General features: G+C 38.6%; 2 protein-coding genes across 3 annotated transcripts; one reads left to right on the forward strand and one right to left on the reverse strand.

The window, feature by feature from the left end:
• Positions 1 to 20,445: 20,445 nt before the first annotated feature.
• LOC124170978 (1-phosphatidylinositol 4,5-bisphosphate phosphodiesterase delta-4-like) lies at positions 20,446 to 81,604 on the forward strand. Of its 2 annotated transcripts, none has more exons than XM_046550086.1 (16): positions 20,446 to 20,587; positions 56,437 to 56,616; positions 60,262 to 60,565; positions 62,844 to 62,973; positions 68,654 to 68,769; positions 68,872 to 69,029; positions 69,124 to 69,241; positions 69,350 to 69,435; positions 69,520 to 69,729; positions 72,933 to 73,099; positions 73,262 to 73,346; positions 73,700 to 73,879; positions 74,066 to 74,195; positions 78,336 to 78,496; positions 79,092 to 79,241; positions 81,252 to 81,604. In XM_046550086.1, exons 1-16 carry the CDS (start codon positions 20,560 to 20,562, stop codon positions 81,338 to 81,340), a joined length of 2,292 nt encoding a protein of 763 aa, XP_046406042.1. In that variant the 5' UTR covers positions 20,446 to 20,559; the 3' UTR covers positions 81,341 to 81,604. The 2 variants fall into 2 exon arrangements, with proteins under 2 accessions (XP_046406042.1, XP_046406041.1); XM_046550085.1 differs by lacking the exon at positions 20,446 to 20,587 and adding an exon at positions 52,597 to 52,720.
• A 7,786-nt stretch (positions 81,605 to 89,390) lies between these two features.
• LOC124171878 (actin, muscle) lies at positions 89,391 to 93,924 on the reverse strand. The gene is made up of 5 exons (XM_046551260.1): positions 93,819 to 93,924; positions 92,165 to 92,319; positions 91,193 to 91,571; positions 90,994 to 91,101; positions 89,391 to 90,262 (listed from the first exon to the last, which is right to left on the reverse strand). The coding sequence occupies exons 2-5, from the start codon at positions 92,288 to 92,290 to the stop codon at positions 89,745 to 89,747; spliced, it is 1,131 nt and encodes a 376-aa protein (XP_046407216.1). The 5' UTR covers positions 92,291 to 92,319; positions 93,819 to 93,924; the 3' UTR covers positions 89,391 to 89,744.
• Between the last annotated feature and the right edge of the window lie 21,190 nt (positions 93,925 to 115,114).

A 115,114-nucleotide genomic window follows, 5' to 3' on the forward strand; every position in this document is an offset into this window, starting at 1 on the left:
GAATTACGTAATCTGCTCTATAAGGCTACATCAAGGAAAGAAGATGCCGAGGGTGATAAATACTGCAATTTAAGAAGAAAATATTAAATGACGCCATAGGCAAGCATGTCCTAGCCCTAGGCAAAAATGAAGCAGGGGAAGAAAATCGATTTATGTGAACAGCAGACGTATACCAATCTAAAGATTGAAAGCTGAAGAAGCGCCAACAGTTTTGTGTGATGTTCCTCATGCTACAACATTATTACTTCTGTTCACGGCCTCTGCTGGCCCTTTCGTGCAATAACCGCTGCCATGTCACGTCGCACTCAATGTACGTGCAACCTGTGCGAAATTGATTCATCCGTGCCTCCATCACGCCCCGCAAACTGCCTCAATAGGCGTATATTTAGGGTGTTACGAAATCTGCTAAACCGGCAGGCACTAAAGAATTTAGATTCGCATCGTGTGAAATTTTACTGTCTAAGTTGGGCTGAACATATATTTAAGTCCTTCATTGCTATGAGCAAAATCGATTTCCTATTTTAGCTATCTGTCCGGCAAAATACCTTTCTTATTTATCTTTTCTTTGGGACCTATAACTATAGTGAGGTTCTTGGATGATGTTATCTGCGTCGCTCTGAAAGATACCTCTCAATTCCTCGAGAAATCAAATCTTTGCACGTAGCACACGAGTCTTTACTGTCCCCCTGCCTAATTTCTGTGAAAACTGTGTAACACTCTCTATTCGATCGTGTTGTCGAAGGCAAGCAGGCTCCGCACATGCCAAATGTGCTTTTCACGAACTGCCCACCGGCAAATTCACCTGAATCGGGGGTGGAACCACGGAACTTTAAATTTCGAGACCAATGCGTATGATATTGAAATAAGTATGTACTTGCAATTTTCCACGATTGTAAAATTCATTGCGACCTAGTTTTAAATGTTACTACATCATCTTCAAGGTACAAATGGTGTGTAGCGAATTCCAGTGGCGCAGCGAGGGGGGGGGGGGTTTGGGGGATAAAACCTCCCCCAGAGCTCACAGAATTTTTTAAGTTAAATCTATTTTACTGAACTGGATTACTATTGCTTATATAATAGTGTGAGGATTAATAAAATATCCCTGAGAAGGCCGTAAAAATCACCATTTTGAACCATTTATCTAAATTTTTATCCGGCGAAAGGCCTCCACACCTCCTCCTTACCCTGGCGGGTATGCAATACCCCCAATCCCCCCAGTATTAGTTGCGCCTGAAACTCTAGCCTTAATTCCTAGCTGCGCCCCTGGCGAATTCAATTGTATTGCATTCAACTCGAGTTAAAATTTTAATAATTAAATGTAGTACACAACATTTATGCTTTGAAGGTGATGCAGTAATACTGAAACCTAAGTCGTAATAAATTGTATAGTTCTGTGAAATTGCAAGAATTTATTTCAATATGGAAAAATTCCACTCCATCACGCTTGAATCTTTGGATATTATTCAATGCTTATAACGCTACGCTACTCAGGTTGTTTGGCCACGAAAATGATGCATAGGTCGAAATCGGTCGATGGCAATAAGTTGGATGGAAGCATTTATTTTAAAAATAAGCAAGTTGGTATTACCCCGGTACACGTATCACCTCGCTCTTTCGGTATGAGAAGTATCGATGACGCAATTAGGGAGATGGTCGCAGCCAACCAAGCTTTGACAACCTCCCCCTCCGTCAACATTTCGCGTTTCCCAATATGCTTGCTTCCCCCACACCCCACCCGTGATTAGATTGATACCTCGATAATTTACAATTAATTTCATTTACGTTTATTCTTGAGATTTTATTTCCTTCCCCTTTGCTTCAATACTTTAGGCTTAGAGTTTTTTCGCTAAGCTTAACTCGATTCTTATCAAGTCTCGAGTCCATATGAGGAATCGGTAGGTTTCTCGTGCCATATTGACTTTTCAGCTCTATCAACGTTCATTATCTCTCGAGAAGTATTTTTATCTCTTTCAGGTACGTGTCCACCTTCTTGGAAGTGTTGAGTTATCACCAACGGCTCCAGCACTTTAACTTTTAGCAAAATAATGGAATTAGTCCCTTCACTCCAAATAAGGTTATGGCTGCGAATTGCAAGAAAATATTCTGTTCTTGAGAGCTGCAGAATGGAAATCTTTCAAGAGGAATGGCGTGAATAATAATAATAATTATTATTATTATTTTTTATTGGTTCTGAAACTAGTATAGTACAAGTATAGGACAGGTCAATTATCAATAGAATCTAGAATCTATCAATAGAATAGGCTTACCCCCCAGCGAAATAAATTTATGGCTACGTGCTATTTCCTGAGCGAAAGGTTTGCAATCGTTACAATCTTATTCTTTAGATCGGTTTAGTCTGCGTCATCATGAAGTCACTCCAATGTGAGGGAGCCGTTTGCTTTTGGATCATCATCATAAGTAAACAATCCTAAGATAAGTTTATGGCAGCTCTATATTCCTCTCTCATACCAGCTAACCTTTTTTATAGATCTCTTTTACATTCTTATTCACCTGCCTCATGTCACTCATTCGGGGCCATCGCATGCCTTTCTTCCGTCCATATCTTCTTTGGCGATTGTTTTCATCAGGCCATCATGTCTCATGATGTAGCCAACTATGTTGTTCCGTCTTTTTCTTAGATCTTTTGAAAGACTTGTTCCCACTCTTCTTAGCACTTCCTCATCGATCTGTCGATCGATTTTATCTCCTTCATTCTTCGGTAGCGCTATACATTTCGAATGCTTCCACTCTTGATTTCTCTGCTGCTGTCAACGTCCAAGCCTAGCTCCAACAGGAACCTTCTCCAGCATCTGGTGAATTTTTTCCTTACTGCAATGGTTATTATCTCAGGAAAATTGATAAATATTGAGTAAACCGCGACAGAAATAGCTCACGAGATTTTTTATGCAATATTGGCCTCGCGCCATTCTACTATGGCAAATAGAGAGAGACAAACGACATGTAGGCGCTATCTCCTCCCTAGAGAGTGATTTAACAGCGCTGAAATTTGTAATTCCAAGACCATAGATTTCTTAACACTCTTTGCACAAGCATTGTAAAGATAGTTAATATTTTCATAATCCAATTAATAATAATTCAACATGTAAGTATTCTTTTTTAGAACCATCTCTATTTAAGAAATTTTCAGTTTAAATATAGAATGTAGTCGTACAATTGAGTAATCATAACTTGGCTCAAATTATGGATGCAAATCACTTATTCTTTTAATGTCAGAGTCTCTGAAAAAATATATTTTTTCAAAGCTATATTGTTAGTAACGGAATTTTAATCAACTTCAAATTTTGGTAGCTGCTTGGATTATAAAGTAATTTTTGAAATATTTCCATAAAATAAAGAAAACATTCAAAAGTAATTTCTATTACACGGGAGAAAGTGGCATAAGTTTTGCTAACACTACAGTCAATTCTTGCTGCCAAGATATTGTCACATTTCCAATTTTTTTCTAAAGGAAAATTCAGAATTTGTAACAACACCCCTCAGTTCTTTCTTCAAACTTACAATTTTGTATTGAAATTTCCATAAAATGTTGAATTGACCACTGCCAGTATTTTCCTGTATCTCAAATTCAAACATTTTGCATTAAAATTCATCCAGACGTGAAATTTGTTTATTTGACGAGGAGTCGAATGTTGGTAAGAGTTTACTAAATACCCACGGACAAATATCAGACGATTTGGTGAGTTTTCAACTAGTATTACCTCACGAAAATGGACAAAGTACGGAAGTGATGCGTTACATTATTAGGATGCGCTGAAATAATTCTGGCTTTCCTAATACGTAAATTTCGTGTCGCAATGTAAAGTAAAACGACACAACTCCCCATCAACTTCCGCCAAAATTAATCTTAGCTATGGAAACATTGAAGTTAAAGAAATGCATCTTGCAATTGTATGGTTATGTGTTGCCCTGCGATGCATCGGACCGGTTCAATATCGGAGTCAGGTAACTCGTGTATTCCGGATACATGTCTTAGCCAAACCGTGGAGTGTGTGTTATTCCTGGACTCGCGCCTCTGAATTTTACCTTAATTATGGAGGTTTAGTCAAAGTTATAGATGGATGGAAGATAATCATACGAATGGTACCGTCAAATTTATCACCAGCATATTATTTTCGATACCATCTATTTCCGGTAAAAGAAATTCCTTCTTGGCTGACCGTCATTATTTTCTTTCTGCCAAAGAATTCCAATCATTATAATGTTATGCTGAGTCCCTCCAAAATTGTCCTTTAGCTCATTCTCTCCGCTGTGTGAAAATGATATCATTTGGTCAAAATTATTTCGCTTTAATGGATAAAATACTTTGTGATTTGCCTGTCTCCTCTTTCTAAGAACTGACAATATCCAATTGAGATAAATGGGAAACTAAAAGCCATCGTAACAATTCGCAAATCATCGCCGTAAACTTATAAAATTAATTGCAAATAATGTAACTTGTTTGGATTATTTAGAGGACTTAATAACAAAATTTATTATTTAGGATTGAGTCATAGTGTGGAGATGACTACGGGAAACAGCCGAAGAAAAAATAATTTTGAATACGGAAATCATGCTAGCCTCTTATAATCGAGGTATATACTGGTATCAAGGGAACCCAAGAAAAGCATTCGCTCCTAGCACTTCAATTGCTATATTTGTAAACTGCAGCCCTCAGTTTCTCCTTATTCTAAAGCAGAACCTATGGTCCTCTGATGATTTTCTTCCGTGTGCACCTCAAGCACTTAATGCTTCTTTGGGGGACATTTCCTTCAGCTTTTCCTTCCATTATATTCCTCACGTAATAAATGGGTTATATGAATAGGCCTATCCACTTTCTTTAGCGCATGGCGCTTCCTTTCTTTTTCTTTTCTTCGGTATCCCTCTTCGCTTCTCGACAAAGAGAGCATAGCTCTAAAATTCGGAAGAGAATGGCTCCGAATGAAGGCCCTGACAACGCAGTGTGAGCAAGTTCGCTGCTCAAATCCAAATGACACAATTAAGGGAACCGTCCCGGGGATGGGTTCGCAAACTGTTTGCAATCGCAATATCTAGCAGGCATATGCTTTATTTGCAGATTAGATGTGTCACGGGATAAAGCAGGCTGATCTGAGAAATGACGGGTCGATTATATTAACATTCAAAACTTTGCTCTCCTATTTTAATCATATTTACTATGGAACATTTCCTAACTATAGAGGAAGCGAGATGCGCTAAAGAAGGTGGATAGGCTTTTTATAATGACCCATTTATTACGTGAGGACTACATGCAACAGGCATCTCGTATGATACTTGGATGGATGGATACTCACGGATGCCAGAGAACAGGAATAATTTTGCTTTATGCTAGCATGTGTTCATTATTTTTACTATAAAACTTCTGTGATGATAATGATACTTTAAGAATCATGATGAAAATAAAAATTTAGCCAATGTTTTGAGTTTTTAGGAAAATCATTTTGAGCTTTATGCTCAGTCACGCTAGTTGTATGTAAATGTCGAAATGGTCGGCTCAGATAGCTGGGGAAAGTGTTAAATTAAAAATACTGCCCCCTAATATTGCCTTTACCTTCGATAGAGTCCGTATACGAGGGAAAAACCTTTTTTATGAGTTTTATATACATATGTGAAAAGCATTTTCTTTGAATCGCCCAGTTAGGAACTTCTTGGCTACACATATGATTAGCACCATTTATATTTCCTCCTCTTAACTACGCTAAAAGTTCGTTAGCGCCTCTCTGCACTACGTACCCACTGAGAGGCGTGGTTGGGCCTCGTGGTTCACTCCTACGGTGAAGCATATCCATTCAACACGTGCTCGTCCCAAGCAATGAGTTATTAATAATCTAGAAATGAATTATTGTAGTTTGGAATCCTGTGTCCAGGCCATTCCTAGGGAAACACGAAATCCCGATAATTTGGGCGTCATTTGGACAATTTGAATACCATTAGGTCGAAAAAAATTGATAAACTCTTTTATTAAAAAAATACATCTTATACCGACTCGCTGTGAACTGAAATCGGAGAAGCTGGCCAAAAGTCAAAAAGTGTTTTTTTGTCAAGTAAGGCTGAAACTATGCTTGAATATCTTACAAATACCTGTGCCCGTGATGATGCAAGCTATTTTTCTTAGTTCTCATTTATAAACAATCTTAGTTGCAAGAATTTCGTAAAAATGGTCAAAAACCAATTTATCTCAAGATATTCAAGATCGTGCCCAGCGGAATCTTTTTAGGGAAGATTTTGCATTAAAAACTTATATAACTTCATGAAACACTTTCTTACTTTGTATATAACTTATCACAAGTACCGTTAAATTAAATAGCAAGGTAGAAATATGGTCCCAGAAGGACGACATGGACGACACCTCAATAACCTCAATCAACCAGGAGAACGTGGGTTGACATTAGGTGAACTTTATGAAAAAACTGAAGGGTTCATGATAGCCACACGAGGCCAATGTACACGATGTACAATGTACACGAGGCCATGATAGCCACACGATGTACTAAGGTTATCCGCACTAAAAATTATGCAAAATACATACTGAATACTCAAAGCATAACAGATGAAAAAATTAGAAGATGTTTTCAGATAACAGGAACAATTCAAAACATCGTATCTGGTAGAAAGATGGGCCAATTCAGGGTATCGAAATAGGCATAATGAAGTCGCAAAAATTATTCACCAAAAACTGGCCTGCCAGTACAAATTAGGAGGTACCAAGACCCCACATTATGAATATCACCACCAAATTGTGCTTGGAAGCAGTTCATGTATGTACACTATTTTACGATTTTTCGATCCAAACAGATCATACCATTGTCAATAATAGACCAGATGTCATGTTGATTAGCAAAAAAGTAGAACTTTTTAACCGGTTAATATTGCAGTACCACTCTCGCATAGCATCGAAAAGACAAGAGACGGAGAAATAAATTAGTAGCAAGAATTGTCAATGGAAATTAAAAAATATGGAATATGGAACCGGTTTTGATAGCGCCTCTTGTCATCTTCGCTACCGATATCGTCCCAAAACAAATACAAAATTGTGTCACAATATTGAATTTTATTCCAAGTACATATATCAAACTGCAAAAGGCCATAATAATCTAAACTTGCCACATCACGAGAAAATTTCTCAACTTAACTTAATAGTACAGAGAGAGAGAGTCTTTAATGACAAGCTGCACTCTTTACATAATACTCAGTGATCATTTCAATATAATTGGACAACACATTTTAATATACTGATACTCTTGCGGTGCTCGAACCCGCTATCTTTGGTTCGGCTGCCTTAACCCTGCCGCTACCGAGGACGGCGATAGAGATTGAAATATTGGATAAGGTTGAATACGAGTGAGGAAATCCGAAAAATATAACATGTTGTTCAAGATGTTTGTTCATACTCTTTACCTGCCTCAATTAAGGCGTTCGTTTTATCTGAGATTTTGCATTAATTGGCTTTTCTTATATAATATTATATTAACCTTAGTTTACCTAGAGAATGGATGGCTTAAAAGCGTATTTACGTGAACAGCAGTGGACATATTTCGAGGTTCCTCGGAATAAAATTCGAGGGCGAGCACCTTGAGTATAGTTTGCAGCATAATTTCAGCGTGTGAAGAAATGCGTATGGAAGATAGTATAAATCTAGAATGTTTGAAATACCTATTATATTTTCAAATTTTTTATCCAATCTCTTCATAGAAGGAATGTGTTGTAATGGACTTATAAATGCCTACCTCAAAAATTGACGCAAGGACACATCTATAATCAATGAACCATAGAAATTTTTCAGCTCTTGGAATGAAAGATGCTTGGAATAAATTCAAATCCGTCATTGGTTCCGAAAACAGGGGAAAACCTCAGGGTTTTGACTCATTCTCCCGATTTTAAGTTAGGAGGGCAGTAAATCGTCCTGGGCAAATGTTCAAAATTGAGATATTCTTCCTAAGTATTCTTCTTCCAAATTTGAATCTATTCCGTAGAAAAATGATCAAGAATCTTATATTTCTAAACTATCGGACTTTGTTAGAAACGTTATTTGTGAAGTTAAGGGGGCGGATTACTCTCGCTTGACTGGGCTTATTTTGTCTTTTCATGGTGTGTAGCTCCTTAAAAACTTGCACCATTATTTTGAACTTTTCAGGGCTAATAGAGTATGCCCTAGTCAGCGTTTATGTCGCATGTAAAAAAAGTACCTCCATTAAAATCTCTGAAAAATGAAAGAATAATGATATTGTTATAATAAAATGCACTTCCTAGACCGAAATATTCAAGTTTGATTTTAAAATTTGGAATTAATAGAAATAAATAGTAAGTTCATTGAGACGGTAATATAAACGGTATAATATATATAAGTATAATTTTCAAATTTCAGACACACGGAAATGTTGGCAAGGTATATATACCCTATATAACTTGCGTCAAGATGACGACGTTAAGTTTCAAATGAGGAATACGTGAAAATAGAAGACCGGGATCTTTCGGGAGTGATCCGTCTCTTAAAGACTCATAGCCACTGACCGGGCAAAATATATTTTTCCCGGGGACAACGGTTATAGGTTATAACTGTTTTCACTACTTGAAATTTCATTCGTGACGTTATCATGATTACAATAAATTTCCTCGCGGACAAATCCAAGAAAGTTAGGCTAGCTATAGAAACATTAGTAATCCTAAAATTCGCTCTAAAACTTATGAACCTTGATTAATTTTTGAATAGGCAATTTTTATGCCTACTAATGTTTCAACAAAACTTAGCTTTCTCGGGTTTATACATAAATAAATTAATTGTAATCATAATAATCATGTCATCCAGTGCCTTTATCAACTTTAGAGCGAATTTTAGACTTGCTAATGTTTTCTCAGGTACCTTAACATTCTGAGGTTTGTCCAGAAAGAAATTCTGAACTTCGAAGGCCCTCTGTAATATCGTATTTAGGTATTTTCAGGGGGCGATCGACAGCTCAGATGATTTGCCTCATAGGGTAAGGAGACTTGAGAGCAACCCGGCGTACGCATTACCTTGCTGCAAGAGAAAGGCGCCAAATGAGCTACGGCTTACGTCCCATCCGACGGACCAAGTGCTGCACTTAAAGTGCTCCACTCTGTACTCAAGCAGTGATAGGTTGAGCTGAAAAGTCTCCGCCACAGGTGGGATATGAACGAGGTATTCTTCCTAAGTATTCTAATATCAACGAGGTACTTACTAGCGGCTTTACTTTCTGTCCCCACCAAAGACTTCAGCCACGTCTTGCAATAATTTTTTTTGTTACATTTCAACAGCGGCCCTTCTTTGAGTGCCCGAAAGTTAAAATAACTTCTCAATGGACTGGAGATTAGAGAAACTTTTGCGCAATTCAATTCGCAAGGCTCCCCTTCCAATCTTAGCACAAGCGATACTTTATCTTCAAGATATCCCACTCACCCCACAATGACTCTTTTTCCGAGCTTTATCGGCGGTCACTGGAAGCAAGATATCATCGACGACCAATCAATGTTAATTTGATGGAGAGGTGCTCCCTGGCCGAGTTGAGCAAACGGCCTCGTATCTTCTTGTACTTTGCCCATCCCAGTCCTATATAAACCGAGGCACGGAGACGAAAAAGTCATTCAGTGGTGGACTCACCCTCAGGTGTTTATCTTCAAGATAGCAGTGGAGTCGTCGTCCGGCGGAGAGGCAAGTGTTCGCGAGTTGGAAGTGGAGATCTCGGCACGGATGCCCTCGGTGCCAGATCTAACTCTTCCAGCTCATGGACACTGCCAATCGCTGCTTCCTCAAGACATTCTGCGCCCTCAAGTGCTCCCGCGGACTTTGACGTGAGGCGAATCGGCTCTTATGCCACCTTCTGGGAATATTACCGACTTTTAAAAAAGCTATTTATTTCTTGTGGGATTTAAAATTCTGGCATTTAAAATGAGACTTTATACTTGATTCATGGAATTTTAAGTCTCATTTGCCAATCAATCATACAATCCCACATTGTTATCTCTGTTTGTGAATTTTGCTCTAAGTGAATTTTCTCAGCTGTGAATTTTCTCATTTTTTGAATTTTTTTACTAGTTAATTCACCTAGCTGTCACTCCAGAGGGTTACATTGGTTCATTTTACAATGCGTCATCTTGGTTTTGTGAATGTGTGCAATATTTTATCTATGTATTGACTTAGGAGTGTTAGTATTTCATTTCACCAGTGTACGCGGTTATCTTGTGATGCATTTCGGTATTTCAGGACGCTCGTTGGCTGAGAACTGATAAGGTTATAGGGATAAGTGGAGAAGTGGTCTCTTCACTTTGATTAAAAGTGAGATTCAACTCCTCCAACTTATTTCTGTGGCTTGAAATCATCGCTGAAGAGGATTTGTCAAAACACTACTGTTCACAGGAGTAGTACTTGGGAGTAAGAAATTCGACAATTGTTTTTTGAATTTTTTATTTTCTGTTGTATAGCATATGTCTGATTGGGTTGCTACCAGTAGCGGCAATTAGGAGTTAGAAGTGAGTTGGCGGGGAAAATTCATGGGAAATATATGCAGGAAGGGTTGTCTGCTAATGAGGGACTGGGAAACAGCGTCAGAATTTTCTTCTCGGTACACCCTCACCCTCCTTATTGCTGCTACTTGTTACAACCAATTAATAGTGATCAGTGAACTGAATGCTCAATAACTGTTGATCAATAATTGTGCCAATTGAATTTGTATCTAATAGATATAAATAAAGGACAAGAGAAGGAACTCGGTATTTTAATTTACCTTGTTAGTTCAAACGTGGACAAAATACTTTTCAAACGGCTGACTACTTTAGAAAACCCAGGTTTTCTGCTTTTTTTAAATATGTTAAAGAAGATACCTTTTGCCAAAATATCTCTAAAAAATTGAAAGAATGATGATAATTCAATTGTAAAATGCTCTTTCTTGACCGAAATATTCAATTTGCTTTTAAATTTTGTAATTTCTAGAAAAAGATAGTAAGTTAATTTAAATGATTCTAAAATATTTTCCATTAAGAAATTTTATGAAAAGGCTAAATTTACTACTGGTCATAATGTGTCAACATTAATATGATGATATCAAGATTTATCTAGATGTTAATAAGCCTTAACTTGCTAGTTTCCTGGAAAATCGGAAAAAAGATAACATTTCACAGAATTTCTTTCGATAGATTTCAGTGATTGCAAATTAGGTTTTAAAAAACTTGATAAATTGCTCGACGGTCAATTTAAATTTCACATTTTTTTATTTTGCTCGAATTTGGAAACTTTGTTCACAAACCAATCACTATTGTTACCAACCTGAGTCTTGGACCCAAGAAGTGTAGTAATGCTACCACCGTCATTGTATTTACTTTGGTAAGGCAGAGAGATAACGAATATTGACTTTAAGGTGATAGCTCACTGTCAACACTTTTCTGGTAAGGAACAAATCACCGATCTAATGTGCCACGACACTGGTGATGTAGATAGCAAAATTCACTCGGGAGTCTAGGCTGACGTACATTGAAAGCTCTTGTGGTTCACCATGTCGATGAGAGAATCGAATTATTTTGGAGTATTATTTCGCAAGCTCATGATTTAGATTAACGAAAAAGGACATAATGGTAAAAAAAAACAAATCCGTTGTATTTTTCAGTTTTTCGCCATCCTAGAGAGCAGATGTTTTTCTGCTTCATTCATTTCATTAATTGTTCGTAAACAGATATCTTGATATTTTTACAAATAATGCATTTTCCAGTTTTTTGCTACTCCGCATTATTCTTGAGAAAACCGGTTACTGATTACACACGCTGAGCCTCTAAACTTTTTTCTTTCGCCTTATGTAGAAATAATTTAACAATTTTATGGAATTAAAACCTATATCAGTGTATTTCCTCTAATCTCCCAAAACGTAACAAAAGGAGTTTTTCCCCTTAAAGCAAATAATTTCTTGCCCCAAGCACTATCGCCTCCATTCTTCCGAGAATCTCATTGATAAGATAAAATTATGACTGCAGGATTGAATTTGTGGAAATTTTGAAAACACACGAGGAAAGGACAAAACTTTGTGTTTTCCACAAAATATTATGAGTGAAATACAAATTTTTATCCATCCATCAATCAATCATTGAAAGAAGACGAGCAATTTTAGTCTCATCCGCAGTTTAAAAAGGGAATCACCACCTTCATCCAATATTTCTGAGATACTCTAGAATTGGTAATCATTAGCGCAGTTTTCAAATACAGTCTCAAATAGTATCAATTTAATAATAACAATTGGAATAACAATCATTGATTGACACAAAATTTACTTGACATAGGTTGCAGCAACTAGTATATTGGTGTCTCGTCAAAACGTACAATCAAATTTGAGGTACTTAAATAAAAAATACAGTCAGACATCGTGTGCAAAAAAAGTATATCCTTTCAGTTATACATGTGGATAATTTCATTAATTCGTCGAAGAGTAACCATATATTATAATATTATATTCATTTCAATAGTAGGTAGGCTTATTAAAAATCCTCGTCCAAATTTTCATTTATTTCATGCTTCCTTTTTTCACCAACACTGGTCATTTTAGCAAGATTATGCCTAGCCATTAATTTAGTTCCCTCATCACGCAATTATGGAATGATATTCCCACGTAATAGGGGGACTTCACACCTTTCATCCGGCGACCTGGTACATCAGATATTGGTTAAGATGCGTTTTCTGGGGCCATGGAACAGGTAGCCCGTAGTTGGGCGTGGTACACCCTCCGAAGGGTCGCTGATCGGGAACCTTTCGCGGACCCGACTCCTCAACCCTCCCGAAAAGTGACCGCTCGTACTGCAATTTTAAAATCAATCAATCAATCAATACAATAGTCAAATAATGATTATTTGCATCGCACTCCACCAATCGTGCGATTAAGTACGTCTTTGAACCGTGTGTTTGCGATGAAAAACAACGATTTTGTTGACTTTGCTAAAAACGTGGCTGCGAAAATCGGAAAATGACAAAGGTGCTTTGGAGTGGGGAGGGTAGCGGGCTATTTGAGTGAGTTTCGAGCATGATTTGGCCGTCTCGTTCTTCTCATTTCCACTCCGAGGCTCCAGTTACTTTACCATTCTCTCAGTCACCAACTACTGATTGTAAGTTCGCAGGCTCTCAAAATGTCATGCTTTCCTCGTACTACAAAGGATAGCAACGGTGTCTCAATTAATTAAGATTTTTTTCTCAGGTAAAGAAAAACGTATCCTTCGTTTATCGTCGTACTATGGTAGACGTGATCGCGAGAAGAAAATAAAAGAAATAGACTGCAAAACAGAGAGATTTAACACGTAATTCTTTCCTCGTAATATTAAGGATGGCATCTTCATCTACACAATACCCTGCTAGTCACCTCTAGGGTGCTTCGCAGGGGGTGATCAATCACCAGCATGCGGCATGGAATAGGTTTCCCGCATGCACACCACATGGTACAAAAAAGTTACGCATACTAACAAATTATACTACCGCATTCATTCTATGGCAAAACTTGCCAACTACTCATTAATGTTTTCTGCCAATAAAGCTAGAACACACAAAAAATGCTGCTAGAAATAATAAGAAAATTCAGAAACATGCATTAAGGTATACATAAGTTAGTAAGCTACAAACAAGTCTGTTTTTGAGTTCTGAGGCTGCCGTTATAATCTCTTATCGATCGTGGAAAGAAAGACATTCTGAATCTGTCCGTTTCTACAGTATATCTCTCTTATTTTATTTATATGGTCTGATCTACCGTAGTATGTTGGCGTTCGTTCGTAAGATATGACTAACTTCGTCAACTGAAAATACACTGCTCTTGAATTTATTTAATAGGTTTAGTCTCTTTTTTTAGTCTACGGTCTGACAGATATTCCCATCCGAGTATCTAAGAGGTCAGTTACACGAACAAGACTATCGTAATGGCTTTTCACGTACCTGGCAGCTCTTCTTTGTACGCGTTGTAACTTTTTTTTAAACCTTTTCCATGAAGATGGGTGTTTCAAGCAATACAATTAATGGCGTCACTCACTAGGACCACTTATTGCATATTTGAGCGTAGATTGAAGTGTAGGCTAAATTTACCAAGTAAATTCGAAGAAGATATTTTCTCAGACGACGTGAAAAATATCCTTCCTTTACCGTCGTACTATTCTAGACGTGATCATGACAAGAAAATAAAAGAAATAGTCTAAAAAACAGAGAGCTTTAAAATGTCATTCTTCCCTCGTAATATTGAGGATAGCAACGGTGTCTTGATTAATAGAAATATGGCGTCACTCGCTATGATGTCGACTCATTGATGACCCCTTGACTCAGCTCAATTCTTTGACTTAGCAAGTAGATATTACCACCAGGGGTTACAAACAACATACCTGGCCTCTTGGCAGTGAATATTCGAGAGTGCGGAATCAGAACTGAGGTTGCTATTAGTGACCTCAAGGCACAGTTCATAGCTCATGGTTCCACACAGTCTCCGATAGATAACCTGCGTCGAGAAGAAGGGTCTATCTATTTCATGAAGTCGATTTTGATGCATTAAAGAAGTATTTGTCGAACTGCTTCACTGCTTTCAAAGACGCAAAGGAGGTCTTGTGAAGCTCAACTTACTCTCATCGTGCACGACATCTCTTAGCCGCGGGTGAAAGACATGCATGTTTTTTCCCAACACAATGCATGTTTTTTCATAGAGTCAACCTTGCATGGATATCCAATAGGTAATATTAACCACTCCAAGTTTTGTCTTTGCATGAATATGCATGTATATTTTTCCCATATGCGTAATATTTCTATGACCGTGCGGCGTGCATGTGGCTCTTACATGCTGCATGTTTGTGATCATAGGCGCCGACTCCATGGGGCTTGAGGGGGCCCGAGCCCCCTCAAAAATTCGTTATGGGTGTGAGAAAAAAATGTGTCAGACTTGTCGATTTTCCCCGGAGTGTCCAGATATCGAGATTAAAGTTATCAGGGTTCTAATGTTGATCATATAACTCTTCTAAAATGCTTAAAAAACTTAAAACTCAATGCTTTTAAAATTTCCCGGGGCAAGATCTCTGGTTCGGCCCCCCCCAATATTTTTTCTAAGTCGGCGCCCCTGTTTGTGATTGGACACCCCCTGCCAAACACCCTAAGGTGACTCGCAGGATATTACGTAGATGTAGATATTTCCATTTTTTTGTTTTTATAACCTTCCCCAGCATGGATTAGCTGTAGGAATTACTTACATTTGGCAAGTGTTGTCTTTGTATGAATGTGCACGTATAGCTATTACTCTGCGTCATATTTTTATGACCGTGCGGTGTGCAAGTGGCGGTCCTCTTGTATGTTGGCGATTGATCACCACCCGCTAAACATCCTAAATATGTCTGGCAGGATATTTTGTATATGTAGACTACCAAGTAATTAATACTAAATCCTAACGTTACCGTTGTAGTCTCTTGTTGACCGCAGAAAAAACGACATTCTAAGTCTTCTGCAACTGCTCTCCCTGATTTAATTTTAAGATCTTATCTACCTTAGCATTATGGTGCTCGTAATATAAGGCTGACTTCGTCGTAAAATAACCTGCTCTTAAATTTACATGATAGGTTTAGTCTAGTTTTCAGTCTACAGTCTGATAGAGATTTCCATTCGAGTTTATCGATGTAACACTTTCAAGACTATCGTAAAACATCCTAATGACATAATATTACGTTCTCGCGAAACTTCAAAGAAATTCGGGAAACTTAATATTACGTCTGTTTAAATTTGATCGTCTTTTATATTGCCACGGAAATATTACGGTCGGGCATCTTCCAAGAATTGTCCTTTAAACGAGTGTCTGCATAGAAAATACTGGTATGTGTTAGTCTCAGATATGGCAGTTGTTATTTCAACTTTATATGTACTGTATTATAATTACTAAAAATTCCTAAAATTTGGGAAAACTGGCCAGCACTGGAGTAAGGGATTGTATATAAAGAGTAATAAAGTGATAAATAATTTAGTTCTATAACGAACGAATACCGCTGGTTACGAGGAAGATTAGCCGCTTCACTGTCTTGCAGTTTTGTATTTTTTATTTTTGAGTGATTACTGGCAATTCCGATAGGCCCGCATAAGAAATGGTGCCTCAGATGGCGTTATAGGATTTCAATTAGAATTAATTTTGACTAGTTCTAGATTATGAGATCCTAGGAGAAAGAGCAAATCCTCTGATAGAAGTTAAACCGTTACCGGGATTCAACTATCAAACACTGAGTTTGTGAAATAATTTGGAGTCAATTTTACTAGATACCAAAAGTGGGTATAAAATATGCGCGTAATCTGCGGGAAAGAAAAACCCCGAGGTTATATTCGCCATTATGGAAGGGTAGAGAGAAACCCGACGTCGGCCTTAGCCTGCTCTCAATGCAAGGCGCCAAGGGGACCACACGCACGAGCGGAAAGATTATTCGCTAGCAACGTGTAATACGGACAAACTGTCCCTAAACCAAAGAGTACACAGATAATACCTCTATACAGGGGCGGATCCAGGATTTCTTTCTGGGAGGGGCACAAGCAAGGCCGTATCCAGGATTTTGTTCAGGGGGGGGCACAAGGATACCTTGTTATACAAAACGAACGAAATTATAATGGGACTGTATTAAAAATCTATCATATTTTTAAGGGTCTGGGGGGGGGCACGTGCCCCCGTGCCCCCCCCCTGGATCCGCCTATGCCTCTATATGCGTATTACTTTGACTTGTGTGACAATCTAACAGCCGTTGTTTTCGGTGGAGTTCGTTATTTGTTAGTATAATTCTGCGCCGCAGAGTTGTTTAATATTTCGAAACTATAATACGTCTGGGGTCTGATATGCGTGGACAAGTGGCTTTTAGATGTTCAAAAATTATTTTTAGACATAGTTTTTTATGCTGATGAAATTAAAACTGAAATAAGTGACAAAAATTGTCCTAGATTAGCCGTTTTCGCAAATTGATTCCAGTTCGCAGCCAAGACTAAAGGTTGAAAGTTTTTTGAAAGCTAATCAAAGTGTAGTTGTCCATGGGAAGGATTTTAACCCTTAACTGCATGAATTTCTAAGTATGTGCGAAAAAGATTCTTTAAAATATATCCAGAAACTCTTCAATTACTACATTTTAATAACTTTTTGTTATTTTTTTAAAATTTTAAGGAAACATTTAAATCACATATGATACATTATGGTTATAGACAAGTTTTACATTAAATCGCTATGTATCACAGATTTGGAAATTTTCCGCAAAAGGTTTTCGTTTCACATACTCATTGAAAACTTCTCATTGGCGCCCGTACATTTACTAATTACATATGTAGATATCACTTTGGTAAATCCTATTACTCGTTTTTCGGAGCTGACTTCCTTCAACATAATTAGAAGCTGATCACCTTTGGCACCTAGTGACTGCTTAGAGAAGCACATAGTAAAACGACAGGGGTGTATCATACCTGATACACTATGCGTTAGAGAGAAAGAATTGTGTCCTTCAGATATAACCGACAATGAGTGTAGTGGATCATGTATGATACAAAATGCAGTGAAGGGTTAAGGGTGCTCTCTGTCCGCACAAGTATGGAAAGCGTAGGCTTTTGTGACGTTAGAGGATATTTTTACCGTTTTCAATATTAATTTGCATTTTAAGAACGATTTTGGATTAGCCAAACGGTCTTCTCATTTCTATGGTTTGCTTGTATAATGGATGTAATCAAAACGTGATTTATGCACATAAATTCTGCTTAAAAATACCCTCATCACATCGTGAGCTAATAGTTTAAAAGTCCGAGCGCGTCCGGTTGGAAGATGTCTTCAAAAGTATCCTCAGTGTCACCGTGATATGTCATTTAATCATGAAAATAATTACATTTCCTGCATCGCAGGCAACAGGATTTTCGCCGCACATCCGCAGTTTTGCCAGAGTTCCTGCTGGTGTTTTCAGGCGTCGAAACGAACCAGCACGAAGCCTGCGATATCATTACAACGCCGCCACGGATAGCTGAGGGTAATGGTGGAAGGACAACTCTCTCTCCACACCAACTGGATCCCTTTCACAAAATGAAGTGATACAACAAATAACGCTTATTATATAAGCAAATAATATCTGTTTTACCCTGTGATGATAAACGGTATATGAAATTTATTAAGAGTGGGAAGTATTTCATATGCAGTTTACATGAATTAACATTTACATGTAATATTCAGTATCTGTAAAATTATCAAGACAATGATTTCAAAGGAAGCATGAAGCGAAGTTAGGGATAAGTGATCGGACTGCTTGCATTGGAGGCAGCTGAGCTGTTCGGAAAGCCAAAACCCACACGACCATTCAAAGGGACTGCTTCTTCGGCGTAGTGCATCCTCACGTGGGACCCTAGTCAGTAAAGAATCTTCTTTTCATCTGGAGGCAGCTGCACATGAGAGCAAGACTTACATATTGACTAAATGGTGTTAATAACCGAGCGGAAATACCCAACATGAAATACAGGCAATTCCAGGTCTATATATATCCGAAGTGGACAGCATTTATGGGGGACACTGAGACCTTTCCCACTGGCAGTGGCGTAACTATGAATATGCCTTGGGGGAGGGATTGCCACCCCAGGCCATCCCATCATCCCAAATTCTGGTAAAATTTTTGAAAAACGACATGCTAGGAAATACATTTTACACCATCTTCGAACTAAAAATTGAATTTAAGCAGATGACGTTATTAATTGTCAAAACTAGTCGATGGTTTTAAATATTTTTTTAAATTTCTCTGAGGCTTTGGAGGGGGATCTATCCCCTCATGGTAATGCCACTCCCCGCAGGTGAGACAATTTGATCTCTTTAGACTATCACCCGTCTTTATGCCCAGCACTGCGTAGCTAATTGGTGATCTGTGTATATCTTTATCGTATAAGCTTTTGTAACCTCGATTTATGCGGTATTGTGACTAGGAACGCGGAAGGCTACCGCTGCTGTGATTTATGGGGGTTATCATAGCCAGGGCCGCCCACATGCATGCATGTACCGAGCAGCCCTGATGCATAGCGACAGTCTCTCCAAAAAAATTAGGGGGGCTAAATTTTTGCAGGGGTTATTTTGTAACGCATGTTATATACCGCCGCGATAGTAAGTTGTCGCTTTTGGAGGCGCCATCAACGTTTGGGGGATGGATACCCCTGGTCATAGCCCCATCGAAGTGACTAATGTAATATCGTAAGTTGATCATTCATAAGCCTAAGCGTCGCACAACTTGACAGATGATATAGGTAGGTAGTCGAGCAAGTTCAAGTCCCCACTACTAGTGAGCGGTTATCGGCATTGAATTTGATCGCGAGATTCAAAGGGAGGTCCACCGTGCGGGGTGCCATTTGAGAAGTATATGCATTCGTTGATCCCGCGGGTCGCTGCACGCAGGTCGAAGCAGCTCGGGAACCTCGTAATACTCGTAACTAGTGATGGGTCGATCATGAACGATTCGATCAAAAAGATTGAATCACTAGGTGAATCAAATGACTCATGATTCATTTCGTTAAACAAGTCGATCATCAATCATCAATCACTCCAACTTCCGGTTTCATATCAATCATCCCGGTTTCCGGTTTGTTTCAAAATGTCGAACGATCGATGCTTGATCTATTTCGGCAGAAATAGTTGTGAGAAAATTAAATACTATGTTATGAAGAACTGAATACTTGTATAATCTTTTTCTTAAATGTTTTCCAGCGGTTATCAGTATTAATAACACCAATACACGTAAAAGAAAAATATTAAGATGACTCCTGTAGGAGAACGTTAAGAAGTATAATTTAAGCTGGTTACATTTTATTGTGCCGTTCATAAAATTATCCTGCATATCAGATTCATGCATAGTGTGTGGTGTATTTTGTGGTATATTTTGAGATACGTAGTTAGAAATTACATTTTATTAGTGTTGAGAAACTGTGGCAGTTTTGCCTTCCTAAATATTTTCATGACACTACTTCCTTCATTTTATCAATCTAATATACTCATCTAGGAATTCATAATCAAAATAGTATATGAAATGATAATATGGATAGCAATCAGCGTTACCCATGCTCTTCGCAGATGAGGCAGTATTTATTCGATTATTCAAAGTGATTTATTACATCCATTGATTGAGTCTTTTCGATCATGATTCCTTTTGAGTCTTTTCGATCATGATTCCTTTTGAGTCTTTTCGATCATGATTCCTTTTGAGTCTTTTCAATCATGACTCCTTTGAGTCTTTTCGATCTTGATTCCTTTGAGTCTTTTCGATCTTGATTCATTTGAGTCTTTTCGATCATAATGATTGAATCAATTGATTGAATCACTTATGTGACTCGAGTCAAAATGATTGAATCACTAAAATGATCGACTTTGCCCATCACTACTCGTAACTGCTCGTAACCTTCAAATTCTCCCACGGCCTCCAACAGCGGAGACATCTGCCGGGGAATTCTCGAAGCGCCGTAACGGCGGTGACCTCACCGGCTGGGAGGTGGCCGTCTATACAGCTGACTGACGCGATCGTCGTCGAAGAGCAGGAACCACTGGCCTGCAGCGCATCAACCGAGGACCAGCCATGAACCGGAATGTCATCTATCACCAAGGTAATTTCCAAACTTTGTCGATTGTTTGAGACTTTCCCGTAGCAGGGCGACTTGGTTGAGTGACCCGCGTCGCGGTTGTGGGCGCTGCCGTTGCCACGGACGATTGTTTACGGCGGAAGCGACGGCGCTGTTATTTCCATGATGGGCTGTGGATGTGCGTCGACTCGCTCGCTGCATGTCCGGGAGTGCTAGGTTCGAGGCGGGACGTACTCGATAAGGCTACCGAGACCATCTTGATGGCATACTCCGCATTGTCGTACAATCGTGTGCTACTTTTCGGCATTACAGAATAATTAAAGATTCATATATCTTATCCTTTGGAATGGCTCGAACTTAAGGTATTTGTGTAAAGTAAAAATGCGATTGAAGGTTTATCCAAGGTGAGGAGGGTATAGCTTGTTAATAGAAGAAGCTTGATGCAGGAAATAAACTATCGAGCCTGTTTCTCGATCAAATCTCTCTGTCCGATGTATACACATCATTACAGTACATACAGCTTTAAAGTACACGTTCACAGCCTAAGACTTGTATGATATGCGGCGCGATGTGGTGAAAGTTCTTTATATTATTTAAATGAGACATAACAATATTTCCACACGATTTATTTGAACACGACGCTTTTCGTTTTCCAACACATGATGCAATTGATTATGTTGTTCACTGTGTTCGAATAAATCCTGTGATTTATATTGTAATACTACAATGTCTCATTTAACTATCGCAGTGTAAGTGTTTGCTCGTAAATAATACTTACTTAGGCACTCAATATCTGCGGTATACTTTAAACGTGATACAAAAGAATAGTCAATTTTGTATTTTCACGTAACCTGGTTTGGGGCATTACAGTTATCCTCTTAGCCGATCACGTTGTTGTGAACGAATTTTTTTGGCAGTCAAAAGTGTTTGGAAGGTTCATCTGTGCTATCCGCGGGGGGAGTGCCTCTCGAGCGAGGCTACAAGGCCAAAGCAACGCAGGGCGAAGTGATTTAATCGGCCGCATAACGAGTTCTTCGCTTTGACGATGCTATGGGAAAGTGAATTTCTTCACCAGCCAGGAGAGCATTTATACCACCAAGTCATCGGTCTCTCGTGGTATCGCTTAAGGCCGTCCAGAAATAGGACTGCTGTATTTCACACTCTTTTTCCGAATATTTTGGGTAGCGTGGGTAGAAGCGGTGAAGCTCTTGTGAAAATTCAAACCAGTTCGTTTACGTTCGGTTGAAGCGACGAGTGATATACTCGTTACTGCCTTTCTTCGTGGACATGCTAGTCAACCAGCCTACTTCATTCTATATTTTAATGCTTTGAAGAAGGTCCTTTTCGTTGAATTTCTTTATGGAGTCGATGACAGACACTTCTTATGTTTATAAATAAGAAAGAGCAAAGGCATCAGGGTATAGGTACACCCATATAAAACCCCGCCAGCCGCCTTAATAGACGAGCGGAGGAAGATGTTTGGGCATCATCCATTTATCTGCTTATCTACTAAAAAATTGAGGTATGCGTTTGCAGGGTGATTTGACAACTGCCTAACATTTATTGATCAAGAGTAAAAGGAATTCCTAAGCCTACCCGTTCAGAAACCCCGTTGCTTTATCGTTCTGTCGGACTTTGTTTATAAAGTGCGGTTCTAAAGGCCTTTTTACACGGGGAACGTAACTGCGGAGGTTGGAACAGCATTTATTTCTCAATTTTGCGTGGAATACACGAACGAAATTAGAACTTTTCCATCTCGCGTTCATGCATTCTCGCATGCGTTCAAGCAATTCACTGCTTTATGCGACGCAATTTTAACTGCACCTTCGTACACACGTCAGATTGTGCAATTACGTGTTCCGTGTAAAACGGTCTTTAGTTGGTATTCTCCGTGTCACTCTGAAAGTTATATGTTCTCTATCTTTCATGCAAAATAAGCATAGCACGTAGTCTCCGAGTCCGTAGCGACTCCTAAACTAATTGGTGTCAAAGTTGGGTTTCTATTTTTGTTCACGTGCCGCAATTTATGACAATCTCGCAGTTGTCTTTTGTATATTTTGTAGTTCGCGCATTATACCTTTCAGCACCGGATTTCATCCCGCGCGAACATCCCAGATTTCATTCCGCGTAGAGGCGGTCCAGTGGGCTTGAGCAGCTTATCCGCCTGTCACCCAGAAGTGAATATAAACAAACAAGATTTTCGGCTTCCACGCATGTGGCCACTATAGAAATCGTAAAATCTCAGATCGCGCGATCTGTGATGGGTCTTCAGATTTAAAAAAAGTATATATTTGTCAGATTTTGCTTTAATATTCAAATATTAAAGAAAAAATTTGACAAAATTTGAAAATAGGATGCACTCGGCGAGCGATTTATTTAACGGCTACTCAGGAGGACGCAATCTTCAAATGACTTCCGTCGCTCCAGTTCTGTCACTAGCTCATGCATACTATTTACTATAAGTAGGACCAACTCATTCGGATTTTAGACTCAGTAACTCAGTAAATTTAACGAGAGCAATTTCTAGCTTCTCCGTATGCGTCTGAGATTGAAATGGTAAAAATACCCGAACACGTGATCCCTGTTGATCCTGAATAGAAGTACATTAAACTTTTGTGTTTTCCAATCTTTTTAATAGCGAAAATTAGCTTTTCGTTTTGACGCACAGCGTCATCATCGGGTCGAATTTGTAAAGAAAAGTGTGGACAGTTGAAAAGCATTATTTGCTTCAATTCATCATGTTGTTTCACCATATCTCATTGAATGCAATTGAACTGAGGGGTCTCATTGGCTGATTTCCGCGATAGTATTTTTTGAATAAAAGATACAATGTCCGGCATGATACGGTGGAAATCTTTGATATTCAGCTTAGTAAAACCACTTGTCTGTTTCCACACACTTTTATTTAAACCGACCATGGTTTCGGAAACTCGTGCCTTGATAATGACACGAGTTGCCGAAACCATGGTCGGTTTAAATAAAAGTGTGTGGAAACAGACAAGTGGTTTTACTAAGCCGAATAGTATTTTTTCCTGCTGCGCCTTTCGAATGGGAATTTCATTTCCAAATTACTCACGCAAATGGAGAGATATCAGCGACGCAAAAATTTTCATACTTTACTTTAAAAACACATTCTTTTTCAAGTTTAATCGCTAGTTTATAATATTTTATATTTGGCTGTATAATATTTTGTGATGTGTAACACCCTTTTAGGATTTAACCTGCATTAGGCCACCTCGAGAGCTGGTGTTTCTAATAGACATGGGCACCAGCAGTGCTAATTCGATGACGGCGACTGGGGCGCATTTTTAACAATCAAGCCTCAAGCCATCAGTCGGAGTCCACGTCGATAGTGTCTGCGGCGCTAATCAGCTAATTAAGATTAAAAATTAACTTCCAAGGATTTTGATTTAGGTTAGGGATCGAAGAGTGAAGAAGGTATAAAGATCTCAGCTGGTGTCTTTCTGGGAGGTCTTTGTGTATGAGACTCAGCAAAACAACTCACATTTTCGAGGTTTGAACTGTTTTTATTAAAGCATGATCCTCGATCGTATCCAAAGAAAACTATATTAACGTCACTGAACCATGCACTTACCTCGGCTGAAAATCTTTGTCTTCACCATAGATTATTTGAGGATGGTCAACTTGAATCACAGTTCAAACGGTGAATGCTGAGCGATAAAATCCATTCAGTTTCAATAGCCTAACCCTGCCGTGCAATCGAAAAATCAGTTTAATTTCCGGCTTCGTAAACTTATTTAAAAGATAATTGCATATACAGCTTGGGAAATCTTTAAATAATGCACTGATGTAAGTTACTTCGCGTTAATTTTCCGAAAATCTATTTGAAACTCTTGCTAAATGTAAAATTGTGTCGAAAAACAGTGTCCGCCATTTTGTAACTGCGTGGTAAAAACTTATCGAAGAAATTCTTTCAGATTACGGGAATAAAAGAAAAAAACCATCACAATAGAGTACATAGTTTTTATTCCGTAAGAATCCACCTTTAACTTAACCATCCACTTAATTTGGAAGATTTTTAGAGAAAAATGATGACGGGCATTTTTATGGAAATTCGCTCACGTTTGAGCCTCTGTATCTCAGAAACTAGTTAGTACCATGTCAAATAAGGTGAATTTCCATAAATTTTTGTTATTTTTAGTTTACATGCGAAGTTTCAAGTTTGTATCTCAAAAAACCGATTTTGTAATTTTGACTTTTTTTTCGATTTCCGGCCAATATGCAACGCCGCACAGTGGTCCCAAATCGAAAAAATCTGACCAAAAATTATAACGTCGTAATATTACCTAAATTAGCGACAAAAGAGGAATTCATTATTGATTTTGATCGTCTGAATCTGATTTTGGCATTATTTTTACGATATCTCTTCAGTTTAGCATTTTTTGAGCTGTTATTATGTAAACAATTTTTAGAAAATCTCGATATAGATGTCATTGCGATTGGCGGTAACTTGGTGTTCACGGAGAGCTTAAATCAGAATAATTTTAAGGTAAAAGATATATGAATTGTAGTTAAAAGCTATGATAGAACTTACGACATGAAATTGATGAGATTCGAACCAGCGACTATCAGCATAGTCTGTGAGATACCAAATTCGGAAAAAAACTCACACTTATTCATTTTTGGCTTCCATATATTTGATAGGTCATATTATATGAAATAAAATGACTGATATTTAAAAAAATTGAGGAGAATAATGTTTAAATTTCAATAAAATCGCTTTCATGTATCACCAAAAAACGAATTTTAAAAGAATCGTCGTCCGATGTCACCCCATCGAACTTATTGTCGCTCTGCGAATCACTTAAAATTGGCTACTTTTCACCTCACCTTATAAACTGACCTCGTTTTTTTGGAACTCCTAATTTAATTAAAATGTATGATTAGATATTAAAAGTAGTCTTCGAAAGATATCTTCATGATTTATCATTCCTGAGGATTTTCTTGTACTCTGCGCTCGGAATTTTCTCATATCTATGTTCCTGGCCTTCAATGCTCCGTTCAAACTTTAATTGTAAGATAGGATTCTTTGGCAATTGCTGTTCCATGTATCAGCACTTTATTCACCATGAGCAGCATGCAATACCAACCACTAAGCTCGACGTACAGCTCAGCTACTTCCATGCAATATTGGCTGAAGGCTTTGTTATTCATATCTTAGCCGCAGGATAGGGATTTTAATATCACTGAAATTCGATGGATAAGTCTTTCATCGATACCTGTCAGGAATATTGCAAATCACATTAATAATTACATTTCATGCATATAAAGAACCTGTTCGTAGATTTTTCAAAATTGTGGAAACGGGTCCAATATTTTTTACTTATTGATTTTAATTTTATATTTACACGTAATTTCATCTTGTCTGAAATGAAATCCTGAATTAAAACTCCACTTTTAAAAATATGATGAATGAGATTAATGAATGATTATTTTCACACACTGCATGTATTCGCCGACTGTGCATGCTTCGTAATCACTTGCACTCACTAGATGTGAGAGGGAGATACTGATATACTTATGGAGGGAATTTCAATTCCTTCAGCCACCAGCTTTTGAGTCTCTTTGAAATGCTCATCTGTCCTCGAGCTTTGATTCCACTTTCTCAGGTATTTCGGGAAAAAAATTCTTCGCATAAAACGCGTCAGAAATTTTTTGGCATGCTTGATTACATTCAATCGAAATCTTGTTTGCAAATATTCCACGACATATTCCTTCTTCTTCGCTAATGAATATTCTTTTCTCTCTGTATTTTTATTGTACACCGCAAGGTACGAAAAATTTGCGGCCCCCATAATTCAAATTTAACAGGTGTATTTACCGCTGAATCGATGAATGTGATTTCAAAAAGTTGCCTATTTTTAACCATTAAAACCGGATATAATGAGTTGACATTGAATAAAATATATTAAAGCGTATATAGACTTGCCTCTGAGTTTCCGGCGTATCCTGAAAATCTGAATGCCAAACATTGGCTAACCAAGTGCTTAAATTATCTGGACAGGAGAATTTTCTCGAGTCAGCAATGTTAAGATAGTTCGGAGCACAGCACCTGTTCACAAAGAAAATCATTAAATAAAACTGAGTAGTAAATATTCACCACATTCATGCAATAGTCATGGTGAGGTAAGCCATCATCCTCATTCCGTTATTATTAAAAAATGCACTTGCAAGATGCACGCACCCTTGGTGGGTGTAGACGAACTTTTTCCCTCAGCATTCCATCTTATCTACGTCTACGGTCTGTTGAAATGATCCTGTGAGCAATTCTTGGCGGTACTGGGGCGGCAAGGGGATTAGGGAGCATTTATTTCTCTTTCTATCCTTATTTCGGAATAACGTGCTGGCAACACTGTACAGCATGTAAGGGATATCTTCTCTATAAAAATATGAGGAAAGTTTTTCAGAAAAAAACATCAAGTGGTTACTGTAAGTATTTCGCATAGTGACTTATGTAGTCGCTTTTGATCACTCATAATTTTTCTCATAAAGTGCATGAAAAACAGCCCTCATTGGTTTAATGAATATTTGAAGGTGAGTGTACGAGAAGTGTTAATACGATAGGCGTGAAAAACTTGATGCGTGAAATCTAACAGGATTTAGAATTATATTAATGATACACCATGTGAGTTCGACCACCGATACAGGAATATTTGAGCGATAATGCCATTCGGTCTACCGCCGGCCGCCGGCCAGCCGCCCTCAGCGGAGTGGTGCACCGCTCGACTTAAAATCCTCTAGAGGTCGGATAGGCAAGTATAGGCAAGATTTTTTTCCTCCAACTTGTTGTATATACTCTTACCAAAGATTCTACATGGGAATCTTCGAAGAGCACGGAGGAGCACAAACCTATATCGACACATTTTACTAAAAATAGGCCCAAAAAAACTAACATTATAAATAATTAAATATTGTTACAAGAAAATCTGAAACGAACAAAACTTACTATAATATTGTGAAAAAATATGTAAACTTACCATATTAAAATTGACGGATGAATCTCATGAAATTAAAATAGTCACTTATTAAGTTGAATTTCCCTAAAATCGACTATTTCTTCGCGTTGGGCGTTTTAGGCTGAACATGCCCATGTTTAACGGGTAACACAGGTCAACATAATCACACAGGCCTATCAAGTACGAAATATTGTAGGCCATATCCTGTATAATCCGAATATATACTTCAAAGCTTCCTCGTAAAAAATCGAAAAAATGACTTTTGGCCAGCTTATATTGATTTGGGACCACTGTGCGCCGCAGCGAGGAATAGTTTTCGGCGTCGCGGCGGCGCCTTTCTCTTGTTCAATTTATTCCAAAACTCACGACTGGAGCTTAAATGCTATGGAGTTTTTTGCACACGGAAAAGAAGAACTATCAGGATTTAAATAAAATTTTAATGAGCATTTATGGGAGCACGGTAGCCTAATAGGTGGAGCATTTCCCTGTCGATCGTAAGGTACCCGGTTCAAATCTCGGGTGAAGCCTTCGGACATCCCCCCAAATGAAAATCCTCGAAGTGCGAGATGGCTCAGGGAGAAGAATTGGCTCCCCTATCCTGAATGTGTGAAATTCACACGTCTGAGGCCTTGTTCGGGGAGAGCTCTACCCTCACTTATCCAAACCAACCTTCGAGTCTAATCACTGAGTGATTAGCATATCGTTTTTTAAATGTTTTCTATTAAAGCAATGAGTAATGGGTTTCAACGTTGTTCTCAGTATTTCGCCTTTTGTCTTTTTTCTTGGCGTGTTGCCTGTTTTAAAGTCACCATATCATTTCCAAAATTTCACACCGCATATTCAATGGATCCTTTGCAGTATTTATTTGTATCAAAAGGATGTTAATGTTGCATCAGAATAAATGCTGAGGGAAAATTTTTATATTTCAGATGCAGGCACGAGTTGACTATGGTCAACTCAATATGCACCCTGAATAATTCAGACGATAGCGCAACTTTTGAACTAGTAGTTCGTTAAGATGGTGGTTTCCGACGATAACTTGTAGAATTTTCAGAACATTTTGAACGAATAACTTAAACTTTGTTTTTCCTCAGATTTTGTAGATTAAATCATGACCATTTTTACCACGTTCATATTGACGGTATCTCGCTTACTGCGCAGCCACCTAGAGAGCTCATGCATACATTTACTCGGAGCCCGTACCCACGCGTCGTCTGCCTCTCCCGCCAACTACGACTTGGAAGACGTCTGTATATTTCGCAGCGAGGAGGAATTTGCTCCTTTGACCGGCCGTGCGTGTCCATCTATCCACATTAAGGCGAATGACTCATGACGGTAAAACGCTTGCCGCTTGCTCACACCCGAGGAAGGCCCCACTTAAATCCATCATCCAATCTGCCACCGCAAAGACGCGAGCTCCAATTTTAAAGGGTAGCAGATGCACGAATTTTCCAGTTGCATTGAATGGGGTGAAAAGCTTTCTCTTTTTACGCAAAAAAAACTGGGTCGATGATTTGGATTGTTGGCAAAATTAATTTTTTACAACTCTATTATCCATTCGATGGTATCAAAGCATTTCCTATTGTTTATGATTGTCTCGGTGATTTTAAGGCTGTATTTAAAACCGCAATAGTTGCCTGGATATTATTTCAAGTGTAGCTATACCAAATCGAGTGTAAAAAGGATTATTAAGATGTTCTTCAATTTTCGTAGCTACAATGAATTGTAGTGCCAAAAAGAGGGTTTTTTTGATTGCCAATTACTATGAATGTCATTTGTTTAATCAAATTGAAATTTATATTAAGTGATGGTCATTTTTGGAAACCCCGTGGACTTTTATTTGGTATTCGTCGTCCGTTTCGAAAAGGTTTTCATTCTTCAGGGATGGTATACTCTCAATTTCAGTCCCGAAGGCACGTCCTGTTTTTGTAGTTACTTGGACTCCGTTTTTGTGGGCTATGAATTATCGTTTGCCATTAGCGTAATTATTACAAACACTCGAATGGGACTGATACAATATGCCGCGTTCTTTTGCAGACGGTCATGGGTCATTTATCATCTCATAATCACGAATATTCATGTCGTTCTACTCATAAGTCGCCCCTTCTGCAGAAGCGCATTCAGATTATAAATTATGGGAGGGATTGAAAGATCAATTTAGGGTTAGGTTTTCGGTGATTTTCGGTATATTTCAGTGATGTTTTTAAATAAAAATATTTTCACTGATATTTCGGTCGAGTCCATGAGGAAACATTTAGAAAAAGGTTTTTTGAATAACGGTGCTGGTGAATCTTTATGGTTTCCGTAGGACGACTTCGAAGACCTATATAAGAATCAAATGTCCGACTGATGAATAGTTGCTATGTAAAGGTCGATACTTTCCTTTTTCTATTCGCCCATGTTTCACTTCCATGGGATGCTTTCAAATATTTATGTACCAAGAGCTTAAAGAAGGGTCCATATTGTTGCATTTTATGTATATTTATCTTCGTAATTTAAGGTTAAGTTAAGTACTTTTAGGCAAGGACACCCCTCAATATTTCACATTTAAAATCAATATGAGATATCTATGACTTTCATTTGTTTAATTAATTTATGTTAAGTGATGGTCATTTTTGGAAACCGCGAGGATTGACCGATTAAACGTTTAATCTTTCTGTTATCACCTTTTGGAGTTGCACATTAAACGTCTCAAATAATTTAATCATCATCAGTTTTCTGTTTCCTCGCCTAATTATGTCATCATTGTCACCAGATGAAATGGGTATTATTGAGTCATTACATTTATGCTTTGATGGGCACCGGATAAACGGACGCGAGAAGTACGCAAAATGAACAAAAACGTATTCTTGTTCAAGATTATTTGTTATCCTATGATATTTTCTCATAAAAATAATTAGTACATATAAAACTATTAAAAAATTGTTCAATACGTTATTTACCGTTAGTATTTGGTCTATATTGAAAAAAAAATCTTTAATTGGTTGTGGATCTATTCATTCAAAAATATAAATGTTCTTAATTTTTACACTTGAGTGTTTGTGTAAAAATGAAATCTTCCGTGAATGCGTTTACAGTGTCGTAGGGCAAGCCTTTGTGACTATTTTTTCTCGATCAAGAGCTGACGATATGGGGGATGCATGCGTCGAAAAAAATTTAGATGACAGTAAAAATATAAATGCCGTCGCAGCAAAAACTAATATAAATTGTATCATATGTATATGGGTCAAGATAAAAAACGATGACTCGTCACCTCATCGAGGTATTAGAAAATTATTGCTGTTGTAAAGTGTAGTCACTCCCGCTCAATCGATCTTTTGATAACGAACTACTTTTTGAATGAATAATTTATACTTTGCTTATCCACAGAACTTTTTAATGAATCACGACCTTAGTTTTAACCTTTTGAGGTCCATAAAAATTGCATAAAAAATACGTTTTTAGGCTAATATTGATGAGTAGATTCCAAAAACATTAATATGAAAGCGATATCTCTAATAGTTTCTGATATACAGTCTGGGACGTGAAATGATACCAATTCTCGCTCCCTTATGGTCCATAGGGACATATCTGTCCCGTGAAATGGAAACAATAATTTTGTGAAAATTAAATCACAAATTCGGAGTTTTTCGTACCAACTCCATAGGCTAGATACATATAAAGGATAAACCGAATGTCTTGACTAATAATTGACCTTCTCATTGATTTGCTATAAAGTATCAAATTTTCACTTCGGGAATAGCATTTCAAGTGAAAGTTCTTAAAAATGTGGAAACCATAATATCTAAAGGATATCTCTAAAAGGAATTTAAAACTAAAATCCAATATCCTATTCTTCAATAGAACCAATTCTTTCAATCATAAAAATCCTCATTTAATTTTGAATGAATTACAAACATTTGGGACATATATGTCCCTTAGATCTTGAAGGGTTAGTGGTTAAAGTCATCTTCTCGTGACATCAACCGTCGTCAATATGAGCCGTGGTAAAATTGGTCACGATTTAATAAAAAATTCTGAGGAAAAACAAAATTTTTAGTTATTCGTTCAAAATATTCTACAAATTATCTCCGGAAACCACCAGCTTAACGAACTACTTGTTCAAAAGTTGCGCTATCGTCTGAATTATTCAGGGTGCATATTGAGTTGACCATAGTCAACTCGTGCCTGCATCTGAAATATGAAAATTTTCCCTCAGAATTTAATCTGATGTAACATTTACATCCTTTTGATACAAGTAAATACTGCAAAGGATCCATTGATTATGCGCTGTGAAATTTTGGAGATGATACGGTGACTTTAAAACAGGCAACACGCCAAGAAAAAAGACAAAAGGCGCCCGGCCGAGCGGAATTGATGCATCCAGGCACCAGTCATCCGTAACCTTCTCACCCGAAAGATGAAGCACTTAAAGTGGGTGTCTAAAGTGGCGCAAGTACCACGATCATCTAGGATTCTCGTCTGGCATCCGACAAATGCCGTGAAAGGCTTGTCACTCTTGAAGGTCGTTTTACTTCAAGTGTCGCTATTGCAAAAGAAATATTTCCTCGTTCAAAGTCACGCATGTATGCATGGACTTCACCCAAGTGTCTTATTCGTGGTCAATTAGTTTCCTTTACCATATTAAGTACAAGGAAGCAGGGGCGCAGCTAGGAATTAAAGCTTGGGGGGGGGGGGGTTTAGGAGCAACTAATACCGGTGTGTGTGGGGGTATGGAGTACCCACCAGGATAAGCGGTATTTAATAAATTGCGGAATTTTAAGATAAATGGTGAGTTTTACGGCTTTCTGGGGGATATTTCACTAATCCTTACACTAATTTATTATTAATATCAATCCAATTAAGTAAAATGGATTAAACTTGAAAATTTCTCTGAGCTCTTGGGGGGGTTTCTTCCCCCAAACCCTCCCCCTCGCTGCGCCTCTGCAAGGGAGGTATCTAACCCATAGTTGAGAACTACGGGAATCGGGTTGGTGTGATGAATAGAGTGTTGGCCTTCCATCCCGAGGACTCGGTTTCAAATCCCGACAGTGGCAGAGAATTTTCAGAGACTGTCCGATCCCCGCTTGAAAAGTGTGTGGAGGGCATTTCAAGGACAACACTCCGTCCGTTGGATGGGTCCCCTTGGCGCCGGGTTTCCCTCATACCGCATATGATCTCAACTTTTCCTCGCCTCCTCCAAACACCATACCTATAGAACTAATGAATGAGAGAATGAACGTGACAGACGAGGCCGCCGAAGCGCCCGAAACAGGCAGTTGAAACCGCGCTGTCATTGCATCTTAAAATCACTAAGTTATGTTCACCTCAAGAGTAAATACAAACAAGGGCGCAGAAGGTAGCGACGCGACAGAGTGGCTATAAGCAGAGGCCGACATTTAAATCCCGACTTTACCATTATTATGATAAAAGGAAATGAATTATGTATGCATAAAATATTATGAACTCCAAGATATACTTCTTCTTCGTGAGCATTTAATCTAATCGAGATCAAAGTTCTAATCGAAATTAACAGCATGAAAAAAATGATATCGTCAATTCAGCTTGAGAGATTTAAATAAATGCCACCGAAGATGGAAATTATGCACAAGTACTTCATAATTCTGCACGAAATTCAGACCCTTTCTACTTATTTACTACCTCAAATTTTTGTGGTGAGTTTCGAAGTCCACGTCAAGAATTTTTTTATTTTATGCGGTTCGTAAATGTCACGTGATCTCGGATTTTACCATTTCAATCATGATCCCATGCTATATTCTTAGCCAATTCTTCATATTTATTTGAGCTATTAACATATTTATGAGACATTGTTGATAATCTTCACAATATTTCCAGAATTAATGATTGATTCATTTAAAACAAAGCTTCCATTCCTAAGAGATGATTGATAGATCTACGTCATATATGGATACACGATCTCTAACATAGAAATTAATTGAGCAGGCAATCCTTAAAATGAGTGTTTTATTATTCGTGTTTTGAAATCTTGATTTTTGGATGTATGTCTACACTAATCGACTGAAAAATTCCAAAATATCTTTCGGCTTATTTTAGTGCGATACATTACTGTTTACTATCACCAAATTACAAAATTTTCAGGATTTTCTCCATGCTATTTTATCATTTTGTATTTATTACAAATATCGCCGCTACAGACTTAGCCGAATAGTAATTTTACTTTCCTTGTGAAGTATTTTTGTCACCTGCTATCCACTAGTGATCACCTGCTCTGAGTTTGCCATTCCAATCTTGGTCCTATCCCGACTCTTCGTATTTATCCTGAGTTATTCGCACATTAATTGGACACTATTGCTAATCTATACATTCTAATTGCCTTTATTACAAATTTAATCAAAAACTCTATTCTCGGTTCCACGTTTTTTTGCGGTCTCTTCATAAGTATTTATCCGATATATAACTATGCTGAACCTGTTATTCTTTTCAATCAAAAATTCCAGTGCCGAAATGTGATTGACAGGTTCACGCCATTTCACTATCAGATATGCACACGCGTTGAACTCTTGTAATTTGTAATTTTCAAAGTACGCTCTAAATGACTTTTGTACAAATCTTTGCTTATATTTGTTTACTTTTGACTGATCAGTAACTTTTTTCCTCTTTCCGCTTGCTTCCGTTGTTTTATCATTTACCGACCAAGTTATCGCCGTAACTCTTGGCCTGCGAGAAGATCTGTTTCCTTTCTTTTATTATTCAAACCATCTTTGGCTTAATTCGCGCCGCGGGAAATTCAAGCATGTCTTTATTATCCTCTTCTTGTCATCATTCAAGTCGGAGACAGTACCGTAAGCAAGCTTGCCTCGGGCGGATTTCGTGTTGATCACCTAAATGGTGGCTCATTAATTCGTCGTGATTTAATGCCCTTGAAACGTTCTGTATTACTCTTATTGCTGACGCAACTAAATAAATGTTCTCAAACTCGAACTAACTCTCCTGATATCATTATAATGATATCCCAAGCCCAAGTTCTTGACGCATTCCTAATTAGGAATGCGTCAAGAACTTGGGTTTGCATTTGTATGAATGCAGTAAAAAATATGCAACCATCCCCTGGAAATGGGTATTATGTTCAATATAGCAATCGAGCATCTTCTATATTATTTCTACTGTAAAGATACCTTTTTCTCAACTTATACGCAACCAAACTCTATAAATGAGGTACCAAAATGCACAGAATTTATCAGAGAACATGCGACGGCATATCTTACTTCCTAAATATTGCTATTGTTTCCTAAAATTGGTTTTTAAATAATTAAAAAAAAACGGTAAATTTTCCTGACGTTAACGACGCACAAACTGATACATTTGTCCATTTGCAACAATATCTCGCATTCTTTAAATAACTTTTACCAAAATGCGGCTGATTCCACATTCAAGTCTCCTGTTGATACGTAAGTATGAGTCATCATGTGCGTTTAACAGAGGATAGTGTAATTACTTCCAATGTTGTGTTTAAAGAGGTCCTCTGACCTCAATTTGTACATGAATATTCCAATTAAATTTTTACATAAGACCCTACCTTTTTTTCTACATTTTAAAATTAGAAACGCGCCTATCCCTCTAAGGATGCATTGAAAAGAGCGGCTCACTCGCAATTCAGCGGACAGAGGGCTGAAAAAAACTTTGCGATGCTGTATCAAATGAATGCGCTTACTATTATTCTTAAAAAAGATTATGATTGCCGAACACCATGTCGTGATTATTTTATTTTATGAGGTTCGTAAATGTTACTGCATTAACTCATAGCAGCCTAAAGGATATGGTTAAGTTCTCGATTTATCAGAATCTAAAAATACCACGTGTTTAATTCACTGTCAGAAGAGTTGATATCGACGAGGGTAAAGATGAGGAATTACGAATTAAATTTTCTGCGTTCCATCAAAACGGAAAATAACACAGATCACAATTTGAATAAATATTGTATTTCCCATCCATATGTACTCTATCATTTGTCATGAGTTCTTTTATAAAAAATTCTTGTATTGAAAGTACGAGGGCTGATTTTTTCACACCCTTTTTCGTAACTTAATTCGTCTGTTTGCCTGTTTCATCGATGGAATCTTACAATTGATTTTTAACCTCTTCCTATTGTCGGATAGGCTTGAAATTCACGCTTTCTTCCTTCTGATGATAATATTATATCCAATAATCAGACGCGTAAAATTTTGTTTCATTGTCCTTTAATGAAGTAACTAAATTTCCATATGCAGAAATATTTTTATAATTTCTCAGTTGGTCACGGTAGTTCATCATTTATTTGTCAGAAATTTCCATAAGCAGCTCTGGTTTAATCGAGTACATGATTCGCAACTAAAAATTAGGAAAATAAGTAGGAAACGCTTACAAAAAAGCAGACTAAAATGGGCTAAAAAGAAATAAACAAGCTTTTAATAGCTCAGAGGTTAAATTTACAATCCCTACTCACCTATCAGGTGACTCATCACTAAACCGAATAATTAGGTAAAATCTCTGTAGTTAGATGAAGTCACTACCGCTCAATCGACCTTTTAATAACGAATTACCTGTTTAAAACTTACGCTGTTATCTGAATTGTTCAAGGTGTATGTTGAGTTGACCTTAGTCAACAAGTTCCTGTATGTGAAAATATAAAACTTTTCCCTTAAAAAAAAAAACAAATTTTAAGTGATTCGTTCAAAATGTTCAGAAAATTCCACAAAGTATCACCGGAAACCACCAACTTTAACGAACTAATTATTACAAAAGTTTCCGCTATTGTCTGAGTAAGTCAGGATGCATATTTAGTTGACTGTGTACTTGTACCTGTTCTTGAAATATGAAAAATTTCCCTCAGCATTTACTCTGATGTAATATTTACATCCTTCTGATACAAGTAACAAGGATCCGTTGAATATGCGCTGTGGAATTTTCGAGATGATATGGTGACTTTAAAACGGGCAACACGCCAAGAAAAAAGACAAAAGACGCCCGGTCGAACGGAATTGATGCATCCAGGCACTAGTCATCTGTAACCCTCTCACCCGAAAGATGAAACACTTCATGCGGCGGTCAAAAGTGGCGCAAGTACCTACCTTCATTTCTAATTAACCTAATCAGCCCCCTCGCCTAATTCTCCGAGTAATGAAAATCTTTTTTTACTTTTTAGCTCATTTATTCTGTTTTTATAAAAAAACATGTTTCTTAAATATATCTCTTTATTTTATTTTTAACCTCCGATCGCTCGGTAATATCGCCATACAATCGGCAGGCGGGTAGCGTGCGCAGTAGTATACTGCGTGTTGTCCTTATTACACGCTATGCCATTTGAGAACGTAATTTGTCTGTTTAAGGAGAATAGTAGTCTCATTAACAAGATAAACTCAATTGATTCTCGCGCCAAGAGCGACCTACACAACGGCAACTAAAAATTCGCCCTATGGCTTCAGCATTGACTTATCTTGACCATTATGGCGATAAAAGAGAGGACTTTTTTAAAAATCAACTATGGCTAGAGATGAGACTGATTCAATATGACAAAAATGAAAAAAATCAGCAATCATAACTATGGATGCACCAAAAATCACCAGGCAAACCAAGAAAATTCAGGCGATCCTTGAGAATCCAAAGTAGTGATGGGTCGATCATGAACGATTCGATCAAAAAGATTGAATCACTAGGTGAATCAAATGACTCATGATTCATTTCGTTAAACAAGTCGATCATCAATCATCAATCACTCCGACTTCCGGTTTCATATCAATCATCTCGGTTTCCGGTTTGATTCAAAATTTGGAACGACCGATGCTTAATCTCTTTTCGTCAGGGCAGAAATAGTTGTGATAAAATTAAATACTATGTTATGAAGAACTGAATACTTGTGTAATCTTTTTCTTAAATGTTTTCCAGTAGTTATCAGTATTAACCCATTAATGCCCAGACGTATCTTTAGATACGTCACACTTTAAAAATTCCTAAATACTCTGTGGTTTGTTGTTAATGCGATTTCTTTACGTAATATGGCAGAATAAAGTCTTCAAATGGTATACAAGTGATTTAGATTATTTAAGCCAATATTTGCGATTGTAATGCTTACTTACACATGGCTGGTCATGAACTACTCAGAAATCGCTACGCTATGGTCATTTGAAAATTAAATTTTCACATAAACCATTGAGTTATCTGAATCCAGTTTTTACCGGTTTTATTTTAAATGTATAAGGAATATTATCTTTTTAAAGACATTCATTTTTCTTTCAAGCTCATTACAAAACTAATCAGTAAAGTTTTGACGTATCTAAAGATACGTCTGGGCACTTGTGGCACTAAAAATTCAAGTTTTGACTTATGGGTATGTTTCATTCTATTTATTGATTAGATGTATAAGTAATAATTTTATAAACCTAATTATGTGATAGATCGAAGACAGTTTTATATTCCTACCATTTCATGCAGTATAATATTGAACAATTAGGTAAATACAGCAAAACAGGAATTTTCTCAGAATTGCTGTGCATCCTTATTTGAATTGTGATAAAGTACCTTCATTGGAAGCAGAAAATGAGTCAGTATTGGATTTCCGGAAATGCAAATACTCGCAATATCAAGTTGCCTATCCTGGCACAATAGCGGATACAGAAAAGAATTCAAGGGGGGCACAAAAGATATCTTGAGCTATTCTTACTTGTATCGTATATATACAAGGCTATGCCATCATATGATATGAAAGAGTTACAATTGTAGTTCTGCCCTGTTTGGCAATGCGGGCGGCCACGTAAGAGGGGGGCGCGCTCCCCCTTCGCCCCCATATCTATCTGCCACTGTCATGGCATTACTTGTATTCTATATCGCCGATGGTGGAATGGATTGATTACTTTGTTTCTGGTTCAACTTTCCCCTGGCAATAATATCCAATTTGCAAGCCGGAAATCAGTGTAGGAAATAATCAACTTTGGTGAATATTGATAAAGAAACTTTGTACTACACTCCATCACCATAAACTCTGTACTTTGTATTCATATTCGAGTCTCCGAAAGATATACCTGACATAAGGAGTAATCTGCGCTTTAAAGACTTTTCAACCGTCTCTTCTGTAAATACTTTTTTGTTACTTTTGTTGCACACCCCTTGCTACATAAGTCAAGAAAACAGCATAGGGACTCCCATTTACCGCTGAGAAGGGAAGACGTACCTTAGCGATGGAGCAGAGGTGAAACAAATCTGAAATAGCTCTAACATCAGCGCTGCCAGCAGAAAAAATTGAAGACAAATTTTATGAACAATTGTTAAAAATGTTAGTACATTCTTCGTACGTACAAATCGAAGTGATTTATGAAGTGTTTGGAATATTGCTTCTCTCAGGTCACCGTCTACTTAGTTGATGGCTTTATCGGAGGTCATCTCCAGACTGCACCATTGAAATACTTTCTCAGTCAATGCGAAGGAACAGGTTTGAAGAAATGTTAAGGTTTCTGCATCTGGAAGATAACTATTATAATGGGAAGAATGATGGCAAGGATAGGCTATATAAAGTTCAACCTTAGTTTGAGGTTTTGAACTAGACTTTCAAAATTATAAGCGCTGAAGAATACTGTTTGATGGATGAATCAATCAACCTCTACTACGGTAGATATGGCTGCAAGCAATGTATTAGAGCGAAACGAGTAAGATTATGGTTAAAATTATGGTGTATTTTCGAATCAAGTCAACCATTATCATGCTGTAGCCAACCTTCAGAGAACAGATCTTGGTCAAGGAGATGTACTTTTAGGACTAGTGGATGAGTGAAAATTACCACCAGGTACAAACATATTTGCTGACAACTTATTCATATCAGAATTCATTACTATTAGCATACATAAAAAAATGAAAACTCCTGTGTTATTCTGTTTCCGAAATGCCAGTGGTGATCGCGGACTACAATTCTTACATGGGTGGACATGTGTGATCAATTCCTGGCAAATTACCGGACAACAATCAGGAATAAAAATGGTGGTTCAAATATTTCAGATGAGACTTGGATGTATCAGTTGTACAGGGATGGTTACGGTATAAAAAACTCGGATACAGTATCACGCTGCTGTAAAATTTCAAAATGCAAATTTAAAGTGTTCACGTTATAATACTATAATAATACTCAAATTTATATTATTTGATGCATAATAATTCAAATTCAAGTATTAAAAACTACTGATGAAGGAATGGGTAATGAATTATATAGCAAAAACGTGCATAAACACAATTAAATGATAATGTGCATTTTTGACCCCCTAAGTGCCCAGATGTATCTTAAGATACGTGTAGGATTAAGTACTATGCAAATGTTAGAGATTTTTTAAAATATTTTTTCCCGCATCAGGTATGATGCCTAATCATGATTTAAGCAAAAAAAGTAAAATTTTTAGAAAAAAATCTTCTGGGCATTAATGGGTTAATAACACCAATACACGTAAAAGGAAAATATTAAGATGACTCCTGTTGGAGAACGTTAAGAAGTAGAAGTTAAAGCTGGTTATATTTTATTGTGCCGTTCATAAAATTATCCTGCAGATCAGATTCATGCATAGTGTGTGGTGTATTTTGTGTTATATTTTGATCAACTATAGTTAGAAATTATTTCATTAGTGTTAAGAAACTGTGGCAGTTTCGCCTTCCCAAATATTTTCATGACACTGCTTCCTTCATTTTTGCAATCTAATTTACTCATCTAGGAATTCACAATTAAAATAGTATATGAAATGATAATATGGATAGCAATCAGCGTTACCAATGCTCTTCGCAGATGAGGCAGTATTTATTCGATTATTCAAAGTGATTTATTACATCCATTGATTGAGTCTTTTCGATCTTGATTCCTTTTGAGTCTTTTCGATCATGATTCCTTTTGAGTCTTTTCGACTCCTTTGAGTCTTTTCGATCATATAGTAATTGAATCTTGATTTGAGTCTTTTCGATCATAGTGATTAAATCTTGATTTGAGTCTTTTCGATCATAGTGATTGAATCAATTGATTGAATCACTTATGTGCCTCGAGTCAAAATGATTGAATCACTAAAATGATCGACTTTGCCCATCACTAATCCAAAGGCTATGCTAACGTGTTTTGGAATCGGAAATGTGTGTTGCTTATGCAGTCGGGGGTAACGATAAATGCAGATGCAGACCGCTCAAATTTTGCTAGTTGAAATGTTTCAACGGGGTCTCATTTAGTCAAAACCAACTATTAATTCCCAATTTTTCTCTCAAAATCTTTACTAGAACGCGTTGATGGATAAAATTGAAGTTTTTTCTCACATTTTCAGTAGGATTATTTTGAAAGTAAATAATGATTTTGTGGAGCAGGATATAAAGGATAATTTTATCAATTGCATACATGTGTTAGGTAACCCTCTTATTCCATGAAAATATAGAACAACTATCTGCCGAGAGCTGCCGGTGTTGTTTTTATGCACTAAAAATAAATGACATAAAATTTAAATTGCATACATTTTTATCAAAAGTATTATCAGAAAAATTTGATCTCGGTATTGTTGGCGCTTCTAAAAATAGATGCTTCAATTTACTGTCAATACTCGATTCTGTAAAAAATTGCATTATAACTATTTTATGGCTCAATCCCTAACCTAGCGCTAAGGTAGCTTTATAAAGAAATAATATATTTACGAAAGCTTTTATTTTGCCTCAGATTAATTCCCTCTAATTGGCCCGACATATTGATTCCATTGTTTTATTTGAGCTTAGTTTCATATTCACCATCATCAAAAATCTATATTCTTTAATTTTAACAGTGATTAACTAATTATGACTGCCATTTCATGCACCGTCTTGATTTTGTTCGGCGGTGGCGTGGGGGAGCAAAATAAACTGGTTGTGGCTGCACGAACACTTGAAGAGCATTTTTATTGGGGTTTATTAAATTTACTCGTACGCACCAGTGAAAATTACTAAATTTATTATATCCGAATATATTTTGGTTATGAAATGTCACATATTTACACTGTTCCCTCTGGGAATAAGTTGTATTGTATATGGCTCTATAAGGAAATACAGTACCTCTCTACATCGTAATTCAAGTGCGATATTGGTTATATAGGCGAGTATTAAGGCTGACAAAATCAGGAAGCCTTTGATGGCCTTCAATAGTGTTTTTTAACTTTATTTAGATTCTTGTTAAAAACAAATTTTTGTTGCATCAGCATAAGCTAAATTACAGTCAAAGTTCACACATTAGGTCGAAATGTTCAGAAATATCGAAGAATCCTTGTTTTATAATTTCATAAATGTAGCAAATTTAAATGATGAATGGGCATCACCATCGTCGAAAATATGTTATTAACAAGATAAATATTTAGGCATTTCATTTCAATCAGAATATATCATGCTAAAGCTCGTAATCTATTTTTAATCCTGGTTAACATAGAAGCAAACAGCCAATCTTATCCGCTTTACGTCATGCTTAGTCCCCCGAGTAGCATACCTGCATTTGTTTGTGTATTTAGCTCGAATTATCTCCCTTTGCTACTAATCCCCATTTCATTCCTTGCCCATTTCCCTTAATCTAGTATTCTCCCACTTATATTTTCAACATTCCCTCGCCGCTTATTACCTATCAGTAAATGGTCCGACCACACCTTCTAACTCCTACTTATCTTTTCCAGCAGTTCCCACTCCTCACCACCTCGTTCAGACCTTTTTCTCTCATTTTTTGTTTGAGGAGTTAAATCAGGCTGACTTATGGCCCTATTCCCGCTCCTTGTCGAAGATATCCTTCAGGGTCAAATAAGTAGAACACAAAAGATATAAAATTCCGAAAGTATAAGTATATTGAGTGTACCACAATATTTCCTAAAATTTTTGTGTGGCAGACGGGAACTTGAATGAGAGGATAAAGTTGTAACAGTGCCAAATTATTTAGTCTATCCTTATGAAAAGCATTATATATGTCATTAATTCGAAGTTCTTAATAGAATCCAGCGTAACACTTCTTTCAACAAAATGTAAACGCTCACTATAAAATCAGACACATTATTATTAAAGTATTGTCCCGGTTAATGTAGGTTGATATGAAGAATTTTGCCAGTTATCCCGGCCTATCTACCCTCACCGCTTGGAGATATGATATGGTATTTGGGAGGCGACTTACAGCTGAGGTCATTTGCGCCATGATGGAAGGAATGGAAGGTAGGGTGGAGAGAAACCCGGCGTCGGCATTAGCCTGCTCTTAGCGAAAGACGCCGAGAGGACCACGGCTTAACGTCCGGTCCGACGGACGGAGTGCTTCGCTTTAAATGTCCTCCACACAAAAGTTAAGCAGGGATCGGGCAGTCTCTGAAAATTGTCTGCCACCGCCGGGATTTGAACCCGAGCCCACGGAGTAGGAAGTCAACACTCCAGCCACCACACCAATCTGATTCCCGTTCAGCTTGGATTTCCCTCTTTAACTTACATCTATCCCCTTTCATTCAAACTATGAATTCTATTATCTTCCTTCCCCTTCCTCGCTTACCTAACACTCTTCGCTCTCAGTTTTTAATATCCCCTCCCCAATCGCTCAATCCAAACTTATTGTCTCGTCCGTATCTCTTCGAAAAGCTTCCTCTCCCCGCCCACCACGCCCAGGACTTCGTTGTTGGAACGCATTATTTAAAGTGGACAAAGACTCTCTCTTAATATCCAAATCTTCGTTCATTTCCTCAATACCTAACGTCCCTTTGTAATCTCCCCCCTCTTTAATTAGTTGTGAGAATCGTATTGTTGAGGTGACTAGAGTACTGACTTACTACTCGGTGGGCCTGGGTTCAAATCCCGGTCGTGGCAGAGTATTCATAGATTATCCGATCTCTGATTGAGTGCTATGTGGAGGTAAAAAATACCGAAAAGATAGATATATTGACTGTGCCACTAAACTTTAAGCCTCTCACCGGTTAAGAAGACCCGTTGCGAGTGCGATTTTCAAGCCAGCAGTCGTAAATATGAAGATCTCTCTAAATAATTATTTTGCAACAGACACTTCAACTTATCATAGTACGTCCATCTGATTGTACGTTAATCCGTGGTCCTCTTGGCGCCTTTCGTTTAGGGTACACTAATGCTGACGTCGGGTTTCTGTACGTTCTTCCATCCCTACCATTCCCATTCCCAATGGCGTGTATGATCTCAGCTGTCTTCGTCCTACTGCTATACCCTCCCTTTGTCAGATGCGAATATATCGCCATCAGTATGAAGTTTATCGATGGCTAAGTTCTAACAAAACGTATCTCAAAAATAGCAACTTTTCAGAAAAGCAAAAATACGATTTATTTTGTAAAATGTATATAATTTTAATTGAGATTAAAAACCAAAAATACATAAAACTAAAAATGAAGCATAATTTTGCAAACAAAGAGTTGTTTTTTGCTTGAATTTTATTTTTTATTAACAGTTTTAGCAGTATTAACTTAGACCTGCCAAATTTTCGTGTTGTTAGAACGTATAGCCATCGATATTTTCCTTGAAAATGACCCGAGAGTATTAAAAACAATCGGGGCGTACCAGTACAAAAGGTGTGGAACTTCTTAAGATAATTATATTTATTGAATCATGAACTCAAGATTTCACAGAGTTATTTCGTGTACCGTTGAAGGTACAGGGGGAAATCATCTTTCCATAAGCCTATTTCTGCATAGGCGTGTTGTTCAATTGGAAACCTAATCGATTCACAGCAGCAAACATGATTCAATGAAGAATTATGGATTATCTCAACACAAAAGCGATCTTTTTCTGTGCTTAGATTCTACAGCATACCAAATCATTGCATCTTTCACTTGTTGGTATAATTTCTGTGATATTTGACGGTATATCGGGGTTGTGTATAATTTATCAGTCAACAATAAGGTTTATAATGAGGAAAGAGACCTTAAAACTTATGATGGTAACGAAGGAATAAAAGGCATGCCTCTATTAATTTGTGACCGTTTACGTTAATTGTGGAAGTAACGAAGTGACTTTCATTGCATTTACGTTCGTTTGCTCGTCTCATCACGGCGTCAATTTTAGTAAGTTTTTAGTAAGTCAATTTAGTAAGCGCAAAAAAGAGCTGACGGGAAAATTTACACACTCATCCCGCCTTTAGCTCGATTTAACTGAACAGTTTAATTTGAAATATCGCATATAAGTAGGTAAATTGATTGTACAACTACAGCTCCTAATTTTTAACCCCCTCACCGGTTAATGCCGTTGCGAAAACTCTTATCAAGCCAGCTGTTATAAATATGAAGCTCTATCTAAGTAATTATTCAACAGAAAAGATCACGTACATCTACTTAATAGACTCCATCAACAGCCTTAAGAAAAGCATCACAAGTTATGATAGAATTATTTCTTAAACATTACGTCTTCTTTCTACTGACACTGATGAATTCACTAGTTTAGATGATATTTTATGTGAAATGAGATTCACTTAGATGAGATGCAAGCACGCTGAAACCTTCCCAAACGATCACCTCTATTCAGCGGCCTCCTCTATAAGTGTCCACTTTTTCTGCGGAACTGAATGTATATCCCATATTAGTCCAAGCAACCAGGACTAAAAAAGTGTCTATCTCTGAAATTGCTATGGAGAGATGATTTTTGTACGTATGAGTATTGAATATACTTCTGAACACAAATCCGAGGTTTCCCGAAAAAAATCCTCACTTTGAAACTACGTTTTTCACGAAAATATCGAAAAATACCAATGCGTTCTCAGTTTGTAAAAAAACAACCCTTTCTGGAGAAAGTAACGGAAACAGTTAATGCAAATTTAACGCCAAGCTATAATTTCCTACGAAATAGGTTCCATTAACTTTTTGTAGGAGGAACGGAAGGCAAACTTAATGACGCTTGAAAATCAGTCTCAAAACTACTTCTCCTACTTGCCACCCGTCATTACCCTACTGCCAGCGAGGCATAGTTTTCGATATTTTCATTAAAAATACAGTTTTCCAGGTAGAATTTTCTTGGAAAACCTCGGATTGGTATTCAGCAGCTTTGAAACTACGTACAAAAATAAATGTGTCCCAAAAATTATCTATCCATCATATTTTCACACCTGAAACTCCTAAATTCCCGGGCTTTGTAAGCAATACTAATTTCACATCTTTCCATAGACTACCTTTTTCGACGGCTAGCGCCCACTTTTTCAGGCCAATCTTTATGTGGCCAACCTCCGACATGCACTTCAAAAAAATACTATGGAATATGGTTCTTCTATTGTAACATTTTTACGGGTTAAAGAGCGTCGATGGAGGCGTACATCCTTAACTTCTGACCTTTCGTTTCCTTAGGAGCTCGAATGAAAAGACAGTCAGCCCTCCGGGGGCTGCAACTAGCATTTAGTTTCCTGGCACTTAAATTTATGCATAAAATTAAAATTTTGAAACTCTAGGAAGACAATCATGCCAGTTTTAGGTAGTACCTTCATTTTTAACTCATTTTTTACTGTTCCTCTCTGGAAGCCATATTGCCTAATCTCCATTCAGCGGGCACCTTCTTAAGCGTCCAATTTTCATTTACCTGTTCGTTGGCCACTTAGGATAAGTTTTACTGCATTTAAAACACTTATTGTGAACTCTGTCAGTAAATCCCACTTCAGCTGTCGTAAATCAGCTTTCTAAAAAGCTTCATAATTAATGTGAGAACCTATCCAGCATTGCTTCTCGAAGCTATTTTATATTATTCTGAAACCTAAGTCTCACGATTATGTCGATTAGATGGCTCCCTGTATCTCTGGTTCTTCCGTGAAAACCTGCGTACATTTTGGTACTTCCAGTGGCGGCTGGTGGATATATATCCAGGGTGTGCATTACAGAAGATGTAGGATGATGAAAAAGGGCATGAAGTTTAAATGAATGCTGCTAAATGGCACTGAATGCATTGACGGACTAGGAACCTGAGCGCAGGTAGCGTAGGTGGCAGCTACACCACTACACTACCTGCGAGTTTACTCACCACACATGCGCGTGCGTACTCGCGTCGTTTTGAGTCTGCTCCAAGCACATACTTGAACATGGCATGCTCCCCGCTTACCTCGTCCCGCCCGAGTACCCACAAGCGATCACATAGACCGAAAATGCGCCCGGTGCGATGTCACGGGATCGCACGTGTGTAGAGCGGTGAATTCGCAAAGGAGGTAGCCGTAGCATTTGGAGCTTCATATTTCATCCATATGTAGACAAGAGTTTTATCTATCTCGTGGTAAAGGAATACTTTTCTTTTATAATTCATTAATGTTTGGGTGTGCACTTGCTCACATGCGTATACGTACGCGCCGCCATTGGGTACTTTTACTCTATAGGTATATTAAGAGGTTTAAGTAATTGCGCCGGCAATAATTTCCCATATTTCCTGAGACATAGAGCAATTTTATGTTCTAAGGAAACCACCTCGTCTCGATTACGCTATTTTTACCCACGCACGTACACCATTCACATTTTCCTCCACCCCTCCTCGACGATATCTATGCCCGAGATAGGAAATGATCAAGAGCGGACTCGTGTTGCGAAAATCCACTCCAAACCAGGGATAATATGCTGTAATTTTTTTTCAACCGTGGGACATGATTTCGATATCCACGTCGACACTAAAATTACCGGCGATGCACAGTGGATTGAAATCGAGAAAAGATGGGGAAAGGTCAAAAATATCAAATATATTTCGTGACAGGAAGCCGAAATTTTGCAGAAACATTTTTAATGGAACATTCAATACGTACTATGACGGACATAATTTAAATAAGTGCTGTGAATGATATAAGAGAGTTTAATTTGCCTTCTAAGGTGTTCATTTTGTAATGAATACTCTATAGTTTAACATTTTTATTAGTTCTCACTCATTAATTATATATTGTTATTGTTAAACGGGGTCAAAGTTGTACTCAGAATTATCCCCAAATTCAACTTCCTCACGAATATTCAAAGTCATGCCTAAGAGTAATCTCAATTGATAAATAAATGGAATTTAAAGTTCCGTTACTTCATAAGAGCGTTTTTTATTTCTTATTTTTTTTACAGCAAACTAGCTTTATGGCAGTTTTTTACCAAAGATATTAATAAAATATTAAATAACTTTTGGTCACGTTTTGTATATGCGTAAAGAAAAAGTTATTTGCATAGCCGAGCGTCACGAGCTTATGTCGGAATAGTGTCAAAGCTTCCCGTGTTCTTATCCCATGCGTAGTCGAGCAAGCATTAGCGACGCCGAGTTTAAGATCAGTTTTTTGATCGCGCGGTGTTTTTTGGTCCAAGGCATAGCAGCCGCATCTTTATCTTAACATTTTTATCTGTTAATTCAATCAAAAATTTTCCTGTCGCGATTTTATTATAGTTATTGCTTGAGTTATTATTGTACCTGTAATTGTATTATTTTACATCAAAGTTAGTACTTTATATGCAACTTAAGTTATCCGCTTTTATTTATCACTTTCCCAAACACTGGAAACAGAATTTTAAACTTTCACCTCGGGATTTTTGTCTTCTCACTGGAAGCATAATTTTAACCATTATTGTGAATTATATCAGAGAAAGTTTATTTACCTTCAAAGGTGTTTGATTACGTAATATATACTTGGAACACGGGGGCTTTAATGCATCTCAAATGGCTCTTAAACTATTAACTCTCTTCTCAGGATATCCACACTTCAGATCACTGTCATTATTATTCATGGCCAAAAGATTATTTATATTCGTACCAATTTATTTACCTTTCTTCATGTTCACAAAATATGCTTTGCTATTGCCCGAAAGAGTTTTCGCTGCGGTCTTTTCTAGGGTTAGCAGCCGTGTTAATGGGCACATAATTCCCAACGTTTCGGTTTAGGATCACTTAGCAGTGTCGTCGTGCATAATTTTAGGCAAGGGCCGTAACATTGGAAAACATTCACCCATTGACCTGCCTCGAAATCCTTACGAATCATACACCAGGAAAGCAAAAACCTGTGCTTCATCGTAAGTACGTCAATACCTAACAATTTCTCGGTAATACCGGGAAGATGGATTAAAGTTTTGTATAATTTTTATCCATCTTAGAAACGAGAAGATAAGGTTTCAAAAAAATTACACCGAAATTGAGCGAGACGCCTCCAGGTAGGAAGATAACATCGAGTGGACGAGCCACAGATGAAGCCATTTGCGCTAAATGGAAGGGTAGGGTAGGAGGGTGGAGAGAAACCCGGTGTCGGAATTAGTCTACACTTAGCATAAGGTGTCAAGGGGTTTACATCCCATCCGACGGACGGAATGCTGTACTTGAAAATACCCTCCACATAACACTCATGCAGGGATCGGATTAGGTACCTCTGAAATGTGTTCACTACAACGTAAGCCCGGGTCCACAGGGTGGGAAGCAAGTACTTGAACCACTCATGGGTGGAGTTTTAGGGGACCACGAGGAGCCTGCCCCCCCCCCCCCTCCGCCCGCCCCCAACTTAAATGGTAATTTGTCCGAAAAAAGTACAAAACCTGTGCACTCAATAATTATGAAAATAAAAATCAAAATTTTAAATAAATTTTAGTCCTAAAATGTTTAGTACTAAAATTCTACTTTCGGAGGCTAATTTCAACAAATTTTCCAGGAACACTTAGGGGCTATAGAACACCGTTTCACTGGGGCAGGCGCGCAGCTAGGAATTAAGGCTGGGGGGGTTTAGGTGCAACTAATACCTGGGTGTGTGGGAGTGTGGAATACCCACCCGGATAAGCGGTAGGTGCGAGATTAATAAATTGCGGAATTTTAAGATAAATGGTTCAAAATGGTGAGTTTTACGGCTTTCTGAGGGATATTTTATTAAACCTTACACTATTCTATTAGTAATATCAATACAATTTAAAATTTTCTCTGAGCTCGGGAGGGGTTTTATCCCCCAAAACCCCCCTCGCTGCGCCACTGCACTGGGGACTCCCCTAAAACCCTTGAAGAATTGCTGGCCCCCCAACATAAAACTCTAAACTTCGCCAATGTAACCACCACATAAACCCAATCCCAAACGCCATCGAAATTATTAAAAAGGCAACAACTCCTCGGAGTGCCGTGCTCTGCTTACGGCATCATTGCTGTGCGAGTGTAACTGTCAATCCTCGCTACGAAGCAGTTTTTCTTGTTTGGTATTTGGCGGAGGCGACCGACAGCTAAGGTTATTTGCGCCATGAGGGAAGGGTATGGAAAGAAGGGTGGAGAGAAACCCGGCGTCGGCATGAGCCTGCTATTAACGAAAGGCGCCAAGGGGACCACGGCTTAACGTCCCATCCGACGGACGGAGTGTTGCGCTTGAAATCTCCTCCACACAACATTTAAGCAGAGATCAGGCAGTCTGAAAATTCTCTGCACCGACGGGATTTCAACCCAAGCCCGCCGGGTGGGAAACTAACATTCTAGCCACCACACCAACCTGATCCCCCGCAGTTTTTCTTACTGGTCGTATTAGACAGTGGTGTCATGGTGCCGAAACGAGCCGGAACTCCGTTCCGGCGCTGGTTAACAAAAGACATGACAGTCAAACAACAGTTTTATCAATTTTGTTGATTCAAATTTTATAATATATACATTCGTAACCAAAACAAAAAATTTATTAGGAAAATTTAAATAATGACTTGTATTTAAAAAAAACACACACACAGTAATATTTCACTTCTAAAGAAAGTTAAGGCGCTGCTTATTTTGCCATGACGTCACTCGTAGTAGATCGAATTGGGAGTAATCTTACATTTTCAAAGACGCTGCGATAATATTTAATCGCTGCTAAGAGAGAGCGAGTTTCTCTCCATGCCTTCTTATTTGCTCTCACCGATGTCTCAATAGACGTGAACGAACGCGCTGCCGGTCGCCTCCTCCTGTAATTACCTACCTACGCTATTTTCCCTTCAAACTGCTCCGAAAAGAGTTAATTTAAAACAAATTTATGGCTAAACGGTATAATGTATCCCGTAAATTTTCCTGTTATCATCGAAGAATCCTATCCAGGGGCGGATCCAGGATTTTTTTCTGGGAGGGGCACAAGCAAGGCCGTATCCAGGATTTTGTTCTGGGTGGGGCACAAGGATACCTCGCAATACAAAACGAATGCAATGATAATGGGACCGTATTAAAAATCTTGCATATTTTTGAGGGTCTGGGGGGGGCACGTGCCCCGTGCCCCCCCCCTGGATCCGCCTATGATCCTATCCGTGATATTATATCGAAGCAACGAAAAGCTTTGAAGTAAGTTTATATTTTGAATGTTGCGTTTTTGAATGATGGCGCATCACTGCTTCTCGACGGTCTTCTTTCTTGACCAATTACCTCTTTTTAGTGCACGCTATCTTCCCGAAAATGTCAGACTACTCAGAGTAACCCTTGTCAGTATTTGCCTGTATCTGAAATATATAAAGGTATTTTCTCATTGGTAAAATTTTGACGTTTTAGATACAGGTTAATATTCGCGAGGGTTTTTCTCACTACACTGTAAAAATTTGAAGATAATAGCGTAATTTACAATACGTGAAAAAAAGACAAAAGACAATCTGGAGCGATAGGTCTTGTTAAGAGGACGCACTATTCTCTATTGAACATTATTTTTTCGTGCCGTATTTTTCGTTTTAAACTGAAGCTATCGCATGAAAATTTTCAGAGTAGACTTATGATAGCATTTGCCAGTATCTAAAAAATGCATCACTATAATCTCATATTTAAAATGCAATAAGGGATATGTTCATGCTTGAGATAAAGGAAAATCTAGGCTCTAGTGAGCTATGTAGGGGCTGAAAACCCCCCGAGATGTGTTTTAGATACAGTTCTCAGCGGATCCCCTCCAACTGAACCCCCCGTAATATTCCCCATCTCCAGGTGAACCCCAGTAGTGGGCAGGCGCCCCACCGTAATTTCTGGAAGAATTGGGAAGATGGTATTATTTTAAGGTGGCAGTCCAACTTTTTATTTCACCGGATTAGCAAAAAATGTTGAAAAAAGAATGGATGAGTATCTGAAAGCCGCTTGTCTACTCTTATCAGACCTCAGACGCATTAATTTTGCAGGGTATTGCATACTCCAAGCGCAAAAGTATGGAATGCACAAACAAATATTGAACTCCCCCAAAACAACAATGTTAATCCGCTCCTGTTAGATTGCCACACTACCAACTGTGGCAATATTTTGTGGAGCTGTGCGACAGGTAACATAATGTAGAATTTGAGTTTTTCCTGGCGTACTTCTAGTCTGAAGGAATAGTGCCCGGTGGAAACCCAAGAATTATTCCTTCGATTCTAACCCTGAAGACGATGGCAGACTCGGCACCCGAAATTTTTAGACGAATTACCCAAAACCGCACCCGTTATGAGACCCGGGAATTATTTCATCAGAGGTAACATAATATCATGATATTAGCTGTCACAAAAGTCAAGGTAAACCCCAAGTGATACACCACCCACCAGTGGCGCAGCGAGGGGGGGTTTTGGGGGTTAAAACCTCCCCAGAGCTCAGAGAAATTTTGAAGTTTAATCCATTTTACTTAATTGGATTGATATTACTGATGGAATAGTGTAAGGATTAATGAAATATCCCTCAAAAATCCGTAAAACTCACCATTTTGAACCGTTTATCTTAAAATTCCGCAATTTATTAATATCGCACCTATCGCTTATCCTGTTGGGTATTCCACACCCCCCACACACCCCGGTATTAGTTGCACCTAAACCCCCCCAGCCTTAATTCCTAGCTTCGCCCCTGCCACCCACTATGCCTACATATCCTGGTTACGGCCATGAGGAAAATGATTATAAGGCCTCATGAACAGGCCCTAACATTTTTCAGATACGTTTTTTTTTTCAGATAAGTTTTGAACAAGTGATACGCCACGAAAAGGACGAGATACGATCGGTCGATCAAGAGCGATATGTCCCCTTAATCCGTGACTGAAGATGTGCATTCGTGGGCGGTAGATATTTGGACGCAGGTATGAAATTAGCCACGTGCACACGTGCCTCAGCCGTGTTCCGTGAATTAAGGTCGGTCAGCGCCCCGTCAATTATCAGAAGTGTCCATTGGCGATAGTGTCGAGGCCGCGATAAGAGCGACAGTTGCGGCCAAACATTGAGTCGAGATTGTTTGTTGGGTATGGATGCGGAGGAGAAGTACTCCACGCTCCGCAAAAGCATCCGGTGGAGGAATTTCGCAATCTCTAAGACGCCGAAGATCATCAGGCTGTCTCAAGACGTGGTATCAGGTAGGCGGAGACGAGGGCGCGTGATTCGTGGCGAAATCGGTGCGATAAGGAAGGCGTTGTCCATTAAGACATCGCCTTACATCACTTATCCGTCAACTGATTGAGCAGGCTCTTAGATGACATCCATGGGAGCAGGGCCGGATTGAGGATGTGGGTGGCCCAGGGCAGGGGCGCAGCTAGGAATTGAGGCTGGGGGGGGGGGGGGGATTTAGGTGCAACTAATACCGGTGTGTGTGGGGGTATGGAGTACCCACCAGGATAAGCGGTAGGTGCGAAATTATTAAATTGCGGAATTTTATGATAAATGTTTCAATATGGTGAGTTTAACGGCTTTCTGAGAGATATTTTATTAATTCTTACACTATTCTATTAGTAATATCAATCCAATTAGATAAAATGGATTAAACTTAAAAATTCCTCTGAGCTCTGGGGTGGGGCTTATCCCCCAACCCTCCCCACCCTCGCTGCGCCACTGGCCTAGGGCTCGCTTTGGTGGAAGGCCCACTATTCCAAGGCGTTGCAATTTGTAACGCAATGACAGGAAATACAAGTAACACAATTTTCAGCTATAAGTATTTATTAAAGTCAATGTTGACGACTACATTTTAACCAGAAAACAACCCAGCTTCACTTAGAAGCCCCTCACACTTGATGTTTTTTTTTGTTTTTCCGATTTTGTGAGCTTTGCCTCGATATTGGTGTAAGACTTATTCTTGGTGGGTGGCCCAGGGCTCGGGCCACTTGGCCCCCCCCTTGATCTGGCCCTGCATGGAAGAACCTTGGATCGGCATGTCTCAGTCCTGAGGCTGCCCCCCTCCGGTGGAATGAGAAAGCACATGCATAATTCAGGATTCTGGTTGGTGGGCTGGCTTCCCACTTTGTGGGCCCGGGTTCAAAATCCAGGGGTATTGGAGATTTTATCAGAGACTGCCCGATCTGTGCTTGGCTGCTTTATGGAGTGTCCTTCAAGCTTCAAGCAGTCTGTCCGTCAGATGGGATGTTGGGCCGGTTTCCCCTTCCCCATAAAATTTTCAGGTAGAATATTTATCAGGATTCAGCTAAATCTAGCCAGATTTAGAAGGAACATACTAGAATTCAGAAATATTCAGCCAGAAACAGTATGTAGTTGGAGTAAACGAGCAAAGATAACACAAAAACGTTCCACAATCAACAGTTTAATCTCTTTCAAAGTTTATGAATGACGTTTTGAACAACATTTTTGGAGATGTATCGACGTTTTTCATTCAATGCCATCCATAATATTTTCAAAAGAGGTGCCAAAGACTAAGTTCGCTGGGGATCGGGTTGGTGTGGTAGCTAGAGTGTTGGCTTTCCACACTGTGGGCCCGGGTTCAAATCCTGGCGGTGGCAGAAAATTTTCAGAGACTGCCCTATCCCTGCTTGAATGTTGTTTGGAGAACATTTCAAGCGCAAAACTCCGTCCGTCGGATGTGACGTTAAGCCGTGGTCCCCTTGGTGCCTTTCGTTAGGAGCAGGCTAATGCCGACGTCGGGTTTCTCTCCACCCTTCCTTACCTAACCTTTCCTCATGGCACAAATGACCTAAGCTGTCGGTCACCTCCTCGAAATACCATAACTAAGTCCGAAAATAATCTGGGTAAGGTACCCAAAAAAATGTTCCATGATCAAGAGTTTAATCGCTTTCAAAGTTCATGAATCGAGTTTTAAACAACATTTTTGGAGATGCAGCTATATCCCACTGGAGGTGTCCAATTTATAGCTGGAAGTTTTACTAGGGTTGGCACTTTTCGTTAATAGCATACTTATACTGATGCCGGGTTTCTCTCCAATCTTCCCGATGGCTTGCCACTCGCATCCTACACATCTCCCAATATAATTCATCCTCCACACCCAGACCAGACGGCTCGCACAATAAGCTTGCGTCCTTATTCCTACCAATTAGCTAATTTAACTCTTCAATCTCACAATCAATCAAGCGATGCCCTGATGTGACTCCATGGATTTTTTTCCAGAAAAGAAATTTCATACCTCTTCCTTCAAATTGAGCTGTCACATCAATTGCAACATCCTTACCGATGTCATACTATCAACTATTTTCTAATATTTAAACCATTTTAAAAAAAATAAATACCTTTATTATGAATTGCTAAACTACACTTCTGAAGTTGCTTAAAATAATGTCATTTTAAATGTTTTAGCGATATTTATTGATATTGGGGCTGCAGGCCTTACTGCACTGTCTTGATGGTATGCAATTCCTCAAAACCACAATTTTTAAATTATAGATAGATATGTCTGATCCCATCAATTTTCAGATGAGAATTTTTCCTGAAGGATAGCCAAGATGTTATGCTCATTACTGGGATATTCCTTCATTGAGCTTGTCTTTGCAAAAATTGAATTGTGAAACACTTTGGTAATTAAAAAAACTAATATATTTCCTCCAGTTCTCTCAACCTCATTGACACAGTGTTTTCCAACTGTCCTGCTTAAGGTGCTGTCTTTGTAAGTTCCATGACATAAACTCAATTTTAGCTAGCTTTTGTTCAACAAAAAGAAATGGACAATTATTGCAAGAAGAGGAAGCATTGTGAAATATGGATGGATTTGCTGAAAGCTTGGGGTTATGATTTGAATCTTATCGACAGGCCTCTGGTTTGATTTCGCCTTCAAACTTGAGAAATCATCATCAATCTTGCATGCATCAATTCAGTAGTTAAATTATTTTTTCAAATTCCCAATATAATGTGTTGCATTAGGCCTTGGGACTAAAATCTATTCTGAGAATGAAATCATTTGTTGAATGAAATAATTATCTTGAAACACAAAAATAAATCTACCTAGGCAAATTATGATTTTACAAGATACCATCATCAGGGGCTAAATTTATCTTTTCTATATTTTAGGGTCTAGGTTTTTTTTAATATTTATTATATTTCGTAGAAGTAATATTGACACTTAGCCTTGAAGGCAGATAATTATAAAAAAATTAATGTCCTCAAACGTACAGATATGACCGTAGGTGGATCTAGGGGGGGGGGCACAGGCGCACGAGCCCCTCCTCCCAGATGCTTAAAAAATAGGCAAGATTTTGAATGCAGTTATCATTACATTAGTTTTATTTTTTCTATTACGGAGCCTCAATCATTTAATTTAATATTAATAACTTTCATATCAAAATAAAGAGAATATTGTCTACTGTAATTTTTGTATTTTGTATTTAATCTCAAATATAAGCGATTTAGCGATTAGAGACCTGTCAGACTCTTGTGCTCCCCCCCCCTCCATAAAAAAATCCTGGATCCGCCCCTGGATATGACTTTCATAATTTCCCTCAACTGGAAGTTTCTATTGTAACAATTGAAAATTTAAGTTTAAAAATATGTTTCATCTCCTTTCTTTGTTCTTGTCTCTCCAAACTTTCCAGCCTTTGAGATCAGTTGAATATGTTGCAGATATAATTGCATTTATGGGCATAGACATGGTGTACAGAAAGCCTTGAGGTGGGAGGGCACCCGCCTAAAATCATCATGTAACACTCTTCTGTGGATTTGGATGTAAATGCATCAGAAAGATCAGTGTCATCACAATTGATATCATAATAAATCACACATTTTTAATTTATAACTACACTAAGACTGGCCAATATTTCTATTGGTAAAACATCCAGGTTGTCACAAATAACTTTTTGTCAACACTTGATTACTTTTTAATTTGTTTCAACCTTTCTTTCAGCTTTCCAGGAAAAATGTAAAATCAATTCCGATTACCTGGAACTTCTCCGTAATGGGACTGTTATGACCAAGTTCCACTCCACCAGTAAATGGCGTGAACATAAGTTATATCTTGATGATAAAGAAATGAAAGTATATCACAAACATTCCTTCAAAAAATGTCATCGAGCTGACTATGAAAGTAAGTTCAAGGTATGAAACAATATTTCCCCAAATAAAATGTTTTTCCTATTCTCATAGGCAGATCCCATGGGGGAGAACTTCCCAGAAAATTTTAAATGGCATATTTTTGGTATCCAAAAACTATCCCCCAAAATTGTGTTAATTATGCATTGTATAATTGCAATTAGGGATTTTCAATGTCCTCCAAAAATGCCTTTAGTCAATATTCAATGTATGGTTAACTGCTAAATTGAGTTTTTGGTCTTCTGCCACCAATTTTGTAAATATTTGCTTCTTATTGGAGGAGCTCCAATTTGACTATTATGTCTTCAGAGTAAATTCAGAAGGTAATCTATTGATGGCACTTGATTTCAAAGTTTTTCATTAATAGCTTGATGGCACATTTTGGATCACAGGGAAGGATTATCCTCAGATCCACCACCAGCTTCACTGATCCATTCTGCTTTCAGGATTGCTGCCATACAGTTGTTGTTTTTTTAGACGTTTCTCCATCATTCCTGGAGGCTAACTCAGGTTGAAGATTTTCAGGGCATGTTTGACCCGAGGAAACCTCTAGGATGGGAGGAGAATCTTTGTTTGGAAAGTAACAACTATGCAGCAGATATCCTGAAAACAGAATGGAGCAGTCAACTACTCATCAGGGAAACCTCTTGGCCAACTACTGCCAACTCATCTAACCCATTATATGCACATATATTTATGGCCTTCAATAGTCAACAAGTACAAAGACTCCAAAACACTTTCTAAACACATAACGGAATAGCAGGAGCGTGAGTCCTTGGACCACACTATTTGGATTTCAGGTTTGGAATTCACTGCTGTGGAATCTCATAACCTTCATTTACTGTATGATGCATATAACCAGCTGTACCATTTTTGGCCTTTAAACTCAGTCTTGGGTGAGCTTTGTCAATAAAATTGCTATGGTCAATAAAAGGGAAAATATAAAGTGTATGGTGAAAAATGATGTCATAAGAATTGTAATGGGATTGAAAAAGATGTCTTAGCTAGAGGGCTAAAAATTATACTCTGTATTGAAATATAAACTAAATTTACTACGTCCATACTTTTTCAGAAAGGTTAAAATTTATCATAATGCGTATTGTAGCAGAAAGTACCTAACCTTGGGTTGGTATCTAAGGACTTCCCGTCCTTGAGTAATGGTAAAAGATCTAAGGTTGGTACCAGTAGTCACTTCCGGTTCCCCATTACGGTAAAGTGATAATGTGTATGAGCTATCAAATAAATACATAGCCATCCAGTGCCGGCGTGCTCATTTAATCAGTATTCCCCTCCTGGACCAATAATACAACACGAATAAATATGTGAAATGCTTTCCTGAAATTATTCGGGGTATTCTCAGGCTTTCAAATTACTTTTATGTTTCACCACTACAAATAATTCAGGTCAAATGCTGCCTTTGAGGTTTCAGCCATGCATAGTTGGCTGATTCATTCTGCTTTCAAGATTGATCAAGGTTGTCGCTTTCAGACAATGTTTCTCCTCCCATCTTGGAGGCATCTTCAGCTCAAAGATTTAGGTCAAAGATGACCTTTTCGACCTGCATATACCTCAAGGAGGGGAGGAGAAATGCTGCCTGAAAACAATAACTACAAAGCAGCTATTCCAAAGCAGAATGGTGCAATGAAGATTGAAGTTCTATTTAAATGAATAAAACCTTCTGGAGACTGGTTTACTACTTATTTTGGCCCTTAAAATTTATAGGTGTGTAAATTTCTGATGTTTCTCAGTGTGTTTGGATATCTGCTGCAGAGCTTTAGCCTTTTCCATTTGGGTGTCGAGTGATACTCGACATTGCCTAGCGCACTACTAACTTTCATACACTGAACCAGCACGATTCTCCATTTAAGGTATTTAAAAATTAAATTCAAAGTGGACTACTGGTATATGGGCTGCCTAATTCTTAGTGCAAAGGTTAAAAACAGGCTGATGGTGTGGAAGGGTGAGGAGAAAGTGGTTCCTGCAGAACTTTCTCAACTATTCTTTCTTCATTTCTTGAAAGTTCCACACCAACCACTTTCCCCTCCCCGCAGCCATGAAGCTATAAACTGATGCACAACTTTCTTGAATAAATTATCCATGAAGAGGTCCCCTGAAAGGGAGAAGAAATGTCATCCCTAATTTTATGTAAAGGTGTGGGTAATCTCAAAACCATTATCAAGTAATATATGAGCCAAAAAATTTTAACAGCATCACATTCTTAAATTATCTCTTGCAGATATCATTTCCCTTGTTGCCATATTCACTGATGCATTATTCTAAAGCACTGAGTGTTGCGAGTGATTTTTGCATTTATGCACAGGGGTGCAAATATACACAGGGCAAATCACCATCCCAGCAAAGCCAAATATTTTTAATGATGAATTTCACCCTTGGTGTGTATTTGTATTTGTCTCTTTCATCTCTCCCTCATCCCTCCTTCATGCTGTCATTATCCCCAGAGTCTTTCAATTTTGTTCTTAATTTTTCTGCTGACGCTTAATGCATTCATATATTTACATCCTAATTTAGAGTACCTGATTAAACAATCTTAGATAAAAAGTAGTTCTCTTCATAGGAAATTTAAACTGAGTCCTTCTGAAGGAATAATCAAGTTTTTTTTTAATAACAGATGGAATTTGAGGGATAAGATAAGGGCTTTCTTTTAGAAGAAAATGGGGTAACTCCATTCCGACATCTTTTTTTGGGTTATGTTCGCAACCTCATTCTGGATAAGTGTGTGACTAGGGTTTTACTAGTGGGTATACAAATGTCAAGTGCAACAGTTTCCCCACCTTTATCTCCAAAAATTGCCCTGGATGGGATAATACTCATCAACCCTTTCACTGCTGTGAACGCACCTGGTATGTTCGCACGGCAGGCTGCTGTGAACATACTTATCTTTCTCCCTGCCATGCACTTTCGCCAAAGCACTTCAAAGGGTCCCTAATCCGGGACACTTTCCTCGACGAGCTCACCCTCGCTGGCCCCTCTCTTCGACCCTCAGAGCGGGGTCCTACCTCCCAAAAAGTGACCGCTCTGACTGCATTTTGAAGATCTATCAATCAATACCATCATCAAAAAATGATTGTTTGCATTGCACTCCTGCCAATCAGGCAATCAAGTACACCTTTGAACTGTGTTTCTGCGATGAGAAACAACGATTTTGTTAACTTTGCTAAAATGGCCAATTTCTGGTGGTCCACAGCCACGTTTTATAGCAAAGTTGACAAAATCGTTATTTTTCATCACAGAATCACGGTTTAAAGACATACTTGATTGCTTGATTGGCAGGAGTGCGATGCAAACAATCATTTTTTGATAATCGGATTGATTCGTTGATTTTCAAATTGCAGTCAGAGCGGTCACTTTTCGGGAGGGAGGCCCCCACTAGGAGGGTCGAAGAGAGGGGCCAGCGAGGGTGAGCTGGTCAAGGAAAGGGTCCCGGATTTGCGACCCTACGAGGGTGTACCACGCCCATCCTGGAAGTACCTGCTCCATGGCCCAAGGAAACTCATTTTAACCTTTTCGCCGCCTGTGAAGAGAAGGTTTTCAGAGATTGAACAGCAGTGAAAGGGTTAAACTATTCTGTGTGTCACTGAAATACCTGTTTATAACTCATTTCCTTTTACTCTTCTTTCAGTTGATTTGATTGACATTATCGAAGTGAGGAAAGGTTGGAAGACTGACACATTCAACAAGATTGAGTCGAAGATAGAAAAATATAGGAGGAGGAGTGAAGAAAGTGATAATGCACTGGCTCGGAAGAAGTCAAAAAAATTCTCATTCATGGACGAAGGAGTGTGCTTCTCAATAGTGCATGGAAATGACAGAAAAAGCTTAGATTTGGCTGCTGAGAGTAAAGAAATTGCTGAAGTGTGGGTCATTACTCTTCAACACATAGTAACAGTCCTGAAGGAGCTGGAGCATACCGAGCAGTATGACAGGCATGTACATGAGTTACATTTCTTGCATATGTGTATCAGCTTTTTTGCCCACCTTCCTGCAGCTAGCAAATTTCATGTAAGTCAGTGCAAGAAATAGTCATATCATAAATTTTATAAATGATGATTTTACAAAGGACTTTCAAAATAAATAATATAATCATATTCAAGCATGTAGACAATGTGATGAAGCAAGAGGACAAGCATATATGTTTCCTGAGAGAATGAGGATTTGATCATTTTGGCGTCTCTGCTGCTGGTTTTGCTAGCCGTCAATTAAACTTCTTTGCACTTGATGAACAACCAATAGCTTGCATAGAGGAATATATTAGAGAGAGACAATCTGTGGTCCATTCTTTGAAATTGTTATAACAATATTTACGAAAACATCTCATTTTAAAAGTGAAGCCTTAGAACGTTTCTGCTATCAAGATGTCATGTTTCTTGGCAAGTTTTAGTGATGCGCAATAGAGTACGGCCTTTAGAATGAAAATAACCTACTATTATTTTTATTCTTCCACAAAAATGGCAGTTTCAGTTCACATAAAAAAGGGAACATCTTTATATTTAGGCAACCCGCAACACGGTAGAAGAGGAACATTCAATGGGAATAAAATATGTAACCCTGCCACGTGAACGGCTGTGAAATATACAAGAATTGCCATGAGAAAACATTCCCCTAGACCGGGAATCGAACCACGGACCTTTGGCTTTCCTTTTGGCATTTCAATTGTGTCTAGGGGCACAGCTAGGAACTAAGGTTCGGGGGGGAGTTTAGGTGCAACTAATACCGGTGTGTGCGGGGGTACAGAATACCCACCAGGATAAGCAGTAGGTGCGAGATTAATAAATTGCAGAATTTTAAGATAAATGGTTCAAAATGGTGAGTTTTACGGCTTTCTGAAGGATAATTTATTAAACCTTACACTATTCTATTAGTACATAATATCAATTCAATTAAATAAAATGGATTAAACTTAAAAATTTCTCTGAGCTCTGGGGGGGGGTTTTATTCCCTAAACCTCCCCCCCCCCCCTCGCTGCACCACTGATTGTGTCTGTACAACAAAATTTATTGATTCAAATGATAAATCTTGAAATTCTTATAGGTTGTTGCCTTAAGCGGCAATATACTTCTTTCAGTGACTCCTCGATGTTTGATACACTTCCCAGAAAGCGGTGACTGGAATATTCTCTAGAGTACACGACATTGCTCTTTGGATGTCCTCAATGGTATTAAAATGGCACCCTATCATCTTACTTCAGATTCTCTGAAATGGGAAGAGTTTTGGCCGTGCAATGTCGGGACTATAAGTTGGCTGCAGTAGAGTTGTGTAATTAAGCTTTGCTAGGAACTTGTGGATCAATAGAGCAGTGTGGCATGATACATTGTCCTCATGAAGCATTCACAATGAAGTGGGCATATGCCTTGTGCGGGTGAGAGCCAAATCGTCAGTAATAATCGTGAACTCAGTCCCATAAAGAATATTTAGCTCATCTGCTAGCCACCTAGCATTAACATGTCTGTCAGCATTCAATAATTCATGCAAATGGGTCACATCATAAGGCATTGAATATGTCTGCAGCTGTGAAGAGTGAGCTACATCAGTAATATCTTCCCAGCTCTTTTTGATTTTTTTTTTCGCCAGTTGGAAATTGAAACAATCACTGAACAATGGTTTACTCAAACAATGATGCTGAAGCTCTCACAGCTCAGAGTGGACTATGGGAGGCAGAAAAGGAAAACTGATACCCCTCTCCACAATTCCCCACCATCAGGGTAGTGCTCAGTTCAATAGGAACACCTGAAAGCTACCAATTGCATTATTTTTTAGCATCACCTGTGCATTAAAAAAATGAGTAGATAAATTTGATTTTGAGATAAGCTACGGGTCAAAATGACCTATCCTGTCCTTATTGCATTTAGGTGACTTTCTTCTCCTTTCATACAGAGTGTATAAATAATCTCATTCACAGCTAAGAACAGCTTTTGCAGTGGCATGAGGTTCAGCATCTGTTTTGGCTTTCTTGTAGCCATAATTTCCTTGCATTGCTATTCCTGATGAATTGTAGAGACGAACACTATCATACAGCATCATGAGCCTTCGAAAAATTTCACTTTCTGATTTTGGTTGAACAATTTCATAATGAGCTTGCTTAACATTTATTAGATTTCATCAGTGTTTAACGTTTAGATAGAAATACAGAATCTTAATTGGTTTGATAACTGACCCCATTGAGCATTGATTTCTTATTCCTCATGTCTTCAATTTTTTCAACAGATGGCTGAAGAAGCAGTTTGAGGGTGCTGACATTGACAAAAGTGGAGGACTTAATTTTTCAGAATGCTGCAAACTATTACAACAGCTCAACATTAAAATGCAAATACGAGAAGCTAAGAAGTTGTTTGATGTAAGTTAATGATTTGATTTCTTGTACATGTATACACATATATTTCATTTTTATATGCACATCTGATGTTTCACATCAAGAAAGTTATTCACATAGAGTAAACCACCTTTGTTCTTGAAGTAATGCTGTGATGTCTCGAGGTTTTTCTCCTGCACCTTGGTTATATGATAGAATCACGAAGATACTTCATTCATAGGCGTACCCAGCGAGAGGGAGGGGGGCAGCTGCCCCCCTAGAAGCAAAAATCGCAAAAGTTTTAAAGCAAAATCAGTACTGAATTGAAACAAAAGCATTCAGAAAAATTTCTTTAAACCAACGAAAAATTATATGTATCAGTATAAGATATATAATTAAATTAAACAATTTTTTCTAGGAAATAATCTCAGGAGAAAAGCCCGCCCCCAGACCCCCCCCCCCAGTTATGATCCTGGGTGCGCCCTTGACTTCATTCATAGTGCCCATACTGCATTTGCTTGTATAAAAACTAAACAAAATAGAGTGTCACAATTCATTCACATTGCTGCTAATAGATTTGTGGGCCAGCATAGAGCCAAAAAAGAAATTCTGTCCAAAAGATTCCTTCTTCTTTCCTTCCTTCCTTAGTCCTTGCAGTGGCATAAGCTTAAATGGGACAATTTCTGTTTGAGAATGAAGTAAGTGGAGCATTGAGGATGTTTTTTTTTCCTTTAAAAATATCTCCTATGAAAGTGCAGATGTTTCTTAAATCTTCCTTTTCCAAGGCTTTTCATAGCTGATTCCTAAAACAATTAGCGCTCTCCCCCTGAGTCCAGAGCTCTGCCCTTGGATGTTGAACATATCATGTGGGTGCGGGTGCAAAATGGAGAGATGGGGTGCCAGAGGAGTTGCATCGTCTGGGTGTGGGTGTGGTATGGTATTTGGTGGGGGCAACCAACAGCTGACGCCATCTATGGCATAGGGAATGGTAGAGATGGAAGGGTGGAGAGAAAACTGGTGTCAGCATTGGCCTACTCTAAGCAAAGTGCTTGGTGAGATCTTACCTCTGCCATGTAATTGAATGTGTAATTGTGGTTGCACTTATATGTAGCTGAGTGTATTATGATGAGAAATACTAATCCCCTGCCTCATGCCCCAGAAGTGGCTTGCAGAGTATTATGTAGACGTAAATGAAAGGCAACAAGGGGACCTTGGCTTAACGTCCCATCCGACAGATGGAGTGCAAATTTTCAGGTGCTCTCCACAAAGCACTATTGGGAAAATACTGAAAATCTGTGCCACTCCTTGGATTTGAACCGAGGCCCATGGGGTGGGAAGCCATCTGTTTAGCCACTTCACCAAATCAATCCCCCTTTCAATGTGGGAGTCGAGTGTGGGCTTGGATGATGGAGCAGCTGGGATGCCACGGTGCGTGATGTGTCTGTGGGTTTGTGGTGGGAGCAATAATAACCTGGTAATATTCTTCTCAGTATTTTTTTATCCTTCCAATTTTGGTGATAACTTCATCTTTTTCATAGGTAGCTACATCTCCTTAAGCAGCAATTGCCAAAACAAGTTGATCAAATGATAATTGTTCTGAACATAGCCAAGGCCTTATTTCTCCACCTTATCTTAATTTCTCTAACGAGAGTCAAAGTATTCAAAGTGCACAATTTGCCAATCTGTGTTGTGGGGGTGAGGACTTGGTTGGTATATGGATTGTGGACATGGCATGTGGTGGAAGACAAGATGGTAGAGTGATGGCACAGGCACCATACTTTCAAAGCAATGCAATGTTTCACATTTTGTCAAGAGGGGTAGAAAATTCCTCTGTGCACCAAGGGTGTAATTTGCCGTGAAAAAATCATTTTACTTAGCAGGAATTCAAACCCGGATCTCCCAATTGCTGGTCAGATATGCTACCAGTTACACTAGATGGGCAATCAGGAAATCCAGGTTCAAATTTTGGCTAAGCCAAATGATATTTTCATGGCATATACACCCTTGATTTATTTGTACACGAGTGCAAATAAATTCCCCTGGACCAGGAATAAAACCATGGACCTTTGGCTCTCTGGGCCTCTTTGAAAACCACTGTGGTATCGAGTTTCCTTAATTCCATACCAAAGCTGGGGTATCATAAAATATTTTCCTCCCAAGGGGGAAAAAACATTTGCTGTGAGTTACCTGGGATGAGGAAATGTATAGAATAAATATGTATTGGTTTACTCTGAATTAAGCTCACCTCAGTACCTCACCAATGTTAGATAATATTGAAAAAGTAAGAGAAAACTGGACACTAAGCCTTTTTACGTCATTGGAATGGTTTTTTATTCTCTAACTAGCCAATTAAAGTGTGCTTAAAGTGAAAAGTATTTAATGCAGATGCTACCCACGATGCACCTGTATTACCCTATCAAAAATCAAAATGAAATGCCAATGGCTCACCTACTCCAAAGGGGTCAGGATAGTGTGGTGGCTGAAGTGTTGGCTTCTCACCTGGTGGATTCGGGTTCAAATCCCGGTAGTAGCGGAGATATTTTATAAAATGCTAGATCCCTGCTTGAGCGCTTTGTGGAGTGCACTTTAGGAATTCCTCTCTGTCCTTTGGATGGGATGCTAAGCCGTGGTCTCCTTTGCGCCTTTTGTTAAAAGCAGTCTAATGGCAACGTTGGATTTTTCTCCACCCTTCCTTCCTTTAGGTGCGAATGACTTGACCTTTCGCTTGCCTCTTCTAAATAATATAACATACCATTTCTACCCCGAAAATAACACAATGCGCATGGTGTGTTGCCCCCCTCCAGGGGCAAAAATTTTAAAATTCCTATTCCCTTTTAACTTTCGATAAATTACATATACATGGCCCCAACGCAGTAATGTAGAGTAAGGAATGTTTTTACCTTCCTGCAATATCTACAGAGCTCTTCTCTCTGCAGCTGGCATGTTCGGTTAGGGTAATTTGATCCTTCGGAGGGTATGAGAGAGACAACGCCGGATTTTCTCTTACGCTAACTCGGCTTTGTCCTAAAGTCTCAAGATCATGGGGATCTCCATTCAAATTATTGAAACAATTGAAATTACATTATTCTAAAAACAACAACCACTAAAGCACTGAACCGAAAACAAGGAGAAATCCTAAGCGTGAGACTAATAAACAAGCATAAAAATGTAATGGTTAAGATCAACGCGTTTGGCTCATTGGATCTGTTCGTTTGTACTAAACACAAGATTGAACCAAAGTATAGTTCATAGGTTCTCTGATTGCTATGGTAAATATTGACGGTGATAAACAATGGTTTATTTTTGCATAAATTAAGTGCAGATTTGTGTAGATTGGAATAGACAAACGAACAGACCTATTGAAATTCCGACGTTCGGTTATATTTGGAACGGGCCCCATACATGGAAAAGCCTAAGGCCTCTTTTCATCTAAATCCAACCCTGAAGAGAGGTCTTTCCTGGAGTCGGCAGCGTCTCTTTTGAAAAGCGTTCGCCGTCTCAGTCCGCGCGGAGGTCCTTTGATCGGATGCAATGGCCAATCTCACACATTGTGACAGCGCGCCCCGTGTTTGGAACAAATTAAGGAGAAGACTTGAGGAACTTGCTGAAAATTCATGTTTTGACCTCAGAATGTGAGCGGCACGTTCGTCATTTGGCCTCACGGCGTGGAAGGACTCTAAAAATTCCAAAGTCACTGAAATTCGCGACCGTAGGTGATGCAATTCATCATGGAAACAGGAATAAAAACCATTTGCCATTTCCGGATGCTCTAGCGTAGAGGGGGAGTAACTTTGGCCTCGCAGACGTGTATAGAAAGCCGACGCCGACAGAACATCTGAACATTGCTTCCCGCCACTAATCCGATGTGAAATACATCGTCAGTGAAGGAAGTCTTTCACCCATTCCAATGCCTAAAGGACGCGGAGTCGCTGGGAGAAGAAAATGGAGGTATTTAAAGGAGGCGAACGAGAGCTAAGGACATTTACGCCATGAAGGGAGGGAAGGGTGGAGAGAAACCCGGCGTCGGAATCAGCCTACTCCTTACGAAAGGCACCAAGGGGGCCTTTAACGCCCCAATCGACAGACTGAGTAGTGCACTTGAAGTGCCCTCCACAACGCACTGACGTAGGGATCGGGCAGTCTCTGAAAAATCTCTGCCACCGCAGAGACTTGAACCCGGATCGACTGAGGGGGAAGCCAGCACTCGAGCCATCATACCAACCGGATCCCCTACAGGCAAATATCGCCAACGGTCTACTTCATGTACCCTAAAAATTTCAATTGCCTGCACGTTCGAGTAGGAGGTATACTCCCTCTTTATCACAGCACTCAGCTGAAAGGGATATCGGAAAGGCCCTCAAAAGCTCCTTGAGTCACGGAAGACCTCCACGAAGCACCAAGGTTCTGGTAAAATTGGTGGCATTGTCTCGTATATTGCGGGAACCATCCAGAATCTTAAGAGAGAGTAGCAATATGAGTGGAAGCGTGAGTTACACCGAGGAAGGGGAATACTAGGAACTAGCGGAGAACATTATATGGGGGATGGGCACATCAAGGTTATAGAGGGAGGATGAGAGAGGATTAAAACAGTAATATTGCAGGAAGGAGGGAAAACACAAATCGGCATTTCGCGAGGTGGTTGTTGGCAGCAGAAAGTGCCATGCATAAGGATTAAGGATAATCTCGTATCGAGGATTTTAGACGTGTAACTAGAATAAATTTTATACGAAGCTGAGATTTACTCTATGGGAACAAGGCATGAACTATTAAGACAACAAATGCATAATTTTCGTGACATTTTAATTGATATTTTTCAAGTAAAAATGAAAGCTCAATAAAATTTTAATTAAAGAAAGGATATTAATGAAGTACCTACTCTTATAATAATTGTGACATTTAAGTGACTATAAACAATTTGATTACTGATTTAATTTACAAATTACACTGGAATGAGTCCACAGTAGCATAAGTGTTTATTTTGTTGTGAATTACATGCCGTCATACAGTAAATCTCACCGCGAACGATTTATGAAGCATTGCAATTCTCTGTAATAGTAAAAAGAGAGTGGGAGACACTTTCTATTGTAATCGTTCTGGTTTTAGGCGCCTGCCGATAAGGTCTTAGTGAATATTTCAGTAATTTTTGGACAGGAAAAATACTACAAAGAGAAGCTATTGCCACCGAGAGTAAATATCCAATCTGTTAAGTTTTTCCTCTATGGGTAAATATTTTCATGCTCGTCTATACTTTTCATTTCATCGATACGTTTGATAGGGTATCGTTTTTATGTAATGAATATTTAAAATCTCACTTTACCTTATTAATTAATAAATCGATTGAACAATAGCTATTTAAGATAGGCAATGAATGAAATACCACATTAATATTCCATAAATTGAGAGCAAGTACACTCTACGATATATTTTTATGCTATAAGTGTTCGAATCCCAGAAAGCTATAGCTATGGCTGAATAGATTTTAAACTTTTGGCCCAATGCTTAATCTGGATAACAAAATTTAAAAGGCATATAATTATGTGTAAAGTTAAATTAGCGTAAGCCAAAATATTTATTGCTACGTGTATGAAATTTTTCCCTCAGTGGCATATGTGCAGTTAAAGAGATGTTGCCGCGTTATGCTTGTAGCGTAATACGAAATATGACAGAAAATTTCATTGAAAATGTTTCCAAAATAATATATTAATAAATGTAAATATCTTTTTAGAAAGCCAACACACGCAAGTTAGAAATCAGAGGAGAGCAAGTATTGGATGACAAGGAATTTATTGACTTCTTCTTCTCGTTGATGAAAAGGACTGACATTGAAGCAATATTTAAGAGGTACGCACCTTGTTTAATAGATTTACATCTAAAGGAGATGAATAGCAATGGTTTTATATGGTGGGTATTAATTCTCTCATCCTTACTATCCGTATATTTCAGGTATTCCGGCAATGCGAAAGAGATGAATGCCACCGATTTATGCGATTTCCTCAAGATAGAGCAGGGAATGGCGGATGTGACGAACGAAAAATGCTGGCATTTGATTTCCACCTTTGAGCCTTCTGGCCTCAAGGAAAAGGGAAGCATGTCTTTGATTGGTACTAATTTTTCATAAATTTCATTATTGACAGAGCTCTATGCTCGGTGAGTATTTGTAGTTCCAAGGATTAAAAAAATATTTTTCATTGACAGGGTTCACGCAGCTATTGCTGTCGGAACAGGGTGAAATATTCAACAACAAGCACAATGTTATATATCAGGACATGACATTTCCACTTTCGCATTACTACATTGCATCTTCTCACAATACGCAAGTCTTTTTCGTTGTGTTTTATATTTTCATATTTTAGCTGCGAATGTGAGTTAAGGAGTGAATTGATTTTTCTCGCCATTTTTAGTCTTATTTGATCTCTCATAGGTATTTAACTGGGGGACAGTTGAGTGGGGAAAGCAGTGTTGAAGGGTATATTCAGGCTTTGAGAGATGGATGTCGTTGCGTTGAATGTGAGTAAAGCTATATCTTACGCAAAATGATATGAATTACTCGTATTGCCATCGCAATTTATAATGATTTTTCTCCAATCACAGTGGACATTTGGGATGGTCCGGATGATGAGCCAATTATCTACCATGGCTACACTCTAACCACCAAAATTTTACTGCGTGATGTTTTGAGTGATGCTATATATCCACATGCTTTCAAATCTTCGGAGTATCCACTAATTTTGTCCCTGGAAAATCACTGCACTGAAGCACAGCAAGAAAGGATTGCTTACCATCTCAAGCACATTTTAAAAGGTGAAAAATATATTTATTAATGTTTAAAAATTGTTACTTGAACTAGGCATGTAGTGCTTGGTTTTACAATTCATAATAATTGCTTAATTTTAAGTGTTGTATCACATATTATATCATGTATACCTAGTTATTACAGCGATTATAAACAGTGCTGTAGATGGGCCGGTACGGCGTACCCCCTTAAATTCCAAACTCGTTACAAGCGTACCGGTTAAACTACCTTTTTAAATCTGTAAAAAATAGCCCTAATGTAAATTGTCCAATGGATTTCAGAGAGAAAAATCGGAAATGATTATTTACTTGTTCATAGTTATCTCGTGGCACATCTTGGAACTAATACAAGACTTTGAGTTTGACATTTCAATCGCGGCTAGGTGTATAATACGTGTTCAACTGTTGGCAATTTTTGGTGAGTACCGTCTACATTTTTTTATCAACTACAGCACTGATTATAAAATAATTTGAGGCTCACATATTAATGATTGGTTATTGCATTCCAATAACCCCTAGAGCTGGACTGGGAGGGATTGCCAATTACTCCCGGTAGAGTCACGAGTGCCAGATAGGCTGAAGGGTAAGAACAGAAAGAAAGGAAGTCCACGTGTTGTTGTCACGCCAGAAAACACTTGTGAGATGGATACTAGAAATCTTACCGACTTCTTTGTCACTTAGTCTTCCTTGAAAACATGGCACACAATATTGTAAGCCTCTAAAACTCATCGATTCGAATTTCATCTCTTTGACGTTATGTGAAATAAGAACTATGTACAGTAATTCTAAGGGCGGCATTAATAGTCTACCCTGATTATCCGGGCCCTATATATTTGAAAAAGTGTCCTACAGTCGTATTGAAGCTATTGTGGAACCCATTACGGTAAGTACCTTAAACATTTCAGTAAATGCATTCCCGATAGCATTGATCAAAATGACCTATCATATGAAAATTGCTTTTCTTGAGATAATATGCACGGACTAATTATAAATTTAGCTTGTGGGTATCGTTCAAAACAGTTAATCTTCGTCTAACACGTTATCTCAGTTGATCAGTGGCGCAGCGAGGGGGGGGTTTGGGGATTAACACCCCCCCCCCCCGGAGCTCAGAGAAATTTTTAAGTTTAATCAATTTTACTTAACTAGATTGATATTACTAATAGAATAGTATAAGGATTAATTAAATATCCCTCAAAAAACCGTTAACTCACCATTTTCAACCGTTTATCTTAAAACTCCGCAATTTATTAATTTCGCACATACCGCTTATCCTGGTGGGTATTCTATACCTCCGCACACCCCGGTATTAATTGTACCTAATCCCCCCCAGCCTTAATTCCTGGCTGCGCCCCTGCAGTTGACATTGGGGTAGTTTCCTTCATCAAAGAAAACGAAAGGCATGGATTGCAATTCGTTACCCACCATTAGTGTATTCATAAAATACAAACTATTTGGTTTTAGAAACCCCAGTTTAGACGAATTTTAATGATCAATTTTAACCTCAGTTGAAAAAGGCCAGATTGGCGGCCTTGTGATGCCACTCCACGTGACGTCACAGGGACCCAGATGCAATACGAGTAGTCAGGAGTTCTACATTGTCTGAGATTACCAATGCATGCATGAGGCACAAAGCTCAAGGAAACATTTCTTAATAATCACCTATTAAAATTGCCTATAGCTGGAAAGTTTCCTTCGTTTGATAGGGTATTAATAATCCTTATTTAAGGCAAGCGCTACCTGCTAGCAGGGTACTCTGCTACCTGCTAGCAGCCTGCATCGTATCGGCGCTCATAGCCTCGCACCAAGGTCACCTCACTTGGCGGCAGCGGGAGCCAGAACGACGTCACACGGGAGTTTTCCTGGCATTCATACTTAGCCGTCGCGTTTTCGCGCGCTTGAAAGTTTTCACTTTTCATTTAATCGCGAAAAATTGATTTCATCATAAAAAAATCTAAAAGCGTGAAATACGTACTCCAGGAGTCTCCATCTTCCGATTAAGGCAATAAAAAAATAGGAAACCACTTTATTATTCATTTCATTTGTAGCTTTCGCGGCTGATGACGATAATGAGATTTGCGAGTGTATGCCGCGTGATGCACGAGAAAATATGTACTGTTTTGTCATTTCCCGTAAGTAAGTGACTATTAGTGGGTCGCAAAACGTCGCGACGTTTCGGAAAGGACACCAGGAAATTGACCCGTCGCGTTGGGTCAAATTTCCTGGTGTGTCACGCGGCATACTCTGTGCATCTAATCTTTAAGTATAATATATTGCAAAGGGAATTGGTTATAATGCCGGAAAAGAGTACGATTTCAAGCAAAGCGTCTGAAATCTCTTTTTAATCAAGGGGTGTACTGCAGTGGCGTAGCGAGGGGGGGGGAGTGAAAACCCCCCCAGAGCTCAGAAATTTTTTTAATGTTTAATCCATTTTACTTGATTGGATTGATATTACTAATAGAATGGTATAAGGATTAATTAAATATCCCTCAGAAAGCCGTAAAACTCACCATTTTCAACCGTTCTTAAAACTCCGCAATTTATTAATTTCGCACATACCGCTTATCCTGGTGGGTATTCCATATCCCCACACATTCCCGGTGTTAGTTGCACCTAAACTTCCCCCACGACCACCTTCAAAGATGGCATTCAAAAGATTCCCAGAGGTTGAAGAACAAGTCATTCTTCGAAACGTTGGGAGACATGCAGCCAATTACCCGGTGCAGCAGGAGCGACTTACGAGCCGTCACAGGCGTCATGACCCTCCCAATTTTTATAAAATTTTAATCAGTTTAATAGTTCTTCTTTCCTTGTAAAGAGAATAGGGAGTGTCTATGCTAATGCATGGTGAAAAGTCCCAAACGTGAGAGACCTTTGAGTTGTATTTATCGTAGGGCGTAGCACTCTCTAAGAAAAACTTTGCACAGGAGAACGCCCCTCTTTCCTGGGGGTTTTCCATACTCCCTGTATCCAGATCATGACCACAAAAACTTGATGCTGAATCCGCCCCTGTGGTGGAGAACTGGAGAATCCTTTCTGTAGGAATGAGGCGATACCTAGGCATTTCTCAAACATCATATAGCAAGTCTTTTCTTTGTAGGAACCCAAATATTTAAGGCCAAGCGTAATTAACATGCCATTTCAATTTCTACAGTTTTAAAATTTGTTAATTTGAAATATCTGCCACCAATGAAAATCCTTCACGCCTTTTGCAGACATGCTTTATTTAGAACCTGTCGATGAGAACATGGAGTTTCTTCCGTCTCCAGAGGCTCTGAAGCGGAAGATAATTGTAAAAGCCAAAAAGAAAAGCAACACTCACGATGAAGATGAAGAAAACGACAGTGAGATCTCAGATGAACACGATGAAACATGTAAAAAGGTGAATATGCAGCTTTCCATAGCATGTTACTTAATGAGGTTGTAATTCAGTCATGAACCTATTTTTTTCCTGGTATAAAAATTTCTTACGAAAAGTTGGTTATTTTCAATCGTGATTAGCTGCACATATGCTCGTAATACGACTCAAAACATTTTATTCCAGCCAGCTGCCGTGGACGTCCATCTCTCTGATTTAGTAAACATTTGTCAGGCTGTGCACTTCCATGGTTTTAGAGGACCAGCTGAGGGTAAGAAGTCAAAGAAATTGCATTCATGTGTGCACCACTAGAAGTGGTAGGTTATACTTCTGTAAAATAACTAGAACGATGCCGTACTAGTGGAGGCATTATCGTGGTAGAGTTGCACGCCATATATCCATTTGTTATTAAGAACACTCCGACTCTTTTATTGAATTTCCTTTTGAACAGTACTATAAATCTACCAATAAAGTATACTTTTAAAGTATATACCTAAAAAATTTTCCTTTTAATAGCATATTGCTTGAAAATCATGTTGGGATTCTGAATTTATTCATGAGAAGTGTAACTGATATTTATTATCAATTAATTTTTAGCATAACATTGACTTTATATGTTCACAGGTAAATGCTATCAAATGTCATCATTTTCGGAGTCCAAGGCTGAGAAGCTAATTCAAAATGAACGGGAAAATTTCATTATTTATAACACCAAACAGCTGAGTAGAATATATCCTAGCGGGACCAGGACTGAATCATCTAATTACAAGCCCTTGCCTTTTTGGAGTATAGGGTGTCAAATAGGTAAGAGATTTCTTAATGCCGGATAGTAGAAAATGATTGGAAAGGTTTTACAATAAATTCCCGCGAACAATCCACAAAAATCTGATTTGATGAAGTGGTATAGAATGAAAAGCAAACATTTTTCATTTTCGAGGTTACATTGCTTCTCTTAAAATTTTATTTATCGGACAATTTTTCAAATTCCAGTGGCATTGAACTATCAAAGTGATGATAAGCCCATGTTCTTTAATGAAGCAAAATTTAGACAAAATGGCAACTGTGGATACGTTTTGAAACCAGATTATCTCCGTGATCCAAAAATTGTCAGAAATACTGGGTAAGTTATAAAAAAATAAGTTGATAATTAATATCATTCCCTAGAACATTTAGAAAAATTCGTTACCCCTAAGTAAAAAAAGATGTAGATTGCTTGTTATTATAATTGATAGCAGTTATTCTGTCCGCATGGTATATGCATAGTTTTCATACCTTTTGGAAAAATGTTTGAGTCCGTACTCATTGTAATTAAAAAATCAGGTTTAAGAGATTTAAATTTTAATTGAATTTTTTCCAGTTTTAGAAATCATTTTCACAAAAATTTGTGCTAAAACCCCATAAAACCAGAGGCTGTGATTCAGTGCTACACCATTCCTGAAAATCCCGATGAATAATTAATAATAGTAATCGATTTTCAATTTCGGTAGAGTGTTCGCGATCCTTTCATTCGTCGTAAAAGTAATTGACCCCAAGAATGTTTAAATGTAATATCAAAACACGTGTTTCTATGATGTTTATTAATCATAGAATCCTATCGCTTATTAACTACAAAACGCTCGTGTCATCATATTGAAGTATTAAACTTTCCACACATTGCAGCTAGATTTACATTGCTTGAGCGACGTATGACAGGCTTCTTTGAGGAAACTACACAGGGAATATTGTGTGGAAATTCTACGGAGGAAAAAAATAGACTACGCCTTGGGTAACCAGAATAAAATTCATGGGAAAGTTGTCACGTCATAGGTTTGAGCTTTCGGGGGATCCCGTTTTGAAACCAGGTCAAAGCAATTGATTTTTCCACTCAGGAATTTTCGCACTTTGGTGAGCATTTTCGCATAATTTCACTAAGCCTCTTGTAATATCAAATTTTTATCGCCGGCTCTTTTATTCATATCACAGAAATTCTAAAATTGTAGTTCGATTTTGCTCTTATACATCGGACTCTGCTATTAAATTTTTGAAAAATCGATTAATGGACACCAAAATGCCTCCAAAAAGTAGATTTATAAGGCAATACTGTAATAGATTAAAAAAAATAGTTTTTCGATTATACATCTTGGGGTTTCCGATGCTTTATAGGGGGTGGATTCTATGACTTTTGTCGTATTTCGTCTCGTTCACCCCAAACATTTTTGTGCATCAGTCAGTCATTGGTCGGAAGTGGTTTTTATCGTACATAGAATAATGGGTTTCAAAGTATATAAAAATTATGGGATTTATAATATATAGAACGGCAGCCCTCAATCTCAAGTTAGTTCCTTTAGTTCCCCGACGTCCGTCCTTTTGTCTTCTTTATCTGCCCCTTATACTTGTCTCTTGGTCTTCATCGGGGACTTTTCCTTCAATTTTTCCCCCCATTATATTCCTCACGGAATTCTACATCAAGTGTCCTATGAATCGGACTATTTTCTGCCGTGCGGTGTCCTTTAGTTTCCTCTCTTCTCTTGTACTTACTTCAGTACACTTCCTCGTTTCTCGCCCTATACGTCCATTTCATATTTACCCTCACCGCCAGTATCAGGTTTCGAAGATTCTTTATTGATCGGCTTTTTCAATGCTTCATTTTTATGATACGCCTAATGCCACTGCGCAAAAAACACTAGTTTTTTCCAAGCGCCGTAAGAGGTCATGAAAAATAAGACCCCAAAGTCGCTAAAGGTTTAAATATTAGGTTATATTTTTAATAATTTTCACAAAACTCTCTGCTAAAACCCCACGAAACCAGAGGCTGTGAATTCATTGCTTCCCCATGAAATTAAATGCCACAAAAACACCGCAATAGATACCAATAAGACCCGGCAATACAATGTTTATATTTGTAATATGTTAATAAATTATTGAGGAATACCGTGGCTTCGGGGAAGACGCTGTTAGGGAATATGTGCAAAGTTCGGTTTTCACGGTTTATTTAAAACAAAGAATATACGCGACAATAACTTAACCGTAGGCCATGAAGGCCTGGTTACACGTTACATTAACACGAATGAGTTAATGCCTATTTGCGTGAACGATTTTCGTTGACCGGACGTACACGCATTCGCACGATTTGGGTGGTTTCACAGTGCATCTTCGTGTTCATTCACGCATTCATATCGTACATTTAGACAGTAACCAATTCTACTTGGGTATCTAGAGGAAAATAAATGGACAATCTCCTTTATAAGTTGGTCTTTCCTTTCTCTAGGAACAGTGAATCAGGCTTTGCTAGGGCTAGCTCGCGTCGCAGAGGTCCCAAATGGAAAAAAGTTAGCGCAAAGTCGTTGCGACTTTTAACTATGAATTTTACCGTATATACAGGCCTTAATACGTAGAGACCTGTTTACACGGTACATTAACACTTACGGGTTAATGTCTAAATGTATGAACGCGAGAATGGACGCCAAAATGCACCGTATAACCACCCAACTTGTGCGAATGCATTCACAGAAAATGGAACCTGTTCTAATTTGGTTCATGCATTCCTACATGTTCCGTTCCGATCCACAAAAATCATTCACGCAAACGTACATTAACTCGTACGTGTTAATGTATCGTGTAAACAGGCCTTTAGACTCCGTGAGTGTTTAGCGTCTGCGTCTATCACTCGCTTCTCCTCGTGTCTCCCTCAAGAGCTTCCGTTTGTCTGGCAATGGTGGCATCCTTTTACCTTACTCGTGCAACTTCCCACGGAGTGAGATATCCCGCGGGTAGGGAGCCATTGTGTCAGAGGAGAGTCATAACTTAATAGGACTCCGCTTCCGGCGATTAATGTTACCTTCTCGAAACCTACTCCGTAGTGGACGTGAGTGATGAACGCTGTGCGTACGGTTACACCTCGCTAAGAAAACGTACGACACGCGATCTTTCGAACAAAATAAGTTTTGATTCAATGAGCGGACAGAAATTGCAATAACTTCTTCTCTCCTTCCATTCGCGGTGAAGTATCTGCCTGCAGTGGTTGAATTTGAATACAAAATATTAGCCGGAAGACCGAATCACTATCTGTCTAATTATTCAGAATTGAATATGGTCAGCATTATGTTTTACGTAAGAATGAAGTCTCCTTATAACCGTCTCTTAATCCCGTTTTACAACAGATATGTTATTGCGCAATCTTATTTTCGTACGAACGTGCATTCAACGATGCATATTGTAAATCCACTAGTTGCATAAACGCACGCGCAAATGCATGAACGCAAAGGGACAAGGCAGTCTCTGATCTAATTCTTTAAGGACTGTACGCCTTCTTGAGTAAAATTGCAGCTTTGAGATGTACAATTTCGCGTTCAGTTTAAAACTGATGTAGGCACTTCCTGAGAAGTTGAAGTTGGTTTCAATGAGGATGCAGTACCTTATCATGCCATTCACGGACGGTTGCTACTCTAAGACTGGCGATCGAAGCCTCAGCATTCGCTGTTGGAAGAAATGTTTCCTCTTCAAAAAGGGATAATGTACTTTGCTGACCATCGTATCCGTCTCTGAAAAGAAATCATTTCTACTGGGCTATCTAGAATCTAAAGTGACTGGAGAAAAATTAGAAAAATATAGATTCAAGAGTTTTATAGAATATTTTACGGGAGATTTTTACACTAAGATTCCTTCATAAAAAGCATTTTATATTATTTACTTAGTTCCATTTGGCGCTTCTCTTTCGTTTAGTATCGGGAAAATTTCTCATAAACTCAGATTCAGTCTTTCTCAGCGAACTTGAATGTCGTATTCAATCCTATTCAAATTTTCTCTGCAAATAAACGAATTTTAAATTATGAATGATTGGGTGCTTTTCCTGCAGACAGAAAATGCGAAAAGCTCTCGGGGAAATGTCCCTGGCATTTAGGGACACCAGGACTGCTTTCTAAATGATGTTTGCAGCACCAATGTTCGGTTAAAGTCCTAGGAATGCACCTGGGATCCACGATTACTCAATGGCATTAGTTTTTCTTTTATGCGCGCATTTGAATACTTGCCTGCATTGAGGTTAATCCGCTTTTGAAATGTTTTATCTCTGCGTGACTCACACTCTCTACTCTTCTTTTCCCAACCTTTGTAATGCCTGTTCCATATCTTTATTTTCACCACTTCCCTCATATTGATGGGCAAACTGCTTTGCGCCCTGTACACATTGTACTTTCTCTGGGATTCCCAGAGTATTAATCATTTGATAAATTTATTAAGATTTGTACAACTCATGAGTTTGTGTAATGATTAAAATTTACAGGAAGAGAGTAGTTTTAAAGCTGAAAGTCATCAGTGGTCAGTACATTCCGAAGCCAGACCAATCTCTAGATGGAGAGATTGTTGACCCTTATGTGAAAGCAGAAATCCTAGGTCACGAATCGGACAAGAAGAAATTGAAGACAAGACCAGTGAGAAATAATGGTGAGATTACCCTGAATGACTAGTTTCGTTCCAACGTTCTTGACTTTATTCATACTCTGAGGTAACTTTGTGGTAAGGGAGAAGCACACAAAAAGATTTTGTGCAAATATATTGTCTCTTCGCTCAAAGATCATTTTGTTTTTGCCGTGACTATAGATAAACGACCAATGCTAATGCACAACAGTATATTCTAAATAAATGAGGAAAATTTGCAATTTACCACTAGAATAAACTTTAATCGACCAGAATCTTTTTCCATATAATGAAGGTTATCGAAAACTGTTAAATTAATTACATTCTTGTGGAAAATTTTCCATTTTTAGTTTGTCATAATATCCCACCAAATGAAGGCAGAAACTACTGGTTTCAGATTTTTAGTTCCGATTAGATTTCCGCAAAACGGTGTTGAAGTATACATTGTTTAGTGCTTCATTTACGAAATAAATCCAACCGCTGAATATTCATTATTTTGAGCAAAAACTCATGTCTTAGTATCGTGTAATCTACAAATTCGGTTCAATAAAAAAATTACTGAGATTTCATAAGCGTGACTTTGCATCAATTTCTTTTCATGTACGGTTTCTTCTTTTCTCAGGATTTAATCCTATTTGGGATTGCAATATGGAATTCATAATCAACATGCCTGAAATAGCTATTCTGATGTTCACGGTGAAGGATTTCTCATCCAGTGGAGTTAATAAGAAATTGGGACAGTATGCTATACCATTATCGAGTGTTAATACTGGTAAGAGCTATATTTTAGTGGTAAATATTGATGTATTTGAGTGTTAATAAATTTGATTAGTGGTGTCAGCTTTTGAAATAACCTGAATTTCGCTCCAAAATAACGAAAAACAATTATTTGTATAAAAGTATTAACAGTATCATCCGTCGCTTTTAGGATACTCCCCATAATGACATCTCTTAGGGAAAAAAGATCAGTGTCATTCCATAGAAGAAAGTAGCCCTTAAATCCACGACCATGGCACCTGCGTTGCACGGAAGCATTGTCAGCTTTTATTCTATTTTTCTAATAATCTAATGCAGTTTCAGTACTTCAGTTGATCAGGATAATGGAAAGGCACCGTAACTGAATTTCACCCTTGGTGTACCTAATGTAGCGCTTTGAATCCATGGTCGTGGAGGATTAAAGGATAATTTTTATGTGGTCTTGCTTTGTTTTCTTTCTACTCTTCATGAATGGCACTCTTTCCTCTGCATTTCATGGATATACAACACATTCATAGTCTTAACTTTGGTAGTCTAATTCAATTAATTGCTGAGCCAACTGGCTTGCTTGCTCAAAATTTATTGAAGAAGATCGCTGAAGTGAATTCATCCCGTAAGTCCCTCAAAATCAGCAGAAGGGGCAGAAGCTATACGTCCTTGGAATTCTCGACATTATTTTACGCTAAAAAAATATATATATATATTTTGTTCATTCCACTTTAATTCGACCAGATTTTTGTCCCTTGGGTCACCGATTTTTTTCCAATTTTGGCAAATTGTCTGCATTTTATTAGAGAACGAAAACCTCAAAGTCTTCTTGTAATGCATTAAATGGTTTATAAGATATAGTTGTAGGAGTAAATTTTACGAAATCATATTCGCATTAATAGTCACATCTATTGGAGGCACGATCTCGTAATCTCCGATAGATATGACGACTCGAAGATGATTTCGCAAAATTTAGTTTTACAGCATTGCCAAATATTTTTAACCATCGCATGCAAAACTTAAATACTTTGGGGTCTTCGTTTTCTAATCAATTGAACAGGATTTTCCAAATTTGGACAAAATCGGTGATCCAAGGGGCGTGCACCTGGTGGAATTTAGATGGAATGACTCATGCATATATTTTTTAGCATAAAATAATTTCGAGATTTCCAAGGAAGTTCGGCTTCTGCTCCTTCTAATGAGTGTGAGAGGAAAGCACTTACGGGATGAAGTCACTTCAGCGGTACTCTTCAATTAACTAACTAGTAAGCTAAGCTATTAATTGAATTATACTACCAAAGAGAAACTGTGTTATATGTATGTATATGTGTTAAATGAAATGTCCCCTATCTATTCTCCTTTACTGACACTGCCCTTCCTTCCCAAACCGTGCTGCGTGAGGCAAAGTGTTAGCATTGCCCAAACTCGGTTCGTACCAGTTATGCAATCCCCTCCACGTGACTTTTCCCCCTTCTTCATCCCCCTCCCCCATACACCCTGACTCTGTACACAGACTGTCCCACTAATCGTGTGTCATTTTTGAACTCCAATTTTAGGCACTTCAAATTGTACGGTCTGTTAAAAGTTTTGCACCAGCTGCAGAAAATATCATATGCTATATTTAGCGTAAACCAAAATTTAAATATTTTACCTTTTACCCCATTATGTGGGTCCAGATATAAAATCAGATTTTGTCGCATAGGGTTTCAATATTGAAATTTTCTAGGCATAAAATGGACAGAAGTCTTGGTGAAATTCTCATTTCTTATGTTTTTTGCATGTAAAAAATAGTGAAACTAATTTTATTTGCAAAAATCCAAATATGACCCTTGTAATGCCACAGGAGTGGTTACCACCTGGGTCATAGGGGTGGCAAAAGAGAGAGTGGCTCTTTGTGGCTTATTGTCACTCTGATGAAGAGTGGTAAAGAGTTGAAACGTAGGTCATCAACTTTAAAGCTTTCTGCGGAACATTTCTTAATGATATTATTTAATAAATATTCTCTCGTAATACCAATTGTATTTTCTTCTCTCTTCAGGCTACAGGCATGTTTACCTCATGGACTATAGCCGAAAATACCTCATTCCGTCATCGATATTTGTCCACATTGCACTCAGTAGGGACTGAAGATGTATCATCTACCTCCATACCTATTTGTTGCTGCTTTTTATCTTTGTTGCTTGTTTAAGAAGATACCCAAGCACAGTTGTTATGCTTCATGAGTTCTCAAATTAATGCTCGGATATTGAGCGATATCTTCCCTTGCATCACCTACCGAGCAATTATCACAAAGTGATTGTATTTTACTATTTTTTTATGTACTAATTTAAAATGCTTTTTTATGCCTGAATATTTATATAATTGTCTACATTAATAAAAAATCTCTCACGATGTCTCATCTTCTAAATAAAAATCATGCAGTCCTATATTTTTCAGAATAAATCGCTCGACGCGTTGGGTGTGGAGAATCGGTAGCTGCGTTCAAACGCAAACCGTTCCCGGATATGTTGGCGTTAATGAAGGTGACTGGCAAAGTTTTGCGATTAATTCTTATCGAACCATTTACTTCATCTTAATGCAATTTTGTATACTTCAGTTATCGAGAGAAAAGAGATAAACAGGCGGAAAATGCCTGTTCGACTTCAGAACGAAGCGGCCTCCGTACTCGAGGCACGTTTCGTGTTTTTCATTGCTAAAAACCTTAATGAGAAGACGGGACAACTTAGTTGGCGACAGTATGTGGTATGATGGCCTTATGAAAACAATCTTAGAAGTACAAGTGGAAAGGAAGAAAGGCAAGGGACGAACCCGAATGAGTTACATAGGACAGGTTAACAGAATTTAAGAGAGGAAATAGGTCGCAATTAAAAGGTTAGTGGATACGAGAGAGGAATAGAGAGCTGCGTCAAACTAATCTTGGGATGACTGATGATGTTGAGTAATATTTACATTTTTACGCGTTCCTCGAAGAAGTGCGATCTTTAAGTATTTAGAGGGCTCATCATTCCCTCTATACCGGTCTTATTTTGTATTTTTTTCCGTGATGAATCACTCGTTCAAAACTTAAGTTTTTCTTATAATTAAATTTTTCTTAAATTTAAAAAATTTAAAAACTTAAATTTTTCTACCGTTATCACCTTAAATTTTTCGGAGTGTATAGAGAAGAACCGTGTCAACAATATCCTACATATCAAATATGATGACTTTGCAGCTGCGAAAATACTTACGGGAAAATTTCAAATTTGAGATCCAGGAAAATTATGACATGGTCTATACATTGCGTCCTCAAATTTTTGAGATGATAGGGTACGAATGGGTAGCCAAACTGCTAGTATTTGTGTTCAAAATTCCACCAACCGATGTGAAACTTCAATTCTTTTACCTACAGCCGGTTTTCTTTTCTCACGACAGATGAAGTCCCGAACTTCCAAACAGATGACTCGAGCTGACTGAAGCAGAGCAGGGGTCGCTAAATGGCAGTGGTCCATGTATCCCAGCGCTACAACTTCATCGCTGTTGCATGATCATTTTCGGACCGAAACGTATCAATAATTTCGGGAAAGAAATGAAACTGATTGAAATACTCAAAAAAGGCTATTCGGGCTTCCAGCCGGGTGGTCTCCCTCCATTCTGCCGACGTTTCGGAACACGAGTCGGGTTCCATCCTCAGGGCTAATGGTGATGGCTAATACTATTGCGCATAGCTCAAATGAAATTCAAAATGCAATTGGATGGAAAAAAGGGGCAAGAGTTTTGAGCAATTAATATTTGCTGGTGGAGAGGAAGTGAAAATTATTAGAAGTTTGCTTTCTACTGATGGGCATGGAGTTTCTCAAAAAAATTTAATATTGGGTTTGAGATTTACCATCGTCCCAAACAAATGGGTAGCCAAAATATGACCGTCCTGACATGTTAAAAACTTCGTCTGCTTTCCTTAATTTCTTACGGTTTCCGGGCCACATTTAACATTGATAAAGGAAATGAAAGCGAGCTAGCCAGCAACGTACCTTTACGGATATCCACCAGTCCATGCAAATGCGATAATATTTTGGAAGTAATATTTTTTTAATCTGCTGGCTTTACGCACTATATATAATTTACTCCTTGAAATTGACACCAAGAAACAGAGACGGCCATTTGATAAAAATGCAACGACATAAGGTCCACACAAATAAGTCGAAACATGACCGACCTGAAACGTTTATAACTTCGTCCGCTTCATTCAATTCCATACGGTTTTCAGGAGATATTTTACCTCATGGACGCTACGCCGTGAAAGAAAGGTGGCCATTCATTTGGATGGCGAAATTTTTTAACTAACCGTTGTCTGTCAGACTGTACATTAAAACTTGAACGGCTCTACGATGGCAACGGCTCAGATCATTTTGAACGGCTCTAGATCATTTTGATCGAGAAAAACTCGATCTAAGGGGAAAAAACTGTGGCGTTCGAGATTTGTGAGCGCTTAAAACGATACACTTAAGTCCTCTCACATCAACTTTTTTCGCTCGTAATAATCTCGAGCGGTTCTAACACAACCCCCGGACCTCGCTCCATGTACGAAGACCTGGAGGCCTGGCTCTGCCGATCCTCATGTTTATCTGTTCTTCGGTGATTTTCTTCATCTCAGAGTAAATATGAGCAATAGAAATTATCGGGTTATATGCATGCGTGGTCTACTTCAGCACCCAAAATCCGATGTAATAGCGTCGCAATAACATTCATCGTCATCTCTGGTCAACAATCCTAAGATTATTTTGACGCAGCTCTTCACTAAATTCATATCATTCCAACCTGTTTTCTTATCTTTCCACTATATCTCATTGTGCCCTCAATGAAGACACAATGAAGAAGACTCTTCATATTATGTCTTTATTGTGGGAACTATTTCTCGCCAGCTGAAAGGAAATTTACGAAGAAAGAAGAGTGTTGGTTTTCAGTGAGCGTTATTTATGTTCGACTTCTTGAGTAATGTTGGTTTTTTTCACTTATAAAATTCGAAACCAGAACACATTTTTTACGCATAGGTTGAAAAAAAATGGGAGAGAACTTACTTCCCAATTTCATCTTTTTCATCATTTTGTAAGTGTATGGCTCTCCTGTCTCCAGAACAACGATCTTTAACCTGGTGGTACTATTTTTTTTCAAATAAATACTATTTTATGAGTGATTGAAGAACGCCATCTTCTACCACATGATTATGTCATAAAAAGCTTAAAGAAAAAATTCTTGATCTTTTCTGAAAAAATAATGTATCCGTAGCTGCCTGTTTTTACAGGGCAAATGCCTATATTTTCACGAGATTAGCTGGAAGATAACATGAAATGTTCCTAATTTTATATTTTTCGTGCAAATTTCTTCTGCAAATCGTACTGGCCGACCCTTAGTATATATATCTATGGCTTGATACCAACAAATTTCTTTCAGAATTATTTATGGAATGAGGGGCGTTCCTTTTTTAACCACCACATTTCTTCACGTAGCCCAGAATGCATTAGGGAAACGGGAAACAGTTTAAATATGCATGACTAAGAAAGAAAATCAAAGAGAGAAAAGAAAACTTGGAGAGTCTTTTCAATTTTCTGCATGGAGGGGCTGGCAATCGTCAAAAACGTGAGTTCACGAGGTCCGAGGGCCGCTCGGAATTGTGTACACGGCGACCCTTGCATTGCCGTTATCTGAACATTCTCGTTTTCTAAATAGATTTTAGAGTTATTGCGCTTAACACGTCTCTTTTTTAACGGTGGATATATTTTTAAACAGTTTTAACGGTTCGTAAAACTTATACTACTTATTATGTTCTTACTAACTAACACAACGGCCGGAAAGCCCAGTTGGCAGGTCCAAGGCATGTATAAGACCAGTCATGCCGAAAGTGTTAAGTTGTAAATTGAAAAAATAGAGGTACCATTACGGATGTTGGTGTATATTTTCGTGCGTACATCAGGATCAGAGGATAACATGCACACAAAGTTCGAGTGAATTTCAAAATAGGTGACACGTTTCCGTTGACTTAAAAACAAAAAAGACGACACATTTACCAATTTTCTTTTCTCTAAAATAATAAAAAAGCGGGATATTGACACTGTATCTATGACTGATATCGGTAAAAATATGTCTTAGTGCGGCGCGCTTTTGAAATAAGAGAAAACCAGAAACTGGTGTAGTGAATTGAGCCACCCAGAAAGGTACGCTTAGTTCATTTTTTCCAGGCCCGGAGAGGCCTACAAAAATCGTTATCAGCGTTTTAAGATGGAAGAACCAAAAAACAGAATGATCTCGCGGGTATGCCTTGAGAGAAAATTGCCCCCTACACACATTTTAATTCCAAAATACAAAAGGACATTTTTCGATTTAGGAAGTTAACACCACCCCAGAATTCTGGCGAATAACTATCCTTTTGTGTGCAATCCTCACTTAAAGGATCTAGATTTCCAGTGAATACGCTGTTTATATGTGACATGGAGACTTTTCTATGACAATGAAAATGAAAGAAATTTCTTTTGATTATCAGTTAATTCGAAGATAGAGCTTTGAAAAAGCTGCCTCATCGCCAGAATATAATGGAATAGCCTCCTACCAGCCCGATCACGAAATGATGAAATGCACATTTATTACTCGAGGGATTTTTCTCTAACAAATTTCGATTTCTCTCGCTTTGTTCTATCACATATCATTTTCAAAATCTTACCCTGCGTAGCCTGATATCGTAAGATCTTCACCCCACAAAGGGTATGGCTGCGAAAGCCATAACCTTTGTGGGGTGAAGAAATATATTTTTTGGGGTGCGGGACAATATTCCCTTTTCAGAAACACTGGCCACCTCCTGTGATTGGAACACAAGCGAAAGCAAATGGAATCGCCATCACTTGGCAAACATTTCAAATCAATTAATCTCTAATCCGAATGATAGGAGACTCTAGATGGAGTAATTAACTTGGCAATATTCTTTAAGGTACTCTTACAGTGCTCAGAGGAAGAACTGGGGTGCATAGTTAACATTAAACAGAAAATAAATTCAAATTTATAAAGTGATCTGAATATTAAAATTTAGTGATATATTTCGAACGATAAGCGATTGTGGGTGGGTTTAAAATGCTACTAAAAGCAGTAAGACTATATAAACATATTTACGGCATTTAGTTCCCAAATTCCATCAGTGGAAGCGGGTAGATGATTCTGCACGATGAGCTCCGCAAAAGTAACAGTAATAGGTAAAAGTTCTGTTCGTTTTGCGGGTTGCGTACCTAGAATGGTTTAATTTCAGTCTGATTTCGGGGGAAATATGAAATTTACCAATCGCAAAACTGCTCTTTGCATATTTTTTCCACACTGGTTTCATGTGATGTCTACATTGTAGGTCGGAGTCAATGAGAGACACGAACAAATAAGTGATATTCCCTTAATAATTACAAAGGATAATTAAATTGAAAAGCCAGAGTCTTAATAATACTCAAAGAGAGCGCTAAAATGGGTGTGAGGGGTCCCTGCAGTATAGTGGAAAATAATAATGGTAAAAATGGAGACCTAGCGTGCAGATGCTCTAATGATGCTAGTTTATATGCCTCCACGGACCACGAAGGTGAGGAAGTTGAGGACGCCTATGGAGATATCACGGAATTTATCAGACAGGTAGGATGGTGATAAAATATAAATAGCATAATAGCATAGGTGATGGAAAAGCTGTCAAAGTTAAAGATCAAGATGGAAGAATACTGGGAAAATATGGACCAGGGAAACGGAATGAGAGAGGAGATAGGCTCCTTCAATTCTGCACAAAACAATTTATTGCTTTTAACGAACTACTTGAAAAATCACATACTCATGAGATACGCGAGAAAATGTCAGGAGAGGTCAGAACATTTTAATTAGAGTATATTTTTTTGTGAATAATAGAATTATAAACTAGATGAAGAACTGTAGACGCTATTCTGGAGCATATATTGGCAGTGATCTTAACCAAAACACTATGAAAAGCCATTTAAAATTATATAAACTAAAGTAAACGATGAATAGCATATATAAATTAGAAAAACTGATGGATTCTAAAACCAGCAGAAAAAAATCAGTTGAGAACAAAATAGGAGAGGTTACGTCTAATAAATCTGTGGAAGAATGGTGGAAATTCGTCAGAACTTGGCTCAAGGAGGCGTCAAAAGAAATCCTTGGAAGAAGAAAAGCAGCCAAGAAAAACCCTTGGCTCACGGAGGAATTCTTTAACCTCATTGAAGATAGAACCAAAATGAGGTCAAGCCGGCTACTAAAAAATATGGGACGGAATTGGTCGCAAAGGGAGGAAATCTAGAGAAACGTGGATGAAGGTCCTCTGCGAATATATGCGAAACAGACTCGTAAATTGAAAATTGTAAACGGACCGCAGGGTAGTTAGTAACCGGATAAAGGGACGGAGCGCAAGATGCTGTAATATGAAGGATAAGAGTGGAGATCTTCTGACTGAAAATGAAGAGAAAGAGAAGCGATGGATAAAATATCTGGGAGAATAATCCAAAGATTACTCATTCAGTATGAAAATAATCGAAGAGGAAATTTATAGAGGAAAGGATGACAAGGGAGTTTCAATCTGAGAATCAGAATATACCGAGGTAGTGTGCGACCTGTGGTTGAATGGGAGAATAAAGATATAAAAATTATTGAAGTTCCTGCAGAGCTGATAGAAAATTCAGGGGAGAAGACTTGCCCAGCTATACAAAACCATCGGAGACATCCACTAAACAGTAGGGATACTGAGAGTGTTCATGAAGAATATCGCTATTCCTATTCCGAAAAGAAGAGAGCTTCGAAGTGTTAAGGTTACAGAATGATGCTTGGCGATACATGCGGCGAAGGTATAGACAAGGCTCGTTCCACAGGAGAAGAGAGGGAAAAGCCGAGGAGTTCGTGGGTTGAGACCCGATTTGGATTCAGGAAATGCTGGGGCACGAGGGAAGCACTATTAGCCTTCGGGCTATTCATAGAGAAGAGAGCGGAGAAAAATATACCGGCGTTCATTGCGTTTGTGGATTCAGGGTGGGATTTTAAAAATGTGCCTTTAAATTCAATGCCTGGTATTCTTTAAGAAATCGGGTTGCTTCATAATCACCGGAGAATTACCCTCATGCTTTATGAATACCAAGTCGTTGTGATTAAATCTGGATCTAGCTGTGAAGAAGTAAGAATAAGTAAAAGGGTGAGATAAGGGCGTCTGCTCTTGAGTCTCGGTCGTATTTCTCGTCGAAAACTGATCTCTTCGAGATCCCGCGGGTTGCGAATCGCGATCTCAAGCGCGACTGGTCATGTCGTAAAAAGGGAACGGAGGGATTTCTCTCTGCCTTGTTTGGGAAGTGATGCTCAGCTTTGCATGGGGGTCTATTTGGGTTGTGTGTGGTGGGGAAAGATGTCGCCCACTAGTCTGACCCTCTCGTCTCGATTAGTGTCCTCGCCCAAGGCACTTACTTTTATTTCCTTCCTAGTTTGATTAATTTATGATTCTGGAGTTTCACCGGTGTTAATGGGAACTTTTCTGAGTAAATTTGAAACTCTTCTAATGATGCTGTTTTTGTCACCTATATTTGATATCTGGTAAGGAGAGTGGTTATTTTATCTTCAATTCGTGAGATCTGGCAGTGAGCGAAGTATCTTAGTACCTTTGCATGCATTGAGAAGTGAGCTCATTTTAAGGAGAGGATACTTTAAGTCTTGAAAATCGTCCTGCCCTGTTTTTCTGTCGTAGAACTTTTGGAAGTGGGATGGAATGGCTCTATTTGGTTATTCGTGCTAATATTCCTCATCTTAAAATTGACCAGCCCTATTTTAGGTGTGCATAGGGAACTTAAGCTCCTATTACCTATCCTCCTATCGGTGTCCCTTTGCTCTCATTTTTTCCACCGGCTTTCTATTAGGTTCTGAGTCTATAGCTATCCTCATTTAAGCCTATTCTCATTGTTATTCGACGGATTTAAGTTTTCTTTACTGATTCATACTATTCAAAAGGAATAGATATGACTGCCATGCTTCGTAAACTCAAGATGATATACCATCAGCAGCTGACCTCCGCTTTGATGCTTTCGATTACCATTGGAGGTGAAGGATTGATCGCAAGGTTCGCTTTGATTGAGGGTATGAATCAATAAAAACTTTTTTTAGGATAATTTTTTGTAATTCATAAATATGTAAACCATTATAAAGAAAGCCCCTTTATTTTTATTCACAAGTTCTCAATATGAGCATCCATAACAATATTCGTACAAAGGCGTCATTCTCAACAAGACCACTGTTGTCATTTGGTACCGGAACACATACTATGAATAATATTTTTAATTATATCTTAAATACAAATATTATCATCTTCATAAGGCACGACAGTTGGTAAATGTGAAAATAAAATGGACAAATTACAAAAGTTTTAAACATTTTATGAAGAGTATGATTGCTTTTGTTGTTTGACCCTTCGGTGGGGGCATGGCTGACAATTTTGAGTCGATTGGAAGGCGAGCGGGTGGTGTTGTTCCCGGGCGCCGGCGTTGCGGCCAGCTTAGAAGCACTTGCGGTGCACAATGCCTGGGCCGGACTCGTCGTACTCCTGCTTGGAGATCCACATCTGCTGGAAGGTGGAGAGGGAGGCAAGGATGGAGCCACCGATCCATACGGAGTACTTCCTCTCAGGGGGAGCGATGATCTTGATCTTGATGGTTGAGGGAGCAAGGGCGGTGATTTCCTTCTGCATGCGGTCAGCAATACCGGGGTACATGGTGGTGCCACCAGAGAGGACGGTGTTGGCGTACAGGTCCTTCCTGATGTCAACGTCGCACTTCATGATGGAGTTGTACACGGTCTCGTGGATACCGCAGGATTCCATACCCAAGAAGGATGGCTGGAAGAGGGCCTCAGGGCAGCGGAAACGCTCGTTGCCAATGGTGATGACCTGTCCGTCAGGCAGCTCGTATGACTTCTCGAGGGAGGTGGAGGCGGCGGCGGTGGCCATTTCCTGCTCGAAGTCCAGGGCCACATAGCACAACTTCTCCTTGATGTCACGGACGATTTCTCGCTCGGCTGTCGGGGTGAAAAGAAAGTCAGTGAGAGAGAGAAGTTGAGGGTACGGGACTTAGCGTAACGCGGCCCCGGGACACTTTGTCCGACGGAGATGGGAGGAGGGGGGGGCGGGGATCTGCAAACGCGGAGGGCAGCTCCGAGAGACTTTAACTGTAGAGGTATTGGGAGGATTGGGACTTTGCAAACGCGAAAGGTAGCCCAAGATACTTTGACTGTAGAGGTAAGATGATCGGGGCTCTGGACTTTGCAAATGCGAAAAGTAGCCCTCAGAGACTTTAACTGTAGAGGTAATGGGAGGCTCAGGACTTTAAAAACGCGAAAGGTAGCTCAAGAGACTTATGCTGTGGAGGTAAGATCAGCGGGACTTGAGAATTCGAAAGGCATCTCTGAGAGACTTTAACTGCAGAGCTGATAGGAGGGGTAATCGAGGCTTTTCGATTGTGAAGAGGCTTTCCAAGAGACTTTAACCGCAGAGATATTAGATGGACAGCTAGGGGCTTTGCAAATGCTAAAGGCAAAGTGAGAGACTTTCAAATGCAGGTGTAATAGGTCAAAACTTTTATCCAGATTTTTATCGGGATTGATTCCCTTTGATTGTTCGAATTTGCTTTTGCGCTTGGGGTAGCTTTTAATCCTCGTTTTTTCAATCGAATATTTAATTTTATTGATTGGATCGATCGTTATTGGGGTAATATGGATTTTTTTGAGGTTTTTGAAGCAGGATGTCTTACCGGTGGTGGTGAAGCTGTAGCCACGCTCGGTGAGGATCTTCATCAGGTAGTCAGTGAGATCACGGCCGGCCAAGTCCAGACGCAGGATGGCGTGGGGAAGGGCATAACCTGTGATGAGAAGGAGAGACTCATGAGCGGGATTCGGTTTGATTTCCGATCATTTTCAGATGTATCATTGCATTATTTCAGAGGCACGTACCTTCATAGATGGGGACGGTGTGGGAGACACCATCTCCGGAGTCGAGGACGATACCGGTGGTACGACCGGAGGCGTAGAGGGAGAGCACGGCTTGGATGGCCACATACATGGCGGGGGTGTTGAAGGTCTCAAACATGATCTGGGTCATCTTCTCGCGGTTAGCCTTGGGGTTGAGGGGAGCCTCCGTGAGCAAGATGGGGTGCTCCTCGGGGGCGACTCGCAGCTCGTTGTAGAAGGTGTGGTGCCAGATCTTCTCCATATCGTCCCAGTTGGTGATGATGCCGTGCTCAATGGGGTACTTCAGGGTGAGGATACCTCTCTTGGACTGGGCCTCATCTCCTACATAGCTGTCCTTCTGACCCATACCCACCATGACTCCCTGGGGAAAGCAAAAGACGGACCATGGTCAGCCATGTGGATGGAACAGCGAACGGGACGTTCGTGTCTGGACTTACAGGGGGACTTAGAATTTGCCCCGCAGCGAAAGAAGCATTTCCAATGAACCGAACGGCCTGTATCTTCGCTGGATCGTTCCCGTCATTGGGAGGGGCTCTTCCAAAAGGCCGAGGGACTAAGAGGGGGCTGCAATAACGGGGATCGGAAGGGCCGTGACATCTCAGATGAAAATAGTTCCCGTGAAAATTTTGCTATCTCCATCTGATCATGTGCTCAGCGGGCGGAAAGCAGGGATTTAGGGCCGCAGGCTTGGAAGGGGAGTGAGACGGAAATAACCAAGGGAGAAGTTAGGGGGGGTGAAGAGGGTTGAGGAGGGGAGGGCGGCTGCTTTGTCGTGAATCGGTGGCAGGACTTTCTAAATTAATCCCATCCCCTAAAAAGGCCTCACACGGAAAATGAGATGGGAACTGAGATCTAAGCAATGTTTTGCCCTCCACTGAGTGAGGGTTATGATTGAGGCTCTTGGAGAGAATTGATTGAGATTTGGAAATGGATGTTTTTGGCTTTGATTCTCACCTGGTGGCGTGGTCGGCCAACGATGGATGGGAACACGGCCCTAGGGGCGTCGTCACCGGCGAAACCGGCCTTGCACATGCCGGAGCCGTTGTCCACCACCAATGCGGCAACATCGTCGTCACACATTTTGGATGATTTGTTTGGGTCTTGTTAAGCTGTGAATGAAACAAGAAGAATAGGCATACGGGTTAGATTGAGAGAATCCAATTCGACGCTAAAACTTAAGATAAAAGCTAAACGAGATCTGAATCGAAGCTTCCGCAAAAACTAGCTGCTATTTTAAATTTAAGAATTTTATGACGAAAAATTATCGTCAATATCAAGATCAAAAAATCCTTATGTTAAGCAAAATTAAGCCTCATCAAATGAGTTGATTTTTCTATTAAGAATTGGGTTGCCTGTCCCGGAATGAGTTTAAAATGATTTTAAGCGAAACATATAACGATCATTACGTATTATTTCTCGCAGTCTCAAGCAAATGTTAGCGATGAATTTTATCTCGGACAAAGTGACGCAGAAATTGAGGCCTAACTAACTCTATAAAAGAGAACCGTTTTACCCAATTTCTCATTTATCAGTTTGCTTGCGAATTTTCTCTGAATCCAAACCGAAATTAGGAAGCTAAGTTATCAGTTTTAGCAAAGCTAATTTTCCGGACCTGTAAAAGCAACCGTTGCTGTTTTAAAATTTATGAGATGAATGTCTCGTAATTAGAAATGAAAGTTTTCATCTTCACGGAGCGAAGTTCCTTGGTCTATATAATCTACTCCTACTGATTTGAAACGCACGAGATGATTGCCATGAAATTAGAAAATATAATTATTAATCCCTACCAAACGAAATTCCCGAGCCTATATAAGTTTCAACTGCTGATTTGAGATCTACGAAATGATTGTCGAGCAAATAGACAGAAAAATTATTACTTTAACTAGCGAATTTTCCAGGACCTATGTAAGCAACTGCTGCTGACTTTAAACTAATGAGATGATTTTCAAGCTTCCGGAAAATTAACCTATTTTCTTTAGTTAAGGAATTAAAGCAAATAGTACCGAATTAAAATGCAAACTTCGTCGCCGTATTAAAACTTATTAACTGAATCGGTATTATCGTGACCCCAAGTTATTGAAGACTTAATATTTCCCACTTCTGAATTAGAATTCCTCGGGTTCCAAGGCAGAAGGCTTAGGCTGAAGTATAAAATTTAACTCGGCTAAGTAAGTATTCCTCGAGTTCCATTGCCGAAGGCAAAAGCTTAAGTATTAAACTTGGAAAATCCCCGATCCACTTCAATTCAAAAAAACCAACCGATGCGAACTATTTCGTGAACTTAGAGACTCCAGACTTCCTCTAGAGTAGAGAAAGCCGTCCAACCCAACCCAGACTCAAATGCAACTCCACCGGTATACTAAGCATCTGTCATTGGAACAAACACAAGTATCACAGTTGAGACCGTCGTCAGAGAGTACTGAGAAACTTTCAAGCCGCGTTCTAATCCAGGGAACTGACTTCAAATCTCACTAGTCACCCAGACAACAAAATCCAAGAGGCGCGTGTAAGCGATGAGTGGGCAGGAGTTCCGCCTTCGAGCCCTCGCACTTGCCGAGTATCCAAAGAGCGCACGATCACACACGGCACAAGACACTGCGCTACGTACCCTGGTAGATCCTTAGCTCCGGCGTGCTCGCTTGCCTTGCTTCGAGTGAGCTTCCGTCGGCGGGACCAATCTATAAGTATGCTCGGCCGCCCGCTCCCAAAATATCCCGCGCTCCAAAGAAGGGAATCGCGCCGCCTCCCGAGGGACGGATTCGTCTGCCTCCGGGGGACGCCGGGAAGGGTGCGGGGAGGGAGCGGGGGATGTGAGGCGGCGGGGGGCGGCGGGCGGGCTTATGCCCTTGTATGGCCATTGCTGGCGGCCACCCCGCTCTCGCCTCGGCCTAAGGCACTTGCTCCAACTAATCAGACGCAGGACTTAGGAAAATCACAGCAGGGTGCAGAACCAAGGGACAAGGGTCGAAAATCATAGAATCAGGAGGGAAAAATAATTTTATGCGCATCGTTGAAGCATTTTATAGCACCATTTTACTGGAGTTTCATGAAACTCTTAAAGAGAACTCAGAAAAATAATGGGGATGCAAGACTTAGGAAAATAACAGGACGAAGGGACAAGGGTGGAAAAATAATTGAATCAGGAGGGGAAAATAATTTTATGCGTAGTATTAAATCTTTTTATTGTACCGTTTTACTGGAGTTTCATGAAACTCTTAGAGGACGCTCTGGAAAATAATGAAAATATCTTGGAGAAGGAAGATAAGGCGCTTGTTCAAGTGACAAAGGTTGAAACGTGATTGAATCGTGTGGGGAAAATAATTTACATGCAACGTAACAGCTTTTTATTGTACCATTTTACCGGAGTTCCATGAAACCCTTAGAGGAAATTCAGGAAAATAATCGGAATGCGAGACTTCGGAAATCTCTGCAGTGTGCAGAATGAAGGGATAAAGGTTGAAGGAATCGTGAGCGAAAAATCATTTTATACGCAGCGTTAAAGCATTTTATTATACCATTTTTACTGGAGTTTCATGAAACCATCAGAGGAATCTCAGGAAAATAACGAAAATGACTTAGAAAAGGGAGAAAACATGCTTCCTCAAGTAAAGAAGGTTGAAAAAGGGCTAAACCTCGATTGAAACATAATTAAATATTTAATGTTACAACTTTTCCTTTTACCATAACATGGTGGTTTCATGAAACCCTTAGAGGAAATTCAGGAAAATAATTGAAAAACACTTAGAGAAGGGAGAAAGAGTGCTTGCTCATGTAAAAAAGGTAACATAATGGAATCGTGAGGGGAAAATAATTTTATATGTAGTGTAACATCTTTTGATTTTACCATTTTAATTGAGTTTCATGAAACCCTTAGAGGAAACCGGGGGAAATGATGGAAATTACTAGGGAAAAAATGTTAGGGAGAAAGCGTGTTTGCTCAAGAAACAATGGCTAAAACAAATTATTGAACCACGAGTAAACCATAATTTTATACGTAGCATTACGACTTTTTATTCCACCATAATACTGAGTTTTATGAAACCCTTAGAGGAAAATCAGGGAACTTAAGGAACTGGCTTGGGAAAGTGAAAAATGGAGGGCTACAGTATTGATGCACTATTTATGAATGCATGACTATGTCAACCTTTATCAGCAGGTATAATATTTAGTTCTTAGCTTTACGATACGGCGTTCGTTGGAATTTTGCGTCTCTGTAATGTTGGACTTCCAAGCAGGAAGGTGTGCATAACTATGAACCCACGTATTATTTGGCTGTCTGAATGGAATTATCGGAGCAGGTTATGGAATGCATGGGAATGGAAGATATTTCCATCAAAAGCTGTTTTAAATATTTGACCACACCTTCTTTACAGTTCAGATACCCAGTGGCGAAAGCTAGGAAGGACTGTGATCTGTGGTGGCATAGAGTTAGGCCATCAGATATACTTATTGGCTTAAACGTGGAAATTGATTTATGATAAATTTCATGTTAATTTTATTTTATTTAACATAGTATTTAATGAATTTCTCCCAAATCCGTTTAAATTATTTCAATTTCGAAACCAATTTATCAATAGGAAATTATTATACACATGAAAAATTTATCTCATTTTGATTGGCAAATAAAGTGAAAAATAACAGATTAAAGAAAGAGAATGTAGTCACTGGAAAATGCATCAATGGCTAACGTTATCTGTGACTCAGCTTACGGTTGGCATTCCATTGCAAACAAAGCGAGCCAAAAGATCCTAAGCTTTGGGTGATTCATACGTTACCTTTTCAAATAACGCGTCATAGTTTGAAAGATTTTACTGGGATTAAATTGAGTCACGTTTTTCATGCTGGAACACCTTTCAGCTCACAGCGGAATTAGGTGCTTGCCATATGAGATCACTTCATGGTAGTGGTACCGAGAACATGGCATTCTTTGATGTTAGGGATTAAAATTGATCATGGCAAGGAAATGCTCAGAATTTTAGGATTTTTTCTTTATTGCCGGAAATGCTTAAAATAAAATGTGTTTTAAAATGTAAAATCAAATAAAATTTCGAATTAAATGGATTCAACCTAGTATTTTCCATAGATGATGTAATATGTTTGCGGTATTTTGCAGGATGCATGTAAGCAAACCGTAGTTTTGCACTATAAAAATTCCTGGAAAAATGCAAGGTTAATTATTGACTCTAATTTAATTAATGAGGCTTTATGAGACTATTCACCATTGCGCACCAGCGTCGAAACCGGTCAGGTAATAGTAGACATTGTACTCAATATTGTCAATTTAAAATCATTTTACCGCCATCTAAATTCCACAAAGTTGAGCTACCTACACTTGAATTCGTAATTAATTTCATCTAAATGGAGTTCCATAAAGTTATCCCGAACACCAAGTCTGTTAATTCTATAGTATGATCTATTCCGTTTACCAATTCCCTCTTAAAGAAGTGAATACCAATGATCTTATGCTAAAAGTCATGCACAAAAGAGATTGTAAATATGCCACCTTTTTCTTCGTCATTCATTTTCTATCAATTATGTTTCGTGAGAAATGATTCTGGAGACGAAGTCTCACTGACTGATGGAAGGAATTTACCGCCTCTTAGTCTGCCTAAGTCTATGTCCCAATTGCTCTCCGATGGCTCGCGGCCAAGAGTATTTTCCGGGGCGAACATTTCATGCATGTCGTTTCCGTGAGTTTTATCTCTGAATGTCGATGGCCACGATGACAAAGTCAACGAGAATCGAAATCGGGATGGAAAGTGAAGTGGTGATCTACCGATTCCTCTCACAAACGGCCGCAATGGCCTCTAAGTGTTGATTAAATATATATCACGATCGTTTCATCATAAAATGAATAATAATAAACCGAAAATTTGGTGCTGCTTCCATAATTTGGAGTCATTGGTTTTATCAATTCTATTTTTTTTAATTTTCCTCATTTATTAATTAGTAGCAATTAATTATTTTTCATCATTTATATCCTATGTCATATTTAGCCTTAAATGAATAATAGCGGTGGCTCTCTGTTTTAGAAGCTATTTTGGTGAAGTTATTTCATTTAGCTACTTCAAGAAAATATTTCTACATTATTAAAATTTTTATAAGACTTAACGTCACGGAATATCAGAACTCGGAAACCTTATTCATTCATATTGTTAATGCGTGACCCGAGCAAAATAATGCGAGATTTCCTAAATGAGAAAAGCATAATACATATAATAAATATTCTCTGTCATAATATCACATAATAAATGGTCTAACAAGAAAAAAGCCAACTTGATATCGACAAACACATTACTCGCTTCCTTTATTTATACTTCGGTCTCAATTATCATATTTGGCACATATTTTACAGCATGAAATATTCGCAATATTTGCCATTTAGAAGCTAATATCTAATTTTGATTTGATATTTTTGCCAAATATATATCAAATTTTCAAATGAAGATTTTTTTAATGGTCGGTTCAGTTGTGATTAATGGAATAAATACATTTATGATATACCTGATGGAGACTTGATGGAAATATGTTGATTATAGATAATAGGATATTTAATTTACGTGGTGTTAATGTAAATTCTGCGAAAGTCAGTGGTTTATGGTAAGATGAAAAATAAAATGATGTGACATTAAATGCTTTAAAGAAAGCATAGAGCAAAGTTGACGTGTGTATGAATCAAAATAAGTATAAAAAGCAAAATCATCTGCCACATAACCCTTACAGTGATTATTTTCCATATACATTGATACACATTTAATTAGCTCATTCAGCATGTGAATTATGTATCAACTGTATCATAGAAAGAATTCTTTACTTCCTAATGAATTCTTTTCCTACTTCTTAAATATAAGTTTATATTTTCCCTGGCCAGTTGGTCGACTTTTTAACATGGTTAAATAATTGAGTGCTCTCTGTGAGGTACTAATTCAATATTTATCCCGGATATTTTCAAGCTAGAAGAAATTCCTTATTCATGGGAAATTTCAAACCTCTTTGACTTCTCTTCACAAATTATTTGCGTACCCCCGAATTCATAGCTTCCATGTGGGCGCCACTATTCATTTGACAGAAATAGTGTTTAATTTTCTTATTGGAGTTCAGATATTTTATTTGCGTTTTGAAAGACTCTCAATTGAAAAAAATGTCGTGGATTTAGATTGCAACATAAGTGTCGGAAAAGGAAAAAATCGGCTTTTACGGAATTCCGTCCACCAACTACAATGATGCACCTAAGTGCCCTCTTTTTGCTCTGGGAATAAGAGACATGAATTTTTGCGTAAGCTATCTATAAAAAAGAAGATATGAAAATTTTTCTAATGTATACGACTCACAGGCAATTGTAAAGTAAAGTCTACAATATTAAGGAAACATAAAAATGGATTGAAATTAACGTCAATCTTTAAAAAGATGAACTGCATGTCAGACAATTTAACTGTCAAGTTAATTATTAAATAACATTAAAATTTATTTTCACGATAACTTTTAGGTTGAATTTTCTGAAGTAATGTTTAAATGCTCACCCATATTTTCACGGGATTACAGGAAGACGAAAGAATATTCTGAGAAGACAAAGTTTTCTGATTTCCTCCTTGTCTTTTGAACTAGTTTTGTAACAGGTGTTGGTTCCATAGAAATTTGCCTAAAATTTACGAATGAAATTAATTGAAAATATTTGATTTAAATTTTTTACTTTAAATTTTAGCAGAAAAAAGTTACGAATTAAAGTTTTAATTACATTACTAACTATTATTCTTTTTCGGTGAATCAATGCATGTGCCAAAAATATTGTCTGCCAACGGCATTCCATGAAACTACCATCGGTTACTCATTTATTTGTTATCATAAAGCAATTTTACTCTCACCAATTTAGAGAACCAAAAGCGAGCACAACTAAGCGAATTTTAACCCTTTATGTTAGTGAAATAAATTTTCGAAATTGACATCCAGAGCCGTTCGATACCAGCATGATTTATTTGCAGTCCATTACTCAAAGGTACTTGAAGTAAAGAATCATGGTCCACTTACATAACATTTCTTTTTTAGAAAAGCTAAGGAACAGAACTGAATTACGTCTCAACTAGAACTTTGGTAATTTGGGAAATAATAACACAGTAGAAACTCAGTTGTCACCCCCAAAATCACGGATGTGATTTACTCGCAATTTTATCAAGATTAAATTTTATGTTTTAGCCTTACTTCAGGTCAAAATATATAAATATAAACGTTAACTTGTTAGTTTAAATTACTTGAAAGCACTATATTATCCAGTAGAAAAGAGCATATTCCCCTAAGAGAAATTATACCTCTGAATTTATATATTAATAATGACTGCTAGTCAATGAAATATTTGATACCACCCGCCGCTAAATTTGTGGTCCTCTTATTTATCGTGAGTGCGTGATGCCGGTTGCGAGGGAAGAAATCAAAAAACTGGATGAATAAAAAAGGAAATATTCAACTCCCACGTCAGACTCTGGAAAGCAATGGAATTACCTACGTCAGCGGTACTGACCTTTCGAAGAAAATGTGTGGAGTTTGTGACGAATGAATGCAAAATGGAGGGAAAATGTGGATCTGATTACTAGCCAGAAAGCAAGCCTCGGCAAGGGTACTAATACATTTTAGCGTATAGTATCAACTCCATTTCATCCCCTAAGGTTCCAAATTGTCAGTTCATTTCTTGTAGAAAATTTTCAATTGGTTTTATTTTAATGCCTTGTTCCTCTAAATAGGCAGAAGCTTGATGCAATTTAAACTTTCTGTACTATCACATCCTGGCTATCAAAAATAAGATAAATTATCCATTGAATATATTTTCTTTATAATTAGCTGGTAATCAATAAAATTGAAAGCGAGGGAAGGCTAGCGTCATCAGCTGCGCCGAACTTGCAGTGGCTAGCAAGCACTCATACTAGAGTATTTTTTCACTTCTGAGTTCAATTTAAGCCTGCCAAGAAGAATTCCCTTACAAAGTATCATGGACCTCAAATCTGACACGAATGGCTCTCACATATAAATATGTCACACGTAAAAATGTCGAATACATTCAGAAATTTGAGCGTAGCTTGGCTTGAAATATTATTATGTATTATTATTCAAAATACAACCTCCTGGGGATATAGACTAATTTTTCGGAGATTTTCGCTCGCAATTTAGAGTTTACAATGCGTATATTTGAAGTGATCTACGCCATCATGTAATTAAAATTGACCTAGATATACGGTGAAAAGCAATGAAGATGATTAAAGATCACGTAAAAATTTGTGGAAATTCTTTCACTGCCGTCTGAATAAAATAAATTTGTAGAGCAAAATGCATATTAATTTGAAAATCGATTATTACGGGGAATCTCATACATTGTGACGCAGCTCTTATCTTAACGCAGCGTGAATTTTCTCAGTCACTCAATTTTTTTAGCAAAGGTGGTTGACAAGGAACCCTGGCAATCCAAAAAATGTAATCCATTTACGTGGCCGCATTTTTTTCAACAAATTTTCAAGGCTCTAAACCCACGCCTCGGCTGTCGCGTCATGACGACAGCTTCCCTTGGAAATGCTCATCCCTGGGCGAGCCTCGCCTTCTCGCCGCTTGGCAGCGCTGCCGTCTCCCCCACCCCCTCTCTCTGACGCGGGTAGCCTGCAACCCCAAAGAAAGTAATACAAGTCCGAGAATAAAAATATTTCAGCCGTAACTTGGTGGAATTTCATACTCTAACACTTGCATGAAAAACTATTTTAATGCAATGATAAATTATTACCTAATCGACCAGGGTTCATTGTTTAGTGGTCATCATTTACCACGCATGCTCATTGCTCCAGCATGATGCAGAGGGTGATTATCGTATTAAGTACCGTATTGGTGAATATTGCAATCAATCAGAGCAAGGAGAGATTAGCGTTAGAAACTTTGCGTTCGTAATAGTAAGACAATTAGGACACATTAAGAAGTCGGTATAGTAAATAAATTTTATGGGGAAATTATATAGGCATTTTCTCAGAAGTGTTGATTAAGTTTCGTTTTAAAGTGTAGACGAAAACAATTTTCTTACCGCGAAAATATTTTTGAAGGTAGTTTTTCACTTAATATGGTGACTACTTATACTGCCAGTCAGAGCGGTTTGATCCTCATCAATACACTCATCAAAGTTTCCAAGTTTTTGGATATAAATTTTGTAAATGGATTAGAAATTTCCTAGGTTTTGAAGCTCTAGGGTCCCGCTGAAATTTATAACATGATATTTTACTTGATTTCAACCGTATAAAACTGCTCAAAACGTATATCTAGACAATTTGAAACATTTGTATGACCCAACTGTCTAATTTTCAAAAATGTACACCTTTATTTCAGTTAACCAAAAAATCAATCGCCGGACATTAGGACGTAATATTTATTTCTTGGAAAAGCTTTCAAATGTTTCGAATCACTAAATTTAGCCGGAAACCTAAATCAATGACGATTAAATTGCATATGGAATGCGCGTGGTCGTTATGACTCATTAATTTGGATTTTATATTACTTTCACTTAATATGACTTAGGCAAGAGTAAGATTGTACAACATAAAAAACAGTATCGATTTTGTTCATCCTTTTAGTATGCTAAAATATAAATCGGCTGATTTGTTTATCGCTTCCTGTCGTTTACCACTCTAGGCTGTGGCATTCTAATTTTAGTTTTGAAGGTGAAGTTACTTTCTTATTTCAAGGATGTTTCCCGTGTCATTGATAATACTATCACGTATTAAACTTCTCATGATTAATCAAATGTTTGTGTTGCAGCCCAGGGATTTTAAAACATACTTTAAGCTCAGAAATGATCTCTCCGAATTCCATTAAATCGGATGAGATCTCGGGGGTATTTTGAAGATCTAATTAGCTCCAAAAAGAATACGTAGGTAAACGGAGGGACACCATTACTTCATTAAAATCATCTGAGAAATGGCAGAGTTTCCCATTTTTCGCATGAAAGTAATTGATAGACTTGACTCTATCGTGTGGAAGATAATATTTTACCTTTTTTGAAGTATCTTAAAGATTTTATGGAATTCTGGTTGACTGACGATCTATATAAAAGCTCGCTCTGGAGAAGGTATATAAATTTGCTTCCTGTTGGCATATAAGAAGAAATCTGTTAAATCTCCTCTCCGCTAGGTAAAGGAGCTTACTTGAACGTATTTCGTGCTTGAAAATGGGATCGTATCCTCAAAATGATGAGGATTACAGATGTCATGAGTAGTAATCGAAAGGCTATCGTTCTGAAAATGGAGTGAATTTATTAGGCACATAAGGGTACTGAGGAATATGGCCTAGGTGGGGAACAATTACGTAAAATTAGTATTCATTGATTCCATTATTAATTCAGAGCATGTGATAAATCATCCATGTCTCAAATATGTGCTCAGGATCTACCGCCATCCCAGGAACATTTGGAGAATTGAGCATCGATATGGTGAGATGGCGTAATCGCTTTGCTATTTTAGCCAGCATATTTCCATCAACAGCACAGGTAAGGATAGGGTCGTCCTTACGGATTGAAAACCTCCATCCAGGAACATATAACGCGCCTTTAAAGGAGTGTGTGGAAATACCACCCCACCCTATGGCTATTCTAGATTGTTATTCCAAGACCAGTAATATCACTCGGCGCATTAACAATCCAATTGGTTAAGCAATCAAATTTCCTAAACCCTTAAAAGTGAGAGTTTTATATGCTTCAACCTCAATCCAATTTAGAAATATAATCGCCAGAGAGGTACTTGCCAGGGCGAGACTAAATTCTCGCAGCCATCGCTTTCAAACCAAGGACGCTGAGACGGAGGGATGCGATACTCTTTGGAAATGAATCAAGTTGGAACCTTCCGAATGCCATTCAGATTTTTCCGCAGAGGCGATCCCCTTCAGCTGCATCTATGTAATTCTATGCTGGGCCACCTCAAGAGTGTATGGCCGTGGGATGAGTATTTCTCCCCAACTTGCTCTCAGTCAGTTACATACAAATTCTACCACAATACCAAGCACAAATAATTAGCAGAGGTTACTTTACCAAGCATTTCCTTTTCTACTACCACTTTTTCCACCTTTTCTACCATTTTTACCTACGACAGCACTTAAGTCCGTATCTCTGTCGGTGCATCGGATGAGATTTCAGAGGCATGATGCTCAAATTAACTCTAAAAAGAATACATATGTAAGATGAGGGAAATCATTACTTCATTAAAATCATCTGAGAAATGACAATAGTTACCCATTTTTCGTATGACATAAACTGATAGATTTGAATTTTCGTGCGAGAGAGGATATTTTACCTATTTGAAGTAAACATAGGGCATGCAAGAAAACCCACGTACATATCCACTCATTGATCCATTGATGTAGACATAGCGTATTATTCTGTAATCTTAATTTTTTTAAATAACTTATTTACTAAACTGAAATCCTTCCCCCATTCTCTTTGCACCAAAGGTACTTGAATCTGTGTCAGTGAGCAAAATGTGTGGCGAGTGCTACTGCGATGACATGAAATGAGACTCGGCCGTGAGGGTTGTCTTCGCCCGGGGCGGGAAGGGCGGCCACCGTTCACCGCGCCAACGCCGCTAGCTATTCCGAATGATTTAGGGATCCATCCTATAGATAGATATTATTATTAAAGGAATATTACGGGTTAAGATCGGTTTTCTTGGATTATTTTGCGAATCCCGCCGCCTGTCCCTTCCCAAATTCAATTTCACTCTTCAATTCCCAGCAAGGCCTGTTCCCTTTCATTCTATCTATAAATCCTATTCTCCCCCTTCCTACTCCCCACTCACCTAAGATTCTTCTCTCTTACGCGGTTTTTAGCATCCTCTCCCCTCTTAGTACTCGCTCTATCCACACCCTCTGCCCCCTCACTATCTCATATAGAAGTTTCCTCTCTCGCCATGTCCATTTATGTCCACCAGAACTTCGTCGTTCCTCTTCCTCTCTGCCCACTTCGCCATCCCCATTCTCCTTCAAATCCACATCTCTTGTGACTCCAATCTTTTCTCGTCCTCTTTCCTCAGTGTCCAAGTGTCCCTATCTTAAAGAGCCTCACTCCAGATCAGAGCCTTCATTAACCTTTTCTTAACACTCTCACGTACTGTTTCTCCCATCAACGATGAATAAACACTATTGAAGCATGTACCATCGACAAGTCCCTCGATGATGAGGTAGTAAGGTTGGGGGAAAAGAAATGAGAAGCATAAAAGGGTCCTGAACCCAAAAACGGCTCGCAAACAAATGTCTTCAGCAAATATTATTCATCGACAAAATCTTAGACGGTTGAACTTTGTCCTATCTTTCTCATCACTTCAATCTTTCTCTCAGTTAACTTCGTCAAAGTTTCGGGAGGTTGAAGAATTCGCTCGTGAAGATAACAGAGTTTAAAAATGAATGCAAATACGAAAAACTCTCTAGATATAAAAATTTGTAATTTCTGTCGCTAAATTTGCATTCTACAGACCACTATTATCCTTGAAGAGAATAAAAAATCTGTGGAAAATCGTCCAATCAATAAAAATTCATTTTTAAAGAGTTTTTGGTTTAAACTATGACATACTCATCATGCCTCGAAATAAATTAAATTCGCTAAATATATATTACACATACCTCATTTACAAGGTACAGCCATTGATTTATGTAAGAAATGTTATAATAACAGATCACGATTATGCTGCTGTTGCCACGTAAAATTGATACCATTTTGTGCAAGTGCCACTCTTAACAGTCTGTGTTAATATTATTTGAATGGGTCTGATGATATAAGACGCATTGAAGATACTGTGATCGTTCTTATCTGCGGTGAGGAATCCCCAAGTATGTGAAGAACCTGCGAATGAATGAATTCGTTCATTCATAGCGTTGTAATCCTAAGATCTGTAGACTGCAGACCTCCATCTCTTCCTTTCCCGAACCAGCTCCCTTCCCATCCTTATTGTGTAGTAACACACGCTTTTCTTCGCAATGCGCTAGTCACTTTTTTCTAAAAAGTTTCATTTTCTCAATCCGCACTCTGTCACTGCTGATTTCTACAATTAACAATTCAGAGAAGTAATCCCTCAATCTCTCTATGTACATTTTCTGACAATTCTTTTTGATAGTAAATATGTTTTAAAATACTAAAGAAATGATTTTTTTCTATTAAAGTCGGCATTTACAAATATGTACACGACGGGGAGCCCAAGGAGGCGGCAGAAGTTTATTCATCCAGCACATAAGCTAACATACACGTATTTCCTTATTTATTATATCCTTCCAACTCGCAATACAAGTATACTATCTAAAATGACATTATTACAAACGTTACGGACATAAAATCAAGATATCTACTGAAACAAATATTAACTCATTTTATAATACAAATATCCTCATGAATATTTTTTCTTTGCAATTTTGTGCATCACTAGTCCTTTAAAAGCCACCACTGGAGCCAAGAGCGGGGTCGACCGCACGTGGACCCATGCTCAGCCGGTGTTCCTTGGTTCGTGCGGTTATTTTTGGCTACATCCACAGCAGCATTTTTTCAGTTCTCATGAATTTTATGCCGCTAACTCAGCGATTCAACCCTAAGGTTAGTTTGGCTAGGTGTGCGTAGAGCTCAGACCAGACTTAATTACAGGCGTGTGGATGTAACATATTCTGGGTATGAGGGCCAGTTCCTTCCCCAGTGCCACCTAGTACTTGAAGTATTTTTTGGGGGGATATTCGAAGGTTTCACACGGAATCAGAACACTGGACTCTGCGATCAGCGTACAAGAACTTTACCCGATAGGCTAAAATGCTTCCAATTTCATGACATTTACACCACAAATCGGATTACGAGTGATTTTGCGATGACGTTGACACATATCTTTGCGTAGGGAAAGCCTCCAGCGAGGTGATCCTTAATTGGTGCGTGCACGAGTCCTGGAATGTGGACCGCATTCGAGAGGAGCATATAACTTCGCCAGGGACAAGGCGAGCCGCAAGAAAAGTCGCCATCTTTCAATCTCGTAAAATATCAGTCACACGAAAGGACTTAGATTAAAAAATAGTTCGATATGAAAACCTCCAAAAAGATGAAAAAATGCAAAGGCAATTATAATATCATATCGAAAAAGGGTAATTTTGAAATATTCATAAAATAAATCCAGCACAAGTTTAATCAGCGAAAATGTAAGACAATCGGGATACTCACAATTCACGAGATTGTGGATGAATGTGAAAGTATGTGGATATCGATTTTGATAAAGATTATAACAGTGGTGGTTTCGACACCCCAAAAATGGATGAACAGGTAGGTAAAAACTTGGAGGTTTGATGGAATGGAATTTGAAGAAAAATTGAATAGTTTGCTTTGTGAAATTGAATAGGTAAATTTGAAAAATTGAATAGTAGACTTTGTGAAATTTTTTCGATTTCAAATTAATAAAAACGACCCAGATGATGTCTTAGAGCGATTAAAATGCAAAGATTCATTATTTTACGGCAATTATTCGGATAAAAAATATTTAGGAAGGCAAAGAATCCCAGAAATAGAAAAAAAAAGAAGAGGCTAAAAACTCGGAAAATGGTCCGGAATCGAATTGGTTTGACGTCCAGACCGCAACGAAGATGTAGCCGTAACGACGAACCGATGGGCCGCGCGGAAGGCCAAGTTAACTCCTATATCTCGCAAGGCATCTAAATAGGCATGTGGCAGAATGCTTCCGGATACCAGTCGTTTACCTTTTTATGTACTAAAAGATTACAGTGAACATTGTGAAGGTGATGCATATTTTACCGTCTGTTTATTTAATTTAAATTAACATTAAAGGCCTTTGCTATTAAGGTAGAAATGCATTCCTACACCTATACGTTTGTCAAAGAATCTGTCTTCATCGCTTCTGTCTGACCTGGAAATATTGTGAGATGATGTTCACCATGTCATCCTGAACAGCCCAGTTCCTCGTCACTACCATATACGCTCCTGCCACGAGTGAAAAGCGGTTTAAAAAATCAGATTAGGTCATTTGACTACAATGAATATTTAATAAACGACCATGTGCCTTGAATGAACTTTAAACGAGTAGTTTATTAAACCCAAGGTGGAAATAAATTGACAGAATTTCACGAGAATACGAATAAAATTGATTGGTTTAACGACGAAGGCAGCCCCTCGCACGCAGTGAATGGAAAGAAGAGAGCGCAGGAGTAGGTAGGACTTTGGGATCCGATGTTTGCTGATTGAAGCTCATTCATATCGAGGCGATAACCTGATGGAAAGAGGTTATCAAATAACTTATTTTACGACTAACTAGTGGGCGAGGGGCTAGCCTTACGACTAGCGACTGGACTAGCTACCAATGAATATGATCAGTAAATCGCACCGGCTTTCACACACTATTTTCACTTTCCTAAAAATATCGAGATGTTTTCGTTGATAATTTTAAAATAATTAAAATTACGGCAATTGTTATAGTCATATGTTACAAATTGTAGACAATATATAGTTCTCTTTTGTCGGTTTAATTATTCGATCATATTGCGCCGCTTTACACTATCTGTACTGCCCTAAAAATATCAACATTTTTTGTTGATAATTTAAAAAAATCAACTGCATCAATTATTAGAGTCATACATTACACATTCGAGACGAAATTTAGTCCCATTTTGTCGATTTAAACAGGGAAGGGCTATTGGTATAACTGTAGGAAAACGCTAATAATCTGTTTTGGCTTATTGAAGCTTTTTCAAATCGAGGCGATAATCGGATAGTGCTGGCAGTAAAAAATAGCGTGTCATATCACTTATTTGACGACTAAAGAGTGCACGAGAAGCTATGAGCATCATCATTAAATATATCGCACCGGCTTTCTCACGCTATTCGTGCTACCCTAAAAATAAAAATTTATTTAGTTAATAATCTTGAAACAATTGAAATTACAGCAATTATCATAGCCGTGTATTAAAAAAAATTAGACTAAAATCGTTCTCTTGTGTCGATTTAATTGGGGGAAGGGATGAGGTGTAAAAGCATGAACGAAATCAAAAAATAATTCGTGCGAGGACACCGAAAGCGGCGTTTCACTCCGTAAAAGTCCACAGGCCAGCCGGCCCTCCCTCCCTCCCCCCTACCACTTTCCCCCTCCCCCCACCCCCTGCCGCGAGCGGCTATTTTGAGACGCCTCTTTTTTCTGCCCGTCCGCGCCCTTGCATCCTAATTCACCGCCTTTTCCCTCTCAGCCACGAGAGCAAACAATATTTACCACCAAGTCTTGCTATAAAGGCGATTATCGCTTATAAAAATTCATTCTCACCATATGCAAACCTTCGGAAAAGAATCGCCTCCACAACTAAGACATGAATGATCATTACGTTGCTTAAAGTAACACAAGTCTTCAGAGGATGCTGAAGCGTTTGATTTTTCAATTGTTCTTCACAGTTATTCGGATTATTTTTCACGCGAATTCAATTAGTGTGGCAAAATCCAACGTGTTAAAGAATGAGCTTCGTCTCCGACGATTGGTGAAGAAGTGGTGCCATTATGAGTACCCAAAATTCATGCTTCTCGAAGAATTTTCCCTGATGGAAGGATAAACCTTTAAAACCAGTTTAAATTCCTTTTTATCATTGCCTTTGTGGATTTTCCTTACTTAGGCAAAACTCACAGTCAGCTTATTCGCGTCTCTCGCTGAATAGCTCACATATGTCTGTCGTCCCAAGGTGAACATAACCAAAAATAATAAACAATTATGAGGGTTGATTGATAAAATAATAGTCTTCATAATAATTTATTAGTTTCTCGGCGTCATCGAAAAATATACTCTAACTTTATCTTGGCCTTGAAGTATGTCAGAATTCCATCCAGCATTAAATAACTTTACGATTACTTGATACAAGCGTGCAGACGTTTTCCTCAGTGACTCCCTGATTTTTTGTGAGGTCTATACCCACTGCTCTGAAGAGTCTATAAGGCCAGCGATATCTTTCTCAAATGTGAAGGCTAAAAACACGAATACGAGATACAAATAATGAACTTTGAAAATTTGTAATAGACAGATTTTTGGACAGACAACACATATGGACCAAAATCACCCCTAACGTAAACGCAAGAAAAAACAACACAACTCAGTCTGAAATAAAGCTAAAAATGTGTGTATTATCTTTTGCGAAGAAGCCAAAGGATTCAGTAAATTGTATGCATTTGTGCGCCAGTACCCATTGGCTATCCTTTATTCTTTAATATTTAAAATATAATCAGGCTTGATCGCTTAGGCACATAGGACTGACAGCGCCAAAGGCATACTTCTGCGTAAATGCGGCAAATAAAGAATGAGCTCGTCACACATAAGGATTTGAGCTCCAGATTCGGGTAAAACTGTTAGAGGTTTTAATTAAAATATTTCCATCATAATAATATTTATTTTTCCATTCCAACAGAAATTCAGTCATCATTTTGATTTAAGGAAGTAAGATAGCCCACAAGGAATTAAAATTGGTTTTAGGCTAACTCAGAATCATAAAAGACTGCCCTAAAAATAAAAAAACTAAAGTTAACAAGAATACTTGTAATTCATGAAATGGAAATCAAATTAGTTAAGAAATGTATCGCTTTCTGAGGTTTGGAAACGTACATTACGAGATGAGTCGCACCAAAAATTAACGTCAATGATAAAAAAAATCAATTAATAAATTTTTACTGTGATTTTTTAATGCTATCGCATGAGGGGCGAATGTTTTAATATGATTACTGTACATTCTTGGCATCCCGGTCATCCATAGGGTCGATTCTTTCTTAAATCGGCATAGTCAGCCAAACCCTATACAACCCACCTTTCAGCCATATAGGCGTGTTATCACTCACTCAGTGATTCAACCTGAAGGTTGGTCTGTAAAAATATAACGCGTGATGTATTTAAATTTAAAATCGTGCAATAAATGAAAGGTTAATGGCTTTTTTGGAAGATCTACACGAAGTGAATCGAACTCGACCAGCCGTTAGTAGATTGCTTCTTACTTGTGATTAACAAACTTGTAAAAGCAGTTAATTTTTCAGCACTCTCATCATTACGGTTGCAACTTTGACTCATGGCACCCTTTGTCATGCTCGGTGGAAACATAATACTATACTGCTTTCTGAAGGTTGGATTAGAATTAATAAATATAGAAAGTAAAATTTAAAAGTGGGGCAACCGTGATTAAAGATGAAATTTCACTTTCAGCTCAACCTCCACCCATACTTACATAAGTTTTTTTAAAAATAGAAAATAAAATTCATATTTATCATCGGAATCATAAGTATTAGAGTTTAGAACAGTATGAAATTCCACGGGACAGAGGTGGGGCTAATTATTCAAGTCTGCTCCTTTCCGGGGAGAAACTTAGTCATTAGTTCTAGTGTTCCTATTCGACAACGATCGAGTTTGTTGAAAAACTTTTTTCTTAGATGTTTGCTGAGCATCTTTATAAATTCTTCAACTTATTTTACTCCGACATCATTTTTTATATAAGAACGACAATTTCACACAGCTACCCTAATCCCTTGATGAATTTTATCCTCACTTTTGAATAATTAAATATCAGGTCTTGCAGGATGTAAGATGAGGTTTTCTTTCACTACAGATAAAATGGTCTTACTTCAAGTTCTTTATTGAATATTATAATCATGTTTAGATTTACTCCTATTCGGTTGTAAACCCAACCGTTATTATATCGTCAAAAATCTCTGGCCAGAACAACATTTTTCAAACTGGCATTCTTAAAGCCCTTTTTCGGCCATAAGTGCTCTCATGGATTTAGTGCCCATCCGCTCAATCCATACCGAATGTGAATCCTTTGAGACTGTGATTGATTGAATAAAAACTCGTCGGGAGATTGGAAATGTTGAATGGGAAGTAACTCGAAGAATTTCAACAAATTTTATCGATAAATAAAAACTATTGCTGACATAAATTGCAAACAAGAATAATTAAACGTAGATAACTTCTAGTATGGTATTTGGGGGAGTCAACTGACAGCCGAGGTGATTAGGGCAAAGAAAGGGTGATTTGGGTAGGAAGGTTAGAGAAAACTCGGCGTCGGCATTAGCCTGCTCTTTACTAAGGCTGCTTATCCTCCCGAACTTGCACGTCCCAACACTCAAGCCCCCAAGTTCCCTTTTGTTGACTAAAATAGAAAAGGGAGGAGAGAAATTACAATCCATTTTAACTCATCGAATGCGAATAAATTCAATTAATTATTGGTCAAAAAATAGCACTGCAAAACATTGCCACTCGAAAAGAAATAATGTTAATTTATGTCGAATAAAACAGGGAATGTTGGAAACTGGGAGAAATTAACTAAGTAATCTAAATAATTGAATTTGAATTGAGTTATGAATACTGTTTCTGCCTCACGATACAAATTATAGAAAGGATGAAGTTCCTGCTACGTAAGGAAAGGGAGGGAATAAAGAGGAAGGTACAGACTGATTTCAATGAGGATGCCGAGAATGCCATGATTGGACAGCAGCATCATCGGCGTGAATGCTTATGGCTCGGTCGCTTCGTCCACGAAGCGCTTCCGTCGAGTGCGAGAGAGGGGGAGGGCTAAAAATACGGCCGAGCCCGCGGCGCGGTTCCCTCCACGCCAGTTGCCGTCAGGGCGGCTGCTCGTGCAGTGCACCGTCTCGTTTGCCGTGGAAAGGGTCGGAGCCCACGTGTTCGGGCGCGTTGTCAGGCCTCGTGGATTTTGTACACTCGGATGACCGCTACAGAGCATGTGCGACGACCGTTACTCTAAGGGGTTGTGCTTGACACCGATCGAAACTATTCCAATTAGCTTGACAACGCGATCGGAGTTTGTCGTGTTTGAAACGCAGACGATTAAATTCCGACAACTCACTGCGACGGTTCGTTTCGTCGTCGGAATGACAATTTTCAAGCACGCCATAATCCGATTGCGTTTCCAACTGCTAGGAATCAACCACTCGTGATGACAACTGGTCGGAAAAGTTGAGATTAGTGTCAAGTACACACTCCCAAGGGCTGTTTGCACGCGCCGTGACCAGAAAATCACTACAGAGTCGGCAAAGCGCGTGCAATCAGTCCCTGAGGACGCTTTCATTTAATCGTTGGCGATTTAACTCTGTGAAGGTTCATTTTCTTACGGATGAATCTCTAACTTTGAACTTAACTCACGTTTTTATTATTGCTCGACCCCGCATTGTTTCAACGCATTCACTCATAGTATTGTATTTCTATTGTTAGTATACTGTAGCCCTCCGTGTCTCCCTCCCTTCAGCTCCCTTGTATTCTTCTTTCTTGAGTCCTTTTACTACTGAGGTTCTGGTTGGTGTGTTGGCTAGAGTGCTGGCCTGCCGCCCAGTGGGCCTGGATTCAAATCCGCCGCAGACGTAGACTTTTCAGAGACTGTCCAATCTCTGCTTGGGCGCTGTGTGGGGGGCACTTCAAGTACAGCACTCCGCCCGTCGGATGGGACGTTAAGCCGTGATACCTTGGGCGCATTTTGTTTATAGCAGGCTAATGCTGACGCCGGATTTTTCTCCACCCTTCCTTCCCTAACGGCGCAAATGACCTTATATGTCGGTCGCCTCCTCCAAACACCATACCGTTTTTTACTTCCCAAAATTATTATTCCTCGTTGTACCTTAGTCAATTTCCCTTCAATTTTTCCCTCCATCATGAAGTAAATACGATGAGACTGGTCTGGGTCATACAATAACAAAACGGTGCAACAAATTACAAGATTCGTGATTCATTCATTACTGAAGACACTCGCCTTCGGCGCTCTCCGCGAGTCACCTGTAATTTCTGCTCCAAGATATTTTTGTAAACGATTTCATCGCAAACGTATTGTCTCCAGGCGTCTCCAGCGGAAGTTTTTCTGAGCGGTCGCCACGCCCACAACAGCTGTCACTGGCCGATGCCAGCTCCGGTAACTCAGCTCGTACGGATTTGAGCAAGTGGAGGTCAGAAGTTGGGTGGGGAGGGGTGAGGATATTTCGGAAGGGGCGACTCTATTATGAGGCCCAAGGAGAGTGGTGTTTTAAAAATGATTAAGTATAACGACGAGTTTTTTTTATCCTTCAGCTGCGGAAGCTAGATCGCTGGGCGTCCACTGTGCGCGGAAAATATTCCAAGGAGGCCGTACCCTGTGCAGGGCACGTAGAAGATCTTTATAATTCCCCTCCCGACCATTTTCTAGAGTTTTCAAGTGGAGGGTCGCGGCCTTAACGCGAGGGATGTATACATCTTCGAATCAATAAGTCAAATTTTTTAGAAGGCGTAGATCTATGGAACGAGTATCGTAAAAACTGTTTTCGTAATTTTCTGTTTATTTTGCTTCAAAACACCAAGTAGACCCGTGATTACGAAGACGTCCTCGGTTCTGTACAACGATTTTACTCAATTTTCTGGTTCTATCGGGTTCCACCGGCAACAATTTCCTTGGATCTGAAGAGGAAAAAGCCGATGGTAGTGCCAGCTAAACTTTTAACATCTAAAGCACTAAAAGCAACCGGCGCAGTAATTCTCGAAAATTTAACAACTTCTACTAAGGAAATCCGTTAGTATTTACTCAAGAAAGACTATAAGTGCGACAGAAGACTATTTGAAGAAAGGTTCGTAGCTCATGGAGATGGGATGCGGCCCCAACAGAGTAAGGTACGGACTAGATTTGTTTATAAGGGAGATTGCTATCTCTCAAGAAAGAAAACTTTTGAACCACGATAAGAGGGGGCTGGGAGACCGGGTAGCAATAAAGGGTCAATTGTACAAGCACGCTTTTCCCACAGTTGCTCGAGCAAAAATATTGTGTCGCCATTATCGATCCTCGATAATATCGGTTTCCTATTTGATGGCATGTTATTCTTAGGATATATTCTGAGGTGGAAAATTCAAATACGCCACATCGTTTCCCTCTATCCAGTGTATAAGTCTAAGACGGTTCAACCGCAGCTTGCCGACGTGTATCTCACTCTGACTAAATGGATGGTGGCAAATGAGATAATTTTTAATTAATTCCTATGAAATGTGGTGTTTAATTCTCGTGACGGCGATTCAACTCATTTATACGCTAGTCCCTCTTTTTCTTCACACCAAGAACCTTATCTTGTACTCGGTCGAGGTATGCACAGGTATTTCAACATTTAGGAACCACCGAAAATTTCTCTCGGGACAGACAAGCTGCATGTAATCAGTGTCCGACTGTTATGGTTTGATACAGTTATACGATTCAACATGTCTGAATTTCCCTCATCAGAACTTTGATAAGATAATTTTGAGAAGAATAGCATACCACCAGATATGAAAAGTAATTTCTCGCAGACCGATAGTGACCGCACAAACTTTGTCGGAATAACGTAGAACGATCCTCCGAGCTAAATAGCAAACAAATCCCTATGAGCAGATTCAACACTCGTTAATGTGTACAAATTTAGCTGTTCTTCCGGGATTTTTGTCAACTTATGGAAACTTTCTACCATAATTGATTGCTCAATACCTCTCCCACCTAATCTCGGTCACTGTATATTATCTATGTAGGTACAATATGTAAACAAGCGTAGAATAACTTTAAGATAAGTAAAATTGAATCTTGACAGTAAAATCAGTTGACACCATCGCCTCAATTGTAGTTATATCCAGAAAGAGCAAGTTATTTCCCCCTTCATCCTCATACTCTTATCTCTCGAAACCAGTTTCAAATATCTAAAGCCGTTAACCTGGGTGAACATGGGTAAAGTTGACTGCTACAACCAAGGGGATTACATGAAGGAGGCCCCAGCTCGTCACATGGGAGAATGATTTACGTTGCCATTTTGAGCGCATTTTTATCGGTTTTCAAAAATATCCGCACCGCAGCAATTAGTGCAGAGCGATTTATTCTGAATATTTGCAATGAATTATTTGCAGTTGAGAGGAACAGCATTTA

Source organism: Ischnura elegans, chromosome X (genome assembly GCF_921293095.1).
Source record: "Ischnura elegans chromosome X, ioIscEleg1.1, whole genome shotgun sequence".
Taxonomy (NCBI): Eukaryota; Metazoa; Arthropoda; class Insecta; order Odonata; family Coenagrionidae; genus Ischnura; species Ischnura elegans.

What these genes read in the sequence shown, in the direction of transcription:
- LOC124171878 (XM_046551260.1), bottom strand. Translation starts at nt 92,290, where the DNA reads ATGTGTGACGACGATGTTGCCGCATTGGTGGTGGACAACGGCTCCGGC. An exon ending in TTGGCCGACCACGCCACCAG is followed by an intron (nt 91,572 to 92,164) that starts GTGAGAATCAAA and finishes TGCTTTCCCCAG; the next exon opens with GGAGTCATGGTGGGTATGGG. An exon ending in CACCGTCCCCATCTATGAAG is followed by an intron (nt 91,102 to 91,192) that starts GTACGTGCCTCT and finishes TTCTCATCACAG; the next exon opens with GTTATGCCCTTCCCCACGCC.
- LOC124170978 (XM_046550085.1), top strand. Translation starts at nt 52,612, where the DNA reads ATGGATGCGGAGGAGAAGTACTCCACGCTCCGCAAAAGCATCCGGTGG. An exon ending in CATACCGAGCAGTATGACAG is followed by an intron (nt 60,566 to 62,843) that starts GCATGTACATGA and finishes TTTTTTCAACAG; the next exon opens with ATGGCTGAAGAAGCAGTTTG. An exon ending in ACGATGAAACATGTAAAAAG is followed by an intron (nt 73,100 to 73,261) that starts GTGAATATGCAG and finishes ATTTTATTCCAG; the next exon opens with CCAGCTGCCGTGGACGTCCA.